The sequence below is a fragment of the Podarcis erhardii genome (assembly GCF_964252035.2).
Source record: "Podarcis erhardii genome assembly, chromosome: 7".
NCBI classification, from domain to species: Eukaryota; Metazoa; Chordata; class Lepidosauria; order Squamata; family Lacertidae; genus Podarcis; species Podarcis erhardii.
Window position 1 is genome coordinate 51921269 of NC_138511.1, and position 112508 is coordinate 52033776.

At 42.4% G+C, this 112508-nt stretch overlaps 5 protein-coding genes and 2 long non-coding RNA genes across 11 annotated transcripts; 3 read left to right on the forward strand and 4 right to left on the reverse strand.

Annotated features, from left to right (window-relative positions):
- Positions 1-5280: 5280 nt before the first annotated feature.
- LOC309347422 lies at positions 5281-14042 on the reverse strand. The gene is made up of 2 exons (XR_014158940.1): positions 14010-14042; positions 5281-5420 (listed from the first exon to the last, which is right to left on the reverse strand). It is a non-coding gene; the product is annotated as an uncharacterized lncRNA (long non-coding RNA).
- Positions 14043-20965: 6923 nt separating this feature from the next.
- On the reverse strand, positions 20966-40309 carry CMC2 (C-X9-C motif containing 2). Of its 4 annotated transcripts, XM_081871982.1 has the most exons (6): positions 40163-40309; positions 36572-36724; positions 34546-34591; positions 26846-26970; positions 22195-22266; positions 20966-21170 (listed from the first exon to the last, which is right to left on the reverse strand). In XM_081871982.1, exons 4-6 carry the CDS (start codon positions 26924-26926, stop codon positions 21096-21098), a joined length of 228 nt encoding a protein of 75 aa, XP_081728108.1. In that variant the 5' UTR covers positions 26927-26970; positions 34546-34591; positions 36572-36724; positions 40163-40309; the 3' UTR covers positions 20966-21095. The 4 variants fall into 4 exon arrangements, with proteins under 4 accessions (XP_081728108.1, XP_081728107.1, XP_081728109.1 ...); XM_081871981.1 differs by lacking the exon at positions 36572-36724; XM_081871983.1 differs by lacking the exon at positions 36572-36724 and having other exon boundaries at positions 40159-40307.
- A 1-nt stretch (position 40310) lies between these two features.
- CENPN (centromere protein N) lies at positions 40311-52190 on the forward strand. Of its 2 annotated transcripts, none has more exons than XM_081871962.1 (11): positions 40311-40532; positions 42755-42935; positions 44340-44385; positions 45844-45903; positions 46705-46781; positions 47171-47347; positions 47495-47596; positions 48515-48572; positions 49087-49199; positions 50601-50724; positions 51722-52190. In XM_081871962.1, exons 1-11 carry the CDS (start codon positions 40483-40485, stop codon positions 51835-51837), a joined length of 1104 nt encoding a protein of 367 aa, XP_081728088.1. In that variant the 5' UTR covers positions 40311-40482; the 3' UTR covers positions 51838-52190. The 2 variants fall into 2 exon arrangements, with proteins under 2 accessions (XP_081728088.1, XP_081728089.1); XM_081871963.1 differs by having other exon boundaries at positions 40312-40617.
- Positions 52191-53673: 1483 nt separating this feature from the next.
- ATMIN (ATM interactor) lies at positions 53674-70164 on the forward strand. Its single transcript, XM_081871916.1, has 4 exons — positions 53674-53849; positions 60285-60410; positions 61398-61597; positions 62257-70164. Exons 1-4 carry the CDS (start codon positions 53811-53813, stop codon positions 64073-64075), a joined length of 2184 nt encoding a protein of 727 aa, XP_081728042.1. The 5' UTR covers positions 53674-53810; the 3' UTR covers positions 64076-70164.
- Positions 68262-72734, reverse strand: LOC309347410. Its single transcript, XR_014158926.1, has 3 exons — positions 72126-72734; positions 71318-71380; positions 68262-70840 (listed from the first exon to the last, which is right to left on the reverse strand). It is a non-coding gene; the product is annotated as an uncharacterized lncRNA (long non-coding RNA).
- A 1805-nt stretch (positions 72735-74539) lies between these two features.
- Positions 74540-88610, reverse strand: LOC309347384 (uncharacterized protein C16orf46 homolog). The gene is made up of 4 exons (XM_081871944.1): positions 88352-88610; positions 84958-85203; positions 79305-80414; positions 74540-75448 (listed from the first exon to the last, which is right to left on the reverse strand). The coding sequence occupies exons 2-4, from the start codon at positions 85165-85167 to the stop codon at positions 74753-74755; spliced, it is 2016 nt and encodes a 671-aa protein (XP_081728070.1). The 5' UTR covers positions 85168-85203; positions 88352-88610; the 3' UTR covers positions 74540-74752.
- A 6481-nt stretch (positions 88611-95091) lies between these two features.
- LOC309346628 (protein phosphatase 1 regulatory subunit 3E-like) lies at positions 95092-102637 on the forward strand. Its single transcript, XM_081870520.1, has 2 exons — positions 95092-96672; positions 96727-102637. The coding sequence occupies exon 2, from the start codon at positions 96821-96823 to the stop codon at positions 97904-97906; it is 1086 nt and encodes a 361-aa protein (XP_081726646.1). The 5' UTR covers positions 95092-96672; positions 96727-96820; the 3' UTR covers positions 97907-102637.
- The last annotated feature ends 9871 nt before the right edge of the window (positions 102638-112508 follow it).

A 112508-nucleotide genomic window follows, 5' to 3' on the forward strand; every position in this document is an offset into this window, starting at 1 on the left:
ACACACACACACACCCTGTGTGAATAATAATTATTGAATAACTGAATGGTGGACAAGCACTGTCTTGTTAATCAGAAAGCTGTATTGTATGCTAATAAGACCTCCTTATTCTTAGCCTACTAAACAACGTTACAGTCTCCTTATTCCATCTCCTCCTCAACTGCATGTATATATTAAGTTCCTAATATGCTCAAAATCCATAGTGAGTAATTATGCATTGAAACTTCTAAAATTTCAAAAGAAGATGTGTTCGTTTAAGATTTTCTGGAAATGGTGTATTGGATTCCATTTGAATTCTATGAACTTCTCTATAACTCCTTGACACGTCAAGTAGTGAATGATATCTCTGAGTCTTTACTTCCCATCAAGATACTTTCCTGTCTGTTTCGATTTACTTTCACCTACTTCAGTTATAGTAAGTGTATGACAGGTAGACAGATGCATAGATACATTAATATAAAGTTTTTAAAGCGTTTTAGAAAATTTGAAAATCCTGACAGTCAGGATTCATGCTGTCCATAGGCTTTTTATCCTGCTGTTTGTGTCCAGAGATTGTGTGGGTTTAGGAAACACAGGAATTGTCTATCATATGAGAGAAATCCAATCTTTTTAAGGTTTTTGTGCAGGAGCACATGGCAGAACAAGATGCTCTGTGGTGTATTTGTTTGAATAAAGCTCTTTTAATGAAACTCATCTTCATTCTTGGTGCCTGTTATTGGACCCAGAAACAATACACTACCTACTGCCCACAGCTATTTTTAAAAGAAAAACTTAAACAGGTAGGAGATTAGTGTATGGATCCTTCATTGTCTCATCTTCTTTAGACCTGTTAGTCTAATCTGCACTGAAATTCAAACTGTGTGGGAACATGACAGTATTTATAAGAATATTCAAATATTCACTTATATCATCCTATGAGCAAGGTGATCATAGGTGCTTAATAAGCCAATCAGTGATAAATCCAAGAATGGAGGCATCATTCTCAGTTCTTATGACTTAACCTTCGCAAAGAGGAAGGAAAGACTGCAAACAGAAAGACACTTTCACAATTAAAAGGATTTGGGGTGCAGGCTGGCAAAACAAGGACAATTACCAGAAGCCTGCAATTACACAGAAACCCTTAATTGTACAACCTGAATTTGCTGGTATGTGGTTGAATCCCCAAAACCCCAAATAGTTAAGAACATAAAAAGATCTTGCTGGATCAGGCCAATGGCCCATTCTATATAAATATTTATTAAAGTTTTTGAATACAAATGCACAAATAATAAACAACCTTACTTATATCATAACGTGATTTCATCAATTCTTTGGACTCCCTCACGTCTCCCGTTCCCATTTTCATCGTAAAAGGTTTTTCCAAGCAAATTATCAACCTGTTTACAGTCTTATATCCACTCATTTAAATATAATCTAGCAATTCTCCAAAAAATTTATATTTTCTTTAATCTCACTTATCATTGAATTCAAATCTAGTTTAGTGGTGGCCATTCTAGTCCAGCATCCTGTTCTCACAGTGGCCAGCCAGAGGCCTGTGGGAAAGCAGTAAGCAGGATTAGAGCAAAGAGTATTCTCGCCTCCTCTGGTTACCAGCAACTGGTGTTCAGAAGCCTACTGCCTCTGAATGTGGAGGCAGAGGATAGCTATCATGGCTAGTGGCCATCAGTACCATGGATTGGTCTAATCCTCTTTTAAAGCCATCCAAACTGGTGGCCATCATTGCTTTCTGTGGGGCGAGTTCTATAGTATGCACTGTGTTTACAGTCTGGAAGCACCTTCCGAGTGGCGGTCAGCAGTCACGTGTCTTTGAAGCAATGGAAGAGCCTCTTGGTGGGGGTGTGGCGTGTTCTTCTTGAGTTCTTGCCCATTATGAGTCTGGTGGGCAAACAATTATCGAGGAGGTTACGCCTGACTTTCAATCTCTGTCAAACAGCTCACTCCAGCTGCACAGGAGACCAGGAGATGAAGGCTTCGCATAATGCCACTCTTGACTAATTAGGCATGGGGAGTGAGTTTTCCAGTGATGCCATTATCCATTTAATGACCTCTTATAGAAAACGGATACCCTGGAGCTTGTTTGGAAGACTATGTAATCCGTAACCAGAAGGCTGGAAAGATAAGGCAGTGTACCTCTTCTAATATCTTTGACTGATATAAGGCTGCAGTGTTTAGTCAATTAATTGGTACAATTCAATTGATTAAAAACGTTTTAATCAACTAAAAGGTACCCCCATGTTTTCCAAAACATTTTTCTGAGACTGGCTGTGAATTAAATGTTTACATATTCTGTAATTTTAACAGCTAGTTGCCTGTGTTTCCTCCTCCCACCCCACTCCACACATAAAGCACCCCCTTTTCCCTTTGTATGTATGTGTGTCTTATGGTTTATAAGGCCAAGGGCAGGGACTGTCATTTTTATTTTTATTGATCAGCAAGCCATTACAGGAGCATTTCTGGCTGAAGAGTGAGGCAGAAATGCTTTAAAAAATTTTTCAGTAACTAATGTTTTAAAATAATAGTGCCCTGATTAAGAAGGCAGGAGATTGTTTTTTAAAAAATGCATACATACATACACTGCGTGTCATCTACTGCTAGACATACTCAGAGAAAACCCACTGAATTTAATGAACATGGCTAATATAGGTCTATTAATTTTAATGAGTCTACTCCAGATAAAATGGAAAAAATATGGATATAACATTTTATCATTTATTATTATTATTATTCTTTTGTATTATTTTGTGGAAGCAGCAGAGTTTTTACATTAAAAGAGGCATTCCTGCCCATATTGTTTTACATTGCTGTTTCTATACAACTGTTATTTTAAATGTTGTGGTGCTTTTGCACCAGGAGGGCAGCATATAAAATGTACATACATACATGGAATTGCTGATATGAATAAATAACTAAAAAGACAGCAGAACACAGAAGCATACCAGCAAACCACCAGCAGCCTTATTGCACAGTCCTAGCTATGCCTGCAAACTCATTGATTTCAGTGGGACCAGTGGCGTAGTGTGGGGGGTGCAGGGGGGGCCGGCCGCACCGGGCGCAACATCTGGGGGTTAGGGTTAGGGATAGGGTTAGGGGGCGCAAATCCAGGGTTAGGGGGCGCAAATTACTTGCCTTGCCCCGGGTGCTGACAACCCACGCTACGCCACTGAGTGGGACTCCCCCTGATGCAAACACGCACAGGATTGCAGTCTTAGGCTGCTTTAGGGAAGCCACAGAAATCCCAGTTCCTACACTAGATTCCTCTCTCCACATTGTATGCCTAGTGCAGTGGTGGAGCTTCATGCTCCAGCACCGGGGGGCAGAGAGCAGGCGGGGGCGGGGCTGGTGCGCGTCCTGGGGCCATGGTGTGCCACGCGTAGCACCCAGTGCGGGCGGGGAGGCAGCCGCGATGGCACCCCGCTGGGATTGTGCTGCCGGGGGCAGTGTGCTCCCCCTGCACACCTCTTCCTCCGCCAGTGGCCTAGTGTACAGAATAGCAGAAGAGGTAGTGATGCTAAGTTTGTTAGGGAAGCAGACAAGGTTTTTTTTGGGGGGGTGGATTTTGCATGTGTTTTTCTTTTTTAAAAAATGCTTGCCTATGCCTATGCTGCTCAGCTGAGTTTGGGCAGCTTTCGAGAAGGAAATTGTGTTTAGCCATAGGCGATGTACTCTAAAACAGGAAGCAGCAGAAACCACCTTCTGACAGGAAAATAAATAACAAAAAAGAGAAAATGTGTGGTAGAGAGAGTGATGCTTTGTCTCACTGGAAACAGATTCGGATTCTGAATGCCTCCATTTTGGAACGTTTCGGCTCCTGAACACTGAAAACCCGGAAGTAAATGCTCCAGTTTTTTAACGTTTTTTGGAAGCCAAACATCTGACATGGCTTCCACTTGAGTGCAGGAAACTCCTGCAACCAATTGGAAGCCGCGCCTTGGATGTCGAACATTTCAGAAGTCGAACGGGCTTCCAGAACGGATTACATTCGACAACCAAGGTTTGACTGGACAAGGAATCTCAGAACCAGGAGCCAGGGCCAAATGTTGACCTTTCTGTCACTTGGAACTGTCCCCAGACCACAGCTCCTCCCCAGCCCTTCACTGACTCTGCCTTGCAGCCTCCTTTACCTGGCTGGAATTTGTCCTGAACTCTGACAGTGCTTCTGCCTTGCCTGGGTGGAAGTCAGAAAATGGTGCGTGAGTCAATTGATATTTGTTACACCGCCCACTTTTGCTTCTGGCCCCACCCGCCACTGACACGTGGCCCCTGAGAGGTTGCCTAGAAGGAAATGTGGCCCTTAGGCTGAGAAAGCTTGACCACCCCTTTAGCAGCTGCTGGCAGGACCAGAGTGAAAAGTGGGCAGGGCCAACAGCAAAAATGGGCGGGGCCATAGCTAAAGGTAGGAGGGACCAGAGGGGTGGAAGGATTTGTCAGCTTTCGCTTCTGTCAGTTTTGTCTTCTCTCAGCTACTCATTTTTCCCAGTCTTAAATTCTCCACATTTCCTCATCAGTTTGCATTATTATTATTATTATTATTATTATTATTATTTCCACAATCATCAGCATTTTAGTGTGCATTTCTTGTAATAAGCACATTTTTACATGTGAGTTTCCATAGTATAAGAAATTTTAATGTTATTTGTAAAAATATATGCATTTTAATTGACACTTTCTCCTTGTATACAAAGAATAATAATAATAACAAGAACAACACTAACAATAACAACAACAATAATAATAATTTTTTATTTATATCCCGCCCTCCCCAGCCGAAGCCAGGCTCAGAGCGGCTAACAACAATAAAATAATACAACATTATTGTACATGTTATTTGATTGGAGGCTTAAAATTCAGGGAAGTGCAGATTTTGAAGGACTGCTGCGAATCAGTTTACATATTATTTTGGGGAAGTGTGAGTTAGTTGCAAACCAAACCCAATTTCTCCTCCATCCCTATGGATGAAGCCTGGGAGAGACAGAAAGGCTTGGATGGCCACATCCCCGCCCCCCCAGGCCTGAGGTTCCCCACGCTTGGCCTAGTCTTTTGACACTGCTCTATTCCTCAGTCAGCTCAGATAGTGTCTGGACCGACTCAGGTTCCACCTCCAATCTAATTGCCTCCCAAACCAATTCATTTGCCTGTGTTCTTTCCCAAACCAGTGGGCTCAGGATCTTATTTCTGATATAAAAACATTTAGCAAATGTACTTAATTCATTGAAGCTAGAAGAAAAGATAAGGAAGGGTCCCTGCCAGGCTTCAGGTCAGATGGTGTCAGTGGATTACTGGTGAATTTCACTTCCTTTAATTCATCTCAAAAAAGAAGATTGTTGCCTCTTGGCTTGTGGGTGAGCATTTGTTCCATTCCCAGCCCTGCTTCAGTTTAATATCAAAAACGCATTCTCCATCTTGCAAGGTAGCATAATATCCTGTGGAAGAGATAAAAGGCAAACGCCAGGAAATTGAAGAGAGAGGGAGAGAAAAACAGCAACATCAGATTAGTGGGAGAAACATAGTAATAAAATGTTCATTGTTAATAGTATTAATTGAAGTTTTGCAACTCTCCACACCCATCCCTCTTAAAGATACAGGCAAAACGCAAGTGTATTATACCCAGATGTATGCTGAATAAAAAGTTTAACTTTGACCAAAAGGATTTTGGCTCTTAACTAATCATGTGTGCTTTGAGGTCTGTGGCTGGAAAGGGGGTGATTAAGAGCACTCTTGGCTTTTAACCATCTTTCCAACTTTTATAGTGCAGGTCTCATTGCAAGTTTGATTACTGATAGGCACAGCGGTGGTTGGTGCCTATTGAAACTTTTAGGGCGGAAGGCCGACAGTAGATGGAGCCTTTGCTCAGGTGGAGGTGTCAACTGATTCTAGTTTTGTCCCCCTCCTCCTCCTCCCTGCTGAGTTCGACAAGGGCAACACTGAGACAAGGAAGAAGCTGGCAGGCAGATCCACGCCCCCTGGCAGGCGGGCAGGAAGGTGGAGGCATGGAAAGGAGGGCAGACTAATGTTGGTGGGGCAGTGGCCCATTCTGCCTAATGGATCAGATGCCACATCATACATCCAATGTAAAACAGCAGTTGAAACTCTGTTACAAGGTATATAATATAATATAATATAATATAATATAATATAATATAATATAATATAATATAATATAATATAATATAATATAATATAACATAATAATGTTGTTGTTGTTTAGTCATTCAGTCGTGTCCGACTCTTCGTGACCCCACGGACCAGAGCACGCCAGGCACTCCTGTCTTCTACTGCCTCCCACAGTTTGGTCAAACTCATGCTGGTAGCTTTGAGAACACTGTCCAGCCATCTCGTCCTCTGCCTTCGCCTTCTCCTTGTGCCCTCAATCTTTCCCAACATCAGGGTCTTTTCCAGGGAGTCTTCTCTTCTCATGAGGTGGCCAAAGTATTGGAGCCTCAGTGAAATATACTCAGAGTCGCAAAGTGATTTCATGCTCTTTATTCAGCTCATAGTGGTGAGGAGGAATGAATGAAAGTCCCCTCACAGTATCTGCTTTATATACATTATTTACACAATGGGCTGCACATGATTGGCTAATTTCGGAATTCTACTGTAAGCCAATCAGGTTGTGGATTCACTTCTATCTGGAGCATGATTGGGTGGTTCCTGCCAACCAATCATACTGCTGCATTGTTCTAGGACCAATCAGACTGCTGCATTCTGAATCCTATTGTTCTAGGACCAATCAGACTGCTGCATTTTGGATCCTATTGTTCTAGGACCAATCAGACTGCTGCAGTTTGGATCCTATTCAACTCAGTACATAACACTCAGCTTCACAATCTGTCCTTCCAGTGAGCACTCAAGGCTGATTTGGTGGCCAAAGTATTGGAGCCTCAGCTTCACGATCTGTCCTTCCAGTGAGCACTCAGGGCTGATTTCCTTAAGAATGGATACATTTGATCTTCTTGCAGTCCATGGGACTCTCAAGAGTCTCCTCCAGCACCATAATTCAAAAGCATCAATTCTTTCGCGATCAGCCTTCTTTATGGTCCAGCTCTCACTTCCATACATCACTACTGGGAAAACCATAGCTTTATCTATACGGACCTTTGTTGGCAAGGTGATTAACATAACATAACATAACATAACATAACATAACATAACATAACATAACATAACATAACATAACATAACATAACATTATATAATAATAATATAATATAATATAATATAATATAATATAATATAATATAATATAATATAATATAATATATATAATATTTTGAGTCAACACATTTTTGCAATTTCAACTGAACACAGCACGAAACTGATAACACCTCAGTATCCCTTACTGGGTTTTTTAGCTTTTTAAAAAAGGTCACAAAATGTTCTTCCTTGGCTTTCCTAGTGACTGAGTCGTACGATGATCAGAACTAGGGCAATTACTGCTGTCATACGCTGCTTGAATTAAAACATTCTGTGTGACTAGCAAAACAAAACAATTTTTTAGCTCATCCTGCTAGTGTTTCAGTTCGACCTGCCTAGCTGGTTTCATTTCGTCATTATTCTTTCAGTAAAAGAAACATCTGCAGGACTGTCTCGATTTAAATGTGTGTGGCTGGTCCACATATGAAGAATCATCACACAATGCCTGTAACATTGTGATAAGTTCCACACATGGACATTCTCACTTAGGCTCCATATGCACTACACATTTAAAGCAGTATGGTACCACTTTAAACAGTCATGGCTTCTCCCAAAGAATCCTGGGAACTGTAGGAGACACCATTCACAGAGCTAAAATTTTCAGAATGCCCAGCAATGAAGGATTGATTGTTAAATCACTCTGGGAATTGTAGCTCTGTGAGGGGAAATAGGGGTATCCTAACAACTCATAGTTGGACCTTAAACCTTTTCACTGCCTGTTCTGCTTTGCTGATTTCCTAAGCCTAACCATCATGTGGGCTGGGAAATAAGGGACATTCTGTCACCTCTGGACCCATTTCCAGATTAGTTTACGCCTCTGCTGTTGGTATCACTATTTTGGTGCCAAGGGCAGAAGGGTGGTCATTAAAGAGGGGTTTAAATCTCTCAAACGTTGCACTGTTCTTCTAAAGTCATTACCTAGGGAGACTGTTAATTTGGCTTTGTTGTGGAGGGGGGAAATGCCAGGATGAGTCATTATAGTGTTATTAATCTCCGAACCTCCAAGGCAGGCTCTATCATTCTCATTTCCTAGCTCAAATGCTACTTTTTCTTTTCTCAAAAGTGGATTGGTGGTTTTATAAGAAGTATTGCATATGGGTACCTTCAGAGTCAGCCCTACCATTAGGGAGAGTGAGACACTGCCTTGGGCGGCAAATGCTGGAAGGCAGCAGCAATTGTCCTTGGATGCAGTATTAAAATAAGATGTAATGGCTAGACTAGTCACCCTCTGCACTGTAAAAATCAGAGAAGTGCAAGGTTTGAAGGATGGCTGTGCTTTACTTCACATATTATTTCAGAAAGGGCCAGTCAGGTAAGTTCATGTTTAAATGCACACTGAACAGAATTTCTCCATCACCTTTAATGGAGAATTACATGAGCAAGCTGGCACTGCACTCATAATACCCTGGGCTGATCCAGCAAACAAGAATGCACATGCATAGCCTTTTAAAGGAAGCTAGAATCCTGCTGGGATCAGGGTGCTCTTTGATTCTTTCTCTCCCTGAACTATGAATCTAGAAGCAGACATTCTATGAGGCTACAGTCAAAGGAGAGAAGGGAATCGGAATTCTTTCTGTCAACACATTTGATTGCAAAGCTCCATTTAGCTGCTTCACATCCTGAACTGCTTTCATTCAAGTGGACAGTAAAATAACTTAGTAACTTTAAGAGTGGATGCCTGGATTTGCTTGTTTTCTTCTTCGGAACATAGGAAACTAACTGCCTGATACTGAGTCAAACCCTTGGGTCCATCTAGCTCAGAATTGTCTACAATGACTGACAGTGGCCAGTGTGGTGTAGTGGTTAAGAGTGGTAGACTCGTAATCTGGTGAACCGGGTTCGCGTCTCCGCTCCTCTACATGCAGCTGCTGGGTGACCTTGGGCTAGTCACACTTCTCTGAAGTCTCTCAGCCCCACTCACCTCACAGAGTGTTTGTTGTGGGGGAGGAAGGGAAAGGAGAATGTTAGCTGCTTTGAGACTCCTTCGGATAGTGATAAAGTGGGATATCAAATTCAAACTCTTCTCTTCTTCTCTAGGTCAGGGGGCATTCCCATACCTACATGGAGGTACCAGATATTGAATCTGGAACACTTCGCATACAAAGCAAATGCTCTAACACAGGAGTTATGATCATAGAACTGGAAGGGACCCCAACGGTCATCTAGTCCAACCCCTGCAATGCAGGAATCTCCTTGCAGTCTCTTCCTCCCTTTTTTATTTTTTGGCCGTAACGTTTAGATTGCAAGTCTACAGGCAGAGACCATCTTGTTGGGAGGCTGCTTACATATGCACCTCTGCAAAAGAGGAAATGCTCCACCAAAAAAGAAGATAGCTATTTGCATATGCTGGTGTATATTTGTATAGATGCAAACATGGGAATAGTTACCTGAAGGAGCGTCTCCACCATCGTTCTGCCCAGACACTGAGCTCCAGCGCCGAGGGCCTTCTGGAAGTTCCCTCACTGCGAGAAGCCAAGTTACAGGGAACCAGGCAAAGGGCCTTCTCGGTAGTGGTGCCCACCCTGTGGAACACCCTCCCACCAGATGTCAAAGAGAGAAACAACTACCTGACATTTAGAAGACATCTGAAGGCAGCCCTGTTTAAGGAAGTTTTTAATGTGTAACATTTTAATGTATTTTTAATCTTTGTTGGAAGCCGCCCAGAGTGGTTGGGGAGACCCAGCCAGATGGGTGGGGTACAAATAATAAATAATAGTATTATTATTACTACTACTATAATTTAAAGAGAAATACACCCCATCCCACCAAAGAAGGAAGACTGTGACCTGGTGTGTCTGTTAGCTAGCTGCTGGTGGGCAACTTCAGGACCCTTCCTGATTTCCCTTCTTTTGGTTCTTTATCTTTAAGACAGATTTAGGATAGACAGTCCTTCAACTACAGGATGCAGGTCATGCTTGTGGGCATCCCATAGGCAACTGGTTGGCTGCTCTGAGAACAGGATACCGGACTGGGCCTTTGGCCAGATCCAGCTGCAGGGCTCGTCTTATGTTCCTTTGTAAAGTAGGGCGACTATGCTGCCTGGTTTGTTCTTGATCTTATCTAAGCCACTCTGGAAGCCTTTTCAGCTGAAAAGAGGGATAAAAATACTTTATAAACAAACAAAAACTTCAGGAAGGCTTGCCTGGAACCTACGTCATCATCCTTTGGGCACCAAAGTCTCCATGTCTGTTAAGGACTTTTAATCCGAAAAAAATGGGTTTTACTGCTGTTTTTACCTGTCACTTTAACGAAGAAAAGAAGTAGAAGGGCAGCTGTGTTATAGGGAACCTCCGAAAATCTTGAGAAGCAGTTTCTCCTCTGGCGAGGAGGGAAGCCCCACCTCCAGAGGAGGGGAAGTGGTGGGAGCAGGGGATGCTAGGGAGAGCCTCAACACCGAGCCTAAACAAACCAGAGGAGAGGGAAGTACCCCTTTGCCAGCGCCCATGCTGCACAGTAAGTTTAGGCGCAGGGAGGGGAGGAGAAGGTTGGGGGTCACGCGACTGTTATGCTGGATGGAGGAGGTATAAGGATCGCCCACTCCCAGATTCTGTTAGCGAGTGAGCCAGACATGAACTTGCGATGCTCTTCACTGTAAATAATTTGCACTAATAATAAAGCCTGGAAAAGACAGGTCAGAGTCTTACCTGTTTGCTCTCGAGCAACCACACCACCACCTGACAGCTGTATTGTTCTTCTGCACAGCCCACTGTGCAGAACTTTACAAGCCGCAAGGTTGATCTGATTCTCAGGGGTTGCATAGTCTCACCTAGTGTCACGGCTATTCGGTAAGAGAAATATAAAGATGGCTCTTTTTAAACTCCCATTGACAATGAATGGTTCTTTGCAGTTAATTTAGCCTGGGTTGTGTCCATGGAAATTACACAATTTCCATGGATGAGGAGCAGGAATGTACCCTCAGGAATGCAGTTTAAACAGCAGCATCACCAAGATGTCCATTTAGGGTTAAAAGGGGTGGCAGTGCATAAAGGCAAGAACCACATCCATTGCTGTGCTTACTTATGTCTTGGTCCCACTATCCACTGGCATGTGGCCCCTGAAAGCTTCATTAAACATAAGCTCTGGAAATTCCTGCTAATGGGTAGAACAAAACTTAGGGATAGCTCTGTTGGTAGAACATGAGACTCAGGGTCGTGGGTTCGAGCCCCACGTTGGGCAAAAGATTCCTGAAGTGCAGGGGGTTGGACTAGATGACCCTCACGGTCCCTTCCAGCTCCACAACACTATTATTCTATTCAGTATTGTTTAATTTTACCCAGTTTACATCATCACAATGGGAAATGTTTCTGACACTTAACTAGGAACCATAGTTCTGGAGAGCCGTTGCGGTGCAGTTGTGGGACTAGAACTGGTGAGACCCGGGTTCAAATCCCTACCCAGTCATGAAACTCACTTGGTGACCTTGCTCCAGTGGCTTTTTCTCAGCCTAACCTACCTCACAGGGTTACTGTGAGAATAAAATGGGCCTGAAGAAGAACACATGTAAACTACCTTGAGTTCCTTGGAAGAAAGATGTGGCATGAATGTAGTAACTGCTTAAATAGATGGAACTTGCATTTGCATTTATAATTTGTGACGATGCGCTTTCTTTTTTCCTCACCCCTTTATAATCAGGAGTCTTGAAGGCAAGAACGGGAAGCCTCGTCGTGTGGGGAATACGCTCGACGTCTTCTGGGCTCCCAAGCCTGGCAGAAATCAAATTGGGGAGGAGCGTAGTGTCTCTTTCTCTTTAACGGACTGTAGATAATCAGCGAGGTGCTCGCAAGAGACCACACTCTGGAGAAAACCCAACCTGTCCCCAATTAGAGCATTTCACTGAGACTATTATTTTCTGAAATTATACACTGGGACTCAATCCTCCAAGGATCCAGGAAAAAAAATAGTAGCTCTGCAGCAGCCACTGCTTCTCCAGACGAACTATTACTGGTGGTTAGGGATGAGGGACAGATTCAGTGGAGTTTGCATATAAAAGCCAATCTAACTAATTCACACTTTCTGAAACAGTACAGGAACTGAAACACAGCCATCCTTTAAATTCAGGTCTCTGAATTTTGCAATGCAGTTCAAGGCATGTTGTTAGGGTAAAATGTACATAGAAGTGCAAATATTAGTGAAATGAACAAAATACATATATTAGGGGTCATTGGTTTGGGGGGGAGTATATTAGGCAAAATTGCATGCAAATGTGTATATTAGGAGAAATTAACATCAGAATGCTGATGGATTTCCATGAGGACTTACTTTTTAAAAAAACTGATGAGGAAATGAGAACTGAATGTAAGATTGGAAAAATGAGAAACCAAGAGAAACTTCAATTGACAGATTTCCCCATCCCTACCGATGGTGAAAGTAGATCTTATAGTCTAGAGCTGGTGAACACGAAGATAGACTAAGGCTCTATTATCTTGTGGGCAGCCATGTGCTTTTAGGAAAGCCACAAGCATGACAGGGAATCAACAGCCTCTGCCACGTCAATCACTATCAACCATCCCTAACTTGAATTTTGTCTATGTCACTCTTAAGGTCATCTAAGCGTGTGGCCAACACATTTTATGGCTATGAATTAATTGGACATTGTGTGAAGAAGTGATTTCTTTGATATGTGCAGAAGATGCTGTTAATAATTTTCATTTCAATAATACACCTAGTATTATGGGAGAAAAGGAACAAATTATCTCTATCCACTCTCTCATGTATGTGGATGTTCCTCCTTTATGACAGCAGACTAGTTTAGATGGCTCTACCATCCTCATCAGTTTTCATGATTCTGTGCTTTTACGAGTTTTCCCATTTTAGAATTGAGCCCTCTGTCTTTTGTTGTCAGACTGTGCAGAAGCTGAGACATTTGTAGGTGCAGGTAGAATTTCAGTCATCCTCCTTAAGACCACTTCCCACTTTACATATACTAACCTACCAACAGCATCAGGGGAAGCGATCTTTTCAGGGGGGGAATTAACCCCTGTTACGTGACAAAGCTAATTGGCAATAGAAACTCTACACTCCTGCCAAATTCATCTGTTGAAATCAGATCATTGGGTTGTCCACAACAATATAGGTTTTGGATTTTGAACGAGGAACAAACATAGAGTGCATACATGTTTTTGAACCTTCTCCTAACGGGGCTTCTGTGCTTATAACAGTTGCATGACAGATATACATTTTACTGGTGAAACTTTTTCTTATTTGAACCCCAACCACAACAATAACATTTTCAGAGCTTCTTACACCATCTGTTTGACCCAGGAATAATGAGGTGATTTCTACACTGTTAACCCAGCAGCAAACGCAAGAGCAAATTTGGAAGGTTAAGGCTCAAGTCAGCTATTCTTATTGCTGATTTTCCAATTTCTATTCTAAAGTGTCTTTGGACCTGCACAGGGAATCCAGGATTTTGTTTTAAACCTTGGATTACAAATTTAAAAGCAAGACCAGAAACTGGAGACAGAAATATATATTTATGATAATTTAATCAATTGTTGTTAGCTGATGGAGAATCTTTGCTGGAAAATGTGGACAACACATTGTGTTACATTGTCAATAATGTGTTACAATGCACTGTCCCCCTGAAGATGCATTGTCATTGACTATATGCTGGTCCATTGCGACATTGTAAATCTGATAGTGGACTTTAGAATTGAGACGCACACTGAAAGTGATAACCAACCATTGGTGATGTCTGTAAATTTAAACTTTGATTTAGAAATAACTAATCGTAACAACACAAATTGTTGTCAACATGAGCAAATGACCCAATTAAAATGGTCCCAGAAAATGAGTGTAGCAGTGGGGCAAAAACTTACAGTTGATTTTGCAAACCAGGTAATCTTTAATCTAAAGAACATCAATTCTTGTAGTGACATTCTGGAAGAATACAGTCATACCTCAGGTTAAATTTGCTTCAGGTTGAACGTTTTCAGGTTGCGTCCCATGGCGACCCGGAAGTAACGGAACGGGTTACTTCCGGGTTTTGCTGCTCGCGCATGCTCAGAAGACACTCAGAATGACATCACATGCATGCGCAGACACGGCGAATTGAGACCCACGCACACGCAGACACGGGTTGCATTCTGCTCATGATGCGAACGGGGCTCCGGAAGGGATCCCGTTCGCATCCAGAGGTACCACTGTATAGTGAAATCTTCAAAACATTTGAAGAGCTTAACACTCCACCAAAAGTCAGGTCACTTAAAAACAGAACTAGTCCCTGGTTCGATGATGAATGCCTTCAACTTAAAAGAAAATTGCACCAAATTTTCAAAAATAACCGTACCAAACTAGAACCTTTCTACTTCAATGAAAAAAGAAAACATCACCTTGTTCTGGCCGAAAAGAAATAAAAATATGCCACCCCAAAATGGTCCCAATTACCTGACTCCATCCAAAACAAAAATAACAAATCATTTTGGTTGATAGTATATGGAGGTCTGGAAGCTGGCAACCAATCAGCTGTCCCATTGCGGATGTTTTTTGAATGTGCCGGACACAGTAGAACATATAATTTTCTACTGTCCATTCCACAACCAGCTGCGCAGATGCATGCTATCCCATTTTCTGGGTAGTCTAACATCACGGCACAATGAAAATATCAGATTCTATCTGTCTGACATTAACCCAGAAGTAACTCAGGGTGGCCGAGTTTTTATCAATAGTATTTCTTAGAGTGATGAATGGCAACACTTAACGGGAAGAAACTCCAATGAAAATCCTTGTTATTACATATTTTTACATGGCTGTTTATTTGTATATATTTTAAAATTTTATATATAGATGTTCTATGATGGCCTATATTTGTAATGCCTAATAAAGGTTTGGCGAAGTATGTACAATGCATTGTAACAATTGTCACAAAGTTCTTCCTAAGGTTTAGCTGGAATCTCCTTTCTTGTAATTTGAATTCACTGGTTTGGGTCCTACCCTCTGGAGGCAAAAACAAGCTTGCTCCATCTTTCATGTGACAGCCCTTTAGATATTTGAAGATGGCTATCATATATCCTCTCAGCCTCCTCTTTTCCCAATTCCTTCAACTGTTCCACATAAAGTTTTGTTTCCAGACCCTTTATCATCTTGTCAATATCCTTCTCAAAATGAGATGCCCCAAACCAGTAGTGGTCTTACCAAAGCAGAATAAAATTGTATTATTACTATTACTTCCTTTGATCCGAACTCTATACTTTCATTTAACAGAATGTCTCTGTTTTGTCTGGCTCCTAAGCAGGTGAATCTTAAATTCTGAAGGGGTCTATTTCACTCAGTATTTTCTACATACACTTACTGGCAGTGAGTCTCCAGAGTTTCAGATGGGAATCTTCCACAGCTCTACTCAGAGATGGTACCTGGGACCTTTTGCAGGCAAAGTGTTTGCTCTACCACTGAGCCAATGATCCTCGGTCCAATATTTTATGTTTTTCTTTACGAGGAATGCAGTGAATCAAGGGAAAGGGACCAGCTGTTTATATCAATAGGTGCACTTCACCTCATTACTTTACTGGACTGGACAAGGCTACGCACAAGCTGAATCCTATAATAATAATAATAATAATAATAATAATTTATTATTTATACCCCGCCCATCTGGCTGAGTTTCCCCAGCCACTCTGGGCGGCTCCCAATCAGTATTAAAAACAATACAGCATTACATATTAAAAACATCCCTGAACAGGGCTGCCTTAAGATGTCTTCTGAACGTCAGGTAATTCTTTATCTCTTTGACATCTGATGGGAGGGCGTTCCACAGGGCGGGCGCCACTACCGAGAAGGCCCTCTGTCTGGTTCCCTGTAACCTCACTTCTCGCAATGAGGGAACCGCCAGAAGGCCCTCGGCGCTGGATCTCAGTGTCCGGGCTGAACGATGGGGGTGGAGACGCTCCTTCAGGTATACAGGACCGAGGCCGTTTAGGGCTTTAAAGGTCAGCACCAACACTTTGAATTGTGCTCGGAAACGTACTGGGAGCCAATGCAGATCTCTCAGAACCGGTGTTATGTGGTCCCGGCGGCCACTCCCAGTCACCAGTCTAGCTGCCGCATTCTGGATTAATTGCAGTTTCCGGGTCACCTTCAAAGGTAGCCCCACGTAGAGCGCATTGCAGTAGTCCAAGCGTGAGATAACTAGAGCATGCACCACTCTGGCGAGACAGTCCGCGGGGAGGTAGGGTCTTAGCCTGCGTACCAGGTGGAGCTGGTAGACAGCTGCCCTGGACACAGAGTTAATCTGCGCCTCCATGGACAGCTGTGAGTCCAAAATGACTCCCAGGCTGCGCACCTGGTCCTTCAGGGGCACAGTTACCCCATTCAGGACCAGGGAATCCTCCACACCTGCCCGCCTCCTGTCCCCCAAAAACAGTACTTCTGTCTTGTCAGGATTCAACCTCAATCTGTTAGCCGCCATCCAACCTCCAACCGCCTCCAGGCACTCACACAGGACCTTCACCGCCTTCACTGGTTCTGATTTAAAGGAGAGGTAGAGCTGGGTGTCATCTGCATACTGATAAACACCCAGTCCAAACCCCCTGATGATCTCTCCCAGCGGCTTCATATAGATATTAAAAAGCATGGGGGAGAGGACAGAACCCTGAGGCACCCCACAAGTGAGAGCCCAGGGGTCTGAACATTCATCCCCCACCACCACCTTCTGGACACGGCCCAGGAGGAAGGAGCGGAACCACTGTATAACAGTGCCCCCAGCTCCCAGCCCCTCTAGACGGTCCAGAAGGATGTTATGGTCGATGGTGTCAAAGGCCGCTGAGAGATCCAGCAGAACTAGGAAACAGCTCTCACCTTTGTCCCTAGCCCGCCGGAGATCATCAACCAGCGCGACCAAGGCAGTTTCAGTCCCATGGTGAGGCCTGAATCCCGATTGGAAGGGATCCAAATGGTCCGTTTCCTCCAGGCGTGCTTGGAGTTGTTCAGCAACCACCCGCTCAATCACCTTGCCCAAGAATGGCAGATTTGAGACTGGGCGATAGTTGGCCAAGTTGGCCGGGTCTAAAGATGTTTTTTTAAGAAGCGGTTTAATGACCGCCTCTTTCAGCGGGTCTGGGAAGGCTCCCTCATGGAGGGAAGCGTTCACCACCCCGCAAAGCCCATCGCCCAGCCCTTCCCGGCTCGCTTTTATCAGCCAGGATGGGCAAGGATCAAGGAGACAGGTGGTCGGTTTCACTCGTCCAAGCAGCCTGTCCACATCCTCGGAGGTAACAGATTGGAATTGATCTCATGTAACAGGACCAGGCAGAACTCTAGCACTCTCCCGCCCTGGCCCTGCTCCCACGGTGGAGTCTACCTCCTTCTGAATCTGAGCGATTTTATCTGCAAAAAACTTTGCAAAAGCATTGCAGGAGATCTTGGGGTCCCTACCAGGCCCCATTGGTACATAAGTAGCTCACATAAAAGGAGTATTATGTAGCATATCTATAAATATCCATTTTATTTTTAATTCATAATTCTGCCAGCTACTGGCTGCTGGCCCAGGAATGACGAACTCAATACCAGGCTCCCTCGCAACAATGTGAAGTGTGCCAACCACTGCTTCTTTGTAAATAAATACAATATGCAAACCAGTCTTGCATGCATCTATGTATGTGTATGTGTGTACACACACACACACACACAGAGAGAGAGAGAGAGAGAGAGAGAGAGAGAGAGAGAGAGAGAGAGAGAGAGAGACTTAGAATCATAGAACTATAGAGTTGGAAGGATTTGAGGGTCATTTAGTCCAACTCTTTGCAAGGCAAAGGACAGATGACCATCCAACCTCTCTGTAATGGTTCTAGGGGTTGCTCGTGCGTAAACCGGTGCAACACCTGGCTGGGTTGCCTGAGTGAACCCTTTCTGTCTGGACAGCCACTCACCTGTGGCTGTCTCAATCGCTGGCAGAATCCGTCAGTGGGTGTTTCTTGAACTTCTTCCAGCAAAGAAGCTCTTTGACGCCTAGTCTCCGCCTACTCTCCCTGCGCGGAAGCCTTCTGCGCAAGGAGGGTGTAGGCAGCGGAGGACCCGTGCTCTCCCCGCTGGTCTCTGGCGAGGAGTCATGGAGCCACTTCGCCGATTCCCCCATCTGCCCCCCTTCTCCACTGGTGCTACGCTGATTTCCTTCCCCAGAAGATGGGCTGCTTCTCTCCCTCCCGGGACGCTCTCCGGAATCCCTCTGGAGCCCTCCCTCTCCCTCTGGCTCCGATGGCAGTTCCCTGACATCCTACTTAAAAGCTTACGAGAAAGGAGAGTCCACCACCTCTCATAGGAGTCTTTTTCAGTGTTGGACAGCTCTTGCTGTCAGAACCGAAGACGTTAGTCAGTTTGCTTGCCTGAAAGCCTGCCCATCTGAAAACCTATCCTTATGTGTCACACATACACATCAGCAAGCAAGTTGGTCTCTCCTACCCAACACACAAGCTTTATAAAGGATATGGGCACACTTCAGGCAAGGAACTTTGCAAGTTGAAACTGTCAGGTGCAGTTACTATACCACATTAAACTCTTGCACATTTAAAGCATCTTCTAAGGACAACTTTGCCTGTTTGGGGTTTATTTTTTATCTCCACATAATACTCCTTACATTCATCTATTTATAAAAGTATTTATATACCACAATATCATAAATGATCAGGGCAGTTCACATTATATAAACAATAAAACACACTTAAAACAGTACAAAATATTCATTAAAAAAAAGGTTCCAAGATGTGTAAGGCTTCACTGACAGGGAAACATGGCTTTGCATACAATTGATGGTGCCCTCCAGATGATGTTAGACTACAAATCCTAACATCCCTGACCTTGGCCATGCTGGCTGGGGGTGACGGGAGTTGTAGTCCATCAAGACCTGGAGGGCATCCCATTAGCTACCCAGATTTATTCCAAAAGAGTTGTCTGTAACTCCACATCACACAAACACATACAGTTCTCACAGTGCCCTATTATAAGACATTTCATTTTATTGCTGTGGATTCCCATTTCAGATACAATCATGAGCTGCAGCATCTCCAAATTATAACCTCACATGATGGCAGTATAGCGCGCCATAAATGCCAATATCTTGATTTAATGTGGTGATCCGGGGAGCATGATATTGCAAGCACCATAACGTAGCACAGCTCATGTATAAAACACCTTTACGATGCGATTTTATTAGCGTTGACATTAGAATTAGAAGCGAGAAACTGATGACGGGAAAAGAGCCTGCGAAAACTTAAGATTGCAAATGGGTTGAGAAAAAGGCAGCAGCCCCAAACCATGAGGTTTAAGGAGAAGAGCTGCAGCTCAGTGGTACAGCATCTGCTTTTCTGGCAGAAGGCCCCAGGTTGAATGCCCAGCACGTCCGGGTCAGGCTGAGAAAGCCTCCTGCCTAAAAACCCTGGAAAGCTGCTGAAAGCCAGTGTGGACAATAGTGAGCTGGCTGGACCAACAGTCCAATTTAGTTTAAGGTAAGTTTTCTATGTTGCAAAGTATGAATATGTTCTAAGTGTGAAGAACTCAGAGCTAGATTATAAGAAATCAACAAAAGACAAGAGCTTTCTTTGCAAAAGATTATAGGTTTTTTCATATTATCCAGTTTATAAATATATAGACCAAGCAGGTAGCAACCAACCAACCAACCAACCAACCAACCAAGGGCAATAAGTAAGCAAGGTCAAGCAGTTATCAGTCTAGCTCTCAAAGGCTGTTTATAAGTCAAAACTGTTTCTTGCAGGCAGATGAAATTACAGTGGAACCCCAACCACGGGTGGTATTCAACTAAGTTTTAGTCAGAGCAGCCCTTTTGAAATTAATTACAAAGTTAGGTCCGTTAATTCCAGTGGGTCTACTCTGAGCGAAATGGGCCGTGCTGTGTTAATATATGTCCATTCAGCCTTTTCTTTTCTATTTAACTTTTTTATCTTGTGGATAAACTAAGCATTATTAAAAAGTGTGTGACTTCAGAGCCCATCAAATACTTTTTTGCTGGTCATCCACCGCCCCCAATCCAGTATCATCAGAGTTAAGTTCTTTTCCCACCAAACACAGGAGCATTAATGCACTCAGCTGTTTGTTTGCACCTCCTGCTGGGGTTGCACACATGATGTTTCAGGGTCGTGTTTTGACAGGTGTGCTGAGCAAATAGGATGGTTCTTTATGCCTCTGACCATCTGACTTGATATTTTTTGAAAGCAACTTGCAGATAATCAGGCATTTATCTAAGAGCTTTTATTTCCAAAAGGAAATGGAGTGAGATCTGAAGCTCCTAACATATCAGTTAAAACCAAGGCCATGTGTATTCTCCAGTAAAGAAATGCACTATGATGTACTGTCTGCAAGATTCAACTTCCCTAGTCTCTGCTTTCTTGCTTTCTTTTTCAAAGCAGCCTCCAAAAGTCTCAGGGAAAAGCTCTTCCCAGCCTTGCTCCCAAGAGATCCTTTTAATATGAGATACCAGGGACTGAACCTGGGACCTTCCACATGCAAATCATGCACTCACCCACTGAGCTATCATTCCTCTCCGCAGAAAAACTCGAGAAGCAATTATACTCCACCAAGGCTATCAATGGCTTCTAGTCAGGATAGGCCATATGCTACCCTCAAGGTTCAAAGTAGCATATCTCTAAATACCTAGTGTTGGGGAGAATGAGTAGGACAGATTTATTGTCTTGGCATCCTATTTGTGGGTTTCCTACAGACATCTGGTTGGCCACTGCAGGATAGAGGATGATGGAATAAATAGCTTGATCTAGCAGGGCTCTTTAAAAAATGTTAAGTCTCAACCAAATAACTAAAGTGCACTGAACAGTTGCCAACATCGCAGCCATTTTTATTGCAAATGTTTTGGATTTAAATAGTTTTCTTTATTTAGGTACCCAGAAGACATGAGACAACACACTCCTTTGGCCATCCGTATGTTGCCCAGTCCTCAGCTCTATCTATGGTTCTGAAGTTCTCATTTTTCGTCTTATCTCTTCTGCATGTGCTTGGCTCCTGGCTCTGTTTTCTTGATACTGGCAGGAAAAACAAGGCGATAAATGAATAATAGATAAGTCATGTCACTACATTAAAAATGCAGCATGGGTTTATCACTCGAAAAGGAAATACATGGTTTTTTTGTAGAACACAAATTACATTTGCATTGGTTGGGGTGGGGACCACCACCAAAGCAGCCCACTAAGGTTATTATTTAATTTGCATCTTTAGCTACTCCATTTGTTTTAGGTTGAACAGAGTTTTCAAAAGTGAACAGCAACAACGCAGCTCTTTCCACAGCTCCATATGCTTTCTGAGACTTCAAGGGAACACTCTGTGTACATTTTTAAACCATGAGGGCTAACAAACCTTGCCAAAGGATCTGAACAATGATTGCCCAGTATCCATTTTTGGAGGAAGGTGTGTGAGCAGGTTGTGGCAATGCAGGTTCTGTGGGATGGGTGTGGGTGGGTTAAACAAATTGTCTAGATCCTCTCCAGCCGGGATTTTGGCACTGAGTGTGGTCCCCCAGGTGGATGATTTCTGATGGGAGACAGCTTAGGGGAATATGAGTTCAAATGCTTTTGTAAAATTCCAGCAGGACCCCTAGACTCAAGAGCAGGGGTTCCCAAACTTTTTCAGGCCATGCTTGGTTTCATAAACTCATCCCCAATGCCCCCTACCCAGCCCTACAAAAAGCATCATTCAGAAGAGCTGTTTGCATGACTTAGTAAATATAACAACACCATAAAATTCAAAACAGTAATAACTAATTGCACATTTATTCAAAACCAAATTAATACTATTTAGTTCAATTAATTCAACGAAACTGTGGAAATTGATCCAGTGATACCAACATTTCAAAGTCTGTTAGTCATTTACACCTCCAGCCATCCCCTTGCCTCTTAGTATCCCCATAGATAATCCCACTGCCCTTCCTGGGATTGGTACAGCCCACCTTGGGAACCACTTAGGAAGGCACAAATAGGAATAGGAAGGCACACAACTGAAAGGGGTGTTTGGGAATATTTCAGTGGTCCGGCCTCACTGTCTGTGGCTTACCTCTTTCTTTAAGCATCGCCTCATTTCTTTGTCAAAATCATTGCAACGACCAAAATATCTCATGATGGAGTGCTGAGAAACAGGACCACAATAATAATAAATTATACAAATAAATACACCAAGTCTTCTCATGTCATTTGTATATCACAAAAAATAGCATAATAGTTTTGAAGTACAGTGGTGCCTCGCAAGACGAAAAGAATCCGTTCCGCGAGTCTCTTCGTCTAGCGGTTTTTTCGTCTTGCGAAGCAAGCCCATTGACGGCTTAGCGGATTAGCATTATTAGCGGTTTAGCGGCTTTTAGCGGCTTAGCGGCTAAGCGGCTTAGAAAAAGGGGGGGAGGAAAAAAACCCTGCAGGAACTCGCAAGACATTTTCGTCTTGCGAAGCAAGCCCATAGGAAATTCGTTTTGCGAAGCACCTCCTAAACGGAAAACTCTTTCGTCTAGCGAGTTTTCCGTCTTGCGAGGCATTCGTCTTGCGGGGCACCACTGTAGTATCTACAAGATATGATTCATTATTAGCGGTCAATGTACAAGTTATTTGTTTGTGAATTGGTTTAAACAAAAGCAAAAGTGAAGGGGAAAGAGGATAGGACAGGATTAACAGATAACATTTAATATTGCACACCTAAACAGGAGCCCTTGTGGTTGTGCTTAGATTATGTATGAGTAAAAGTCATTTTGGGGGCGCGAGTGACCCTGTGGGTAAAACCTCAACGCCTAGGACTTGCCGATCGCATGGTCAGCGGTTCGAATCCCCACGGCGGGGTGAGCTCCCGTCGTTCAGTCCCAGCTCCTGCCCACCTAGCAGTTCGAAAGCACCCTTAAGTGCAAGTAGATAAATAGGTACCGCTTTATAGCGGGAAGGTAAACGGCGTTTCCGTGTGCTGCTCTGGTGCCGGTTTGCCAGAGCAGCTTCGTCACGCTGGCCACGTGACCCGGAAGTGTTTGCGGACAGCGCTGGCTCCCGGTCTCTAGAGTGAGATGAGCACACCACCCTAGAGTCTGTCAAGACTGGCCCGTACGGGCAGGGGTACCTTTACCTTTACCTTTTTAAAAGTCATTTTCCCCCTTATGTTGCCAATGAAATAATACAAAGTGTTGATGGACGTGGGAAGGGGGTTCAAAGTGAAGATGATAATTTATGTTGAAATTTATGGTAATCCATAATCAGTCATGCGGGATTGCCTTTCCAACTCCCCCTCCCCCAAAAAAATCTGTAAAATGGAGGTTGTGGCACTTCTGACAACATGGGTCAAACCAAGACAAAGGCATTTGTTTCATGACGGTGTATCTTAATTAGCTGACCAAGGCTACGACGTCAGTGTTTTGTTTTTTATTCATTGCATACATACCTTTCTGCCAAGGTAGTTTACAATTTAAAATATGAAAACAAACCCACAGTACAAAATATTCTCCAGCCGACTTCAGGACCCTTCACTCCCTAACCCAGGCTTCCTCACTTCTTGCTTCCCTCAGAGCACCCAGGTCTTAATTTATTGAAAGAAAGGTGGGACATAAGAGGGTGGGGCTGCCACCTCACTCCTATCAGGTCATTGCTGGTTCCTTCAGGAGCTGGTGATTAACCCTGGGCCTGGCTTCCTAACTTCCTGTTGTCATCACCAACAGCTGTATGACACCATGCTTGTGTTTTTATACTTGTAAACCACTTAGAAGCCTATTTTTGTATTAAGTGGGATATAAGAGAATACAAATAGTAACAGCTACTTATTTTCTTTTCACCTCGTGATTGACACTCCCCCTGCCAACCATCGGAAAGGAAAAGGGCAGGAAGTGGGTGGGGGTGGAGTGTAGGCATTGTTCCTGGACACACATCCCAAGAGAGGCCTTAAGTAGTTGAGCCAGCAGTTGATAGATTTCCCCCAACCCAAATCTAAAGACTCTCATCCATAGTTGCTGCACCCGTAGAATACATAGGAAGCTGTCTGGTTCACATGTCAAACCACACTATAGTGTGGAAGCGCAACATGCAGGCTCAAAGAGAGCATATTGCAGTCACTTTGCTCTTTGTTGGTCATTTGGCTGATGCACTAAGCTTAATGGGCTCGTGGTTTAGCTCTCTCAGACAAACCATGTATTGTAAACATAGGACAAACCTAATGTCATTTTTACGTGTGCACACATACGTATTCACTGGATTGTTTGTCTGTTTGTCTGTCTGTTTGTTTGTTTGTTTGTTTGTTTGAACCACTTGCCCCTCCAATTTGGCTCAATCCTAACCACAACCAGTTCAGTGCTTACTACAGCAGTAAGTCACAAAAGCCTTTAGGAGCCTAGGCACCAGTTCAGTACAGGACTGTATAACTGTTTCAAAATTATTGGCAGCTGCATTGAATTTGTATGCTGGTTTCCACCCACTTCCTATACTTGCCTTGTATTAATCTCAATAAAAGCATGTTTCCAAAGTCCTAACATGAAACAATCAATGGACCATATAAGTTAACTAAGAAACAGAGGGAAGTTCTTTTGTAAGTAATATTTAGAAAATAAAAAAAAAATTATTTTCGGGACCTGGACCACAAATGCAGATACTGTATTCTACTTCCTTCTGCAGGAAACTATTTTCAGCTAATTAACTCTTTATTGTTGCTTCTACATGCACAGCTAGTGAACAGTTAGCAATTTTTAACGTGTCAGATGCATCATCTGCATCTTTATACAGTGGTGCCCCGCAAGACGAATGCCTCGCTAAACGAAAAACCCGCAAGACGAAAGGGTTTTCCGATTTTTTAGCGGCTTCGCAAGACGAATTTCCCTATGGGCTTGCTTCGCAAAACGAAAGCCCATAGGGAAATCTCCGGGGACAGCGGGGAACCCTCCTCCCACCGCAAGCCCCGGGAAGAGAGGAGAAGCTGCGCGCCTTCCCCTCTGTTCCCGGACCTGTCCTGAAGGCTTGCGGTGGGAGGTCCGGGAACAGAGGAGAAGGCGCGCAGCTTCTCCTCTCTTCCCGGGGCTTGCGGTGGGAGGAGGGTTTTTCCTCCCCACCGCCAACATTCAGAAGGCTGTTCTGAAGGCTGGCGGTGGGAAGAAAAGCCCTTCTCCCGCCTCCAGCCTTCAGAAGAGTTCCCCGCAGGGCTCCCCAAGCTGTGAATGTCTACCGCGCGCGAGGGGCGCTCTGCTTAAGAGCGCCCCTCGTGCGGGGCAGCAGGCTGCTATCCGCAGCTTGGAGAGCCCTGTGGGGAAGTCCGGCAGGGCTCCCCAAGCTGCAGATGTCTGCCCCGCCCGAGGGGCGCTCTGCTTAAGAGCGCCCCTCGTGCGGGGCAGCAGGCTGCTATCCGCAGCTTGGAGAGCCCTGTGGGGAAGTCCGGCAGGGCTCCCCAAGCTGCAGATGTCTGCCCCGCCCGAGGGGCGCTCTGTTTCAGAGCGTCCCTCGCACCCGGCAGCAGGCTGCTATTCGCAGCCTAGGCAGCCCTGCAGGAACTCTTCTGAAGGCTGGCGGCGGGAGAAGGGCTTTTCTTCCCACCGCCAGCCTTCAGAAGGCTGTTCTGAAGCCTGGCGGTGGGGAGAAAAGTCCTCCCCCCCCCACCAGCCTTCAGAAGAGGTCTGGGGAAAGACTGTCCCCGGACCTGGTCTGAAGGCGGTCTCCCTAGGAACGCATTAATTGATTTTCAATGCATTCCTATGGGAAACCGTGCTTCGCAAGACGAAAAACTCGCAAGACGAAAAAACTTGCGGAACGAATTAATTTCGTCTTGCGAGGCACCACTGTACTGAGAGTAAAAGATCCTTCCTTCCTTCCTTGGCTGTGCTTCCATTTCTCTTCTTCCAGCAATCAAATATAGGTTTCAAGTAGGACTGATCATAAACCACATCTTGTTAACCTATAATTATATGTAACATTTCACCTAGCCTTTCTAAAACATGAAAGGATTAGAGCTGTTCATGAATATTAATTCCGAAAAAAGGCTCCCTTGCAGCCATGGCCAGGCAGGAATGTTACCGCAGATGAATTCTACCGAGCAACAAAAGGCAGCTCTTAATTACCCACCATGGCGTAATTAGGTGGTAGCAGCAGCAGCAAAGTTCTCATTGCTTGAAGAGAACAACTGCAGCCAGGGAGTCGGATGGGCGATACAAGGCCCATGGCTACAGGACACCCTTGCAATCTGACTTCTCCATCTTATTTGAGAGTCGTAAGCACCTAGCAACTCCCTCCCACCCAAAACCTAACCCAGCAACTGCCTTACAGGCAAAATCTCTCAGCATTAATTTTGAAAAGGCTTGTGTGGCAAGCCCAGCACTTTTATTGCTCTTAATGCACCAGCTGATAAACCCGTCTGTACGTACCTGCAGTAATATGGATGCTTCTGGATGTTACATTATATTGAGAAAGAAAAGGGTAAACAAAATTGTCTCTTGTGAAAATGGACAAACCTGCACAGCTGCTGAATCAGTTTAACCTGCTGAACTTTCTAAAGACGCCATCAGCAACACTGTGTGTGCCGCTGAGCCAAGGAGAGAGAGACAGAGAAAAAAAGAAGAGTGAGTGAGAGCTGCTCTTTAGGATGTATTTAGCTATTTCATGGTCGTACTGCCCAAAGGCCGTCTCCTCTATCTGTAGAGTTCTGGGATAAGCCCTTTCTATCAGGATACATTTCAGTGTGCTTTGGGTTTAGGCAGAAGTCCTACCTCTTTGTGGCACTCCTTGAGCAGACGGATAATAAGGTTGCATTCTTCGCTGTGCAGATGAGGAGACAGATCTGGGTGCATCGCAAATTAAGGAGAGCTCATGAGCAAAATCTGAAGTCTTCCACCTGTCAATATTGTGATACATTTTTATACCCAAGAGAATGCCAGATAGGGCATCTTGCCCTATGTATATTTCTTAGCGAAAGATCAGAACCAAAGCATGATTATACAGTAAAGTACTATTTGCATTTGGCTCTTAATCTTCTGTAAAATCAGAGAATCTATAGTGAGCGATTAATTAATCAGTTTAATAACGATAATATTTTTCATTTATTAACTGCTTCCTACAAGACAGTTAGGGAAGCAGGTAGTGCTGTGGTCTAAACCACTGAGCCTAGGGCTTGCTGATCGGAAGGTCGGCAGTTCAAATCCCTGCAACGGAGTGAGCTCCCGTTGCTCGGTCCCTGCTCCTGCCAACCTAGCTGTTCGAAAGCACGTCAAAGTGCAAGTAAATAAATAGGTACCGCTCCGGTGGGAAGGTAAACAGCGTTTCTGTGCGCTGCTCTGGTTTCACCAGAAGCAGCTTAGTCATGCTGGCCACATGACCCAGAAAAACTGCCTTTGGACAACGTTGGCTCCCTCGGCCAGTAAAGCGAGATGAGCGCCACAACCCCAGAGTCGTTCACGACTGGACTTAACAGTCAGGGGTCCTTTACCTTTACAAGACAGTTTCTTTAAGCAACTTACATTATATAAAATACACAACTGCCTGTGCGTAATTTAAACCCAAATACATAGAATAAAACATAATAGAACAGAGATGTATTGAGGAGTTTATCCAACAACAAAAGTAAAACCTGACCCTACTTGTAGATGTACAATACGGATAGGCAATGAATCATACCACAGTACAATGACGATGACAACAACAACACAACAACCAGAACAACATAATTTAGTTCATGTTCTACAATGGGTTGGTGATTTTAGTTCAGCTCATCAACTGAGAGCAATTCCTCTTTTTCCTTTTTGCCCAATTAAAGGTTCTACATACTGTAGTGGAAAAACCTTACATACTCGCTTATCAACAGATAAAATAGGCCAGGAGCCAACAAATTAGGAAACTGGTTCTGTGAGCTCAAAGAGCAGCAAATTGGTTTTGAAACCATGGGGAGTTTCATATAGTTTATGATGCATCCCAGACACATAGGGAATGGGGAGAGCATCAGCTGTCCAAGTAAATCAGTCCCATTGGGCTAGTTTAAGCCCCTTGTATGAACCCACAGCTGCAATCCTAATAGGCACATTTGAGCTTAAGTCCCACTGAACTGAGGGTAACTCATTCCCGAATACTTGTGCAAAAGTCTGCGCTGCAGGACTGGCTCTTTGGATTCTAGCCATAAATCACTGCAAATTTAGTTTTAAATAGAACTGGATCCTCTGAGCCCCACATACATAATGATGAAGAGAATCAGTAGATTAGGCAAGGACTCCTTTTGAAGAAAGACTTTTTTAAAAAAAAAATGGCAGAGAACACAGTTGTCTGATAAAGCACAATTTGTTCAAAATATGTTGAAATTCATACGTCGGGTATCAATACATTTATCCCCAGTATCTGTTGGGCTTCTCTGTATGTCCCTTGCCCACCCCCAATGTAGCTTCTTTGGGGTGACCTTTTGCTACTAGTTTCTGCTCTGCCACACCTCAGCCTCCATTAATCATTTTTTCAAAGCTGAAGCTCTATTTCCACCTCATCTCTGTTAACTATACAAGAATAGAGCAGCAGTAAATGTCTCAGCTTCTGGCTGCCTGGCTATGTGCACCACTAACCGTGCTTTCAACACGTATCTCTAGGCATCAAGGTGCACAACTGCTTCAAAAAGTAATCAAGAAGTAAATCTTCCTGCAAGGCTTTCAAGGTTGACCTCAAGGGTCTAGCCATAAGCCCAGAGTATCAGAAATACCAAGCCTGAACAACCAACTTTAATAAACCTGATCTATCGGGTGTTTTTGTGATTGTATAGTATATATAGAAGGGAGCATGAACTCGGGATAATTTTCCTGTACCCATCTTGAAAGCTATTCAGCTTTGGCAAGTTAAGAGGCAACCTACAAAATGAGATAAGGAAGGGCTGTCACACCCCTTTGAGCTTTTAGGGTGAGCGAGAAATCAGAAGCTAGCCGGCCAAGAAGACATATACCAAAGTGGTAAGAACAAAGTGGTAAGAAGGTAAGAACAAAGGCCTGTTTAGGTTTCGCATCTTGCTTCTCACCCATGCCAGCGAGAAGGCCAAAAGCAAGGCACAAGCACAATGTGTGGGCCTCTACTTTGGACAAAGCCCCTTTTGGAGAGATTTTGAACAGACGTGAAGAACGGCTTCTATAAAGTAGCCCAAAGATCATTTGGTAGCTCCCGAAACTACAGAACAAATTCAGAAGGTACAAGAACATAAGAAGAACCCTGCAGGATCAGGCCAGTGGCCTATCTAGTCCAGCATCCTCTTCTCACAGCAGCCAACCAGGGGCCTGTGAGAAGCTCCCAAGCAGGACCTGAGCACAAGAGCACTCTCCCCTCCTGAGGTTTCCAGCATCTGGTATTCAGAAGCATGCTGTTTCTGAGCAGGGACAGAGCACAGCCATCAGGGTTAGTAGCCTTTGGAGCAGTTAATAGCCAAAGAGTGTCTTATGTTTGAGGATGGGAAAGGAAAAAATATAGATAAACTGGAAATATAGATAATATAGATAAAAGAAAGAAAGAGTTATGAACGGGGAAGCTTCCGCTGCCGACACTTCTGGCCAGACTGCCGGAGCAGCGATCGCCTAGAGAAGGAACTGTCAAATGAGCTGTCAAAAGATAGCGGTTACAAAATAAGACCTACTTGAAACATAATAACGGGACTTTGGTGGATTAAAGTTTCAATACTATAAAGTGCTACAAAGTAGGGACTTTGGACGGACTTTTGGTTGGACTTGTGCTTTTGGAACTTTCCGTTTCTTTGTATAGTTGTTACCTCTGTTTGGATACAATTTCTCCCTCTAGAGGGCTTCAGTTGCATTACGGTGTATTCAGCGGGATTTTCCACTTGCAACTTTCCTGTGTGAACGACCTTGAGTTATGAGCAACCCGCTGGAAGAAATTTCAACAAGAAGTAAAACAAAGCAGGCTCAAAAACAAGTTCAAAAAAGAGGTTCTATATCAGGAGCAGCAGCTGCACAAGAGAAAACAACAGCAGCATCAATGGATTCTATGACACAGGCTCTACTCAGAATAAATCAATCTTTAGAAGTACTTACTAAGCAGTCTGCAGAGCTTACTAAACAGTCTACAGAGAACTCTAAGAAACTGACGGAGCTGACAACAAGACTAGACCTGAACACAACGACAATATCATCTAATACAGACTCTATCAATCGTTTAATCCAAGAGAGCACGGAAACAAGGAAAATAGCTGAGAGTGCCAGGACCACTGCTGAAGAAACCAAGGGAAAATTTGCGCCTATTGCAAAAAAAGTACATGAACATGATGCAGCTTTAGCCCTTTTGGAATTGGAGAGGAAAAGTAAGAACCTGAAACTGAGATTGGTACCAGAAGAGGAAGAGGACAAGCTTGGGGAATTCCTTACAGATAAATTTCAAGATTTCTGGAATGATGAGCTAGATGGAGAGGAAGATGAATTTGAAATAACTACAGCCTTTCGGATTGGCAGGAAGCAAGGCAAGAAACCAAGAGATTGCCTAATCACCTTGAGATCAAAGGAACAAAGAGATAAAATATTGAATTTGCATTTCTAGAAGGCCTTGGTCATTAAAAACTCCCAGATACAGATCTTCAAGGATATTCCTAAACACTTTTTGGAGGTCAGAATTCAATTTAAAGATTTAGTTGATTTACTCAAACAGAACAATATTCCATTCAGGTGGGAATTCCCACAAGGGCTGTCCTTCAACTTTAAAGGGAAGAAAATTAAAATAAAAACAAATCAGGATAAAGAACTTTTTCTGGAAAGAAACTTAGAGGATCTTCAGAAAGGAACTGTTAGTGAGAGGGAAATACCGGACATTTCAAACCTATCATTTGGATTGAACCAAGCACCAACCGAGGAGGAGCAACAACTTGGTGCAGTCGGTGGAAGAGGTACCCAGCAATAAAAATGTCTCTGCAACTCCTGAGTTGGAATTGTAATGGTCTAAACCATCCCCGAAAAAGGGGCCAAGTGTTTCATATATTAAAGAAAGAACACTTAGATGTAATTTGCTTACAAGAAACCCACATTGCCAGGACACATAGAAAACTTCTAACAAATAAGAGACTAGGATTAGAATTTATCTCATCAGATAGAGTCAAGAAAAGAGGAGTAGTGATTTATGTCAAGGAAAAATTCGAGCCAAAAATGATCTTTAAGGACGAGCAAGGAAGATACCTGGCAGTGGAAATTCAAATTCAAGGAGAAAAGATTTTGATTGTTGGAGTTTACGCACCAAATGAGGGGAAGGCTGAATTCTTCAAGAAGTTGCATGAGACTTTAATGGACTTTCTGGACCTTAAAATTATAATGATGGGCGATATGAATGGAGTTGTTTCCACAAACATGGACAAGGCCCAAAGACAAGTAATATCCAACAATGGAAGACTACCAAAGACTTTTTTTGAACTGACTGACACTATGGACTTGATTGACATTTGGAGAACTAGGAACCCTCTGGAAAGGGAGGGGGCTTTTTTCTCTGAAGCAAAAATGACATGGACTAGAATCGACCAAATATGGATTTCTAGTAATCTGGCATCAAGGGTTAAAAAAACAGAAATTTGCCCAAAAACCTGCTCCGACCATAACGCTGTGAAGATGGAAATGAGACTGACAACAGCTGGAACCTTTAGATGGAGAATGAATGACACCCTTTTTGGAGCTGAAGAAATTTGTAAAAAGGCCCAAAAGACACTTAAAGACTACTTCAAGATAAACCTGAGATCAGATGTCGAAAAAAGAGTAATTTGCAAAGCCGTGATGCGTGGCTTCCTAATACAACAGAATTCAATAAAGAGGAAAAAACAGAATGAGAGGAAAGAGAAAATTTGGAACCTAATAAAAGAAGGGGAGAAGAAACTGAGATCTAAGCCTAAGTCTCATGAGATTTTAAGAGAAATAAAGTTTCATCAAACACAATATATGGAACTGATGAATCAGGAAATAGAATGGAAAATAAAACAAATGAGGCAAAAGACCTTCGAGTCAGCAGATAAATGTGGGAAGCTACTGTCATGGCAATTGAAAAAGAGACAAAAGCTGAATACGGTGACATCACTCGAAGTAGATGGGAAGTTTATTAATAAACCAAATGAGATAAGTAATTGTTTTCAAAGTTTTTTCAAGAAACTGTATAAACAAGGGCCAAAGAATGAACAAGAGATAGAAGAATTTATTGAAAAATACGGCCTGCCAAAAATTTCGGAAAAAAACAGAAGGAGTTTGAATGAGAAAATTACAGATCAAGAAATAGAGAGTGCCATTCAGGATATGCAACTAGGGAAATCACCAGGACCAGATGGTCTAACTGCAAGATACTATAAAGCATTGAAGGAATGGTTAGTACAACCATTGAAAGAAGTCTGCAATCAAATCTTGGAGGGGAAAAAGGCTCCCGAATCGTGGAAGGAAGCATTCATCTCACTTATACCGAAGACAGAAACTGAGAAACATCAAGTCAAGAACTACCGCCCTATCTCACTTCTGAATGTGGATTATAAAATTTTTGCAGACATTTTAGCAAAAAGATTTAAAAAAGTTTTGTTAGAGGAGATTCACAGGGACCAAACAGGCTTTCTACCAGGTAGACAATTGTCAGACAATGTGAGGAACATTATAGACATTTTGGAACTTCTGGAAACTGACATAAATAGAAAAGCTGTGTTGATTTTTGTGGATGCAGAGAAAGCCTTTGACAATATTTGCTGGAGTTTTATGAAGAGGAATCTCCAAGGGATGGGGGTAGGCAAAAATTTTGAAAACGGTATAGGTGCAATATATTCTGAGCAAAAGGCTAAACTAATTGTAAATGGTATGGTCATGGACGAGATCCCAATAGAGAAAGGGACACGACAGGGATGCCCAATATCCCCCCTATTGTTTATATCGGTACTGGAGGTTTTCCTGAATATGATTAGAAGGGACCAGCTGGTTAAAGGAATACAGGTCGGAACTAAACATTATAAGTTAAGAGCATTTGCAGATGATCTAGTTTTGACATTGCAACAGCCAGAAGCCAGTACAAAAAGAGTTTTGGAATTAATTGAAATATTTGGTCAAGTAGCAGGTTTCAAATTAAATAAACATAAGACAAAGGTGTTGGAAAAAAATCTAACGATGGGGGAAAAAGATAGTTTCCAAAGAGAAACCGGTTTGGAAATTGCAAAAAGAGTAAAATATCTGGGGGTGAATTTAACATCTAAGAATGTGAACTTATTCAAAGATAATTATGAGAAATGTTGGTTGGAAGTGAAGAAAGATTTTGATATATGGTCTAGGCTGAGACTTTCCTTGTTAGGCCGAATTGCTGTTATCAAGATGAATGTATTGCCGAGATTGTTATTTTTGTTCCAGACATTGCAAATTTTAGACAAGATGGATTGTTTCAAGAAGTGGCAGAAAGATATATCTAAATTTGTCTGGCAGGGCAAAAAACCCAGAATAAAATTTAAGATTTTGACTGATGTAAAGGATAGAGGGGGCTTTGCCCTGCCGGACTTAAGACTTTACTATGAAGCAGCAGCTTTTTGCTGGCTGAAACAATGGCTACTTCTTGAGAATACAGATATTCTGGATCTGGAAGGTTATGATAACAACTTTGGTTGGCATGCATATTTATGGTATGACAAGGTAAAGGTTCATAGAAACTTTAAAAACCATATTGTCAGGAAAGCACTGTATAATGTATGGAACCGATATAAAGATTTGTTAGAGAGTAAAACCCCCAGGTGGTTGTAAAATAAAATGCACTGGACTTGGATGCATAGAATAAAGAAGATAAACATTTGTAGTGGACATAACATAAGGGACTTCCAGGTCAAAACATATAAAGCTACAACAACGGGATTTTGGCTCTGTTCCAATAGCTAGCAAACTTTTTTTAAAAAAAGTAGTTTGTTTAAGAAAGAAAAACTTCAGTTCATTTTCTTCTTTGGCAGGGAAAAATGGCTGAAGCACTTTTTACGTTGACAAAACAAAATATAAGGTTTGCACGTGATACATAAATACAAACCCCTGCTCACCTGTGAAGCTTATAGCATAGCCTTGGACAAATCACTGTCTCCCAGGACAACTTACTTCATAGCATTGTTGTGAGGATATGTAAGTAATTTAAACATTGGAGAGCTGCTGCCAGTCAGTGTAGGGAAGAGCTTTCGTAACTGTTTGTTGTGACACACTAGTATGTCGGCTGCAGTGTGCAGGTGTGTTGCGGGAACACTCCCCATGCTTCTCCCAGGGCTAGAAAGGGGTTACTTTAGCCTCCATTTTGCTAGTAAAATTGAATTACTGAGTTGCAAAATTATGCATGTCTAAAAAGTGTGTCACCAACACAAAAACTTTGGAAAGGTCTGGTGTAGGGAATACTGAGCTAAGTGGATCAAATGTCTGCCTCCGTATAAGGCAGCTATTTCTAACCTCTGAAAGCCTGGAACAATATAAAAATTAGTACTTACCTGGGAAATCTGACTTGTGCGCCTGCTGTTATCCGTCAATTCACAACTGGGGGGGGGGGGCATGAATGGCATTTTAAAAAAATCAAAATCAAAATTCTGTCTGCTGAACTTTTTTTAAAAAAGTTACTGCAGTTTGTGATTGTGTATATATGCTTACTATTTCAAGGACAGGAAGTCAAAATTCAATTAAAAACCTACAAAATCAGAATGTTTACAGAAAACGTGGACCTTGATAAAAACAGGTCCCACTTTATAGAACTTGGACTTTGGTAAAACTATGTAAGTTTAAAATCAGATGGATATTTTCAGGAAACGCACAAGGCTTGAAGCCAGTAAAGGAAGGAAAGAAGGAATGTTTGTTTGTTTGTGTACACATGCATGCACGTATGTATGTGTGAGAAAACTATTTGGTACTCCAACAACTGCATAATTTTTTATATATAATAGTTTTTGCAACACAATATTGGATACATCAAGTTAACATTCCAGCATAGGTTTCTACATTCCCTGGGTGTCATCTTTCTGAAACTATTATTACTTGGAAAGATGCAATGGCGATTGGTGAAATTTTTATTGCTATTATTTATTAAATTTGTATACTGCCCTTCATCTGAAGATCACAGGGCAGTGAAAAGCAAGAAAAGTTTACTGTTGTCAGGGGCTCAGGAGCAGAGGCACAGGGAAGAGGGGAAATGGAGAGCGAAGGGGAAGAATCCGAGGGGAGCGTAGGAGAAGAGGACAGTGGCCCGAGGGATTCCATGAGCCTCTCCAGCGAATCGGAAGATTCACAGAAGGGGGCGCCAGTGGCCAGGGGCAGGGGGTTCCCGGGGGAACGCCCCAGGAGCAAGGGGGCAGCAGGGACTCCCAGAGCAGTAGTTGGAAATCAGGACCAGCTTCCCCACCAGAGCAGAGTGGGGGGGAAGAGTCCCAAGCATCGGGGCCAGTGCATTCCCCACCAGGGAGAGAAGACGAGGCAGAGCTGACCACGCCTCCGTCGGAGAGTCGGGCGACGGAGGGGAGGTCAGATCCGGCTAGTGTCCCGGAAGAGGGAAGCAGTGACAGAAGTAGTGTAACGGTTAGGAGAAAGGTCACTGGGTTGGCGCGAGAGGCAAGTTCAAATGTACAGGAGCGCGGGACAGCAGAGAATGAGGATTGGGAACCGGGTCCTAAAGCCCGACGGAGGCAGGGGGAGGAGCTAAGCGACTCAGCGTCGGAAGAGTCCAGAAAGGGCAATGCCCCAGCGGGCAGGAGGACCCAGAGGAGGAGAGAGCAGCGGAAAAGGTGGAGCAGGGCTAGGATCTTAAACTGGTGTCAGAGGGGAGGAGACTCAGACGGGACTTCGCCGATCTAGGGGTTAAGACGTAGGGCTGCACGCTGTGGCTTTGAAATGGAAACTGAACTTCAATAAAGACTTTTATACATTACCACAGCCTAGCGTTGGTCCTCTGTGAGCTGGGACCTAGAGGCAGCTCTGACAACTGTACTGTGTTATACTGCACTCACTGACAGGATAAAGGTGCAAAAGGCACAGAGAGATGCAGTTATTGACCATAACGTTGTTAATTTGTTATAATATAAAGAGAGGCCATAGCTCACTGGTAGAGCACAAGCATTGCATGCAAAAGATCCCACACAACTTTAATATCTGTCCCTGGCCAAGGTCCTAGTAGACAGTGTCAGGTGGCGCTGTGGTCTAAACCACTGAGCCTTGGGCTTGTCGATCGGAAGGTCAGCGGTATGAATCCCCGCGACGGGGTGAGCTCCCGTTGCTCAGTCCCTGCTTCTGCCAACCTAGCAGTTCGAAAGTGCAAGTAAATGAATAGGTACCACTCCGGCAGGAAAGTAAACGGCGTTTCTGTGCGCTGCTCTGGTTTCGCCAGAAGCGGCTTAGTCATGCTGGCCACATGACCCGGAAAAACTGCCTGCGGACAAACGTTAGCTCCCTTGGCCAGTAAAGCAAGATGAGCGCCACAACCCCAGAGTCATTTGCGACTGGACTTAACTGTCAGGGGTCCTTTACCTTTACCTTTTTAAGACTCGGGAGACCCAGTTTCAAATCCTCTCTTGGCCATAGAGTTAATTGGGTGACCCTGGGCCAGTTCTCTCTCGCAGCCAAACATACTTCTCAGGATTGCTGTGAGGATAAAATTAAGCTGGAGACTCTGCGTATTGTCCTGAGCTGCTCAAGAGAAAGGCAAAATAAAACAGTAATGAAATAAATTCGGAAAGGGGCCATAGCTCAGTGGTAGCATGTCTGCTTTGGATGAAAAACGTCTCAGGTTCAATCCCTGGCATCTTCAGGTAGGGCTGGGAGAAACTCCACATGGAACCCTAGACAGCCACTGCCAGTCAGTGTAGACAATACAGGTCTAGATGAATGAACAAGTTGATATGATATAAGGCAGCTTTCTATCTGAGACCCCTGAGATTAATTGCTGGCCAGAACAGACAATACTGAGCTAGCAGATTTTTAGCCTTTGACAAGTGAAGGGTTGCAATTCAGTGGTAGGGCATCTGCTTTGCACGCAGACATTTGCAGGTTCAGTCCCTGGCATCTCCTGGTAAAACTGGGAATGTGTCGTGTTTGAAACCCTCGAGAGCCACTGCCCAGTACTCTGAGCCACATGGACCATTGACCTGACTCAGTATAAGGCAGCTTCCTATATTCAGATAATTAGTGGTGTATCAGAGCAAGTATTATTCGCATTGCATCTACACATCTGCAGTGGCTGCATCGCCCTCTCCTCATCATACAAAGCAAAGGGGGAGGGACAACAACTGCATATACACATATACACACACAGCTTCATCCCCAGATGTCTGTTTGCACTCTGCTACTGAGCTATTATGCCAGTGCCTTGCTCTAACCATTCTCTCTTTCCACAGTCAAATCATTCTGCACCACTGAGTTCGCAGAAGAAAATGAGCAAGACTGTTCTGTCAAACTTCAAGAGATGATTTATTTATATTGATCACAAAGCAGCATTATCTCGGCTCAATACATTTAACCTCAGGATATTAAGGAGCCCCCACAGAAATGGCATTTCTCTTCTTCCTCAGGAGGGAGTGCTGTTCAATAAATAGTAGGCTGCCAGGATTTTTTTTACTCTCTTACAGAATGAATGGAACAGCTTCATGTCCCCTAAGGAAACCTAACAGTCTACTCTCAGTATATAGGTTTGACAAAATGGGCTAATAGTGAACTCCTTCTCCGAATCAGGTTCTTTAAGTGGCTTAAGTGACACCACAAACACACACACACAAACACACACACACACACACACACACACACACACACACATACAGAGGAAGTATCAGGCACCTTGGAAGAACCTCAGAGTTTGCAGAAATACAGAAACCCCTCAGACTTATACAACTCAAAAATTATTTTTAAAAACTGCATGCCTCAGACGGTGATATGGGTATTACAGAAAATTTGTATTGATAATTTTTCAGTCTGTATCAGAACATTTTCTGTTGTCCTACAGGGTGATCTAATTTAGCATGCTTATTTTATTTGTATTTGGTAAACGAAGCTAAACACTTTGAACTGCCAATATTTCCTTGTATATATTCACAGTTGCCATGCATTAATCATTATTAACAAAATTATGAAATGGAAAAACTTCCATAGGAAAAGGAAGTACTGAAAGAATTTGTACTCCATGTCACTGGTGTCAGACTTACATAGTACTGTATTTCACTGTGCAGCACAATTGTTACTTAGCCAGCAGTGTTACAGCTGCAGCCAGGCTTTGCTCCTTTCACCACAGAAACAAGAAAGGCAGATTAAAAATGAATAGTTAGACGTGAAAAATCTACACTTTAAAGATGGGAAGTGTGAAAAAAGCCTCTGAGGGATTGCAGAAAGCCTGACATGGCTGTGGGTGAACAGGTTTACATAGCAACTGTTTGCTAACTAGCAAGAGTTTTCATCATCTTTTTAAGGAAGATGGGATCATTTCTCACTGAAAATGGCATAAATGTAGGAAAGCTTCCGCCAAGCCTGATTTAACTTCCAGTCCTGGTGTGATTAATATGCACCATTATATTTCTCTCTCTAAAAGCAGGCTGCGAGTTGGTTTCTATTTAAATGCACATAGAAGCTATTTACAACCCACAGGACAACAACAAAGTGTATATAAGAATGACCACAAGGTGGTGCCATGGCCAAGAAAAGCAAGCATAACTATTAAGATGCTTTTCTAGTAACCACCACTATAAAATTCATTCATTTAAACAGTGCTTCTATTTCATTTGTAGAATTCTGCTGCCGGAAAGCTCAGAGTGACCCAAATTTATACATAGGCTAGTTTTTGTTCAATATACAAGGTTTAGCCACACCATAAGCTACTTTAAGATCCCAACCTTTTCCACAAAAATTACAGTTTCAGAAACCAGTCATACTGCAGAATGTGGTGCACAAAGTGTTGTTGTTGTTGATGATTTGATTTCTTAGCCATCCTTCACAATAAGGTCCCAGGGTGGATTATAGCAATATTACAAACAAACTACAGTCAAGAGAACTGGGTGGGTCTTAAAAATACATAGCTCAGGTGCTAAAGGCAAGGGTAAAGTGATGTATCTTCAACATACAATCGAAACTATATAGTATAAGTGCCAGACACACCTCTGTGGTGAGCTAATTCCACAACTAAGGGGCTGGCACAGAGAATGCCCTCTCCCACCAAAGCCTGCTTATAGTATATAAAATCATAGTCAATAAAAGAACAATAGAAGGTAAAAGTACAAATCCAGCATAGCTACCCATTTCCCAACACAATATGGCAAGGGAGGGGAGAGCTTTATTAGGACAACACTACAATGCAGTGAGCAAGCCTAGTTTGAGATTTTTTTGCTGTTCCTAATATTGTTTTCAATCACAGTTTTAGTGAGAACATACTAGCATATGGACACATCTAATCCATTTTCAAAGTATACAGAAAAATACATAAATGTAAGAACAAAAGGACTGAAAGTACATCTTCGCACAGCATACAGTATTGTTTTTTAAGACTGGGTTTTATAAAAGCACAGCACACAGTTAAAACTATGGAACTATAAAACTATACCATCAACATGGGTAGCAAATTCAAGTTGAATAAGGCTACCTACAGCTGGGTTCCATCTCCACTGTCAAAGGATCTCCATTCAGATCCTGCTTTCAGGCTTCCCACAGGTTTGCCACTGAGAGAAAATGATGTTATGCTATATACAGGCCATTGGCCTGATCCAGCAGGCTCTTCTTATTCTCTTAAACAGCAATAAATAAATAAATAAAATCCTGATTTGCTATAACAACTAAAGAACTGAAATTCCAGAAATATTACTACTCCCCATTCCGCTGGGCTGGAGGAGATATGAATGGCATAAATGTGTCCCTCCACTCCATTAATTTCAATGGATCTGCGCTGAATATGATTTGGTCAGATACAACTCAACTTATATTACATATATACATTACATAATTTCCCCATGATATAATACAATAGATATAAACGAGCAGTCAACAGAATTCAACATCCTTGCCATTCTTATTCTTCCTCCTCTCTCACATTTTCGCTCAAAGTCACACAAACACCCGCTTTACTGAAGACCCCGCTTCACACCTACCTACCTAAGTTCTGCAAAACTCCCTGCACGCCTGGAACAGACGGAAATTCAAAGAAAGGGCAAAACCCGGATGTAAGCTTCGTTCAGACCCGGAAGTTATTGTTTCTTGACCGCTTCCGTCACACGGAAACCTCGCCTCTTCTCCTGCTTCTGTTGACTATCGCGGTTCGAGCTCTGCGCAGCCGCCGACGCGGCGCGTGGCACCGCTAGGGCGATGATTGGCTTTGGCGGACGAGAAGGCGGCAGCTGATTGGCTGGTTCAAAGCTGAGGGGACGGTTTGGCGGCCGCGGCAGTCGTGAGGGGCTGGTAAGCCGAAAAAGAAGATGGCAAAGAGGCGGCGGCTGAACGCCAGTGATGGGAAGGACGGGGCCGAGTAAGTTCGACTTGAGGGTGGGGGAGCGCCGCTGAGGTAACAGGGGCTGCCCTTTTCCCTCAGAAGAAAGCGAGCCGGGGAAACGGTACCTTGTAAATCAGTCAGTTTATTTTTATCCGGCTCTTCCTCCGAGGAGCTCAGGACGGCCGTTAACATAGTGGGATCCCCATTTCGTCCTGGCGACAACCCTGTGAGGTAGGATAGGGCCGGGAGAAGAAGTCGCAGCCAGTGAGAGCTTCGTGGCCGAGAGGGTTTGAACCCGAGTCATGGCCTTTGGGCCTGGGGTACCGGATGTCGAGCCCTCCTGGTGTTTGAGACTGCAACTCCCATCAGCCCCAGCCAGCAGGAATAAAGGGCATAGGAGCCCCGCTCCGTAATCCCCAAAGTAATGTCAGGAAGTGGGTTGGAGTGGGGAGAATGCTGCTGCTCACTGATGAGGATATTTTCCAAATTGTTATAGATCTGGGGGGGATCCCCCCAAACTCTAGGAATAAATAACTATTAGGAGTTTGATTAAATGGGATGTGGATTAAGACACCAACTTCACAGCTGTGCCAGGCAGGGAATTCCTGGGCTGGCTTATGCAAACCAACCTGGCGGAGCTATGGCTGTCAAGGGTACAACAGGGGCAGTTAACAAGACAACAAAACTTCTCTCTTGCCCCCAGGTGTGAACTGAGACTGGGATTTGGGAGGTTGCCGGGGTAACAGCTCTGGGGGAGGGCTAGGTGAAGAAGGATAAAAGAGCTGAGATCCATCATTTGGAGTGTGCTGGCTGCAGGCTATTATTCTGCTACCTTTTGGAATGACTATGGTGTAAAATCTGGACTTCCTGCATTCAGACTGAAGGTGTAAATAGGTGAATAAACCATATTTCTTAAAGCATGACATTCTCTGCCATGTCTTCTGTTCCCCAAAGGGACACAGACCCCATGTGTGTGCCTAGGACCCCATGGGCTCTTGCTACCAAGATGCTCGGAGATGCTCTGTTATTTTGCATACTTCAAGCATTTTTATATTCAATAACATTTATAGACCACTCGATTGTAAAAACAAAATACGCTCTTAAGTAGCTTACAAAAATATATCTTCCAACAACTCTCAGAAGAAAATAGGGTCCAGTGTACACTTATGTTGCACTGCTCTCACAAGAGTAAAAGCCAGTATAAAGCGGCACTTACAGTGTCGGACTAAAAGCAGGTATCTGATAGTTCCAGGTATCTGATAGTTCCAGATTCACATCCTCATTCATTCACAGAGCTCACGGAGAGTAACCATGCACCACTCACTTCCTTTCTCAGCCTGGCCTACCTCACAGACATTCTGTGAGGATAAAATGGGGGGAACATGTATTTGGAGGAATGGCAAGATAAAAATAGAATGTAGATGTACTTGAACTCCAGCTTGCATCATCCCTGACTATTGGCAGTGCAGACTGGGGTTGATGGGAGATGGAGTCCAATAGGATCTGGAAGGCACCACACTGATTACCCCTGTTGTAATAGTGTGTCCTGTACTGGCTTCTGAAGCAGGTTGATGTAGCCAAAACACAGGAGAAAATAAGTATTTAATATCTACCTGTTGTGGATAGGATGATTGATTCACAGTAGGTTCTACTTTATAGTATGACTAGACCTTAAAATCTCAAGTGATGAAGATCTAAATTTGTTGTGATTATCCTGAATTTTGGGAATATGTAGCTATAGGTTTCTCGACCTATATTTTTGCCAACATAATTTTGTAAATATTACTATCCTACCCTCTTAATTATATTTTCAAAACTCCTAAAACTTTAGCTCATCTCTTGTTTGAAGGTGTTTCAACCCTGTAATTATTTTAGGGTTGTGCCTGGGGTTTTTGAAGCTTTGTGATACCATTTTAAGATGAAGCCAGACTTGTAACAGGATTCCAAATGTGGCTGCAGTAAATACTTATAGTAGCATTTCAATTCTTGCCATTTATTTTCAATCCCTTTCCTACTAATTCTTAATATTGGATTTACCTTTTTCACAGCTGCTGTATGCTGTCTATCTTAAGTGTGTAATGCAGGCATCTCCAACCTTCGGCCCTCCAGATGTTTTGCCTACAGCTCCCATGATCCCTGGCTAACAGGACCAGTGGTCAGGGATGATGGGAATTGTAGTCGAAAACATCTGGAGGGCCGAAGGTTGGGGGTGCCTGGTGTAATGTATCTGAATATTTAATCTCTATTTTATTTTGAAGGGTCTTCATTATGGATGAAAGAGTAGCTGAATACATTAGAAGAACTGTGCTGCGAATCCCACGTTCTGAAATAGGGAAAATGCTGACCACATGGGGGTTTCTGTCTGAAACTCAGCTTCAGTCTTTAAATATCCATCAGCTAAAGGAAAATGTGTCCCAAGAAGTAGTTCGGCTATGTGAGGTGAGAACAGTATTGGAAGGATCATTGTGAAATTTGTACAAATGTCAATGTTTTTTCTGCATAAAATAAAAAACATGCTTACTGGGAAACATAGTACTGTACTATTTAAGTACTATGACTGTACTATTGGTGATCTGTGTTTTAAAATTACTTTTAATAGGAGTTGGTTTCTTAATACTGAAATCTTTCTCAAGTGCCTTTAATAGAGGACCCACCAGAGCTTTGGTGATGTCTTCACCCAAATAAGAGGATGAGGCAGTGATGTGAGCACCTGGGAGCGTGTGTGAAAAGTAGTGGTCTTTGCAGTGAGAGAATTCTAAATGCACATTGGGGGGGGCACATTTTTCTTACATTTATGCCCCATCTTTTTTCTGCCACTATTATTCCTTGCATGGGCAATGATGTAGAATAGGCTTCCTCAAACTCAGCCCTACAGTTGTTGTTTTTTTTGGCCTACAACTCCCATGATCCCTAGCTAGCAGGACCAGTGGTCAGGGATGATGGGAATTGTAGTCTCAAAACATCTGAAGGGCCGAGTTTGAGGAAGCCTGATGTAGAAAACAGCACTGCCTTTGGGGTGCATATCTTCTTGTTCCAGTTCTGAGAACTGGAGCATACGGTATCTTCTGGCTCCAGTGCTGGAGTATAGCAGGGCAATGTGATGGAGCTCCTTTTAGCACCTAATCCAGAAATCTGAGCGCTGTGTAACTGGAACCCCTGGGACAGGGTCACAAACCCCTCCCGCTGACAGTCTATTACAAATTGTACATGTTGTATGGGAAATGTGACCTTGGAGCAACTGTGGTGAGGCTCAGTATCTACTTTGGCTGTAGATACATTTTGATTAGTATAATGATTCTGCAGAATTTCAACAAAATCCATGACTGTTGTAGCCCCTTGTTGATCTGTGATGGAGTGCCCCCAGTTTCTTGTCAATGAAGCAACTAATGAATAACTAATAGATTTTACATGTTCAGATCTTAATAATGAAGCAATATTATTTTAATTTAATCTGGTTTTTAACCAGATCTGGACATAAGCCATGGACCATGGTTTACTGTGAATGAGTAGCATGCTGGTGCACACAGCTCTTTCACATCCACTCCCTCCTCCATGCTTGGAGAAAACAAATCAGGGCATAGACTTGGTTTTATGTGGGAACAAATGCTCACACATTTGCTTACGTGTTTAGCGAAAACAAACCACTAATGCTGGTTCGCAAGTAATACAAGGTCACTGTTCTACTTTGTTTTCTCCTAACATGACATGGAGGGGAGGGGGCTGGTGTGAAGGAGCAGCATGCACCAGTACATTTGGAAATAGGTGTGGCTTACCATTGTATGCAATTTGGGCCTATATAATATCGTCTAACTTTTTTGATTAGTTGTTCTTATTGTCTTGAAGGAAAACCATGCAACTATCCAGCATGCAGCAGATCTAGACATAATTTGTAAGTGAAATGTTTTCTTATATTTTGTTGTTGTTGTGATTAGTTTCTGTTTTAGTATAAACCAGTTAGATTTTGGATAAGCACTCAGCACTTCCTTTTGATTGGATTAATATTTGTCTTGTCAAAAAAATAAATCATTTAACTTTTAGGTAATACAAGGTAGTTGATCACTCCCCTTTCCTCTTAATTTGATGGTATTGTTTTTATTACACAGTGATACTAGGCGCAGCTATCCATGTACAATCTTCAGAAGGCAAGAGTCCTTTCCAACCCAGTAATTGTGTTTAGCCAGTAATCGTATTCCCCAATGAACATTCCCAAAGCAAAGAAGTTTCTACTACACTAAGATTTCATTTCTTTGCAGTATACGTAGCTTGAATTACATTTAGAGCCAGATAAGGAAATGGGATGCTTTTTTCAACTTAATCCTCTGTTTATTTACAAATGTCACTGTTTAATTTGGCTTACTGCCAAAAGTGTTTATAGGATTACAGTACTATTAAATGGTATTTGCATAACTCACTAAATACAAGCTTGAATATTTGTCAGAATCTGAAGGTTTGAATTCCTTTGTGATCTGAAATTAGTAGTATTTGGTAAACATTTACATTGCAGCTATTTATAGTTTACATTGTGAAATGTTAAAATGTAACTACAGTACCCCAGATCATGCATTGATTTCTAGTTTACTTCAATTTTTGAAAAGTAAATGGAGGTTGAATTAATCTATACCCAATGTCAAGTTAAGGAACCATAATTTCTCCTCCTCATCATAATTTGTAATAAATGTTTGGGTAAATATTTGATCTTTATTGTATTCACATTTCTTGTAAGCTGCTTTATGGTAGAAATAACAATAAGAAGAAATAACTCAACTAGTCACTTGCAGGTTGGATTTGGCTCCTGAAGAAATTTTGGGTACAAATGACCCTATGCAGATATAATCAGAAATGATATTAAAATTTGCTGACAATTATACTTGTTAGAGAAGTAAATTTTGGCTGCATGAAGGGATGAGGAAAGTGGGAGTATCTGTGTACAGTATTGTTTAGTAAGCCAAAATGTATGACTTAGAGTTATCTGCAAATGTGGCCAATGAGAAGAGTATGTATCTGCACTGTTTGGAAATCTGTTTATCTCTTACCATTTGAAAACACTTGTCCTATTTCTGTGAAGCTCTTAATTGTTGGATGGAACCAGTTTTATTATATGGAAACTGATCATCCATGAAAAGGGTTGAGTTGGATTGTTCTAGTCTCCAGAATGTGTAATAGATATTGGTTCCCAAGCATACAGAACTTAGCCATCCTTTCTGTAACAAAGAGCAAAACTGTTGACTAATCAGCAAAATGAAATATGAAATTCCTGCATTGTGTAGGGAGGAGTTGCTAGCTTATAACAATTATGGATTCTTGTGTTAATAAGCAATGCTGTTTATTGTCAAATATTTTTCCTCAGACAACTACACATATAGGGACAAAAAGCTTTGGACTGTTTATCAAATGACAAAAGAAGAAGGTAAGTGTTTATAATTATCAAAAGCATGATATAAATAAGTGAAGTGCCCAGTTATCTGTTATAGTCTAATTATGCTTATCCTCACTTTAAAGTGGATTGTGTCAGCTGTCTTATAAAACTTGCTGGAAACCTCTAAAATTTCGCTGTTTTTCTTGCAGACCTTTGACTGTTTAGCAGAGCTCAAAGGGTTGGGTTTTTCTTAATGCTACTTAAAGGCCAAGATATACTTCTTCCTTCAACAATAAAACATTTCCCCCAGGAAATAAACAGAGCAATCTAACTGGGATGTGTGTCTGTATGGATCCACCACCACATCCTAAGCCTCACCAACTCATGCCAGCCAGAATGGCAGATTAGTTTTCATTACACCAGCTCTAGACTTGCTTTGAGGAAAGAGCAACTTTATTATGCCCTTTCCAGAACTATTGTCTACAGCAGCCATTCCATCCTACAGGAGGAGGTACTGCGGGATCTTTCCATAAACTCTGCTGCAAGACCAGAAACTTTGGCCCCTTCTCACCTTGAATTCCCGTAATTTCAGCTGATAGTTACAAGAACTGAGAAACAGTGACTAAATTTTATTTCTCTCCCAACACTTTTTCGTTTTGTATTTCATATTTTTGATTGCATTCCTGAGGGCAGGGATGTGAGACTGTCTCAGAAAAGTTTTTTAACTGAAAAGCAGGATTTTAAAATTATTAATAATAAATAATTAATTTGGTATTTTGCATGATTGAACTAAAATAATGCAAGTTATGTTTGGAATGAAGCTTATTTTAAAATGTTTTATTTTATTGACAGGTGATGAATATGACATTTTTGACTTGGCAAATTTTAAAAAGAAGTTTAAAAGAAGTCTTCAGTCAGCTTTGAAAAATGTGAGCATAAACAATGCTAATATTTTGGGTTCTTTTAAATGTTTTGTTATCCTGTTGTATAAAAATAATGTAAATTTATAGTAGTTTGAAACTAAATGGAGAAATGTCTACCATCTATCCTATTTAGCAGTGATCCTTGGGTTGTTGTTTTTTTAAATGCAGTATTTAGTATCATATTGGGAAGGTAATTAGGTGTGCTTCATATCTCATAACTTCTTTGTATACATTGTAGAAACCATTGTGTTAAAGTAGTTCATGATGTGTTGGCTGCCTCTTGTAACACACATGTAAGAAACAACTATGTCTGTACTTCTTTAGATATAGGGTTCTCAGTGCCCACTTCTGCCAGCTAGACTGCAATATATATTTTTCCTTTATCTTTACTTCAGGTAACTATCAGCTTTAAAGAGTTTGAAGACAATGCAATTTGGATTCGCATTGCATGGGGAACACAGTATACAAAGCCCAACCAATACAAGCCATCCTATGTAGCTTACATTTCACAGACTCCTTATGTCTTCATATCCAGCTCTAGATATAAGAACTGCAAAGCGTTACTTTTGCAGGTAAATACATTATGTCTGGTAAAGATTTGTTTTTCTGTCATCTTCAAAGTAATTTCTAAACTTACATTTAGTAAGAGTGAATTAACAGAAATAATGGAACAACTCTTTCAGCTTCAACTAAACTTACACCTTCATTTTTAATTAAAGGCCCTGCTGATTGCTGCCAGTTACAATGACATCCATGAAATGGACCTCCGAAGCCATTGTTTAGACTCGCTTAAAGATATTTTACTTAAGCGATGTAGCCAGGTGAGTTATTCTAAGTCAAATCTTGGGGTTTTTTTTAAATCTTAGGCCTGGTTCTAAAATTCTCAGGAGGTAAGGAAATTTTCTCCTTCAGAGAGATTGCTTATAGTACTACAGAGCTGTACAGTCTTACAATCAGGAAGAGATAATAAGGGCCAGAATTAGTTTCCCTCCTGCTTTTAGAGCCATTATTGAGTTTTTATCATTTCTGTCTGTTATCACTTAATCTCAAAATATGCCATTGAACTGCTTTGCATTACATGCTAAGCTGAACCTTGCTAAGTCACTTTGTTCCTCCCCTGTCCTTTTTGCTATTGTGCTGAGCCAAGGTTTGGCTTGATGTGCTGTCTGAACTGCGGCTTGTGGTTAAGATCTGTGTTCACTAACCATGAGCTGTAGCCAAGGTTTGTTCTTGGCTACATTTCGTGGTTATTGAAGAGAGAGTTGAGCCAAGGGTCCTTCACTGAGCACTGGCAAGAAGGAAAAATACTTGGTTTAGTCTAATGTTCAAAGCAGAGGTTGTGGTTTGTTTTCCTCTAAACAAACCACAACAATAAGTCAGCATTTTTAAATAAATCAGATTGCAGTTTTGTGATGCTAAGCCAGTGATTTGGTTTGTTTCTTCATAAACTAGAAGGAGGAGCAAAACAGCCCTGCTGGAGTCATTAAGCATAATATATAGTTAACAGTTTCTCATGGCATGCAAACTGGGTCTTAAGTCAATGAACTTGGAATATTGGTTGTATACAAAGTCCTACTTGGAGTAGACCCATTGAAAGTCATGCCCATTCACTTCAGTGGGTCTTCTCTAAGTAGGACAAGCATTGAATGCAATGCAGTTTCATACAATCACTCATTAGAGGCAAAAATACACTAACAATGTTCTATCACTATTCTATCTCTCCATGGACCCCCCTCCAGAAATTTCAAACTCATCACCCACAACCTCAACAAGAACGAAATTGCATTCTGCAAAGAGGTATCCATAATATCTTGGTTTAAAACTCTATATAGCAAAACAGTATATTTAAATATTAAGAAGCCTGGCCATTGTAAGGAGGTCCATGTTTACCACATGACTATCTGTTTTGGGGTGCCCATATCCCCTATGTGCGTGTGCACAGGAAGTGGTTCAGCAAGTTGTGCACTAATTGGAGAGGTTTATCAATCTTCTAAAATATTTAAATAAATATTCAGAAACTTAAATAGTGGCTAATATTTGTCTTGCATGCATTTAACTCACAGCTGGAAGTTCATAGCTTTCTCTGGTGTTGATATGTTCACTTTTAGTATGTTTGTTATAGAGTAAATGAATGGGGGGACACTGCAGCACAATTCATATAGTACTTCAAGCACACAACAGTGGACTGCGTGTGTATGTCTTACTCTGTTGCATCATGACCTTTACATCTTTGGAATTCTGTTCAGTTCTGAATGCCACTTTGAAAAGGATAACATTTTACATGAAATTTTATATGGTTCTGTACTTTCAGTGGATCCAAATATAGTTAAGGAAGATAAACTTAAAAAGGAAAGAAATGAAAGAATTAATGAGGAAGCCTTTGGTGATGGTCCTCAGCCAAAACTAGAGTTTGCACAATACAAGGTAAAATTATATTTAATGCATATTATATAATTTTAATGCACAAATATACATTTATTATGTATATGTATTCTATAAAATTTATTTTTGCACAAAACAATACTTAGGGCTGAAGTGTCAGTTAACTACTTAGATTAATTGAATAAGACTAGTTGATCAACTGAAAAAGGTGCCATTAATCAGTTTAAAAAGAAATACGGGAATATATGAAACTGTATGGTAGGCACCATCTCAGGGGAGGTACTCCCCTGTGTAAGATGCACAAACAAGTTCAGTTTTTATTCTGTTTATTCTATTACCACGTCAATCCCATTTGTTTACTCAGAAGTAAGTTCCTAAGTTCAATTAGAGTTGTTTGTGGCCTAAAATTCATATTATTGACTAAGTTTTCTATTTCTGTAGCAGCCCTGCAATTTTTTTAAGATAGGTCAACTGTTAGCGTGAAGATTTCATTGTACTAACTGAAAGAGTATTGATTTGTTCCTCAGTGTTGCATGAGTCCATTCTTATACTGTATAGACTGCTTGAAATACAGTCTAAAACCCTGGGCTTAAATGGCTTACTTTTCTTAAATGAACTATTTTACATACACATGGGATTTCCAGCCGTGCATGCAGATCATTACCCTGTATACAGAATGGTGATATTCCTTTGATGTTGTAATTGATACATCATGGTCTTGAAATGTTAAAGTACTTTTCTCAATTCACAACTACCCCAGAGGGTCGTGTACTGAGACTGAAGTAATTCTTACGCTTTTTAATTGAGCCAATACTGTAGCAATACTGAGACAGTAAATTAGAATATGTAGCTTAGTGCAGTGATAAAAATACAATCAAAATTGCTGCAGGTGTTTTGGGTTCTTTAAAACTATGAATGAGGCTGTTTTAGGCATTGTTGCCTATTTGCCACAGGGGGGCACTCTTTGGTTTTTTTTAAATGCACATCTATTGAACCTGTTTTCTTTAATGTCTTTGTGACAGAAGGCCCAAGTAAAGTGGTACAATACAGGTAGAATTCCACCAGAGTGATATAGTTCTCCATATGTTGAGCTCAAGCTTCATTGATTGGCTCTGTGTGTGTGTATACACACACATACTTAAGAAAACATAAGTACTTTGAAAAAAACAGGATTGTAAAATCTGAAAAAGTTCCTGTTCCTGTTTGTAGATTTCTTAAAGAAGCTCTTTTAAAATGAGGTGCGGGAAAGGATAACTGTTGGATTCTGAGAGCAGATAATTAATGGACCACCATGGTATCTTAAACCAAGATCCTGAGTGTAATAATCTGTTGGCTGAAAATGAAGTGCAGTTTTAGCACTTTGAACTGTAAAAATAATTATCTGCTTATTATAAGCTACAAAGAGCTCTTTTTTATAAACCCATTTATTGATTTGACTTACAGCTTGAGACTGTGTTCAGAAATGAACAAGAAAATGGTATCTTGAACAATAAAGACCCGTTTAGATGTATGGTCAAGTTTTCTAGTCCTCATCTTTTAGAGTCACTGAAATCCCTAGCACCTGCCGGTAAGTGTTCCAGTGTCTGAGAATGCACACTCATAGTATTATGTTTTGTATGCTTATCTGGTGCATAAGGATTCCATAGAAGCAGTAATTCCTGAGTTTCAGTACCACCACTGCCAAACTTATTTTTAATCTTTTAATGTTTTAAAAATGGTTTAGGCTTTAAATGACAGCTGATAATCAGACAACTGGCAAAATATACTGTTTCACTTGTCAGTGGAACCTCTACTTACGGACATAATCAATTCCAGAGGTCTGTCCATAAGTCGATCAGGGTCGCTGGTAGAAGCGCTGTTGTGTGCAGGTGCATTCAGCGGCAGCCACTTTTGCGCATGCACGAATCGCAGCAAACCCGGTATTTACTTCCGGGTATGCCATGCTCGCAACTTGGATCAGGCCCAAGTAGAGGCAGTCATAAGTATAGGTTCTACTGTATTTAAGTGCCAAAAATTGATTTGTGGAATATTAGCTGTGCCAACATTCCAACATAAGCTAAGATGCAGGCAAATGATTCCATAACATCTTCAGAGCCCTTAAGCACTGCAGCTGAATGTTCGGACTTCAGTTCCTATTTCTTGACTTGCACAGGGGAGTGAGAAACTGAAATGTATCAAACTATGCAAGCAGGAGACATTAGGAGCTGAACTTGACTAATGGTCTCCTAGTGTGGGGTAGGGAACTATTGGACCAACCCCTATGACGTCTAGTAAGTAAGGCAAATTATGAGAGTTGTAATAAGCATGGCTAATTAAGGGTCATCAGTTCTCCAGTCCTGGTCTAGTGTAACATACAGAGGATTATAGACTATTATAGTGATCTAGAATAAAATGCAAGTGCATAAACCAAGTGAAGAGCTGTATTTAAAAGAAAAGGCTTATGTGACCCTTAAAAGACAGCTCCCACCAACTGTTTTGTTCTTTGGACAGCTGTACTTTCAAGGCAATATGGAACCATATGCAAAACTTAGAACTGATTCTAATTTTGTTTTCTTCTATTCTAGGGCTGGCAGATGTTCCCCCTTCACCATTACTTACTTGCATCACCCAAAAAGCCAGGAACTATTTTAGAATTAATGAGAGAAAAAGTGCACTATCACAAACCCTTGCAAGCTCATGACATTTTTAGACAAAGGAGTGGATTATTTCTCTTCAGCAAAATAAAACAACATGGAATCTATTCCCATAAACTTCTTACAATTCAGTTGGTCAGATTACAATATGACATCTTAGCAGGCTGTAGCCTGCTAGCTGGTGTGACCTGTTGACCAGAGTCTGTGTGTACTTCCTGGACAATGAGTAGGTGAACTTCTTTAGCAAATAACTGAATTTAGATGTAATATCAAAGTGCTTGATTGTTTAACCAAATGAAACTAAAATTCTTATTGATATGGTATTAAAATTATAATAAACATGGTGCTTGTAATATTAGTTTTAAAATAGCTGTGTGATTAAATAAATGAAAGCTTATAACTGCTTGAGTCCAAGTTTTTTCACAAGAGTAAATAAAGCTATTACATTTTACTGCCACTTCCCATTTAATACAGTAGTGTGCTTATCGAAGAACTGGAATTGTAATGCATTTCCTTGTTCTCTAGTCCAGTGGCTTACAAATTCTTGCTGTTTTACCCCCAAATGTAGTCATCAGTAGTGATAGTGATTTGATGTATACAAAACTCAAGCTGTGTACAGTATAATGAGACAAACTCTGAAGCAGCCACCCCCTCTGAATAACAAAATACCCTGATTCAAAGCACTGCAAAGTCTGAGCATGTAACTGGCCCCATTATAGTGGTAGTATCTCTTTTATATCAAGTATGTGTGCCTCTGTTGAATTACAATCAGATTTCCAAAGAAGGTTGAGAGACAGCATATTTTAGAGAATCAAAGATTTATTTACTATAGATGTAAAATCATTATTTTGAATTTTTAAAGGTTAAACACTGACATTAGTGGATATTTAATCCAACTGCTAATGGTATTCCTTCTTCTTTAATATAAGCCTTTTTTAGATTTTCTTCCTATTCTTATTTAATGTCCAAACCTGTTTTGCAGTTAATTCACATGTTGTGGGGTACTCATTTTGACTTGGAAGAAAAGCACAATTTTATAGTTCAAATTGGGAAAAATAAATACAGTAAATGGAGAAAAGTACAAAGATTCATAAAAGGTTTAGGGGTATGCGTACCCCTGTGTCCCCCCCCAGAAAAAGCACTGTGTGTACATATCAATTTGAGTTCATTTAACAGGTAGATTTGGAATGTAGAGATCTGTATTCCAGTGTTAATGACATCCATAGCTTCATACATTTGGAAAAATTCATACTAAACTGAGGATTTGCCCCCTAACATGAAGCCTGCCCCCCCAACATAAATCCTGGCTACGCCCATGGATGTACACAAGTTGCAAACAAACTTTTGCAAATAACAAAAGAATTTCTACCTATCGGTTCTCAGCTACGGACAGGCCTCAGAACCCAAGATCTTTCATATGCAACTGCTGAATGGGGGGGGGGGTAACCACCACCCTGTTTTGTCCACATTCTTATCAATAAGCCATATTCCATTTTACAAATGGAGAGATAGAAAATGCTGGTCTGCTTTTATTTCCAGCCGCGGATAATATCTGGAAGGCACTAGGAGCAAACTGGGTGTGGGACTTGTTTCGTAGAACGCGGGCCCCTCATGAATATGGAAAACGCCAGGTATAAATATGTATGAGCTGCCTGTCAGTCTCCGCCGAGTTCCCTTCCACGCTCTTTCTCCCTCTCTTCCCGCCACCGGAAGTGCCCCGCCGGTCGGCGGATCGGGAACGGCCGAGAGCAACATGGCGGCTACGGCAGCAGCGGCGGCGGCGGCGGCAGGAGGAGCCGCAGCAGCCGTGTCACGGGCGCCGCCCGCTCGGCGGCCCGGCCTGGGCCTGGGGCTCGGCCGCCCTCCGCGCTCGGCGCCGCGCGGCCCCCGCGAGCAGCCGTCGAGCCCGTGGGAGCTGGTGAGGCCCTCGGTGACGGAGCTCTCGCGGGCCGTCAGGAGCAACATCCTGTGCACGGTGCCCGGCTGCGGCAAAGTGCTGCCCAACCCGCCGGCGCTGAGCATGCACCTCAGCAAGGCCCACGGCGTGCAGCAGCAGCAGGTAAGCGGCGGCGGCGGCGCCCTCCTCCGCTCTCCCGCTCCTCCGGGGACCGAGCGCCTTCCCTCTCCCTCCAGAGGCGAGCCAGAGAAGGGTTTCATTTCAGCCCCACTTTTTAGCATTCGGTTTCTTTATAAGCTTCCCAGGTAACAATGTACCACTGATGGGTAGCTATCAGAATTCAATTATTTTCATTGATGGCGGCTATCTGAATTCAAATGTGAATGTTAATAATCACTCCCTTCCTGCATTGGTTTGTTCACAATGTTCCCAAGTCGTAGTTATTGGTGGGTAGCAGACAAAATTCAACTATTAATTATAATATTCAGCCCCTCCTCGTATCCCAGGCAATTATTATTAACTGGTAGCTATAGACTTTCAGTTATTAATAATAATCACAGCAACATAAGCCCTTTTCCTATTCTTCGCATCCCAACCCCTTTTGGTTGATTTACCTCAAATACCCCTTTCCTCTCCCTCCCTCCAGTGGCATTCTTACTATCTTTTTAATGCCTTGTTGTTGTGAGCCACTTTGAGCTCATTTTGTTTGCTTGAAAAGTGGTGTGCCAGTACAATGTTAAATCAAACCTCAGAGACTCCCTTTCCCACTCACAATTACTTCTTAGCTTTATTTAAAGGTTTCAGGCATACCTAGCAAAGCTGCCAGGATGCCATACAACCATGGTAATAAAATACCTTTTAAAAAGAGCAAATGTTAGGGAGGGCCCATAGCTAAAGTGATGCACATCCTTTGCATCCATAAAGCTCCAGGTTTAGTCTTGGGACAGGATTCAATTTCTGCTAGTTGTGGCAGATGATACTGGGCTGGATGAACCATTTGATCAGATTTGGTGTGAGGTAGCTTCCTAGTTGCTCATGTAGAAGATTCCTTGTACAGTACTCGGCACCTCCAGTTAAAAGTATCTTATTGTGAAATAATCATCCTTGAGATCCGAGAGACCTGTGGCCAGTCAAGATAGAAAATACTGAATTAGATAACCATTGGTGTAAGACTGGGAGTAGCCAACATGGTGCCCTCTAGACATTTTGGACTACAGCTGCCACCATCAGCCCCAGCCATCATGGCCAGTGATCAGATATTATGGGGGGATCGTAGTCCATAACAACTTGTGGCCACCACGTTGCCATTCATGATCTAAATCATATGAATATGGTATATGAAAATGCCATACTTTGTCCTTTGAGTCAGTATAATGGGCTGTATCCAAGGTTAGTTCTACTCAGAGAAGACCCATTGAAACCCAACCCATTGTAACTTCATTTCATATGCTTTGAATGTAGAAGGTTTCAGGTTCAATCATCAGTATCTCCAAATGTTGGGAGTATAGTCAGACTATACTCAGCCTGAAATAAGTTAGTGAGGGACTTATAAGGGGGAGGCAAAACACTGGGTTTATTGAAATCAAAGTTAGAGAGGTCTCATACACTCACAAACACTCTGTGATGGAGTGGGGTTTGTGGTGGAAGCTTTACACTGCAGAGATCTTGCCCCTCCCCAAATGGTTCTGTCCCTCTAATACCTTTTATCCCTCAATAACTTGATCATCTGAGCCTCTTCGTCTGTTCACTTAGTACTTCCCAAAATTCTCTAGTTCGTAACTTGGTTGATTGGCATCATAATTGCAAGCAACTTTGGCATTATCAGGATGTTTTCTGTTCTTCCTGGGGAAGACTGGGTACCAGCTATCCCTGGAATGTTATTTTCCTCTCATGCTTCTGGAATTTCTGTTAATCATAGGTTAGCCTGTGACTTCCAAGGACTGTGGCTCTTATTGTGGGTTCTTAACTCTGTAGCTTCATGATGATTCTGTAGAGGGAGAATTCTAATGCTTTGTTCATTTGTGATACTCAGCAGTTCAGCTCAGCTGCCATCCTACTTCCTTTCCTTTAGTAATTTTTCAGCAGAAAGTATCCATTCTAACCATTCATTCACAGAGTTGCAATACATACCGTAATTGGTAACCATCCACCACACATTCTGCTTGACCTAGAACAATGTGTAACATAAGTGCAGTGGTACCTCGGGCTAAGTACTTAATTCGTTCCGGAGGTCCGTTCTTAACCTAAAACTGTTCTTAACCTGAAGCACCACTTTAGCTAATGGGGCCTCCCGCTGCCACCGCGCCGCCGGAGCACGATTTCTGTTCTCATCCTGAAGCAAAGTTCTTGACCTGAAGCACTATTTCTGGGTTAGCGGAGTCTGTAACCTGAAGCGTATGTAACCCGAGGTACCACTGTAAAGGGTTGTTTGAGTAACAGGGCTGGGGAAGACTTGCCTGTAATATTGGAGAACCACTGTTCTTGCTCCCTCATAGTAAGCAGGTTTAGAACCAAAGCCCGAACTAGAAGTCTCAAGTGACTACATAATTTGAACTGGACCTTCCAGACACTTGCTGCTGCCACCACCTATTTAGCCCCATATGATGATATGTCTTTCTGCAAAAAGGAGACAAGTAGTGGCACCACTAATCTGTGACCCTCACCATAAGCATCTGACAAATCCCCTCACTATGATCCTCCTGTACACTCTCTCACACAAACATATTTACACACTAAAAAGCTTTTTCTGTAAGCAAATATGAGGAGGCGCCTCTTGAAGGACCAAATAATAAACCCACCCTAAAATCTGTTTCTTATCAGTAGGCTCTAATATAAATGTACTAGGTGCAGGTCAGGGTTTCTTCAAACTCTCAGAATCCTTCAACTACTATGGCCCACTGATACATGTTGCAGCTTCATTTGGCCTTGTTGCAGCCCTTCCTGATTCCTCACTCCAGCCAAACATCCTGCCCGCCAAGCTGTGCTGTTGTTAAAATCAGGCAAGAGCATCCCCATTTAAAATATTTAGAAATCCCTTCCTAAGCTCTGAAACTGTACTTCATCTAAGCTTTCTAGGTTCAATGAACAGTATTGCCTCACCATCTACATTGCTTTATCGCAACCTATGTGCTCTTTCATTCCACAAATTCACTCTGTACAGTGGTACCTTGGTTCTCAAACTTAATCCATTCCGGAAGTCCGTTCCAAAACCAAAGCGTTCCAAAACCAAAGCGCACTTTCCCATAGAAAGTAATGCAAAATGGATTAATCCATTCCAGACTTTAAAAAACAACCCCTAAAACAGCAATTTAGCATGAATTTTACTATCTAACAATATCATTGATCCATAAAATGAAAGCAATAATCAATGTACTGCAGTCACACAACCAATCAATCAGTACCTGACCTGGGTTCCACACTGTCACAAAATCAAAACAAAAAAGAGCTACAAAAATGCAAAATAAATAGGAAAAACAGACAGACCTCAGCATAACACTCAAAACGGAAGTGTGGCACTCAAAGCGGAGCATGTTCAGCTTCCGAAAAAAATTCCCAAACCAGAACACTTACTGCTGGGTTTGCAGTGTTTGGGTTCCAAGTTGTTTGAGTACCAAGATGTTGAGAACCAAGGTACCACTGTACTTTTCTTAAAATCTCTGAGTATGCCCCAGGTAAGGACAACTTCATAACCTTCCCAGACCTAGCGTGAAACCCATGTAACCTAATCACTGTAGCTATGAAAGGCTCACTGTACTTAATTACAGATTCCTTCAGCTGCTCTGTGTATTTCAGGCTAAGCAAGGAAACCTCCTCTCACCAAAGCCAGAATCCCTACCGCTAATCTTTCTTTTCTCCCGTAACTTTCTCTTCTCTTGTGTTTATCTTGAAAATGAGCTTTGTGCCCGAGCCCATGGTGCTGTTTTCAAAATCCTGGTATTTAAATGAAGTACTTACATCTTTGCTACTGCCTTTATGGTTGGGTTCCTGCTTCTGATTGTACTTTGTTGATAATACTATTTAAGTTTTAATCTCTTTCCAAATTTGAAATGTGACCTTTAATGGGAAGTGGCTGGCGGCTTCCTCCAAATCCCTTCCAGAAGTGCTTGATAAAACCTCTGGTGGGAAGCTGTAGCTATTTAGAGCAAAATGAGTGTTTATAAAACAATGTCCTCCATCTTGCAGCCAGATACTTTGTTTGGAAAGTACTGGACTTAATTAAGATTTTGAAGTAATGTGACAATAATATTGCAACAGGTCCTACTTGGACTCCTTGTAATCTCTCCTCATCCCTTTACATATCCCAGGGTGGCATAATGGCTTGTTGGGCTTTTACCTCAGGAATATCTTTTCAGACTTATTTTCACTCCAACCAACAAAGAGTTTTCTCAAAATGATATTCTATATTTTAGTGCCAATATTACAGTAGACAGTAAGATACCTGATGGTGCTTTAGAACTATGAGTATGTGGAAATCTGTATACCCTTGTGAGTGAATTTTGAAGTGAGACTTGCATTGTATATGGGGAAACTGAGCTCTGTAAAATAAACAGGAAGACTCCAGTCACTGGGTCTGTGAGCCAGTTTTAAGTCACCACTCATCCATGGATCTCACTAGGTGACCTTGAGGCAGTCATTATTCTTCAGCCTAACTTACTTCATGTAGTAGTTGTGAAGATAAAATGGATGGGTGGAAGCCTGAGATGAAAAATGTAATAAATAAATGCTGGCAGCTTTTTGTTGTTTTTAAAGATTCTTTTGCTTAAAGATTGGAAATATTTTTCATTCCTAGGGATTTATATATGCTACCACTGCTGTATATTAACAGAAGGGTAGGGACGGCCTGAAGAGGAGAGAGAGTCTTCCTGCATTCTTCAGGACTGAATCGTTGCATTTCAGGTTTTAGCATCTCTAGGCTGTTCTCTCACACTTTCCCCACTCCTTTTTGAAAGGGAAGATAAAAAGAAGATAGAGAAGAGGTTGGGCACCGATGATGAAACTTAACACTCCAGCCAGTCTGAGCATGTATCTAATTCAGCTGGTTTGGAAAGCCTTGGATTACGAATGCTTGGGGACCTTGATGTATAAAGAGAATGCCACACTTTAAAAAGCCTTTAAAAGTTCTGCAGTCCAAATTTTATACCAAGGAAAGCTGTCTCTTTGTATTAATTGAACCACACCCATATACTTCTGCAATCAAACTATTTTGTAATGTTGGGCACTGAATCCCTGTCCCAAAACTACTGGAATTAAGCCCTATCTCAAAGTTACTGGAAATCCTACTGATTTCCTTCTGGCTTCTGAGATTTTAGGAGCCATATCCACACATATTTCAAGCAAATCTTTCCAACCAGAAGTGCCAGAAACTTTGCGTTTTTTAATATAATATTATAGGAAATAATATGCTCATTATTCTGTGTTTTTGTCCATGCTTGCTCTGAATCACAGTATGATCAAAAGCCTGCTTAAGTTCAGCTGTGGGGAGACTGGAACAATCAGTGGTTCCTTGATCTGGTTCATGGCTCTGACATCACAAGTCATTGGTATAGCACTAGCCTCCCTAGCTTCAGTTTGTTTGGAATTTAATATTACACTCTCTTGCTGTGAGATGTTTGGTTCTAAATCGTTTGGTCTAAAAGTTCAGCATAATGTTTTCTGCAAAATGTTTCTGTTTCCTAAGTGACAGTGTTCACTCAATCATATCTTCATGGTTTAACAAGCCCAGATGTGAATAAGCCTTGTGTCCACACACACCCTTCCCTCCTTCTTGGTGCCCCAAAATTAACCCCAGAATTCTTCATCTACTCTTATTACACTAGCACTAGGAAACTGGTTGTCTCAGGTTTGGAACATTTTCAAACCATGGTTTAAAATTCTGGGTGGTTGGGAACATTGTAACTGTGTTACTGGGACCTATCGTTAATTGAAAATTGCCTTGCTTCTCACAGCATGCCAAGGAAGAAAGTGGCAGCATGAGGATAGCATACCCTCCAACATTTCTCCGATGAAAATAGGGACATCCCATTCCATAATGATAATTTTACTATTTATACCCCACACATCTTACTGTGTTGCCTCAGCCACTCTGGGCAGCTTCCAACATATATGAAAACATAATGAAACATTAAAAAAAACCTTCCCTATACAGTATTGCCTTTAGACAGCTCTGGGGTTAGATAACTCCATACCCTCCAACATTTCTCCAGTGAAAACAGGGACATCCTAAGGAAAAGCAGGACATTCTGGGATCAAATCAGAAACCAGGACGGCTTCTCTAAATCAGAGCACATGAGATAGAGCACATGAGCAAAAGCCTTGTACATACCTCTGCTTATTTAGCCAGGATAGACCCAAACTGGGTTAGTGAATAATCAACTACCTGTCACATAATCTAGGCAATTAGAGTGAGCTAGGATGTAAACTACCTAAAGTTTTTATTCCATATAGGGAATAACTGAAACATGTACAGAAGTTTCAAGTGGAGAGTCTCTTCAGTATGCAGGCAGGCAAAATGCTGTATAAAGACAAGCTTTATTTGTATTCCAGATACTTCTGAACCCCAAACATTAGATACAATTTAATAATAATCTTCTCCTACAGGATGGAAAAATAAATCCTGCAATAAGGAAAGACTTGAAAACGCCACAGAAATACTACTGCTGTCCTATTGAAGGTTGCCCTAGAGGACCAGAAAGGCCTTTTTCACAATTTTCTCTTGTAAGACAGGTATGTATTCGAACTACATTATTCAATAAATAGAACAATATAATTTATATGGAACATCTTATTCAAGAGCCCTGCATCTTTCTGAATTGCAAGATTTCTGTGTAAATGTATACCATTATAATCATAAGAGAAGCTTCATATGAATGTCATTTCATATTGTCGGTTGTCTATTGTTGGGATCAGTGTTTGGGAAAGAGCTCTCATGGAACTAGGGAGCCTGCGGCATCATTGCACAGGTTTTATACATGCTACTCTTTCGTTAGAAAATTAAACTTATTAAATGTGCTGAGATATGCCTTCAGTAGCTGAAAATGAAAGGAACAAATTGGAGGGTAATTTTGCTGTAGATCTCTGACTAGTTAATTCAATTACTCCTTTAACTCTCTGTAATATGCCCTCTTTTCACCAGAAGTACATAACTGTGTAAAACTTATAATGGGCCTGTGTAGATTATTGAGAACCTTAACTGCAAACTTCATGCAGGCTGCATGTCAGAGGTCTGGATCTTCTAAGAAATGCATTCTCTGATTCTTAATAACTTTTGAAAGAGTGGAATTGTTAAAATCAGTTGCAGTATTTATTGAGTTGAGGTGCAGCAAGATGTGGACTTTCGTTCCCATGTTTTAACCATTTTCAGGAATTCCAGAAAAATCTTGAAACCCCTCTATCAACTCTGGTCAGTCATTTAAAAATGCATGAAAATGCATCAAAAATTATGTTGACAGCATGCTTAAAAGTGCTTGTCTTGCATAGACAAGGCTGGAACTTGAACAGCTTTGTGTCTCAAACATAGTACCACTTTCTTTTGTTTGGGAAGGACCATCGCTCAGTGACAGAGCACTGGCATCTCCAGGTAGGGCTCAGGAAAAGCCCAGTCTGAAATCCTGAAGCCACTGCCAATCAGTGTAGACAATACTGACCTAGATGAACCAGTGCTGTCCAAGGCAGTTTCCTATAATTTACCTAACTTTTGTTTTTATATTTCAGCATTTTATGAAAATGCATGCTGAAAAGAAGCATAAATGTGATAAATGCAGCAATTCCTATGGCACCATATGGGATCTGAAGCGACATAGTGAGGACTGTGGCAAGTCTTTCCAGTGTACTTGTGGATGCCCCTATGCTAGCAGGACAGCATTATTGTCTCATATTTATAGGACACAGCATGAGATCCCTGTTGAACATAGGTAAGGGCAACATTTTTCTTTTGTTAACTGTTTCATATATGTGCACATATATTTGCCTTAAAACATTGGAAGGTGGAGGAGTTCTAACACCATTCTGTGAAGATCACTGCCACTGACAGCTTCCCTTATCTTACCAACAATTTTTTTTAAGGATAACTAAAGAGGCATGGATTTTTCCAGGCTTTTATACAATCAATTATTATCCAACATGCTGCCACCAGTAAAAGTGATTGTGTTTGAACTATCTAAGAATTCAGAATGCATTTCCATCCAATGTGGGGAGGCGGGATGACTACTGCTTTTGAAGTCCTTTATCAAAATGCTTAATGCACAGTATTATAGACTGTGTGGAATTACAGTGCAAGTTTTACTTTTAGGTCAGCATTGTTGGCTGCTAAACTGCTGTAAGATTATGCTTTGGTTGAATAACCTAGGCACTCTGATTTATTTACCCAGCAATGCAGTTTTCTGCTTAACCTTACCTTACTTCAGTGTGTTACTATTTTTATTTCTCTAAGTATGCTTTCAAGGCAAACAATTCAAATTATTCTAAAGTCTGTTATAGAAATGGTAAAAGTGGTGGGGTGGGAAAGATTTGGAGGGAATGAAAGAATATGTGCTACAGCTGTACCTAGTCAAAGATTTTGTAATATTTACAGGGATCCACCAAGTAAGAAAAGGAAAATTGAAACCTCTGTATCCAATCAGTTGGTGGGAGAAAAAGTTAAAGGAGCTTCTGCCAGTGTCCAGACCAGATGTACTAGCACTAAAGACTTGGAAACCTCTGAGATGAAGCCAGCAGCTTCCTTTGAAGATTCTAGCTGTTCCTATACTACTAAGCAAACACAAACGCAGCCAAAAAAATCACCAAAGTTGCTTCTGCCAAAGCCAAAAGTGGCTTTGGTTAAACTCCCTGTAATGCAGCTTACTCAATTGCCTATCTTTGTATCAGCACCAGACTCTTCTGTCAAACCCGTTGTAGTTGCCGTTGATGACAAAGGCTCTGTTATGAGTACTGTTCACCTAATGCCTCTGCCGGTAGGATTTATGATACCAGGACTGGAGGCTGAAACACTTGCATTTAAAAGCACCTTGCCCCTTTCAAAAACCAAAAATGCTGGCAGTGTTGAGCCAGTCAGCACAGGTATCCAGGTCAATTTGGGTAAAGGGGCATCAGATAATACAATCCAAGATCTGGAAGCCATATGCTACAAGAACGGGATTTGTTCAACAAATGTGCAGACGGACTTATCTTATATTTCGCAGAACTTTGTGGCATCTGCAGCCTGGACTCCTGATTCATCGGTGTCCTCTTGTTCTCAAACAGACCTGACGTTCAGCTCTCAGGTTTTGTTGCCAATTAATGTGCAGACACAGACACTGTTACCCAGTTCAAAGTTGACTTCTTCCATAGCTGCTCAGACAGATGCACTTGCACAGGCTTGCTTTCAGTCATGTGGAATTTCTCGGGAGACTCAGACCAATAGGTCGCAGAAAGATATTGATGGGAGAGTACAAATGGACCAGGCTGTAATGTGCAATGACATTTTTGACAGTGTTAGTTCATCATTCAGTGATTCAGCCACAGTGGGACTTCCAGGCAGCAACTTGATGGCTGCAGGCCTGGGTCAAAGTCTGCTGCAAAGAGGAAGCTGCAAATCTTTGAGTCCAGACACTAAGTGTGAGCCAGTTATCAGCTTCAGTGCACAAAATAATATTCTCCCACAGCAGGTTATGACAGACAATCAGACCCAGACAATGGAGTTACTGAACGATCTTGAAACTATTTTTTCTAATAACACAGCGGGTCAGTCATTGGATAACCGTAGTCTTTTGACTGACACTAGCTCGCATTCTGGCACACCCTTGCCTTCTGGCCCTACGCAGAACACAGGAATTGATTTTGACATTGAGGATTTCTTCACAGCCTCCAATATCCAGACACAAACGGAAGAGACCCAGCTGAACTCTGAGCCAGTCTTAGAGTTACTAGATATTGAAACCCAGACAGATTTATTTTCAGATAATGCCACCCAGTCCTATAGCTGCAGGGGTAATCCCAATTTCTTAGGTTTGGAGATGTTTGACACACAGACCCAGACAGACTTAAATTTCTTTTTAGACAGCCCCTATTTGCCTTTGGGGAGCATCTTGAAACAGTCTACCTTCTCTATGAGCACAGACTCATCTGATACAGAAACACAGACAGAAGTGCATTTTCCTGCAAAAAATTCCTCTAACCAAATGGCAGAAAGCAAAGTCCAGCTGAATAGTGCTGAAACACAGACCATGGATAGCTGCTTTGAAACCCTTGGCAGTTTATTTCTTACTAGCAATGAGACTCAGACTGCTATGGATGACTTTTTGTTGGCTGACTTGGCCTGGAATACAATGGAGTCACAGTTCAGTTCAGTCGAAACACAGACTTGTGCAGAATTGTGTTCTCTGTTTCAGGGTCCTGATAAATCAAACCATTGAGTGCTGTTCTCAAACTCTCTTTTCTTTGAGGATTAAGTTATGTGTGGGTAGGAGAAACTGACATTCAAGTCACCTCCACTGAATGTAATTGACCACATATGGTTGGTTTACAAACTGTGTCCTACTATAAGGTACTTTAACTGTTTTGTGTTTACTAATATGAATCCTGTGTGCATATGTTCACTGCTGTGTGTTTGTGTATGTTTGAACACTTCATAACTGGTAGTAATCTTGTGTCTGCCCTCTGCTATGCTGAGTTACATTTTTTAAAAAAAACTCTTTTAAGTTCCAAACTCATAGCTGTTAGTAATACCTGTCCTCTGATCTTGACTATTAACGCAGCAGTCCTGTACTTGGGAAGAAGTCCACTAAACAGAGTGGAGTTCTTGAGTAATCAAACATGGAATTGTGCTGTAGGTGTTTATTTGTTTTTTAATGGACCAAAACCTAGTTTTCTTTAAATTCTGGCTCATTCCCCAAATCCTGAAAATGGAGCTCTTCTCTTTTTTCTTCTTGTTTTTGGAGTTCATCGTTGCAATTCAGCTCTACAGGGGTTACATCATGGTTGTGCCCAAGAATTCCTACAGATTCACGCTTCCGCATGTTGCTGTGACATAGGCTAACAATTTGGCAGGAATGTGCCCTACATACTTGCAGCAGCTTGTTGCTTCCTAGAAAACCAACCAAAGTACAGAACAAGTTTTCTTTCTTTCTTTCTCTCTCTCTCTCTCTCTCTCTCTGTGTGTGTGTGTGTGTGTGTGTGTGTGTGTGTGTGTGTGTGTGTCATCTGGCTTCTAATCCATATAAATTTAGTAAGACTTCATACTTGTGACTGTGGGTAGGTGGACAACTGAATATTGACATCACCATGCTAAGAAAAATGTGCAGCAGTACACTTTGGATTCTGTACAGCTAAGCTATACTAAAACTAGGATTACTGAAATTAATCTAATTTAGCCATGTCCATTAATTTTGGTTGGTCTGCTCAGTGTATGACTAATGTTGAATACAACCCAACATGTTTAACATGGGTAAATCCTTGTTGATCATGGATTCAATTTTCTTGAAACAATGTTAGTAGCCTGTAAGACGTTTAGTTTTTGAACAGTCTTGCCAAGTTCTAGCAGACAGTTTGGAATTAAGCTCAATGGCTTGCAAAAATCTATATTAAGTAAGGAAAAGAAAGGAAGGCACCAATGCAGAAATGAGAGAGGATACTTCAAATATACACTTGGATATATGTTATTTAATTCAGTGTATTTTGTGTCAGCAACTCTTCAGAGCTGCTGGTTTTCATTGCCTCTGAAAAGGGATTATTGACTAAAATTTCCAATGTACCTTTTTTCTTTTTAATCTGTCCTAAGAGCTTATGTCAAACAATCACTTTGGAAACATAGCTGCAAGGCAAACTATGAGAACACCGTGAGTTCCTATCTGCTCAGGACAAGATTACTAGGAAGCTCTTCTACCAAGTGATAAAGGAAATTGTTCATCAAAATAGCAGATGGCATGTGCTCAGCTACAGCTTTTACCTGCTGTTGGACATAAAGTTCTGTTTGTGCTTGAATTCTTTAAATTCATGTTGAGCCCTCAGCTCCTCCAAGAACAACTTATCTTTCAAAGAGCAAAAAAACTTAAGGCTAGGATGGAGGATCTGTGGTCCTCCAGATGTTCCTGGGCTACAACTGTTATCATCCCTGACAATTGTCCCTACTGGCTGAGGCTGATGGGAGTTGGGAGTTCAGCAGCATCTGGAGAGCACCATGTTCAGTGGTAGGGCCTGTTGTTGTCTTTGTATAGTGCTGCTAATGGTCTGTCAGCATAGACCCATCACTTCCACACTGATTTTGTGTCTTTCCTTCTAAGTCTTACCCAAAATACTCTGTGCAAAGTCTAAAGTGTTAGCAACTGCTCAGTGTTATCTGTTGATGTTCTTCTATTTCCGTTTTTTGTTTATTGAAGAGAATATCCTACACTGGATATTTGCAATCTTCATTAATTGTATGCAGGGTTTATGTTTTCTCTCTCCAAGCCTTTATTCCGCAGAATTGAGCATCTATTTCCCACTGAGCCTTGGATAAGCATTTGGAAGAAGAACTCTCAACTGGGTCCTGTACTTACATAACACTTTGGTATGCACCAGCTGATTGCTTCAGCCAAAGAGTGGCAAACAGCTTCCAGGTTGATGCAGGTTACACACTGTTCTTCAATCAATCTCTAGATTGATGCTGTTTAACAAGCAATGAAGCTGAAATTATGCAGTTTGGTCAGAGTCCCAGGCAGCAGTGAAGTAATGACATCACTAGGGTGCACTCTTTATGTATCATGCAAGTTGTTTTGATCTAAGGTCAATTGTCAGTCAGGAGTGGTACTGTTATTCCTCCATGGTCACATGAATTATTTATTATTATTTATTATTTGATTTATTACTTGCCCTTCCACCATAAGATCCCAGGTTGGTTCACAACAATTTAAAATACATTAAAAAGATGGCACTCCAGAAATTTAACTATACTCTTGTTGGGATGCAACTAAAAAGTCCCTTATCCCACTGAAGCTTAGTGCTCTCCTAGTGCTTCCAGTGCAAAGCTAGTGTCATCCGGCTTGCTGTGGTATACAGCTTGGTACTTGCAGTTCAGAATGTAGTAGCCTAGGTCCACTTTTGATTAAAGTGTCCACCTTGAAGTGGGTTTGAATTGTTGTTGCGTATCTGTGGTCAGGGTGTTCAGGCACTAATATGAGTATGTATATTAAGCTTTTCCACAAACAAAACAGGCAGCTGTTCTGGGTCCCCCACACCTTAAACAAAGTACCACTAATGCAGTGGAGATCATGTTGGTATATAATCGCCTTCTTAAGTTGATGTGATTGTCTTTAAGCAGCTACTTATAGATGGGTACTGCCAGTGCCAATAGTGCAGATTGACCTTTGGGCTCTATTCTGTTACTGGTATCTTATCCTACATAGGGTGCTTATGCAATAGCTCGCCTTGAACTGCTGCTGTGACTAAATCAATCCATGGATTTCTGCTTGTGGGAGAAGAAATGTTCCACACTCCTTGGACTCATAGAAGAAGACTTAAAAGCCATCCACAGCTCAGTGTACAAAACTACAGTAGCTTATTTTCTCCTCCAGGAATGGCAGATCTCCTGCATGCCCCACCTTTGGCTATCTTCTTTCTTTAGTAGGAGATTCCAAGAATATATTTGCTATAGAGAGAAAATATTGACTCAGCCTAGTCATATTTGCAGAAAAGACCTGGTTTCTGAACACCTTTCACGTTCCTGGCATCCTTTTCAAGGAGATTTTGAGCCTGTCTTCGAAATGAATCTTGTAACATTTTGTTCTTTGTTTCTATTGATTGTTTCCCCCCACCATTTGATCAGAGCGATTGAACCAGAATGTTGCTCAGTTTGCAACGGTCTGCACACAATCCTTGTATTTGATTAATATGAGTTAATTAAAGGGAGTTTGGTGCATAAGCTACATCTTCTGCCTTTGGTTTTCCAATTCCATAGTATTTTCTAGCAATCAGGGTAACCTACCTGCTAATGAGGGAGCAGTAAACAGATTTGAATTTTTAAAGAATTGGTTTATATACAAGTGTTTAGCATGATTGTCATGACCTAGACACAGAGGGCCCACTTGCATGACACAATAGCTACAGGAAGGTAAGTTTTTGTCAGCATGAACCAGCTGACCTGAATAGAGGTTGATACCACATATCCTCCTTCTGAGCTGGAGATTATCCCTTGTTAGATCTAAACCACCCAGCCCTCTGCAACCTATCAAACTCAGCATGTTGTTGTCAAAAGCAAACTAAGAATGCTCAGCTTCTACATACTAATCTTCTACTTCATAGAAGGTGAAAGATGCTAATATACATACTGATATCTTAGTGTTTGTGTGACTAGCCCTGATTGCTATAGTACTAAGAAACAAGAAATGCCTTTCTCTCAATCTGGTGGACGCTGATATATACAGGCATGATCTTCCTTACAATCCCAAGTATAATACGGCATGCATGGTGCATATAGTCAGCTGACATTTACATCAGCTCTAACTGGAGTCCTGTCTTCTATAGGGAAACACTCATCCTTGAAATTCTTCACTTTTTCTTCAGTTAAGGGTTAAAATTAACTTGAACTAAAAACCAACCATATTTGTTTTTCGGCAACGATAATAAGGCAAGTACTACAAGTTACTACCCATCTCAGGCAAACAACAAGAAACTTTGGCAAGCTGTTCCCCCCAGGGTTTGGTTGCTTCCTTTCTCACGCCTGCTTCTAGAGGGCTTAGTTGTCTTTTTTGAGCGTCTGAAAACAGGGCCTAACACTCACTGTACTGGGTGAGTTGCTTAGTATCATTTTAGAAAGTAAAATAACTCGTTCACAATCACTGTACAGTAGCCTTTGCCAACCTGGTGCCTTCCAGATGTTCCCATAAGCCATAGCCAACACAGCCAGGTTGGCAAAGGCAGCGTTAGAGGTTACCTGTGGCAGTAGATGCACCCAGGATATTTGCCTGTCATTGTAGCTGGTTCGAGATGGATGAAAGAGTAAAAGAGGATGAGAAGGCAGGAAATAGACAACCACCTCTTAATTGTTTGCAAAGCTTATATTAACTTTTAAAGGAACATTCTTGAATATCATTTTGCACCACGAAATAGCACTAGTCTGCTTAATGGATATTTCTAAACTTGAAAACAAAAAACCTGAGTTGCAGAGCTTAGTGTGATGTCTTACTCCTGCTGGATCAAAGTATGGTATTTCATTTCATTATGCTTGCTAATTTTCAAGAAAAATTCTAGGTGTGCATACATACACACACATGCTTCACATCTGACTGCAGATTGACAGACACTGGAAATGAAACTCTGTGAGCCTCTGGATGCTTTATGGGGATTTGGGTTTTTGGAGGTTGGGGACTTGTTTCTGACTAAATGTAGGATTGCACTGTGAATAAACATGTGTCTAGGCTGTGTATGGGCTGCAGATGGGAACACGTATGCTTGATTACACCTCAACCCCCCTGCAATTTTTTTTTAATTCCCTAATACCTAGTTTTCCATATAGAAAATAAGAGGAAATCCTTTTGTATGGAGGAGCATTCAATAATGTGAGCCCCCACCTGCAGCCTAAGCATGGGTATACCATGTCAGAAGCAATACCGTGTCATTGAACAATACCAGTGAACTAAGGGGTTTGGTCCACTGCAAGTTGCCTGAAATGTGAAAATGAGTAAATACACACAGTTTATCTATTAAAGGGACAAGGGTTGTATCAGAACCTTGGCATGTAGATAAAACATCTGAATTACACCGTATTAAATTCCAGCATCGATCATGTATATCATTGAACATTTTCTGTATCCAATTCTTGCACTTTATGGAGTTTTTGCAAGGAAACAATACAGTGCTGTTGTTTCCTAGCCTCAAGAGAATGACTTCCATTTTATCACTGAGGGGGTAAGGAGCAGATGGGCTGGAGGAATCCTGAATAAAAATGAAACTGTGGCCTGTTACCTTTAAGAGGAGGTTGTCATCTGATTAAGGTTTTAATATCTGGCTGGAAAATCTCATTCTCGTTTGCAGCTGCAATTTTCACTACACCCTCCTTTCTGCCATGTTTAGGGACAGAGTAGTCCTCTTTTTCTAGGGGTTTCCCCCCTCTCATTTCTGCCCACTTTGTTAAAGATCAAATTTATCTACTACAGTTAAATCTGTTATTCTTTATGGAGCCACAAGCCTCCTTTTTCTCCTCCAATGCATACGTATTCTCTTCAGGCAGCTAATCAAGATGAAATGCCAAAGAGCACATTAATCTTACACGTGCACACAATGACAATTTAGACCAACATGCAAGTGCACAGTTTCCTCTGCTTTCAGACAGTAAAATGGTAGTACTGACTCTTCTCTGTCCATTAGGTGTTTGCACACACTATTGCATGCATAGAACTGCAAATACTGTGAGCTTTAAATAAATGAACTCTCTGTCGAATAAAAATGTTCAGGTTAAGGGCCTACCTGTATATATAATGAAACACATTTATGTCACAAAGATGAACAAATAAATGTCTTTCTGCCTTAACTCACCAGTTTTTTCCCCTGCCTCTTGTTTTACACTAAATGGTTACTTGAACACTTTGCCATTTCATTCCTCTATTGAAAAGAAATAGTTGGGTCTAGAAAGCAGATTATACTGTGAAATAGAAACGCAGTGTCACACTTTTCACTAGCCCCCGTCAAATTGCTGTAGTGCAATAGCCTTTGGCTGTGTGGATGGAGATAGCATTTCTTTTTTATTCCTTGCCTGAAAACCAAAGTAGTGATAAAGGGTATGGTCTTGCCCTGATGCAAGGGGTTTGCAAATGATGGGGCGTGACTGCAGGAGATGTAGCCATGCTGGCATTCTTTTCCCAGGGCTATGCAAGCGTGGCTATGGTTTAATATGGGGTGGCCAACAGTTCTGAATGCAGGAGCTGCATTCCGTGGGGAAAGGTGGTCAGAGGCCGCATAACGGCAGTAGGCAAGGCTGGAGCCAACGGATAGCCCACCCCTTTTTCCTCACAGCTTTTCCCCATTTCATCAACCATTCCTCCTCACATAAGCCAACCCCTTCCATCCTTACACACAACAGACATGCTTCCATCCTCCATCCAGTCTCAAACACACACAAACACAAACCCTCTCATACCAGCTATTCTTCCTCTCTTCCATTCTGTTTTTCTGTTCGTTTCTCTGTCGTTCATCATATTATTTTATCACTTACCGTATTTTTCGCCCTATAGGACACACTTTTCCCCTCCAAAAATGAAGGCGAAATGTGTGTGCGTCCTATGGGGCGAATGCAGGCTTTCGCTGAAACCTGGAGAGCGAGAGGGGTCGGTGCGCACCGACCCCTCTCGCTCTCCAGGCTTCAGGAGAGCCCCACCGCCAGCCCCACAAACTCGGGGGACAGCGGGAGAGGCACAGCGCACCCTTCCCGCTGTCCCCCAACTTGGTTAGAAGGCTGGTGGAGGGCTTCCCCCTCCTCCAGCCCCGCAAGCTCCCAGAGCGATGCCAAAGCTGCACGCAGCTTCAGCATCGCTCTGGGTCCCGTTCTGGGGCCTGGGGGAAGGGGGAAGGGGGAGCTCGGGCTTCCCCCGCCCCAGCCCCACGCCTGGGGTGGGGAAATTTTTTTTTTCCTTTATTCCCCCCCCCCCAAAAAAAAATCTAGGTGCGTCCTATAGGGCCAAAAATACAGTAGTTGCTATTTTTGCCTCCCTCTCCATCTACCCTTCTTTCCCCTCACCTGTGCTATGCCCCTCTGAGGCATCTGATCAAGCCCTGTATTTTAAAATGAGCTTAAAGATTTGCAAATGTTTCATGCCAGGCAGAAAAGCAGCTGGCTAAGTACTTTGGCAGTTGTTTATCCTCCTGGACAAGGGGCCCCCCTGATTTATAGCAGAAGCAGGAGACAAGTTTCTCAAAGTTGTAAAAAGGGAAATACAGGCTGGAAGCAAAGGTTACACTGACCCTACATATTACAGAATACAACCAAGCTGCAAAAACACTAATTAAGAGTTGGTAAATAGTAAGATCTCTGTTTAGATAGAACTTAATACCACGAGCCATTTGTTTTGGAATGCAGGGGCAACAGGGGCAACAAGGGCAAAAGGTGATCTGGTAATTAAGGTGCCTTGTCGAGGCAAATGTAAGATATATGGCTACTTGTCTGCCATTTATGGATAGAAGGAAATATAGCTCTTTGTCTCCCATAAAAGGTAATAGGAAATGGGTGTATCTTTTATGATTGGTTCTAGCAAACAGCCAATAGGAATTTCAACCAGGCTGATTGGACAGAGGCAGCCAAAGGAGGAGCAAGGGGGCTGGGTTGAGGAAATACAAGTGCTGGCCATCAGGGCTGGAGGGCAGGCAGAGCTTTGGTAACCATATACCACTGTGCCTATCATTTATTTGTCTGACAAATAAATTATTATTTTAATTTCTCTATTGCTGCGTTGAATATTTCATTCCAGCTAAGCGTTAACCACAAGCAGGGTGCTACACCTCCACCTCTGCATCCACAACCCCATCCATGCACTCAAAAGTAAATGAAAGGCTTGCTGTATACAGCCTTCAAATCTCCCTCAGCACTTCCTCTTTGTAACTGTGATCCTGTGCTTTGCCACCTTGATCCTTCCCTGATCACAAAGCGCCACGATAGACAAGCATGCTAGCTGCTGTGTCTGGTGCTGACCCTCACATACTTTTCTGTCTCCAGCAGCAGCAAGAGCCAATCTGGAGAGTGTAGGGCCTACAAGGGCACTCTGAAGGAGTGCCTTAGCCTCTGTGCCTTGACCACATGTGTACAAATGCCTGCTTGACACTGTTTTGTTCGGTGGGGCTATGGTATTGGGGGGGCATCAAAAATAGGTGGAGATCCACATCAAGCTCACATCTGTCTTAAGACAGCAAGGAAGTGCTCCCTCTTATTCATCCCCCTCCCCCCATACCTTCAAAGCAGCTTCAAATGTTGGAAGGGATGGCAAGGGACTGGTACATTTGCCCACAGGTGGTAGTCATGTTCTTTGATAGAGGCGTTTGGGGGTAAGAATTTTTTCCCCAAAAAAATTAGCAATATGACTAAAGAGAAGATTTCAAAGACTCCTCTATGTGCAATTCTGGTTATTTCACCAAACTACTTAAGTCTACACCAAAATAAAAAGTCTTTATTTTAGCCTCTTTATTGGCAGCAAGAACAGTAATTGGAACACATCAAAAAGTTCTGCAGACTCCTCTGTGGAGCCTTGGGGTTCATCCACACTTTTGTTTGTTCCACACCTAGAAAGCTCAAGTCCAAGTGGCTTCCCCCTTGCCATGCTCGCTTTCAAGGGGAAACCAGCTCTTTAGCTTGGAACAAATGAGGAGTGATGAGGAGTGGGTTTTCACTGGGGGAAAGCAGCATGGCAAGAGGAAGTGTGGATAAGCCCTGTGTTTCAGAGCGCCATATATTAAAGGACAAACACCAAACCCATGAAGGTTCTTAGAGGTCATGTAAAAGGAAAAGGCTACTCATTTTAATTTATGGTTATCATACCTCTTAGAACTAAGCCTCCAAATAATTATAAGATTTTGCTGCCATGCTAAGAGAATAATTATAGTTTGAAGGCTGTACTTGATGTATCCTAACTTAATTGGTGATTTTTTTAAAAAAAAAAGTTTGTGTACTATATTTAGCCCATGTTTACTGTAAAGGAAAATTCCACATTATAAGAATATTATTTTTAAATTCTATAAAATGCAGTAGGCATTGAGCAGGGAGAGCTTTTTACTCATCAGTAGGAAGGAAGCTCTTCTGCATCTCAGGTAGGCACACCTGGCACAACTATACTGCAACACAATTGACCTATGTTTTGGGGTGAGGAGGGAAATAATTGTTCCACTATAAGCTTTTTAAAAACCAAACACACACAGGAGTTGGGGAATAACTCTTCTAACTGAAGAATCACGAAGGATTAATAGAATTATATTTTCATAACCAGCCAGAGTTCTAATGCTAAGGCTCCCTATTCTCAGCAAATTAGTTTTCGGGTATAAGCTGACATTCAAAATACCATTGCCCCAGTGTTGCAAAAAAAAGTATTTTGGATTGTGCTTGATTGTAATTCTAATCTGCAGCCTTACAGCACTAATATTCAGTGCCCTGTCTGCAGTCTTAATATTTTTATTTAATAATAGTAATATATTGTAACATCAAAATTTGCAATATTTAAAACACAGCAAATTCAGTGGTTCCCCCCCATAAACCTGTGAAAACTACCTGTAAATAGCTTTCTTTCTCCCCCAAACCCCAAATGCTGAATTGTGTTGGACTCAAAATACTGTCCCTTATTATTATACTGTAGCAATTCCTATGTCCCATGATTTGGTCCTGGTTTTCCTAATTTTTTGAGGAAATTGGGAGGGTTGGCACAATTGTAACTGATGTGCTGTATCAATCAAAACTAATCAAGGCATCCTTGCTTTACAAAACTGGCATGCATTGTAATATTGGCTTCATGGTTCCTTGACCTGCTGCAGAGACAGTAATTTCAGTATCCCCTGTAGCATTTGGGTCTTGCAAAAAGCTTTCATTCATAGGGAATGGAGGGATTTCCTTCTGGTGGCAGTTGTTCTTATCCTGGGGCCAGAGGAGTGTGCTCCGGAGGGCTTCCCAATGGGATGAGCTTCTCTGGCTGTTTGTGCTACCACTCAAAGGGGCAGTTGGGCCAGGTGTGCCAAGTGAAAACCACCCATGGTGCTTTGGGGCTCCAGATATTGGGAGAAAGAATAACCACCTTAATATATAGTCATTCTGAATTATAGCAACCTACTAGAACCAAAATAGCCTCACAAACCAAGAGTACCCCTTAAGTCCCAGCTCTTTGGCCTCACTGGTTTAAAATTAGTCACTGCCAATTAATTGAGATGATCAGTCCTGCTGAGTTAAAGCTCACTCCTTATTATTAATGCAATTGCCCTTGCTACTATCACAATTTTACAAGGGCAGCACAAACCATGCAGGTGTTTGTATTGCATTTAGAATAGCAATGATTTGGAATGGAAGATAGCTTGAATGTAATCTTAATTCAATGCAAAGGAAAAAGTCAAACAGCTTTGAAGACGAGACAAAATAGCTGAGCACCATGGACAAGTCAAAGGGCGATACATGATTTTTGTATTTGCTTTTTCACCGTATTATTCATACCAACTTTTTTTTCACTCTTCTGCTTTACTTTTTTAATTACGTGGCTATAGGAGACTGCATCCGTGCTGTCTTCTTCCTCAGTTCTCTTGACTGCCGTTGCTTCATGCTTTGAAGGAGGCTCCAGGTGCAAATTGATTACATTGCCTTCGTCTGGTCTGAAGACCAAAAATGCATTTAAGGTTATACAGCTCAAGCTGTTAGGAGGATTGCCGTGGATTACTCTGGGCAGGCCGATCTCATTATATTTCAGGATGTCAGGTTCTGTCTGCCGTTGTGAGTACTTGATTTCATATTCCTTTATTGGCAAGCTCCTTTTTTCACCTAGGAATGTTTGGATAGAATCTAATTTCCCTCTCTTTCTGTCTCCCTCGGCATGGGCTGTCATCATTGGGACATAGTTGTATGGTTTGATGCACGAAACTTCAATCTTTTTGTTGCTTGAAACTGGTTCTCCTTCAGTAAATTTGTCATCCATTTTTTGTCTCTCTCTTGCCAACTGTGTTACCCAGGCCATGTTTTTCTTATTAGCAGGCACCATATTCTGGTGAGAGATGCTTGAGACTGTTTTGGTTACTCTTGGTTTCTTGATCTCTTTTTGGATCTTACAGCATGTGAAAGGAGTAGCTCTTCCCCAGCCGTGTTCCTGGAAGGAAAGAAGGGAGGGGAAAAGATGGTGCCGTTAAATTCAGAGTATTGCAGCCACACCAAAAACGTGAATCTTTCACTTTCACAAAAAACACTTAATATAATGAATTTCACCAAACCTCTATACAAAACTTGTAGTGAATTTTGGCTAAATTCTTCTTAAATTTTTCAATGTCATGTTAGGTAACTTTTCCATGCTATCTAGGACTTTCATTTGAAAAATGAGAATTTTCCACTAAATGTTATATTGGATATGTCCTGCTGGTGATGATTTATTGAACCAAGTTAGTAATGAAATCCTATAAAAAGACCCAATGTCAGCCCTCTGGGGGCCACTTGCCAAAGTGGCGAAAGTGTAAAAGCAGGTGTAGTCCTTTTTTAAAGGATACATCGGTGTGGGAGTCCCGGGAGAATCACCAAAAAATATTCTGGTATAACAGAATCACAGTAGGGTGTCCACAGAACTGGTTAGGTTTTTTTTTAATGGATATAAATTCAGGAGGGTCTTGGGGTGCATTTGTGGGGGGTGGGGAGGAATCAAATGATTATTTGTATCTAAAGAAGGCTCTATATTTTTAAAGCTAAATGATTTTTAAATTCTGCTGTAGTCTCACATTCTTTGTGATGTACATTATCCATGCTGTTATCCCCCTATTTTTCCACATTTGATATAATGGTGATTTTTTTAAAAAAAACCTCAAGTGTTTAAAAGAAAATCAATAGTATGATTTATTTTTTTAAACCCCACAATTTTTTAAAAAAGAATGAAATCACAGCTAAATTCCACAGTTATCATTGACAAAGTCCACAGAACTAAGAAAAAAAACTGTTAAATATATATGCTATTTTAAAAGCTAGTTAGCAATACACACTTGTGTTAGTATGTAATGCTACACACAATTACTTGCGTATGTAATCCTATATACACTTATTTTGGAGCATGCACCATTGAGTATTGGATTGCGGCATCTGTTCTCTTTGTGCAGGGCAGAAAAGGGGAGTTAAAACAAAGGGCATGACCCAACCAACGCTAAGAAACTTTTAAAGTCCCTACTTATTTTCAGTTAGCGTTCTGAACATGCTTAAATCTTTCCCACTGAAATCAGTGGAATATGCAGCCTGGCCCTGGACATACCTACCCAGAAGTGGGCCCCACTGTGTTCAAGGAGGGGAACTGGAGTCCAGCCGTCTCCGGAGGGCCACAGCCTTCCCCCCACACCACACCCTCGACTAAGTAATACAAAATTCATACTTTGTTCATTGTAATGCCAAATTGCTTTTTGAAGTTTTCCTAACTGCAGCATCAGAAAGCATGACTTGTAAGTACTATCAAGCATAGCTTTTCAGTTCACTAACTTGGTTTAGCTGGTAAGTAACAAGATCAATCATTTTAGATTCGCTGAAAAGTAGCTGCTATTTATTTTGGTTCACTCATCAATGGAATCATTAGAAAAGAAACTTCAAGTTTATTTATGCTCACAAAGAATTAAAATTTATTGACATTTTATTCTGCTTGTAATTTTGAAAAATGAAAACACATATTAATGGGTCCTTAAGTATGACATGTTATTTTCTGTAAAGCCATTATTTCACAAGGTACAAGTCTACATAGGTGAAGACTGACAACCATTTAACTGTCTGTATTTTGTATGAGAGGTAAAACTTTCATCCACTTGGCCTAACAGGATCACACAGGTAACTGACTCAGCAAGTGGTTACAGCTATAGCATGGTTAAGCAACCACTTTGTAAACGACTGCTTGTATCCATCCATTATCCAAAACTTTGCTTAAGCCCTGTTTTGTTTTGTTTTAAACTGGAGCACAGAATTTCACAATTCTTAGCAGTAAATGTGATGTGCAATGAGGGTAGCAGGAAGCCCTTCAACAATGTTCACTAAAACCAGCATTTCTACAGAAGTGGTAGTAGGAGCAAGAGGAAGGGTTAAGTCTAGCAGCCAATCCAAGAAAAGGCAATTCAAATAAACAGTTTATAATTGTTTGAGCAATTTTGTCTCCTATAATGGGGGGGTGAGGAATTCACACCATTTAACTAGTGGTTCACCCCAAAAATCTTTGCTCCACACTTGTAGAAACAGGTGTGGTTTCTTAAAGATATTGCATGTTTGTGACAACATTTCTGTCAGTCACTGTTTTAATCCCTTCTTTGTAGGCACTGATGAATCCTGAAAAAATGGTCATGCTATTGAACACTTTTGCTTTAAATAATTTCATGCCTGTTTTAAGAACAAGAAAGCAAGCTGCTTGTCAAAAAAGTTCATTTTTTTCAACTAGCCTTCTGTGTTCTTGCAGGAGGTTTATGCACATGAATTCCTGGTGAGAGCCCTTGCTACCATCACCAAAACCAAAAGGAAAAGGCCACTCAGCTCTCAGATTTTTTTTGCATAAGAACTCAAAATATTTAGTTCAAGGACTACGATCGGTTTATGTGCAAACTTGTTTGTTTGAAACTAAAAAGAATTTGGCAAGATTTTATAATAAAACTACTTGAACAAGTTTCTGTACAGTTGATCAAATATAAGTGGATTCCATGAATCATGGGTGAGTGACATTGGGACTCTTGCAATTGGATATCCAGAAATGTCATTACCTTCCTGCTACTCCAAATGCATCAGATAAGGTGTAGGATAATTATGGCAGATGTTGACAGGAAAATCTCTTGGATTGAAATACTGAGGAACATGCTGTCACTGTGCATACAGAAAAGTATTTTATTGAAGCTATCTAGATTATAAAGCAATGTGAGTTACCTAATTTTGCAGAGGGGGACAAGTCCTAGCTAACATAAACAAATCAAGAAGTATATACAGTCAATTCTACACACACAAATATAACTAAATATTAACTTGGCTTCCTTAGTCTTATCTACACATTGTTTGAACATTAAACATAAAAGAAAACTTTAAAAATAAACTTTTTACAACATCTAAAAACAGCTAAGGCTTTGCACAAATTGGAGGGCGCTTGAAAATAGTACATCATTGTGGCAGAGACTACGCAGACAATTTTTGGTACTTTTCTAGATTCCATATGGTGAAGCACTTGGTCTAGGCCTGTACAACTGTACAACTCATTGAGATAAATATAGCTCATGAGCAACTTAGTCTGGCCTGACAGATATTTGACAGCCTTCTATTGCCATTCTTGACAGAGAGCAAAAACAGGCATTGTGGCTATGTATGGCTCGATGACTTCCAAATTGTACGGGCTTAATTTAGGCAAAATCTGATCCCTTGCCCATCTATTCTGAGTTTGGTGCAGTAGTTCAAGTATTCCTTGAGAAGACAAACTACACAGGTCATGGTGCTTCTGCAGTGGTCCTTCCCAAGCAAAAGGACTAATAAGAACAAAACAGACCAAAGTAGCTTGCATTTACCATACATACAGTGGGGATTGGAAGTACTGAAATGCTATGCCCAATTTTCTAAATAAGAACTAGCTAGGTGTACTTTTAAAGACAAAAAGTTTTTGGCAAACTGGGGGCATCATCCAGGCAATGCACATTAAGGCTCATCTCTGAGAGCCTGAGTCTACACTGCAGACTCTATTAGTTCAACTAAACATATTTAAGGATCTACTGAAACCATTATCATATTGTAAGAGGTAATCAATTGGTATTTTAATTTTGTACAGAAATGAGTGGCAGTCAACTCTATTCAAAATAGCACCTATGCAAATTAACAAATCTGCCCAGTCTGCTTTACAATGACTTTTCAGTATTTTTTCTCATTATACAGAGTGCTCCAAACAAATCCATGAATAGCCCAACAAGAAATTACAATTTTAAAAGTCAGGTCAGCCTAAAGGGCAATGCAGCTATTGCAACACGGCTGACCGTTAAGGAAGGGAATAGTCCAGAAAGCAGAGGGATCTCCTGTGTTTTTGACTCATTTCCTTGTTTGGTTCCAGTGTGACTCCTGCTTCTGGTGCAAGGGTCTTGCATCTCATTAGCTCTGTTGATTCGCGCTCCTTTTGTATGCAGAAAATGCATGCTGTTGAGATGATTGTGTCTTCGCAGTGCAATTGAATTAGACATGGTTGCCATTTTTGTATCTGGTGCAAACGCACAATGCCAGTAGCAACGATCTGGGTTTCTTGAGATGAATGAAGTCTTGGAAAGCCTTGAGTCAAAAGAGGCTATTTCATGCATTTTTATTTGCTCCTTCACTGCATTACACATTGTGTCTATTCTTTTTTCACTCTTTTGCTCTTTGGTTTTAAAAACCTGACCACAGCAACTTGTCTCGGAAACAGCATGGAATGATTTTTCACTTGCCTGGGAAGTAACAGTCTTGCTTTTCTTTGCTGAAGGATCCAGGGTGGTTTTGAGAGTTGCATCTTTCAGAGGTGGTAGTACTAATGATGGCTTAACAGTAGCAGTTTCAGTGCCAACATGATTACATATGGGAGGCTCGTAGCCTTTTGTGTCTTTGTATTTCACAGTTTCTAGAGTTTTGGGTTTTCCTGTAGTCAGTATACTATACTCCTTTATTGGCACTGTTCTCTTTTCTCCTTGGAAGAGAGGACTCTCTTTCATTAGCAAAAATCTCCTTTCACTTAAAGTAGCTTGAGCATCCTTTAAGGACACTTTTTTCTTTTCTCCTTGGGATGTCTGACCAGAATATATTTTGCCATAACAGTTTTCCTTTTTAGAGTCTTCTGTTGCAGAAGAGTATATGGTTGCACTCTGTAAAAGCAGAGTCTGTTGTTTTTCTGGAATACGATCTGTGGCAGCACATGTACTTAATTTGAAATCAGTTTTCAATGGTTCTGTACCCTTGGGGTCTTGTTCCAAACTTTTGTCAATAACTTGATTCAGATCTAAGCAGTAAAGGCATCCACTGACAGAGTGGCATCCACTGACAGACTCACTTGTCTTTGCTTTTCTAGCTTTCTTCTGTAGCTGAAGATAAGCAAATGGGGCTGTTTTGCCCCAGCCTTGGACCTGAGAGCAAAATGATGTGAATATAAGTTAGTATTTTAAGCAGCAGAGCAACTAGATTTACTGGTAATCTCTTGCTAATTTTAGCTGTGGGCCAATATGCAGAAAAGATATTCTCTGTTCAAAAAAAGTGTAATTGAAATGAGGTTCCTAGACCATTCTAAAATAATGCCCCATTATCAAGAAAGTCAGATAAGACTGTTGAGCAGACCTTAAATGAGTCATAGTTTAGTACTAAACAAGAAGGTCCAGCACAAGTCAACTCCCAACTTTTGTTTCATACCAGTCTACTTAAATAACAAAGCTGTGCATATCATATTATGGCTAATTTTTAGTCTCAAATGGGAGGACCAAAAGCTATTATTCATGTTCTTAATGCTTTCTTTAGAGCTCTTCACTAACACAGTATTCCTACCAATGGGACAGCAGAAGGCAGAGGATTTGAATAACTCAAAGACAGTTTACTGGGCACATGGTAGCAAAACAAAAAGGTGGAAAATGTGGTGCTCTTTTTTATTTGTCCCTTCTAAGTGCTTGTCTTCTAAGTTTTTATTATTTCTTTCCTAATGTTTCCAGTAGAAAGGAAAATACATATGTCAGTTCCAAGGATGACATATATTTATCTCAATTTATTTGTTAGGCAGGGGTGGAGTCAGGGATATGGAAAGGATTTAGATCCAAACCAACCCCTTTCTTTGCTCCAACCAATATTTGAACTCTGACGTTGGTAAGACAAATGGCCACAGTGACTTCCATAGTGGCTGGAAGAGGCCTTATGAGGTTCTCCACCCTCACCTTGGAGATTTGAAACATCCAATACCCCCTGGCACACCCTCCCAGGGACCATGGGATTCTAGCCTCAATACTGAATTATTTTTTTAAGTAATAGAAAGTATAAAATATCATTTTATAGAAGAAAGGAAGAGACTTGCTTTTTTAAAAAGCAGGCAATGGGCTAAAGCAATTATCTGTACTTCAGTGCTCCATACACACAATGTACTGTACTATACTATACTATACCATACAAAAGCCAAAATAGGTACCATCACAGCAGCCAGGCTGAGCTCTTGTAAGCAAACCCTTAGGTTATGTTAGCTTTGCTTCTGGGAACAGTTATGGTTCTGAAAGCTGCCACCTACTAGTCTGTCAGCATAAATGCCTTCCACAGTAACTTCTCCAGTGGTGCCTGTTATGAGCCTGAGTTTGAATACAAGGTGGAAAGCTGGATCATGCACTCCTGACTATGTGAAAGTGTTCTTCAAGGACAGCTTTGCTGTTTGGTCAACAATTCCTGGTCCACTGGAGTAACGTAAACCACATCCTCATGCCCATGAAAGACAACCATTGCAGAGTAGCCTACTGCCACATTCCTGATTATGACAAAACCAGACCGCACTATGGCAAACTCCTTCAAAGATGATCCAGTCCAATTTTTTGCTCTGAATCAGGATGCATTATCTCCTAACTAGAATCTTAGTTAATAGAACTGATTTTTTTATTGTTTTGAAATTGTTATACTTGCTCTGCTACATTGTAAGCTGCTTTAAAAATGTCTTTTGGCTCGAAAAGTAGGATATAAAACAGGCAAAGGACACCCACAGAAGGGCCTCTGAAGAGAATCTCAGCATCTAGGCAGCGGTCCTGCAGATATCTGCAACCTGAGCTACACAACTTTAAAGGTTAACAACAGGACTATGAATTGTATTTGGAAATAGACATCTAACCACTGAATATGTTTATGCACTGGTGTAATGCGTTCCATTCAACAAAACATATTATGGGCTAGTTGTGGCTTCTCAGTAGTCTTCTAAGGCATCCCTTTCCATCTGAGTCTGGATAGGTCAGTTGATTAGAGCATGATAATGCCAAGGTTGCAGGTTCGATCCCCTTATGGGACAGCTGCATATTCCTGCTTTGGAGGGGGTTGGACTAGATGATCCTCAGGGTACCTTCCAACACTACAATTCTATGATTCTATGAAGACACTGCATTAGCTTAACATAAGAGAGTCATCAAGAGGAGGGGTGAAAACTGGCATAGCAGCTGACTGGCAGAAAGTGCTTCACGCAACATCTCACTTGGGCATCCACATATAAGAATAGATCTAAACAAATCTCCAAGCTCTGCACCTAATTCTTCAAGGAAATGCAAAACCACCCAAAATAGACTCAACGTATCAGGCTAAACCACTTATAAACCAATTATAATCAGTACCTCCATCTTGTCTGGATTGAGCTTCAGTTAGTTAGCATGCATCCAGTTCATGCAACCCAGCCAGATGGACAGGGTATAAATAATAAATTTATTATTATTATTATTATTACTACTACTACTCATTTCAGACATCAGTTCATCTTATCCACCACCACTTCTGAATTTTACATGAAAATGTCAGCAGCATACAGATGGCATCTTACTCCAGGATCCCAAAGGACCTCAGGATTTTCATACAGAAGAGATTCTAAACAGCATAAGAGACAAAATAAATCCCTGCATAATACAATAGTGATGATCTCTCAGCACCACATTCTGAAAATGGCTCTCCACATAGGAACTGAAGAACAATGTCCCTGGAAATATACACCAGAATAATATCATAACTGATGGTAACAAAACCTGCTGAGAAATTTAGGAAAAATAGCAGGATTGCAATCAGGGTTGTGATAATTACCTACTGGGTAACTTTTATTCACAAATGAGAAATTAGCAACTAATAGATGGAATAGTCTGCAGGTTAAGAGAAGGTACATATCTGCTTCCTTCAAGGTGGCTCGGATTGCTCCCTCTCACAAGAAAGCATCACTAGACCTTGCTGGTCATTCTCTTCCCCCAACACTTGCAAGGTGTTATAAGCTAGGAAATGCAAAGCATGTATACAAGGAAAGGATGGATTCTGGATGAAGCCACTGGCAGGATTGCAGCCCTAAAAATAAGTACCATGTGGACATAACCACAGGGCTTCTTAATTAGATACAGATATCAGGACACAAAGCAGAGCTCAAAAAAATGTAGTAAACATGAGCCTAAAAATAGAGTAACAATGGCATGGCAGTAGGAAGAAAAGCTTTGACATTTGCTTCACAATCCAAAATACAAGAAAACTGTAAAAGTAATTACACAATTAACTGCAGTTATCTGAAGACTTACTTGGGCATAAGCCCCAGTAAATGCAGGCTGACTTCTTTCCATGCATAGCGCCAGCTGCACATCTTTAAAATGACATATAATGGGAAAGTGTAGAGTACCCTGAGCAAATAATTAAATTATTGCTACATATACTAACCTGAACCAAATCACAAATACTATCATTATAATAATTTCATCAAAAGCATTGTCTAATTTAAGGATTATCTTTTATGTAAATTTTGGAACCCAACACCACTGACTTTAGTCTGGACAGGGTGAAATTATTAATACCTATAATTTATTTTTATTGATTCCTTTGTAAATAGATCAACAAGATTCTTGCCATTCCTTAAAGATTAACACGTTTATCATGGCATAGGTTTTTATGGATTAAAGCTCGGTCTATCTCCCAGATGTTTTTATCACGCTAAATGGACTTAACGTGTCACAAGAGTTTTGTTTTTAAATATTTTCTTTAAAATAATTTTATCCCACATTTGAGTATATAAACTTTCTAAGCAGCTAAGAAAGTTTAAGAACTACAATACAAACCATAAGAATGTCAACAAACGTACCCAGCAGCAAAGGAAGTGTTAAAACAATTAAAAATTCAGGAGAATACAGTTGTATCAACCTCATTCTAAAGGCTAAGAGTAGGTGCCAGTCAATTTGTCCCTGGAGAAAATCTTCCAAAACCAGGATACTACTATCTGATTGCCACCCACTTTCCATCTGAAAGTGGAAGCACCCAAAGCAAGGCCCCTGATGAATGTCTTAAAAATCAAGCAGGTTCATATAGGAGCAGTCAAGCCTTCAGATACTCTGGTCCAAAGCCATATGAGACTTTATATGTTAAAACCTGTCACAACCAGTATCTTGGAAAATCCTTGGAATCAAATTAGAAGCCACAGAAAATTGGCAAGCTACATTCCAAGTGGCTTGTTCCAGTCAACAGTTTGGTTGCCATATCCTGAAGTAATTGAAGATAACAAATAGTTTCCAAAGGCCTCTCCAGGTCCACTAGAGTAGTCAGACTTGGATTTTCCACAGCATATATGGACAAGGCAAAGCTAACTCTGTCTAGGCAGGGCCATAGGTAGTATTGCAACTTAAGGTGAGGGAAGCTGCATGCATCCACAGCTGCAACATTTATATTGAAAAGATTCAGCAAGAGACCTGTATAACTAAATGGACTTCTGCAACGGTATCACCTGATGGATTTGAAACCAAGGATATAATTCTTATATTCATCAGAATGCACATTTGAACACAAGATGCTTCAACTGATACTACATTTGAACCAGCCCCTAGGAGACAAGTGGTGCCCATTTATAAACTACACTATATTATAGCAGATTCTTTTTAATGGATAATTGGTGACTGAGAGTATAAATGTTCACAACATAAAATTCTTACTCACAGCTTCCTCCCATCCTGTTCCATTAGTACAATCCAAGGATCTTTCCTCTTGTTCATTTATGCTGTTACTGATGCTTAGAAGGGTGTAAATCTGATTCCTCTCCCGCCTCTCATTTGGGTAGGTGCAGCGCAATTCTGTTTCCACAATTCTTGTATTTCCAGCGACTCTTTCAGACTCTATTTCATTTTGCTTCTGTTCAGAGGAAGTCATTACACTTGCTGACTCTGTAGGTTACACGCGCTCTGCCTGTGTTTTAAGGATTTTTTAAAACAAAATAATAATACTGCAGTTAGACAATTTATTTTATAATAGCATGAATGAAACAAAATTGGTATGTTTCTTTTTTTACTGATCAGCTGTTGCTGGGTGATAACAAGTAATTTTACCTCTAAAATCCTTTAACAGAATACAAGGACATGCTTTTTTACCCCGTCTTACAGAAGTCCTGCTGACTCAGGAACTGCATAGCAGCTCTGGATCACAGCACCTACATTATTTCTAGATTTGTATGATAAAGAAGGGATTGAATAAAATTTTGTTTTGAGATTGGAGCTATGATGGTAAGCATTCCTTATTCCTATCTCACCCCTTCTAGCCTGGAACAAAGGAGCAGGTATTATTCCTCTCTACCCAGGGCTAATTTCCCAACTCTGCAGCCAAGCTGAATGATGCCCAGGGAAAATCAATCCTGCCCAGCCTCCACTCCTGAAAGGTTTTCCAAATCTAAGTCAGGGGACACTCAGGTTTCTTTTTGGAGCCCTTGGAATTCATCTAGCCAAGAGCCAAATATCCACTCCTTGTTCTCCAAGCCCCAAACCCACAAATTACTCAGTAGTGAAAACCAGGTGCCAGATTTAGACAAAAGCCTACCATAAGAAGCCACAGCAATAGATAAAGACAAATACTTTATTAAGAGACCACAAGACTAAAATAGAATCCTTTTCATACTAAAAATTACAATTTAAGAACCAAAAACCTTTTGGGAATTCGGGTACAGACCAAAAAGAACAGCATTAGCTTGCCTCACCCTATCACCAACCCCATAGTCACAGATCCCACCAGCAAGCTACATCCAGGTTGTTGCAACACAATCCTTCATCTGAATGGGCCCCCCAAAAATAAATCAAAGGCTACTTTTTAATACCAAAAAGCCTGGTTACAAGGCAGATTTTTGCCAATCACAGCCTAGGGCCTAGTTTTCCCAACAATAGATAATGTACATACTGGAAAACTATCCAGCTGCTACTACAAAGTTCATTTTTGCACCATTTCTACGACCTTGAGCAGGGGTCAGCAAGGCTTACCGGGCATGTGCTGGATCACTCCTGCGGAGATCCTCCGTGGGCCAGGCCGGTGCAATGCAAGAAATCATGTCTGTGCATGCCTGTGGCGCCAGAAATCGCTTCTGCACATGCCAAGAGGCCGAAAATCATGCCTGCGCAGACACTATTTCTGGAGCCACAGAAGAGAGTCCCCGCACCGCGTCGGTTTAGCACAGCGCGCAGGGACTTGCCAAGTGGCCGGCTCGTGGGCCTGTTAAACAGCCTTTGTGGGCCGCTTCCGGCCCATGGGCCTTAGGTTGTCGACCCCTGACCTTGAGCAATCTGGCAGCAAGCTCTCTACACTGGTGGCACATTATACTAATTAACTGGGACCTTTCCCTCAGAAAGACTACACCCAGTAGCCCAAGATGCTTCAAACAGATCAAAGAAATGGGGATTTATTTACAGATATCATCCCTATACAGTGGTACCTCGGAAGTCAAACGGAATCTGTTCTGAAAGTCCGTTCAACTTCCAAAACGCTCGGAAACCAAGGCGTGGCTTCCGATTGGCTGCAGGAAGCTTCTGCAGCCAATCAGAAGCCGCGGAAGCCCCTTCAGATATTTGGGTTCCAAAGAACATTCACAAACCAGAACACTCACTTCCGTGTTTGCGGAGTTTGGGAGCCAAAACGTTCAGCTCACAAGGCGTTTGGGATCCAAGCTACGACTGTATTACTTTGTCCCCATCTTCCAAAAAAATCCTGTGGTTTGATGTGGGTGTAAGTTGGGTTTGTGGGTGTTAATGCTCCAGCCCACTGCCAAGACTGGACTAGCCACACAAACTGGCACAAGTTCCCCGAGTATCGCCCATCAGCTACATGTACCCCTGAGGAACAGTAAGGTTGTCCACCCCTGCCTTAGAATGAAAGCAGACATCAGTTCTAAAGTGTGATGGAAACCTGTTTCCTAAAGTCCAGTGAAAAGACTGCATTGCTAGGCATTTGTCTTCAATGAAGAGAAGAGCATTAAAATTTTCACCACCTTACATAATGCTGGGGTCTGCAAAGTGTTTTATTAGTTTTGGGGATGTTTTGCCTGCATTGGACAGGGAGCAGGGTCTGAGCACTGGCAGTTCTTATGTGAAATGGGTATCTTGTGGTGCCCATGAGTTTTTCTTCCATTTCCAAATATACTCTCAGGCCCAAAAACATTGAGTACCCTGCAGTACAATGAATTGCTGTCTTCACCCTTAGCTTCACCTCTGTCTTTCCCTACTTCCCCCATATGTTCTTCCTTCGCATAATTTAATACCATTTCTTTTTCTTTTAGAAGACTATTCCTCCCTCAGTTACACTGTTGTTCAGAAAACAAGCTGTCAAGTGTTCTCACAGCAACCATGCCCAGAGTTCAGCCCCTCATTTCAGAACATGCTGACATGTCCCAGTAACTGCAGGAGGGTGGAAGGCAGTGACTGTGCACGGTCAGGGGCACCCTTGTCTTAAAGCACCAGTTACCTATGGGAAGACATTGGGGCTGGTCAGGAGCACCCTTCTTTTTAAAAATCCCAGTTGTGTATGGCTAGCCCAGTGTTTCCCAAACTTGGATCTCCAGCTGTTTTTGGACTACAACTCCCACCATCCCTAGTTCGCAGAAACAGTGGTCAGGGATGATGAGAACTGCAGTTCAAAAACAGCTGGAGACCCGAATTTGGGAAACACTGGACTAGCCCAACCTTTCTCAACCTTAGGTCCACAGATGTTGTACTACAACTCCCCTCATCCTTGCCCATTGGTCTTGCTGGCTAAGAATGCTGGGTGTTGTAGTCCAACAACATCTGTGGACCCAAGGTTGAGAAAGGTTGGGCTGGACCAGTGTTTGCCAAACTTGGGTCTCCAGCTGTTTTTGAACTACAATCCCCATCATCCCTGAGCTAGGGATGCTGGGAGTTGTAGTCCAAACACAGCTGGTGACCCAAGTTTGGCAAACACTCGGCTAGACCTTCGGGTCACAGTAAGAGTTCCAGTTACTTTGTGGGGGCGCTCTGCACGCGCTCAGAGGTCCCCCGTGGCGTGGCTCCAATGCCGTCCCGGGTCCTCCGCCCGTTCCCCTCCTCTGCCCCCTCGGACTCACCCCATAATAAGGCCTCCTTTTGGCGTTCCTCGTGCCCCTTCCTCCTCCCCCCGCAAGTCTTGTGACCCGCCTCAGCCTCCTCCTCCTCCGCCTGCCAGTCCCCCCACGCGGGACCCAGAGAGGGAAGGAGGGGAACACGGCGACGAGGGCACACCGACGGACGGAGCAGGGGGTTGAGCGGCGGCGCTGGCGCTGCTCTCGGAGGTGGGTGGGGCCTCCGCTGCGCTCACAGTCCCCGCGCCGCCCCGCGCCTCTGTCGCCGTCACCGCCCGCCCCCTCCCGCCTCAAAGCCGTTGCCCCGGGTGACGGGAGCGGTCGTTGTGAGGGAGGGGAGGGAGGCGCGGCGCGAGGGAGGGAGGGAGGGGAAGGGGCGGGGCCAAGGGGAGGCGGCGATTGTTTAGGACAGTGTTTCCCAACCTTTGGTCTCCAGCTGTTTCAGACTACAATTCCCATCATGCCTGACCACTGGTCTTGCTAGCTAGGGATGATGGGAGTTGTAGTCCAAAAACAGCTGGAGACCAAAGGTTGGGAAACACTGGTTTAGGAAGCCAGGCCTGAGGGGGAGAAGCAGCGAACAAGGGCGGGGCGAGAGGGGCTCATTACCAGTATTATCCCTTGCATTTATATCCCATTTTTTCCTCCATGGGATTCAAGGTGGACCACACGGTTCGCTCTCATTTAATCCTCACAACAGCCCTGCGAGGTGGGATGGGCTGGTTACTGTCCCGAGCAAAGTCACCCAGCGTGTGATTTCCGTGTGGCCGAGTTGGGATTTTGGACACCAGTCTCCCTACTATCATGTTATCCTATCATGTTATCCTACATGAGAACAGACCGTTACACCACACTGGCTCTCAGCATCAGCATCATCCCATAAGCTCTGCAAGTTGAAAGCTAGCACATCAAGAAATGAGCCAAAATAGAACATTAAGATAAAGAGTCCCTCCATCATCATGATCTTGGCCATAGCTGTCAACCTTCCCTTTTTTTGCGGGAAATTCCCTTATTCCAGCGCCGTTTCGCGCTGCTTCCTTCTGCTATCCTGGATTGTTAGATATCCCGTAGACTGTCCCCGGTACAGGTGAGACTGCTCATCCCTTATTTTCGAGGCTGCTAATCCCTTATTTTTAAATCTGAAATGATCTTGGCCAGACTCTGCGTGTAACACTACTAGACCAATGGTCCTTCTTGGTCCAGAGTTGTTGGGAGAGGGAGCTTTGCAGCAGCCAGAGGGAAAGGTGAGCTTAGCTCTTCCCCTGGCAACTGTTCGCCCCATAAAACTGCCCCTCCCTGCTCTGCATCAGAAGTCTGAACATGTGCTTCCATCGCAAACACAGATGGGACAGGCCACACATGCAACAAAATTCAGCTTCAAAAATGTATTGCTACTAGCAGCGAGGGTCAAGAGAGTCACTTCTTTTGCAATTTTCCGCTATGTCGAGATAATTCGTCACCTGGGAGTAAACATGTCAGTTCAGCTTCCTATGTGGTTGACTCATACAGTGAGCACAGTGCACTCAGAAGAAATCAGAAAAGTGTGTTATGAGGTGTACGTTTGAACCCACATCATGTCTATGAAGCCAGCAATACCCTACTGAGAGAAATGAAGCCTTTTGCGTGAAGTCAGGACATGTGTCTTTTTAAAATGCATATATTATACCTTTCACCCATATACTCAGCTAAGAACTTGTCACACCAGGAAGTATAAACATATTAGTTTATTACACAGAAACAAAAGACAGTGGGTATATGGGTATTGCTTTGGACAGCAAGTTTTACAGTTATGCAGGCGGCCAATATGATTCATAGTCACACACCTTAGTCTTAAAAAGAGTTCCCAGCTATCCAAACACCTGGAGCGTGAGAAACAGATTCACACTAAAGAGAAATTAAAGAAATTAAAATAAGAGTTGGAAGTATAACTGATCTTATGAGCAAGTGTAGTGCAAAGTCAAGAATTTGATATCTGTGCCTTCTGACAGGCCACATTCACACCATACATTTAAAGCAGTGATATAACTTTAAACAGTCATGGCTTCCCACAAATAATTCTGGGAGCTGCAGTTTGTTAAGGGTCCTAAGAATTGTTAGGAGAACCCTATTTCCCACTCACAGCTATGATCCCCAGTGTATCCTATGGGAAAATAAATAATGAATAATAATTTTATTATTTATACCCCACCCATCTGGCTGGGTTTCCCCAGGCACTCTGGGCGGCTTATAGAAGAAGAAGAGTTTGGATTTGATTTCCTGCTTTATCACTACCCTAAGGAGTCTCAAAGAGACTCACAATCTCTTTTCCCTCCCTTCCCCACAACAAACACTCTTTGAGGCAAGCGAAGCTGAGAGACTTCAGAGAAGTGTGATTGTCCCAAGGTCAACCAGCAGCTGCATGTGGAGGAGCGGAGACGTGAACCCGGTTTACCAGATTACGTCTACTGCTCTTAACCACTACACTGCATATATTAGATATATAGTGGTACCTCGGGTCACATACACTTCAGGTTACATACGCTTCAGGTTACAGACTCCGCTAACCCAGAAATAGTACCTCGGGTTAAGAACTTTGCTTCAGGATGAGAACAGAAATCACGCAGCAGCAGCGTGGCAGCAGCAGGAGGTCCCATTAGCTAAAGTGGTGCTTCAGGTTAAGAACAGCTTCAGGTTAAGAACGGACCTCCAGAACGAATTATGCACGTAACCAGAGGTACCACTGCATATCTAAAAAATAATAAAAGCATCAAGCATTGAAAACCTCCCAATACAGGGCTGCCTTCAGATGTCTTCTAATAGCTGTGTAATTCTTTATCTCCTTTACATCTGAAGGGAGGGCATTCTACAGGGAGGGTGCCACCGAAAAGGCCCTCTGCCTGGTTCCCTGTAACTTTGCTTCTTGCAGTGAGGGAACCAACCTTGGAGGAGGACCTCAGCATCTCGGCTGAGCAATGGGGGTGGACATGCTCCTTCAGGTATACTGGTGCCGAGACCATTTAGAAAAAGCCACGACTGTTTTAAGTCATACTTTAAATGTATGGTGTGAAGTCACCTTGGGCTCTTCCTCAGAATCCTACGCCAGCAAGGAAACAAATCTCTCACCTGTTCCTTTGGTCTGCAGTCAAGTAAAGGTAAGTAGCAAAGGAAGAGTGGTTGGAACTGTTTGCTTGGGGTTTAAGTATACTTCGATCAAACCTAACTTCTATGGGAAGGGAAGGGGCTTACCTAGTGAGTGAGTAACAGAACACCAAAACCTTTGAACTGTTGTTTGTACATATCTTCTGGTTTACTACTACCTTCCTGAGACACAAGTTTGAAATGAAGAGGACACAACCTTTATCTTTACAGTTCCTGGATCATAAATTTAATCTTAAAAGAGATAATTGTCTGTATGAAATCTGGTTCCTGCTTATAGAAGGTTTATAACTAGATATTTCTGGCATATACAAAGTTAGGTTCATATTGTTACAAAGTTTAAGGTAAGAATTCACATACCAGTAACTTGTTACTGTAATAAGAGTCCATGAGCATGTTTTATTTTTATAAGAGGTTTGAAAATTCAGAAAGAAAATTGTCCTTTGTCCTTTAAACGTCTTACCAAAAATGGAGTGATCTATTCATGATCACAAAACTGGCTTACAATTTAGAAGTGTCTCGTCAATAAAGGTGCTAAACATGTTTCTGTGACGGAGAGTGACAATCATATATTCCCAGTACTCAGTCCTTCAGTTTTTCAGATATTTTCTTTTCTGCTATGAACTTTTATAAACGGTTATGAACAGGTGTGTTCTGCAATAAGGTCATTTCAGTGAACATTAACATGACTGTTATTTACACAGCAGAAAGGGTGTTTCTTGTTTTAATCAAAGCAGTGTGACATAATCAAAAGTGAAGTGAGACCATTTAAACCTCCTTGGCTCATCTGTAGATTTTTCTTTTTAAAATCCTGCATGTCTGTCTAAGCAGGAACAAGCCCTAGAGGAAAATGATAATCACCACACTAAGGGCATGAACACATGACTGCAGTGAAGAAACAGAGTGACTCAGGAAACTTTGAAAGAAGTGCCTTCATATTTCCCCTGAGCTAAAGATACGTATTATCAAAACAAAGAATGTATTGTAGTCATTTATTATTTATTTATTTATCATTTTTATAGTATGCCCTTCATCCAAAGGTTGCAGGGTGGAAATGCATACAATTGAAACCAGAAGTTAAACAATAATATTTTAAAAAGCCAACATAAATTATGTGTAAACAAAACAGCAGCAGCAATTTTAAAAAATCTAGTCCAGTGTACTTCACCCTTCCCCAAAAGCCTGAACAAAGAGATGCATCTTCACCCAACAAAAAAGCAAGAGCAATGTCATGGTGAGCACTAAGAAAGCACACTTAGTCCCCACCCCATGGATCTCACTGGGCGAGGAGATCACTACCAGGGCTTCCACTAGAGATTATTTGTGCACAGGCAGGGTGATACGTTCTTTCAGAAACTCGGGATTTAAGTTTCTCACAACCCTTGAATCCAGCAGCAATCCAGACACAAGAGTCAGAGGCTGCTGAGGCATCAGATGAGGAGACCAACCAAGTTGAAGGCTCTGACTGGAGGTCAGGAGACCACTGCACCAAGGAGGTCAGATAGGAGCCTTCAGAAGAATATCCAGGGCCATCAGAGACGCTAGATGTTGAGGCAGGATTCTGGCAGACACCTTCCCTTCAGCCTGGGGAACCAAATGGCCCCCACAGTACCTCAGTGCTCCAGCAGGACAGCGTGCTCACAAGGCAGAAGGTGATGGAAGGGTGGAGAAGGGCAGATTAGAGGGCTGGTCCTTTAAGAATCTGAAGCCTCTAAAAGTGGGCAAAAAGGTAGTCTGGAGGCAGAGGCTTAGAAGGCCCCAGTGTGTTCTTGGCGTCTGTCAGAAGTTCAGAACAAGTCACCGACTCGGGTCTATCAGTGGTCCTGCAACCTGCCTTGCTCCATGGGAGTGGGTGTCAGACCAAAACACAACAAATGTAATCTACTGCAGACTGCTTTCTCTGCTACACTAATGTTTGTCTCACAAATAAACTATGTTTTCTACCCACCCACCCCGCAAAAATAAATAAATCCATTTTCTACATGAGGGCCCTAGCTTCATGTGCCTACATGAAGTGAGCAGGGACAGAGAGCAGGGACTTCACTGCCATTGAAGTTATAAAATCACTACGCCAAAGTCCGAAGTCACACAGTTCTTGTGATTGTCTTTCAGAAAGGCCATGAAACCCAGCTCTTTCCCCAAAGTCTCTGACAAAGTGGGCATTTCTGATTTTGCAAGAGCACTGCTACAGAATGCACCGCTTTTGGCTGTTGCCATTTATGTAATTTTAAATTGTGTTTTGTTAATATTGTGTTATTTTGTTGGAAGTCATCTCAAACTTTTTAAAAGAAAGATACAAATGTTCTAAAGTGTGTGTGTGTGTGTGTGTGTGTGTGTGTGTGTGTTTCAAATAGTTATACACAGAGATTACCTTTGCTAAATTATTTCTCCAGTTATAGAGGTTTGGCAACAGTGTATCTGACATTGCTCAAGAATTCTGAGAAACTAAAAAAATCAGTGCAGTTTTGAAGTCAGTAGTTAAAAGCAATGGTTTAGAAACATTCAGTCCATCATCTTGAATCAAAATGGCATCCAATCATACCCAAACAAAGAACAAAATCTGCTCCTTGATCACAGACATCATCATGCTAAATTTGGTAATGATGGTTTAAAAGATGTCCAAATGCATAGAGAACAGATGAATGGAAAAAACTACCTTTCTGAAACAAATAGATACAAGAACTGAGAGAATCTTTGTCACAGAAATTTGGCAACATCCCTTCCCTCCCCGCCCCCAAAATACAGAAGGAAAAACATAATTACACTTACTTAGTCCTCTCTCCTTCTATATTTATCCAAATTACAGTGCAAGTAAGAGACGGGGGGGGGACTTTATTAACTAATTCTGAAATCTTTTAACATGCTTTAAAAGCTGCTTCTTTTCTACATATATTGCAATTCCTCTTCTGACATAAACACTAACATTAGAGTTTAGTGGTTTACACAAGATACCAGCTTTGTAAATGATCTGAAATTCATTAAAAATTGACCATGTTTCTCAGTGTTTGAATAAGGATAACCAATTGTTTACAAAAACCTAATTAGTTTAATTAAGTATTGTATTGATGTTTGGCACCTTAGGATGCAAAATCCTTTGCCAGATAATGGATTCCACACTTTCAGCAAGCATGCCTTGCTTAGAATGAGAAGTCCCCAAGGAACACTGCTCTTTCTGCCAAAGTATGTGGACATAAAAGAGTTTTCAGACATAAACCGTTGGCTATTCTTTATCTGAGGATGCATAATTTTACATGAGCTATCACAGGCATCTAATAATCCTAAGAACCTGTGATTTATTTGTACATGGTGTGCAAATTGCTCTCCTGAGCACTGAAAGGATGACCCTTTTTACAAAAAGTGCAGAGATTTTCCAGATAGCTTCTCCACAAGCAGCTTAATAACCACCATATCAGAGAGTAAAGAGCAGTTCAACTCTACCATGGTTAAAAGGCCCAAGGTGTGATGTGGGATAATATAGGTTGTATAGACTCCCCTTTGATCAAACCACACAAGCTGTACTTTAAACAAATGTTTGTTTTATTAACAGAATATATAGAATATCTAGAACATGAAATTGTATTAAAATAAACAAAAAAAAAAGTTACTTCTCACATGGATCAGCCTAAAATCATCAATCTTTCCTTCTTCCCTCTGGCAGATGATCAGCATAAACTTCAGGCAATTGAAGACTCTGAACACAGGACTCGGCTAACCCTTTATTGTTTTTTGTGCAGTGCCAAAATTTGACACTCCATCCCAAAGCATATTTGTGGCGTTCCCAAGGCTCCACACCCAGTGCCACCAAACTGATCATGCACCCCTAAATCTGCCTCTGATCTGTGCATTTAGATCAGGAATGGCGGATAAGAAACCTACTTAGTGATATTTTGGTTTGTTATTTGCACTAGTATAGAAGATAATATGGAATGCCTTTGTTGTCACGTCTCTTTCTTCCATAATTATTGCTGCTCTAGCCACCTCCAGAGTCCACTGCCTGAATCCTGTTTACATTTTTTTTGTTAGATTAAGGGTTCAGGTGGGAACGACAACAATCTTAACTCAGAGATACATCAAAATGGCAGTGACGCTTGGTCTTTCCTATGCTTAGTCAAGCACAAGTCACGTAGTTGCTCCCATTCACCGTAATACAGGATTAGTTTCTCCGTTATTTATGCAATTTCCATAAATCTCCTTCACAAATCAAAACACGGAGGCTGCATTATATTTAACCGAGGAATATTGAACGGGTGACAAAATTCCTTCTGCTCCTATTGAACTAGCATTATTTTCCTCCACTGATCTTCCTTATTAAAACCATAATTAACGTTCTTTCAAGAAAATGGAACCAATCAAGCTCATTCGGCGCCTAATGAGTACCTTTTGTTCTTGACCGTGACTGAGCAGCTCTGCACTCCCGAGCGCGGCCCGTTTATTGAAAAATGCATTACATGGGATTAAACTGGATTTCCTCCTTTTTAAATCTACGCTGCCAGATCCGGCGCGCAAGCCAGCTGCATCTCCTCTCCGCCGCGGACTTAGGTTTCCCAGGGAGCCTTGATTCTGCTATTCCGGTAATAGACTGGAGCGGGGAGGGGGGGAGCCTTCTCCGGGGGAATCCCTCCCGCCGCCCCTCCCTTTGCTTTGGGATCAAGTACTTAAGGACACGGCAGGGGGGGTGAGGGGGAAGAAGAAGAGGAAGGAAGGCGGGTGGCACAATCGTCACAGTTTGCGGGGGGGGGGCGGGTTGATCGTGAGCCGAGATGACAAGGAGGGAGGCGGCGGGGGCAGAGGAGCGAGCAGGCGAGGCGGAGATGAAGGGGCGGAGAGCGGAGCGGTGATGAATTGGAAAGATGACACGAGGCCCGGGATGCGTATATTTGGCGGCGGCGGCTGCCTGACTCCACGACGTCAGCCGCAGCCCGGGAGCCGCGGCGCGTCCCGGTGGTCTCCCCCTCCATCGTGCCGGGGTCTGCGGGAGTAGGGCTGCCACCGCCAAGCGCGGAGCTCAGCGGGCAGCTCACGGTCACAGCAGCGACGTGCGCGCTCGGCTGTTCCCGCGGCCGCGAACGAGAGGAACGTCTTCCCAGCGCCCAGAGAGAGGCGAGGCGCCGCGCCGCGAGGGGCTCCGAGCTGGATCGTGACCCGTCGCGTCTGCAAGCCGGCCAAGGTGAGCCCCGCAGCCCAGCCCCGAGGTAGCGGGAAAGGTGGCCAGGCGCGGCATGGCGCCGCCCGAGAGCCGGCTGTAGCCGCCGCCGCCGCCGCCGCCGCCACCGGCTTGGTGAAGGGAGGCTCCTGCCCGACGGCCCCCTCCGAGGAGAGCGCCCCGCCACTGCCGCCGCCATGGACAAGGCCGGCTCCGTGCACGCGTCGGTGCCCACGCCGCCGCCGCGCCTCTACCTCCCGCGCAACTTCAGCTGCAGCGCCTGCCTCTACGGCAGCCTAGCCGACCAGGGCAAGGGCGGCTGCAGCCCGGAGCCCGAGCCCGTCGAGGGGCCGCTGTCGCTGTCGTCGTCTCCGCCGCCCTGCTCCTCGCCGCCGCCGCCCTCCCCGCCGGTGACCCCAGAGGCGGCGGCAGCAGCGGCTGTCGCCCCCCCGAAGCCGCCCCCGCCGCCCGCCCCTCGCTCCCCGTCGCCGCCGCCGACCTCTCCTCCGCCCGCGTCGCCCTCTTCCCGCGGCCGGGAGCCCACGCTGCCCTCGGTGCCTCCCAGCCCGACCCTCCGGCGGCGGGCCAAGTCTCTGCCCACGCCGGGCGAGCGGGGCTTACGGCCGGCGCTGCAGCAGAGCCCGTCCCGCCGCAAGACGGTGCGCTTCGCCGACTCGCTGGGCTTGGAGCTGATCGCCGTGCGCCACTTCTGCCAGGCCGACGTGCCGCGGGTGCCGCTGGCCGCCTCGCCTTTCCCGCTGCCGCCGCCGCGCGCCGCCGACCTGCTCAAGACGCGCAAGCCGCCGTCGCTGGGCGAGCTGGAGCCGGTGCTCTTCGGGCCGCCGGCGCCCGTGCTGGAGCCCCTCTTCCCGCCGCAGCCGGGCGCCAGCGCGGGCTTCGCCGAGCGCGTCCGGCAGCACAAGGTGCGGCTGGAGTGGGTGCGCCCCGAGGCGTCGGGGCTGCGCGGCGCCGTGCGCGTCCTCAACGTGGCCTACGAGAAGCAAGTGTCGGTGCGCTACACGCTCAACCGCTGGGCCAGCTGCAACGAGGTGCCCGCCGCCTACCTGCCGCCGCCGCCCAACGGCCACAGCGACCGCTTCGCCTTCCACCTGCCCGTGGGCGCGGGCACCACGCTGCTAGAGTTCGCCGTGCGCTACCGCGTGGCCGACGCCGAGTACTGGGACAACAACGACGGCCACAACTACCGGCTGCGCGCCAGGCAGAGGCCGGCGGCCGCCTCGGGCCACGAGCCGGGCGCCGGCGCCTGGATCCACTTCATCTGAGGAAGGAGGCGGGCCGGCCGCCCCGCCGAGGTTCCCCGACGGCTCGAGAGGCCTCCTCTCCACCTTGGCGGAGAGCAGCAGGCTCCTTTCCCTCAACGGATATGGCGACACCCAGGAGAGTTTCTTTTAGGATAAGGCGCATGGTCGGACTGTGAGGACCTAGGAGGAAAATGATCCGTCGTTAAAGGCAGAGCCGTGGGGTGGCTCTTCTCTGTTATGCTCATCTTTCCTTATGGCCAGTGGATGTGGAAAACAAGAGTCCAAAAGTCCCCTTTCCAAATTAACCTCCATTGGATTGCAATAGGTAATAGCTTTGTTTGTTTGTGGCTGATTTTATCCATCTCCAACCACCTTTGAGTTGCCCTCCAACCAGCCTTGATCAAATCTCTCTTGGCAAGGAGGCTTGCAGTTCTAATTAGATATTTAACGGGACGTAAGCACCATGACAACTCCAGCTTAGTACTCACGCAGAGCAATCTCTGGGTATAGTAACACCTAGTACTGCAATTAAGGCAGGCATGATGGAATGCTCCTGTCTTTAAAATAAGAAATCCCTCCACCATGAAAATTGGCATGTCAGAGAGAAGGTTATGATACAACCCCCTCCCACATGCTAGTTTTCTGTGTGTAGGGATTTTAAAAAGACACTCCCATCATATGAGACATTCCTGCATAGGCTGTCCAGCCCAGACATAAGTTAGCTTCCTCAGTGAGGAGTACAGTAGGTGACATACATTATACCATAAACAGAGCATTCACTGTAGAAACTCACTCGCTGCATTTTGCTTAAGTGTAGAATCTTCTCCCATTTCTGGACCAGGGAGAACCAGCCTGCAACTTGCAGCAAGAGCTGGCTGTGCACAGTGCTGATTGGCTGAAAGCTAAGTGACATCACTAGCCCACATTTCCCCTTTTCGCTGAAATAGGTTTTCAGCAAGAAAAAGAAACAAATCTGCTCTTCTTTTTAAAAAGAGGAAAGAGGGAGTGAATATACGTTTAAGCTAATCAATGTGCAAGCAGTATCTTTCAAAAGATGGCAGATAGCCTGCCTGAAGCAGTGAGAAAGGGCAATGCAGATTACTGAATCAGTACAATTGATTTGTCTGTACTGTATCTCAAATGGGGGAGGAGAGGCTGAGCCAGGCTCAAGCTGCTGGGGGGGGGGGGTGGAACACACATGATCTGCACGTCCACTTGTATCGCCTAGTGAAATGTGTTTAGGTCTGGGTGGTTTCAGTTCACCATGATGTGAGAAGAATCTGCACAGAAACCCCAGTCTGTAGGGATGTGGTCTGTTCATCGCTAGAATTCAGCAGACCACAGCGCTGCTCTCGCAGTTCCACTGAGGGTTTTGTATGTGTCTGCTTTTGAGAGGTTATCCAGTAAGGTTTCTTTCCAGATCAGGGAAGACCACCTGACTTACTCAAGCCCCACAGCCTTCTCTTCCTCAAGCTGGTCTGGACTACGAGACCTTGTCTCCTGTTCTCATGCGGGTACCTTCTCCTCTGCCGTTCTTCACTTGCTATGTCTTGAATTGTAAGATGTTCCCTTATTTATATACACCATCAGATGATATTTTCAAAATTGTGTGTTTCCAGGTTAAATACAGATGGTTTATATTTTATATTTTGAGAAATATATTGGGGGGAGGGGAGGAGCTGTTTCAAGCTTCCGTCAGAGGAACAACTTGCAGGCAAAGTACGGGAAAATAGTGTTGTAATAACTTGCAAGGGCAACGATTTCTTACACTGTAAGCTTCCTCCTTTTTTCTCAGTTGTTATGAAACAGCTGCTTGTAGTATAACAAACTAGGATATTACACCAGACTGTAACAGAGTGGCAAGATGTGTAAACCAGTAGCTTGATACTATTTTTGACTAGGTATTTGGAGCAGAACTGGAAAACTATTTCCAATTCCTAAGCGTGTTGCCATTTTTAGGTGCTAGAGTCAAATTTTGAGGCACTGGCGCTGCAGATGGCTGAATAATTATTTCAAATTTCTAAGTGCTTAGGCTACCTGAGATTGTCCCAATTGTGACTGAAAAAGCAAACAACTGTTCTGCATCAGAAAGGATATGACACCCAAGGGAAATGGTGAAAAAAGCATACAGCCTAACCTGCTTTTTGGCTGTACTTGCAACCTGGGCCTATGTATATGTGTTCTGATGCAAGGGCATTGAGGCTTGTTCTCAAGTCAGTGTGCATGCAGACTTAGGCCAAGAATTTGAAAATGAAAGCACGTGTGCTCTCACAGTTTTTCTGCTGATTCCAAATGACTAGAGATTCGTGTACAAATCCTGTACCCAGCTGATGGTGTTATGGCTTCCTCTTAGCTTGAACACTTGTCCACAGGAATCTGATGCTGGCACTCTGGGAATTGAATATTTTCCTGAGCTCTCTCAGGACTGGCACCTAACAGTTTGGGTAACTGCTTACGATTTTGAAATATTTTTTCCAGCCTTGCTTTCCGGATCAGCCTATTAAAAGTCCACTGGAACTTAGGTGTTCGCTTTGCGTGTGCATCAGTCTTTGGCTTCATCAAAATGTGCACTCTTGGTCAGCAACTGGTTTTCCTGTAAAGATGTATTTGAGTTATTCTGTCACTGCTGAAGCTTCTGTATGCTGTGAACCACTATTATCATGAAATGCATGCAGTATAGCCATGTTTAAGTTGGATGGGAAACAATGGCTGTGTCCACACATAACACTAAACCATGATTTAGTGCTACATGGATATGAGTCTCTATGAGCCAGAGTGAAGCATCATGCTTATGCACTCTTCCACCCCTGCAGTTGGAAGGAGCAGTTCTATCAAGTTTAGATTTGCTTTAAAAAACAAAACAGAACAAAACAAAATATTGGCTTAGCTTTATGTAGCAACCAAGGATATTGGTCATGAAACTTGCTTGTTTAACTTACTATAATTTGTTGTAAATGGGCTAGTCACACTTCTTTGAAGTCTCTCAGCCCCACTCACCTCACAGAGTGTTTGCTGTGGGGGAGGAAGGGAAAGGAGAATGTTAGCCACTTTGAGACTCCTTCGGGTAGTGATAAAGCGGGATATCAAATCCAAACTCCTCCTCCTCCTCCTCCTCCTCCTCTTCTTCTTCTTGTAAAGCAGGGTCCCTGGTTTGTACATAACACTGAACTGAGTTTCTGTGGAGGCAAAACAAAACTCAGCAAAAGTCCTCCCACCTGTTTGGGAGAAGAAGAGACGTGGTGGAAGAATAGGATGAGGACAAAATCCAATTCCTTTCTCATTTCAAGGTGAACATACCTCATCTGTACTTTCCACAAGAATCTGCAAACTGAAATGCAGCCATCCTTTGAAATTCACACTTCAATGAATTTTGCAGAACAGTTCCCCAGACAAGTAATGTGAACAAAAATGCACATACTAGGGGAAAGTGCATCTGTTAATGAAAATAACATAGAATGTATTATAGCAGGAGATTGAAAGAAAGCACTGTCAACATACTTGCTCATCCCTGGGGGAGAGTGCACAAATCCATCATTTCACTCGGGCTCATGACGTTTCTTCCACATAGTGCTAAAGCCATGTTTATGTGTTACTTGTGAACTGGATAGCGGAGTATAACACTCAAACCACAGGTCCGAGTTATGTGGATACATGAAAAAAAAGTCTTGGCATTTGGAAAACAGAGTGAAAAGGAATTGAATGAGAATTTTCTTTAGGCAAGGGCTTTCCCATCAGATGCCATCTAGCTGTACCCTATTTCCCTCTAGAAATTAGAATCAGAATCTTTCTGTTTGTTTTTAGTTATGTGTGGAAGGACACATAGAAGAAATACTGTGTTGAATTTTCATTTCCCCCCCCCCCTCAGTACAGTGCAGAGGTGGTGCAGATGTTTCTTTTATGAAAACCCTATTATGGGGAACCTTTGGCCCTCCAGATGGTGTTGAACTTCAACACCCTTCAGCCTTGACTATTGGCCATGTTGGCTGCGGCTGATGGGAGAGAGAGCTCAGAAACATCTGGAGAGTAAAATGTTCCCCACCCCTGCCCTATATCTTATCAGGGATATGATGAGTTGTAATCCTGTTGACTCAAGTGAGATTGCTCGCTCTTGGGGATGAATCATGTGTGCTTTTCTGAAGAAAAGAGGCCTTATCTTGATTGTTATTCAGGTGTGTTGCAAGATGGTGGATAAATTTAAGTGAGAACTTAAACCTCACTTTAAGTCCATTGACTTAACTGCAATGGACATTGGTTGTGTTGACTTTATTCCCTTATCAAAATCCCTCCCACAATGGATGGGCACAAAATATATCCACAGATAAAGCCTGGGCCACTGACGCTGTCAAGAGGGAGAATAATCCACTGAGGAATTTTCCTGTTGCACTCCTCGGAGATGCAGGAGACATTTCAGCGGGGCTGAACTCTTCAGCAGATTGTGGCCTGGGTCTTTTTGTGTTTATTTATTTATTTATTTATGTTTGGGTCACTTCTTTGCGCCTTAAGACAAGAGAGCAAAATTAATGGAACATTTTAATGGAATGTCATTTTTAAAAATGACATTCAGATTTATTTATTTTTGGAAGCCATCTCCTTTCTTTTCTCCTTGGAACTTCTTCAGCCCTTATTCAGTGCAACTCACTAGCTATTCCTCATGGAGGGAGAGTTGCTTGGCCTTTGACCAAGTCGGCACCACTTCTGATGATGCAGCAGCCATGCATGGCAAGCCAAGAGATGCCGAGCAATTCTGCTTGCCCTGGACTGCAGAAAAAGTCAAGCACACGGAGGCAGGCTGCTGTGTTAGCTCTGTGCTAGAGCATCTGCTTGGCATGCAGAAGGTCTCTAGTCCACAGCATCTTCAGGAAGGGCTGGGACCCTTGTGTGAAACCCGGGAGAGCCACTGCTGGTCATTGTGGACGGTCGTGGGCTGGATGAACTAGTGATATGACTCAGCCTATGGCAGCTTCCTATGCTCCTAGGCTATAAGAATAAATAAGTTTGTAAATATTCCTTATGCTGCTATTTTTGAAACTCACCTTTGACTGCTGCCTGTTCATATCAGGACCAACGTTCTTAGGAAGGGAGGGCTTTTGGCTTAATGTAAGTTTTTAAGCAGAAAAAAACTACACATGGTACAAATAATTTGCAGTTATGAGAGGGATATAAAGCAACTTGTAAAGGCAAAATATATTATAGTAGTTTGAGCATGGCTGCATCTTTGGAGCTGTTTTGAAAAACAGCCGTTCTCACAGCTGTTGCTTTGGGTAGGAAGACTGAATGCAGAATCGCAGCACTGCACCAGTCAGTTAATGCCCAGCAAATAACAATCATGCTTCATGCCGCTGTTTTAAAATCTGTGTTTCTGAAGGGTATCCTTGCAGCAGCGTTGCCGCCTTTTTTTGTTTTGTGCTGTGCCTTTAACGCCAATAAGAAATTAAGCAAGTGATACAGTTCCTGGCATGGCAGCAGTCTGTTTCTGAGGGGTGGGGGGCAGTTGAACAAGATATTCTCAGTGAGCCCCCTTCTCCACTTCTTCACCGCAGTTGCACTGTCCATTCAGTTGCAGCTCCCTCTGGACCCAGTGTATACCATATTGGAAGGGGCATGCAGGAGTTCCTGTTCATTCCCTTTGCTCTAGTCAATGCCAGCAACAAACAGCAACAGCAAGAATTCAGAGTCTGAGCCTTCCACTGGGACACGGGCGCTAGTAAATGCCCAGTGATATCCTATCCTGATGCAATGATAGGAACAGCTTGACTGCTTAATTTCTCTGAACCTGGCCACCTCTGAAGGCTCAGGAGCAACACTAGGAAGGGGGCGGAAAGGTTGCACTATTTGAGAGCTGTGTGCTGCTGGTCGTGTACTCACATTAACGGTATCTCTCCAACGCTTACAGTAGCTTTCCAAATGTCAGTGGATTTATGTGTGCATGATAATACGTGGAACAATCCTAGAAACAAATATTCTTTTGAGATACTTGGCTTTTGGTCCAGCACATGCTTTAAGCTTGTGTGCTAACTGTATTCAGAGGGGGTGGCAGTGCTTTTCCTCCCCTCCCCTTTTTCTTCCAGAAAGAGTCCTCGGACCACTTAGGTTGCTCGAGTTACTTAATCTGGATTGGGTCTCTTGATCTCCCAGTGATCTTTTTTTAGTAAGTGAGCTGGTAGGGCTGATTTCATACTCAAACATGCTCTGAGCCCATGCTTATATTTTTAAGCCTACATGCAAACATTTTCAGGATCGGGTTCCCAGCATGTAAATTGCAACCAGCAGTTTTCCAAGAGAATATATGGGAAACAACTAAAAGTAACAGCTAGCTACAGTCTGTATATGTTCAAGTGCAGGGCAGCAGGAAGGGAACTGCTGCAGATCTGTGCTTTACTTTCCAGACAAGGAGACCAAAACTGGCCGACAACATTAATATTTAGCAATCCCATATAATGTATCAGTGACATGACCTATTATTTGTATACAGAGCACTGCTAAGAACCCTAACACTGACAAGGAGCACTTTTAAAAACAAATTCTGTGTGTGTTTGTGTGTATGTATAACGCTGCAGTCTGTATGTAGTCAAATGCTTACAAGAGGTTGCTGCCTAGCACTGTGATAGATAAATGAGCTAGAACTCAGTGGTGTTACCTACAGAGCAGCGAGCAGCACTTTTCTGTATATTGACAGCTTTTCAAGGAGCTACACTTAAACCTGGTTTTGTTGACTGTAACTTCTGTGGACCCAGGTACGAGCCAGTTATTCATGTGAACCAAATGTGTACAGTACTCTCATAAAGCAAAGCTATAAAGCTATATATTGCCAAGGTAGAGTCTAATAGATATATATATAATAGATCTATATATTTTTCCCCTGGAAGGAAACATGAGTGTTTTTAAATGCAATATATTTTTAGAGAAACTGTCTGCTGTATCTGTCTTAATCTTAACACAAACCAGCGCACGCCAATCATCCTTTCCTCATAGCATTAGAATGTCTTCCTCCAAAGAAGAATGTTGAGCAGTGGTTTGAATCTGTGAAGCCCTTTAGCTTCCTTGGAAGCTTATAAGGGGTTCCTCCATGAAGAGGAAGCAATAGCGGGCAAGCTTCCCAGATAAAGACAGCTTGTTCACCATGACTAATCTTCACTCACACAGCATAGAGCCTCTGAGGAATGCTGGGTATGTTGCTCAGCCCATGAGGGGCAGCAGTGAGGGCCAAAATATCTGGCTAGGAGAGAGCTGTCAGGGCAGGATTTTGAGATCTTAAACCGCAGGTGCAATTGGCTCACCACAGTGTGAAGTAATGCACTTTGCTTCTAAAGTGGACTTCCATTAAGTCCAGAGTCTGAAATTACCTAACTGCACCACTGCTGGCGACGACTGAATGTGTGGGTGCCCTAAAGAATGTTCCAGAATCCTTTTGTAGCCACGTGGGGGCTCTGTAATAGACGATCGTAAGATGTGCCATATTGAAGGTGGAATGTTTGAAATCCATGGGTTTAGCAGGTTGCCGAAATGTGTGCGTTTCCTCATTGTAGATGCTTTGTAGTTTAGCTTTTGTGTTCATAAGCTTACTGCCAGCGTAATGATGTAGCTTTATGAAATGTGCCATGTTTTATTGAAATGTGCAATATTTCGCCTGGTTCCTTTCATCCATATAGAAAACCTTTAGTAACGCTCTCAACAAATACAGCACTCAGGTAAAGATTTTAGCTGCTCCTTTTTAAACTAAATGTGTTGTCAACCCATGAGCATTGCTTTTAAAAGAGTGATTAAAATGTAGAGTGCCCCCTCTCTACCTCCCTATATAAATTATGCTGTTTAACGTGAGCTTCTCTTAGCTATGTAAAAGTGATTTGAGAGCTCCTGCTCTTGCACCCCTATGCTGTTTATTGAAAGGGGAGCTACCCAGTTGCTTTTGCTCATAAACTACCACATGAACAAATGTTTGTTCATGCATAACATTGTTCTTTTATCAGCCAGCTGAAGCATGGGTTGATGAGGCTCGCAGGCAAAAATCTGCAAAATCTATATCCTCAAAAAAGAAGTCAACCCGCAGTGAATTCAGATTGTTTAGGTGCCTTCTAAGGATAATCACTACAACGTCGGATGTGGTCCTTAAATGCTTTTCTTAATTCTTAAAGAATATGTTTTATGGCTTCAGGATGAGTTTATATCGTAAACACAGAAACTGGACTAGCGTTTCCCCCCATCCAGCTGTCAGAACAATGTCCTTTGGACATTTGAGCCAGTGTTTTCAAAAGCCCAATGGGCTTTTAAACTTTTGCTTTTATTGTAGTGAAAGATGTAGCGGTGAGAAATGTCTTTTTGTGCATCACTATAAACCACATTCATATATTGAGCATAAAAAATAATAATATAGATCATAGCATAATATATATTTGCACAACTCTTATGCAGATGTATTTTTACACACACACACACACATATGTAATCAAATCTTAGGGTTTTTTATGGGGTTGATTCTGTGCAGAGTTTATTTTACAAATGTGTTGTAATCTTACGCTGCATTGGCACTCCCGGGTGGGTATTATTTCTCTTGCACATTTTTTAGCATTCACACAAAGAGGAAGTTCTTCTCTGAAGGAATTTGCTTTTACATTTTTAATTGATATGCACGACTCTTATGCAAAACTTGAATAAACTTCTGTCGTAAGTGTATCTTGTGTGCACCCTGTGTGTCGTGGGAAAGGCTGAATCACAAGTCCGTTTGTCACATAGCCCATTGCAAGTGTGGTAGCTGTGATCTTGTCCTTTGTAGCCCTTTGGGGGGTGTGGGAATATTTCTTTAATGATTAGCTTAACTTTCTGTAAAGAGTTCATTACACAAAACCATAAAACATTAGCATTGTCTTGTCATTGACCAAAAGTTAGCATGCAAAAAGAGTAAATGTATTTAGAAATATGGTATGTACACTAGCAGTTCCAAAGAGCATAGGTAAACTTTTCTCCATTTAAACGTAATTTGTGCAACTTTAGAATGCTTGGCCTTTGTTCTAGTTAAACATAGTTCCACAAAACATACCATCTCTAAAAATAAAAGCATATATTTACCAATGCTTTTTCTATGCAATAATCTAGTCACCTTCTGTGTTTCAGTTTTTTTATTTAAAAAAGAGAGAGGACTTGAAAAGGACATGACCCTATTGCAATTAAGCACTTTTAAGACTACAGCTCTGTGCATGTATACTTGGTTCTATTGAACACAGGGAGACATACTCCTAAGTAAACTTGCATACAATTGTACAGCAAGCTCTGTTGTTGAACTTACATTTTAAATTTATTTTCTTGAAGTTGACAAGGGGTTAAGTGTTTCTGTGTTGTGATTCCCTACAGCAAAGGGTTCAGAAAGCTTAATAGCAGTGCAATTAGTCTTAACACTCAAGCAGACACCAGTAGGGTGCTGTAGAAAACTTTTTTTTTTCTCCAGGAAAGGTAAACAAGATCCTTTCTACAATGCAAAATGCATTGTTGCCTTTTTGATAATATGGATTTATAGTCCTATTATATCCTGTGTGTGTGTGTGTGTGTGTGTGTGTGTGTGTGTGTGTACTGTGGATAGTGCTAATGCTAGACAAAAATAATCTGGCAATCATCCACTGTTGTAGCAATGACTAAAATTACTAATTTTAATATTGAACACTTTTATATTGGACAAATAGTTTTTGTTGTTTTTTACTCTGGCCTCACAGGCTAAGTCTTGCAAGCCTATCCCAAGGTTACAAAAGTGTATTTGACAGACAAAGCTAAGGTTGTGATCCTGTACTCAGTTACCTGGCTGCAGGTAAGCCTCATTGGACTCAAAGGGGCTTCCTTATGGGTACACAGGTATAGGGGTTGCCCTGTGAATTTTTCTGATCCAGTCCCATGCCCACAGCAGCTATAAGTTCTGGTGAAGTAAGTGGGATGTTATTCGGAACATCCATAGGATTGGACCGCAAAGCTTTGTTTCATTTACATAAACACAATAATTTGGTTCTGGGGTTGAGGACAACATTCTGCTTTTTGAAACCAAACTAGCCTAGTTTAAAGTAGTTATCTCCCTAGTCATCATAGCACTGAAATCCTGTGCAGGTCTACTCAAGAGTGGGTCCTCTGGGGCTTACTCCCAGGTAAGTGTGTACAGGAGCATGTTCAGTCCTGAAGCTACTATTCATTTCAGCAGGATTTGCACAGAAAAGTCTCTGGGTGGGTTATGCCCAAATTACTAGCTCTTGGAGAAGAGTCCTTATTTAGCAACATGTTCCTGTTGTGATAGTATAACTTTTTTTGTTATTTATTTCCACACATCTTGACTTTCTTCAAAGTTATTTCTTAACTGCTGGACGCAAACTGGTATCTGAATTCTGTAATGTTTGTACTTGAGATGTTGTTTGGTTTGTAGTTTTTTCTTATTAATGTTACTGGTATTATTTTGGTTAAAAAAAATACTTCATGTCATTTGATATTAATGCCTTCTAATCTTTCTGAAGCCAGTGAATACAAATGTAATATATCTTGCCTTATGACAACATTACATATCTTGTCTACCTAAAGCATTAGCCAGTCACTGGTTGTACTATTATGGTGAAAAGTAGAATTTATAAATGTGTCATTACTAATTGTCATTAAACTTGAATGGTGCAAAATGGGAGTGTGATCCTGAGAAAATATCTGTTCTGTATGCGTTCTACGTTCATGGGTAACATCTACATTTAGCCTTTCTCGCTAACGTATCCATTCAAAAACTTTCTAGATGGAAGGCAGAGGTTCTCTTGGTCAGAATTTCTAAAGCAGGCATGGGAAGCCTCAGCCTTGGAGGCTGAATGTATACCCCTCTCACTGAAGACCAGTAGTGTGCTGTGTCTGACCATTGGTTCTAGTCTGATGTCCGTCTAAGGGTGAAACTATATGTTACGCTTAATGCATCGTGTGCAGCTATATCTTCATTTGGTCTTAATTGTATCTGCCAAACTTAAGCACAGGGACAGAGGAGGGCTAACCTTTCCCAACCACAACAGCATCCAGAAAATTTCTCTCCCAGGGCAACTATGAGGGCGAGTTTTTTCTTCTCCTTTAAATATTCCATTTGTGGTCTGTAGGTATGGTGGGCTCTGGAAGCAGAACCAACAGCTGTGACATGCATTATTTCCCCCCCAAGCCACAATGAACACCCACCACTTTGCAAACCCTCCCTAATTTGCAAATACATCCATGTGCAACTGCACTTTGTCAGTTCATTGCATCACTCTTAACATAGTTAAGATTCCTTAAGCATGATTTGATGTGATGTATGAATTGAGCTGTACTGGTAAGAGTTCCCATAGGCGTAGGCTATGTCTGGGGTGCAGTGGGGGGGGCACCATTACTGTTGTTTAGGCTTCCCTTTCTCCAAAGGTGAGATCAGAGCACTTTCCATTGCTCCTCTTTTCCCCAAGTACAATTTTTGCCATTGCGAGCCGCGGTTAAGGCAACAATGGCAGAAGCAGAGATTTAACAAGCAACTGCAGCAGCCTATAAAATTCCTGACTCATTCTCTGCAGTAATAAAATGGAGGCCTCCCAAGGTGCTTTGCTGTTAGGACTTCTCTCTCTCTCTCTCTCTCTCTCACACACACACACACACACACACACACGAGAGAGAGAGAGAGAGAGAGAGAGAGAGAGAGAGAGAGAGCGCCCTGCTTCACTAGTTCAGTGCTATATAACCACATTACCACCTGCTTTCTTCCTAATACCCTTTATGCAAATTCCGAGTTCAGAGCTGGCTTTTGGAGTGTATGCCAGACCCTTCCTCACCCCATTGCTTTTAAAACAGAACATTGTACATGTTTCCGTATTTGTTGGCTTAACATAGGCTATGCTGACATGATACAATGCTGTTTAAAGATTTCTTTTTTCCCAGAGGGGTACTCATGTTAAGTTTTTTTGCAGCAGACAAAAAAAAAGTTGAAATGTTATTATGGCATAAGCTTTCATGGGCTGGAGTCTACTTGAGTCTGAGGAAGAAGACTCGAACCCACATTGGCATATGCCATGATAATAAATGGCATTTAAGGTGCCACTTTGTTTTTCTAATGTGCTTGTTCTGCAAATGCCTGTTCAGGTTATCCTCCTGCACTTACAATCTTAAATAAATGCTGATTGGCTGTTGAGACCTGCGGTTCAACAACATCTGCAGGCCTGGAGTTTCCCCATTGTAGTCTTACAGCAGCCTTCGCCAACCTGGTGCCCTCAAGATCCTTTGGACTACCACTCCCATCAGCCCTAGCCAGCACATTCTGTCTGGTGGGAGGGCACCGGGTTGGCGAAGGCTGCTGTAGAGCTTCAACACCATCTTTCATAACTTTGTTTACTAAATAGACAAGTAGATTATATTGGGAGCAAGGGATGCCCACAGTGGAGCAGCAGATCGCCAGAGAGTGGGAGATCCATTTCACCTCACAGAGCTTTAGCTTCTGTCCCCAAAGTTCAATGTGCAAAACCAAAACAAGCCCTGCCTGCTTTTCTCTTGCAGCCTTGCAAAATGCTGGTCTCGGATCCCACGCTTTGCTTATTCATGAGAGCATTGGCTGCCGCTAAAGGAACATTAAGGGCATTTCTGTCAAATCATTGACTCCTGTCAGGCAGCACTTCAGGCAAAGCAGTAATCAAATCGCACAAACCCATAACAGTGTCTTAAAAGCATCTGTTATCCTCGCCTGTTTTTTACTGCCTCATAAAATTATGGCAATATTATTAGCTTGGAGGAGGCCGGGGGGGGGGGGAGAGGCCTCCTTCTTCCACCCCCACCTCCTGGGCCTTTTCCTCTCAGGAAGGGATTGTCCTTTTTTATATATGTACCGTGAGACTGGAACCAGAGCAGTCCTCTGGGGCAGAAGATGGAAATTGTAGCCCCTAACGTCTGGATCCTACCACGCTGAGAAGAGACCTGGATACAGCTGTGAAGCTCATTGGCTGATTCTGGGTTAGTCACTCACTACCTCTCAGGTTGCCCTATCACAGAGACTGTCCATTTATATAAAAAGCAAGGCGTCATCATCTTGGACAGCTTCAAAAGAGGATTAAACAAATTCACTGACGGAAAGGCAACCAGCAGCAGCTAGCCATGATGCTTGTGTTCTGCCTTCCCTCTCGGAGGCAGCATGCCTCTGAATGCCCCTTGCTGAATCACAGATGAGAGGAGGGTCCTACTCGGGGGCGTCCCACTGACATCTGCTTGGCCACTGTGAGAACAGGATGCTGGCCTAGACAGGCCTTGGATGGATCCAGCAGGGCTCTTCTTATGCTAACTTACATTTTGCTTTTCAGTGTTTTTCTCTCTCAGGGCAGCTAACACAAAAAAAAACAACAGCTAAATCAGCAAAAACAATGCAAGGGGGAGGGAAATCAAATGTATTAAAGCAGTAAAAAGAATAGAAACGTAAGCACAGCTGTTGTTGGGAAAGCGCCAAAGTGCTGCCCCCCCTTCCAAATCGATTGCCAGCCTTGAATGTTGAAGTCAAATACAGTGGTACCTCGGGTTAAGAACTTTTTATTTTTTTTATTAACCGACCAAGCACATCAAATCAAACCAAATTACATGAATTCCAAATTACACAGCCGAATTTTAAATTTTTGTTGGGGGTACCCATATTTCAAGTTCCAAAGGGGATCCAATCAACTTCTTGCTTCTTGCTGCTGTTTTAATGTCCACAAATGTAACCATATGATGTTCACAGTACTATCCAGTCCTTTCTTATTGTTTTTCCACATTTCTTGTTGTTATTTTCATATATTTTTCCTTTCTCTTTGTGACCTCTGATAGTACCTCGGGTTAAGAACTTAATTCGTTCTGGAGGTCAGTTCTTAAACCTGAAACTGTTCTTAACCTGAGGTACCACTTTAGCTAATGGGGCCTCCCGTTGCTGCTGCCCAATTTCTGTTCTCATCCTGAAGCAAATTTCTTAACCCGAGGTACTATTTCTGGGTTAGCAGAGTCTGTAACCTGAAGCGTCTGTAACCCAAGGTACCACTGTACTTGGAAATCTTTCATGTTTTTTTCCTCTGAGCATTCAACTTCATCACCCAGAGAGTGCAATGCCAGCCTTCTTCCGCCTGCCACCCTTTCCCCCTTCCCATGGTCTGAAGCACCATAGCACTATGTGCATATTTGGGGTAAGGGTGACACACCTTCCCTCCCCACATGCCCCCCCCGTGTCATCTTTAAAAGAAGTATCCATGCCTTTTTAGTCCTGGTTTGTAATAGCAAAAGCTCTGTGATTGAGCTCCAATGACTTTAATTATGGTGTCCTTTTACTTAATTGCTTTTTTTGGGGGGGGGGAGAAGTGAGCTACTAACCTCAGTTCTTATTCAGAGAACTTCAGTGCTCTCCTTCTTTTAGTTAATCATCTCTCACATTTTTAAGTAAAGCAAGAGGAGGGGAGATTACCTCTATTCCCTTGAAGGCAAGTCTCTCAAATAATGGTCTTCAATCAAATGTCATTTGTGAATGAAATGTTTGGGCCAAGGAAGACCCCTACTTTCAAAGCCTGTGCTCTAAGCAGCAGCCAGGACTCCTGGAGCAGGAACTTAAAAAGGCATTGTCTAGCTTGCAGCTCAGTGTAGCTCTTAAATAAAATATGGTCTAATGAAG

Bases quoted from the DNA above. Each gene is read 5' to 3' on its own strand.
- CMC2 (XM_081871984.1), bottom strand. From the start codon at position 26,926: ATGCACCCAGATCTGTCTCCTCATCTGCACAGCGAAGAATGCAACCTT. The intron at 22,267-26,845 runs GTAGGACTTCTG...CCTGTTTCTCAG, and splicing joins TCAAGGAGTGCCACAAAGAG to CACTCCATCATGAGATATTT. The intron at 21,171-22,194 runs GTAAGCCACAGA...TTTTCCTGCCAG, and splicing joins GGCGATGCTTAAAGAAAGAG to TATCAAGAAAACAGAGCCAG.
- CENPN (XM_081871962.1), top strand. From the start codon at position 40,483: ATGGCAAAGAGGCGGCGGCTGAACGCCAGTGATGGGAAGGACGGGGCC. The intron at 46,782-47,170 runs GTGAGCATAAAC...TCTTTACTTCAG, and splicing joins TTCAGTCAGCTTTGAAAAAT to GTAACTATCAGCTTTAAAGA. The intron at 49,200-50,600 runs GTAAAATTATAT...TTTGACTTACAG, and splicing joins TAGAGTTTGCACAATACAAG to CTTGAGACTGTGTTCAGAAA.
- ATMIN (XM_081871916.1), top strand. From the start codon at position 53,811: ATGCACCTCAGCAAGGCCCACGGCGTGCAGCAGCAGCAG. The intron at 60,411-61,397 runs GTATGTATTCGA...TTTATATTTCAG, and splicing joins AATTTTCTCTTGTAAGACAG to CATTTTATGAAAATGCATGC. The intron at 61,598-62,256 runs GTAAGGGCAACA...TAATATTTACAG, and splicing joins GAGATCCCTGTTGAACATAG to GGATCCACCAAGTAAGAAAA.
- LOC309347384 (XM_081871944.1), bottom strand. From the start codon at position 85,167: ATGACTTCCTCTGAACAGAAGCAAAATGAAATAGAGTCTGAAAGAGTC. The intron at 80,415-84,957 runs GTGAGTAAGAAT...TTTTGCTCTCAG, and splicing joins GAACAGGATGGGAGGAAGCT to GTCCAAGGCTGGGGCAAAAC. The intron at 75,449-79,304 runs GTCAGCCGTGTT...CTTTCCTTCCAG, and splicing joins GACTATTCCCTTCCTTAACG to GAACACGGCTGGGGAAGAGC.
- LOC309346628 (XM_081870520.1), top strand. From the start codon at position 96,821: ATGGACAAGGCCGGCTCCGTGCACGCGTCGGTGCCCACGCCGCCGCCG.